The sequence below is a fragment of the Sturnira hondurensis genome, unplaced genomic scaffold (assembly GCF_014824575.4).
Source record: "Sturnira hondurensis isolate 20B ecotype Veracruz unplaced genomic scaffold, ASM1482457v3 Scaffold0014854, whole genome shotgun sequence".
Classification (NCBI taxonomy): Eukaryota; Metazoa; Chordata; class Mammalia; order Chiroptera; family Phyllostomidae; genus Sturnira; species Sturnira hondurensis.
Window position 1 is genome coordinate 3302780 of NW_028087485.1, and position 143578 is coordinate 3446357.

General features: G+C 46.6%; 1 protein-coding gene across 4 annotated transcripts; it reads left to right on the plus strand.

The window, feature by feature from the left end:
* The first annotated feature begins 35017 nt into the window (after positions 1-35017).
* On the plus strand, positions 35018-93327 carry GPAM (glycerol-3-phosphate acyltransferase, mitochondrial). Of its 4 annotated transcripts, none has more exons than XM_037063944.1 (21): positions 35018-35353; positions 62456-62586; positions 63697-63819; positions 66645-66718; positions 69022-69135; positions 71025-71171; positions 71700-71796; positions 72367-72503; positions 75258-75357; positions 75667-75879; positions 77754-77867; positions 78973-79058; positions 79862-79977; positions 82128-82198; positions 82479-82743; positions 83546-83688; positions 85327-85404; positions 86018-86158; positions 87482-87671; positions 88861-88919; positions 89585-93327. In XM_037063944.1, the coding sequence occupies exons 2-21, from the start codon at positions 62485-62487 to the stop codon at positions 89699-89701; spliced, it is 2487 nt and encodes an 828-aa protein (XP_036919839.1). In that variant the 5' UTR covers positions 35018-35353; positions 62456-62484; the 3' UTR covers positions 89702-93327. The 4 variants fall into 4 exon arrangements, with proteins under 4 accessions (XP_036919839.1, XP_036919841.1, XP_036919843.1 ...); XM_037063946.1 differs by lacking the exon at positions 35018-35353 and adding an exon at positions 60623-60706; XM_037063948.1 differs by lacking the exon at positions 35018-35353 and adding an exon at positions 60971-61074.
* The last annotated feature ends 50251 nt before the right edge of the window (positions 93328-143578 follow it).

Genomic DNA, 143578 nt, shown 5'->3' on the forward strand with positions numbered 1-143578 from the left:
GCCCTTACAGTATACAAACACGGGAATATGTTTTGGAAAGACACAGGCAAATCAGTGGACCTAGGGACTGGGTGGGTGAGCAGGGGATGCATAGGGTGATGGAAGTCTGTACTGGCCACATGGGATGGAGAGGAGGGAAAAGGAGAATCAATATGATTGACAGAGGACATAACAAGCAGCCTAACACAGCCTAGTTGCATAGGGACTGAATGGCCCCTCTGATTCAGCACAAATGATTATTCATCACTGATAATTCAGTATTGCTCTTCTGTGTATGTTGGCATGCTTGTTTCAATTTCAAGGTTCTATTCACACATCTCCAGTACGTCCTTTCCCACCAGCCTTGGCCGAGGCAAGTCAACACAACCAACTTGCCTCCGACTTAGAATGGCAGAGTTCATTCATGGGAAGGGTTGCAGTGAAAATAAAGGCCTTTCCTGTCTCCCAGTGGAAATGTCACCTGGGCTCCTGCAAGACACTATGAGGCATTTTAGGGTCAGTCTGGGCACATAGACCCTGTGGTCAACTTAGGATCAAAAGCCAGCTCTCCCACTTCCTAGCTGAGTGTTCTTGGGCAAGTTACTGAGATGCTCTGAGTCTTCATTTTCCCCTCTCCTGAAAGGATAAAATGTGATGTGATGTAGTGTTACTCAGAATATTAAATATACAGTAGTACCCCCTTGTCTGCAGGGGATAGGTACCTAGATCCTCAGTCAATGACCCAAACTGCGATTAGTACTAGAGACTATGTAATATACGCTATGTTTGTTCTTATACTTTTGTGCCTTACCACTTAAAGTATACACTTTATAGCTCTTCTTTAGCATATGTAAAGTGGCAGCATCACTATCCCTACCCTTTGGGGCCATTGCTAAGTACAGTAAGAATTACTTATTAATCCTTGATGACCTAATATGACGACAGTCAGTCTGATACCCTAGACAGCTACCAAATGACTAATGGGTGGACAGCGAATACAGTGCGGATGCGCTAGACAAAGGGATGATGCATGTCCAAGGTGGATGGCGTAGGATGGCACAAGGTTTCATCACACTACTCAGAGCAGCATGAAATTTAAAATTTATAAATTGTTTACTTCTGGAGTTTTCCATTTAATATTTTCGGAACGTGGTTGACTGTGGGTCACTGAAACCTTGGAAAGGGAAGCTGTGGAGAAGGAGGAGCCTACTAGAAATCGGTCTGCATAGACACGGCCTTCGTTCCTCCGTAATGGCAGGGCATCAGGGAAGAGTTTCATTTTATGCTCAGTTCTGCTTGGGAAATCCAAAGAGGGGAGCCTATTAAGAATGGGTCACTGCTAGATAATATACATTATTGTCATCAGTGCTGAGTTATATCATATGTAACTAAGAACACAGGTTCTGGCGGTAAGAAGTCATGGCTCTGTCACATTTCCAACTGTGTGATCTGCAGCAAGTAACTTGACCTTTCTAAGCCTTTAGTTTGCATATCTATAAAATAGGCTTTCTATCTCCTATGCTGTTTTGAGAATCCAATGAAATAATACATGCAAATTGCTTACCACAGTGCCCAGCACACAGAAGTGTGTAATACAGGTGCGTAAATTTTATTCAGCTGAGGCAGTATTGTTGAGCTGGGCATGTCAGTAGTGTTCCCGTATGAACTCTGGGTGTTTTCTAATGGGAATATTTCTCTCTTTAGAAGCCCACCTTCACAAAGAACGGGTGCTTTTGATTTCTAGAGAAGCCTGATAATGATAAAATCTCGCCTACAATTTCTTGGAGGGGGGACCCAGCTAACAATCAGGTACATGATACTCCTTTCAAGGGCAAGTTGAATGAAGTCGGGAAGCAGAGTCAACTTTTGTGGCAGGCTGGTTTCTAGATGTTGCATTTGCATAAGAAACAGAATGGGACAAAATGTACTTGGGCCAAACAGTATTTGATACTTGCTCTGATAAAAGGCAGGAGGCTCCTATTTTTTCCTGGTAATTACCCACCGTTTCACTGCCTGACCCCATCTCCTCTCTGCTTTCCAACACTCTTCCCCCCTTTCTGAGATGAAGACGAAGCTGAGGGGTGCCGCTGGGAGAGATCCGAAAGTAACATCTCCCCTGGAGGCCCATTGCTATCTCTCCATAAGACACACAAGTGAAACTGATGGGAAGGTTTTCACAGAATCTCCAAAGAGTCCCATAAAAAGGGTTTTTATGGCAGACTCATCTGAAAGGTGAGCTTGTCTCTCCTGCATCTTTCTTTTGCGAATCGCCAGGCAACAATTACCTGTTCTATTGGAAGGTCTTCTGTGATTTGTGACATCTGGCCCAGACACTGAAAGGTGGCCATTTGCAAAATTCTGATCAACATTTTCTACTGCTCAGAAATCATACTGGTGGTGAGTTAGGACAAACAAACCAGTAAACTGTTACCGAGTGAACCAGATGGTACTTTCAAAATAAAGCTAACAAGTGTGCATTAAAGTTTAAGAGGCAGCTCTATGAACTTATTTTTTTAAGCTCCTTGTTTTGAGTTCATTAAATGTTGGCTTTGTTAAATGGACTTTATTGTTTCCTCTAAGCCCTGAATCAATCAAGCCTTCTTCTACTTTGTGGGAGAGTCTGTTTGCCAATTTGCAAATGAGTGGGTGTTCCCATGCAGCCTTCAATGGTTTAGTCCTTGGGGGAATTAACAGTTCTCCGGAGAAAGCAGCATTCCCCCCCCCAGAAAATACACTTTATAAATGAGTAGTGGGAAGCGAGAAAGACCCTCTGCTGGCAGTGCACCAGAAATTTAGAGCAAGAGGGTCAGCTCTACCCATTTGTTCCCAGACCTTGCAGCTACCCGGTCTCGGAGAACCAGACTGCCCGGGGCAGAGCAACTGGTCTCTCCAGGAGGTCCTCCGGCTTCTCTGGCCAATCTCTAGTGGGGAATAAAGCCTTGCCCTCTTTCTCTAAAGAGTAGGACCCATCAGCCCCTTCCGTGCCCATCTCCCCGCCACTCTCCTCACTTCCAATCAGACGCCTGGAAAATAAAAAATAGCTCCTCCTCATATCAAGATTAGGGGATCTCAATGCTGGTCTAAAGCATTCAAGGTGAATAATGTGTTCTCTTCATGAAACTTTCCAGAGTAGCATTCATTTATTCTTTCATTCATTTACTCATTCATTGGTTCACCAAATATTTGATAAGTGTTATGTACCAGATAGTAATTAAAGGCATATATATATATATATGTATATATATGTATATATATATATTGTATGTTATATGCAGGGTCTGGCAGAAGTAACACCTGCTTGAGGGTGATTGGTAAGGTGATAATATGGGTGTAATTGTTTATAGTTTTAATTTGAACATTTCACCTAAAATGTCATATGGTATGCTTGAGTGTGATATTATATTACAGAATGACGTGCTTATGATTTTGTAATAAAATAGGGGTATTATTTGTGCCCAAACCTGTACATCATTTACTTAGGGTAAATGTAAGGATACTGAGGAAGGACACAAATAAGCTTTAAAGACAAAGAATAATGAGACAGGGAAAACACATCTAATTTTGACAGTCTTGGTCAAGGAAATCTCTTTGAGGAGACTTGAGATGGGGATTGAGGGGTAGGAAGGAGTGGAGGTGGGTGCTGATGGGATGTGTGCACGTGTGCACATGCCTGTGTGAGCATGTGTGTAGCAGCAGAGTATTTTAGGAAGGGCGTGTGGCACTTAAGGAGGCTCTGATGTCAGATGGAGGTGATACATTCACCGACCCTCACACATTCTTCTTAAATCTCTTTTCCCAGACACCTCAGCAAGTTCTCCTGTTTGACTTTCTGTTTGATTTCCATGCCAGGAGAACGTCCATCCTTGGTGGCTAATGCCATTCTGGGTTTTCTTCCTCTGTTTGGCAAATTAGTGCCTCTTTGGTTATAAATTTATAAGTGAAATTACAGTACCTGTTCCTTGCATTTATAGAAAATAGAACTAAGGCACAGATTTACCCTCCAGTACCCAGGTCTGTTTTGGTTGACTGATTTTTCCTTCCAGGGCTTCCTGGGAAGCCATGCTCTCACTCAGTGAGGTACTGTGGCTTCTTCCTCACCCCCAGCCAAAGTCTAACCAAGCCTGATGCCTTTGTAACTATGCCATAGATGGAATAAGTTTCACTTCCCTTCATGTCTGTGACAGTTTACTGTAGCAGTACTGGCCAAACCGGTTCTCGAATAACAAGAGAGAGGTAGAAGAAAGAAGCCCTAGAGAAAAGATCTTGGGCAATAATCTTTCACGCCACTGCAGATGACTGTGCAATTGTAAGCACCCTTCACGTTGTTCTCCAATGTCTGCACGCTCTCGATGGAGACCAGGCACATCAGATACAGGTCACACTTACCACTACTTCCTCCTTCTGCATCCATGCCAGACATCACTAATTAAGAAACGTTTCCCCTTTGACCTTAAACAAGACCTCAGAAGCATTCTCAACACTGCACTCCCAACAGACACTATTAAGAAATTAGAATTGGCATATGAAGTGAAAACCATTTGTTATTTGTGATGTAAGCAGCTCCACTGCTTCTAGGACAGGATTACTGTGCAGTTCTACACAGCATTTATCATCATGTGACTTCATGTTTTTTCATGAAGCTTCCTTCACTAGACTGGAAGCTGTATGAAGACAAGGCTTATATCTGGGAGTTCGCTTAGCATTAAATCCATAGCCCACAACATGGTACCTAGCACATCGTCGATTTAGAAAATATTTATTGAATGAATGAATGACACAAAGTTGTTCTTTGGAAGAAACCAAAGAACTGTTCATACTGCCGTGCAACTGCCCTTAAGCATCAGCCTCTGCTGAAGGGTATTATTCTGTATTTCTTTGTAAAGTCAGTTAGGTTTTGGCCAGTTGGAACAGGGAGACCTCGTCAGATTCCTTCTCAAGCCCTGAAAAAATGTGCCTTTCTTATTTTCCTTCATCCAGATCTTTGCTGGCTCTCACCCCCTAGTCGTAAAAATTACTGCAACTCCTCTAGGCACCATTGGTTGCGTGTGCAGAGTGGACCACTTCCATATTGCGTCAAGGGCGTTTCGGTATCACTGCAGTGTATGCACCTGCCAGTGTTTCTCCTTTGCTCTACCAAATTGTGTCCCGGGGTCGGGAGAGAAAGGGTTTTCAAAATTGGGCAGCTCCATTAGCATTCCACCTGCAAACTGTGTGGTTGACATTGTGAACAAAGGAATTTTAAACGATTTTATGTCCCAAATTCTGTGTAGTGAGATTTTTTTCTGTTTTCCCTGCCCTGCGCATGTGGCTCACATTTGTTTAATAAACTGGCAGAATAATGTGTGATAGTTTTCAGTCTACTTTGCATATCAGTGAATACATTGTGCTCTTCTGAATCTAGAGAATTACAATGTCTGCGTTAAACATTTTGGGAAAGTTGAAAACTTGGGGCGTTCCAAAGGGAGTTTCTACTGTTCATATAGAGGCACCCCAACTGTTTTTGAAGACTTAAAAGGCAAGAGTGTTAGTTAAAGCAAATTATAACTCATGGCAGAATTTCCATCATGTCATATATAATTCGTTATTTGGTAGGAGGAAATTGGAGCAGTAAGTTAGGTTGCAATTTTTCTTTACATGGTAATAATTAAAAAAACAAAACCCTTACATTGAATTGATCAGTCTTTTGATTTCTGCAATGAATCTCTGCTTGTACAGCTAAAGGAAGTGGTAATTAAAATGGATTGATCAACAGCTATAAGGAGCAAGAAAATTGCTATAGCAATATACATCACTCTATATTTTCTTAACCTCCTTTCTTACACTGTTCTATTGTTTTGTGTTTCCCTGTCACCATTCTTATTCAGGCCTCACCACGTCCTAACTAAACCATTTTGTAAGAGCCTCTTGAAGTCAGTCAACCAGGCAAATTATTGACAGATGGTCACTGGCTCTTCCTAAAACACAATTCTAACCTTACTGATTCACGACCTGAACATCTTTAACAAAGGCTAAGTAAATATTTGTCAGCTGACTCCCGAAGGAGCAGAAAGCAAAGATCTTGGCTGGGTTCAAGGCCAGGGATTAGGGAATTATGTGGAAACAATCTGAGAGTGTACGCTGGGTCCCAGAATGTCCTGACGTTGCATGTGTAAGCCTTAGAGAAGGCTGTGCTCAGAGCTTTGATTCGGGGCTGTTAAAGAACGACTTCTTTTCCAACAAAATTTTAGAAAGGAGTAGGTATCTTACTCCCTGAAAATCTTTAGGTTTACCCTCACTGGCTTCTGTCTTTGGCGGGGAGCAGGCGGGGGGAGAGAGAGAGAGAAAGAGAGAGAGAGAGAAAGAGAGAGAGGAGGGACGGAGGGGACCAGGGGAAGGAAGGAGAGAAAAAACTGCCCGTGGACATGCCACACAGTTCTTGAATCCTCTCCTTTGCACATACTTAGTGAACACCAGTACCAGCCTCTTTACTGACTGTGGGCAGGGGAAGGGGGAGAGAAGTTTCCAGAGCCTGTGAAGAGGCTCTATTTAATCTATAACTAGTTGATGTACAGATTATAAGGAAGGGATTTAAAGCAGCAACCTAGCTGAAAAATGGGATGTTTGAGTGATTAAGTGCAACTTGCATAAGACTGAAAAAAAAAACCACGTAGTTGTCCACGTAGAAAATTGAAATGGTGAGCTATAGATCAGCTGTGGCCCCCAGCCCCCTCTACCATTTTGCCCTACAGTCCAGGAAATAATTTTTGCAGTGCTCAGACTCACACTGTACTCCGTTTGGCAGCATTGCCAGGCGCTGCCCGTCTGCATTAGAAGTGCCTACTGGTGGCCGCCTCCTGGGCCCCGGCCCCGAAGAACTGCAGGCATTGTGGTGGTTTCTTTAATGGCAGCCGACTGTGTGGGGAAAAAAAAAACTTCAAACAAACAGCAAAGGGGCTCATTCTTCCTTTTCTATTCTCCTCTGCTGAAATCTCAAGAGCAGGCCCTGGAGAGATCATGGGAACAGGGTTTGGTGGAAAGACCACACACTTCAGAGTGGCCAGGCGAATAAAGCCGCAGGTAGGCTCTGCAGCTGGTGGGGAGTATGGTGATTATCGGGCCAAAAGCATTTAATCTTGGCGTACTGCTGCAGCACCCTCCTCTCACGCCCAGAGCAGACATTCTGACTGCTCTACTGTCTGCTGAGTCCCTCTGTGGATTACTGGTCAACCTCAAGAGAGCGCTTTTGCCAGGCCAGCCAACTCAATGGTCGCTGACCAGCCTACAGATGGACGAACCCTGGTCTAATCTGCTGAGGTTAGATAGGGAAGTTCAAGATGGATACAAGATGGACCATGTATAGGAAACTATTGGCTTCCCTTTTTTTCAGATACAAATTGTTTTATCGTACACGTTAATGGATCTTTTATCCATGCCTGATTTGTGACATCATGCACTGGTATTTTGGAAAATATTGGTATATTGAGTTATGCAGATTTTCTGAAGGTTGACACATTGCATTATACCTATAAAAATCACATTTCTTTTTTAAAAATATATTTTATTGATTATGCTATTACAGTTGTCCCATTTCCTACCCTTTATTCCCTTCCACCCTGCACACCCTCTCACCCACATCCCCCCCTTTAGTTTGTGTCCATGTGTTTTAAGTTCTTTAGCTTCTACATTTCCCATACTATTCTTACCCTCCCCCTGTCTATTTTCTACCCACCATTTATGTTACTTATTCTCTGTACCTTTTCCCCCTTTCTCCCCCTCCCACTCCCCTGTTTAGAACCCTCAATGTGATCTCCATTTCTGTGGTTCTGTTCCTGTTCTAGTTGTTTGCTTTTGTTTTTGTTTTAGGTATGGTTGTTCATAATTGTGAGTTTCCTGTCATTTTACTGTACATGGTTTTTTATCTTCTTTTTCTTAGATAAGTCCCTTTAACATTTCATAAAATAAGGGCTTGGTGATGATGAACTCCTTTAACTTGACCTTATCTGAGAAGCACTTTATCTGCCCTTCCATTATAAATGAAAGCTTTGCTGGATAGAGCAATCTTGGATGTAGGTCCTTGCCTTTCATGACTTGAAATACTTCTTTCTAGCTCCTTCTTGATTGAAAGGTCTCTTTTGAGAAATCAGCTGACAGTCTGATGGGAACTCCTTTATAGGTGACTGTCTCCTTATCTCTTGCTGCTTCTAGAATTCTCTCCTTCATTTTAATCTTGGCTAATGTAATTATGATGTACCTTGATGTGTTCCTCCTTGGGTCCACCTTTTTTGGGACTCTCTGAGCTTCCTGGACTTCCTGGAAGTCTATTTCCTTTGCCAGACTGGGGAAGTTCTCCTTTATTATTTGTTCAAATAACTTTTCCACTTGTTGCTCCTCCTCTTCTCCTTCTGGTACTCCTATAATTCGGATGTTGGAACTTTTAAAGATGTCCTGGAGGTTCCTAAGCCTCTCCTAATTTTTTTGAATTCTTGTTTCTTCCTTCTATTCTGTTTGGTTGTTTCTTCCTTCCTTTTGGTCCACTCCATTGATTTGAATCCCAGTGTTCTTCCCATCGCTATTGATTCCCTGAGCATTTTTCCTCATTTCACTTAGCGTGAAACCTTCACTTTTTCATCTAATTTGCAACCAAATTCAACCAATTCTGTGAACATCCTGATCACCAGTGCTTTGAACTGTGCATCTATCTGATAGGTTGGCTATCTCTTCGTCGCTTGGTTGTATTTGCTGTGGAGCTTTGGTCTATTCTTCAGTTTGGGCCATTTTTTTGTCTTGTGGCACCTGTTATGTATGAGGGGTGGAGCCTTAGGTGTTCACCAGGGCGGGGCATCTATGTTGCTGGGTTGTGACACCGTTTGTGGGGGCAGGGTTCAAGAGGGAACAATGGAGCTTGCTCCGCCCTCTGCTGGATTTCAGTCACTTCCCCCGCTACCCACAAGCAAACTGGGGCTTTCTGGTGCTGATTCCCATTTGGGTGGGCTTGTGTGCATTCTAGGATCCTGTGGGTCTCTCCAACAAACTCTCCTGTGAGGCTGGGAGTCTCTCCCTGTGCCTCAACCCCCACACGTGTTTTCAATCTGTGGTTTGAGGCTTTATTTCCCGGCTCTGGGACCCTGGGTTGCGCAGTCTGTCCAGCTCCCCAGTTTCACCTGGTTTATCTGCGCACGAATGTGGGACCGCCTGGTCAGCCAGCCGCCTTGCATACAGTGTCGCACTTCACAATCACTGCCTTGCTGGGTCTGCCCATTACCTCCCTGAGCCTGGAGTCTGCCAGTCGCTGCCTGCGCACCCAGGGTCCACCTGCTGCTGTCTTGGGCACCCAGGGTGCCTTGTGCGCCAGGTGCCACCGCTTTTTGTGCGGTGACCCCCCTTCACTCAGCTGCCCAATTCCGCCCCGCCTACCGGTCTGGATGGATGTCTATTTTAACTCCTTGGTTGTCCGACTTACATGCAGTTCACCTTTCTGTCAGTTCTGGCCATTATTTTATTTCTAAATTGTTGCTTTCCTTATTTTGGTTGTGTGAGGAGGCACAGTGTATCTACCTGCCCCTCCATCTTGGCCAGAAGACAAAAAAATCACATTTCTTAAAATCGCCGATATCTCCTATCAGAAAATTCAAAGAGTACTGAAAAGGATGATGTCATTGTTTCAGTGATGATGGGGAGGGGCATGGAGGTGGGAAGGCTTGTGCGATAGTCAGGAGCAGGGGGTGAAAGTGAGAAACCAGCTGTGTGGCTATGGGTTAGTTACTTAACTTCTCTTTTGCCCACTTCCCTTATTTGGAAAAAAATGTAATGCCAACACCTGCCTTCAAGGGTTATTGTAAAGACTAAATGAGATAAGGCAGATTAAGTAAACGGCCCCTAGCAAGTGCTCAATAAATCGTAGCTATTGCTATTATCTTACCAATTTTTTTCAAAGTCCCAGAGGAGGATAGTTTTATCTGGCTCCTTTTTCTATGGGCTCAGTTCCCCTCATTCAAAGCACACCTTTCTTCTGAGCCTGTAGGGCTTCTGCCAGATAGACCAAAGGACTCTCCCATGCAGAGAGCCGGGCCCACCCTTTCACACTGCCAGCGCAGCTGCCTTCAAGAGTCTGGGCGCTTGAAGAGTCTCAAGGTGCTCTTACCCCCGATGCAGTCTGTCTGACAGCAACTTTGCATTTACATCACATCTTAAGGAACCATTTATCCACCAACTCCATCTTATTAGCCTGTGTCTCCTCATGTGTTGGGAAATCAGAACAAAGCAGAAGAACATGCAAGGATTAAGTTTGCAGGAGAAATTTAGGTCAATTCCTTACGGCCTTTCACCTACACTATTGAGACACAGATGTGATACCTCTCTGGTTTTGTCCCCATTTGCTTTTATCTTCACACATAGGCTGTCTTTACAGAGCCAATTGATTTAGTGATTCTGTGGTCACTGAATATTTCCCCAGCTCATTAACAATTTACAGACAAAGGGCTTTATCTGGCAGTGGCCCAGGGAGCCAGTAGGTTGGTACAAATAATGCTGTTGGTATTCTGGGATGACCCAGAATTGTGCTCATGTGTGCACAGCTGTGAGATCTTTTATGGAAGAATATAGTACAATGATCTTTTTTCTTTTGAAAGAAAACAATAGCAACAAAGCAGAGAAGCCTAGTAATTTACATTTGAGCAAGTTAGAAGTTTCGTGGGGAAGCCTGCCATTTTTTTTCAAGTATTGAAAATGTTGGATGGTGCTGTGATTCTGTGCCCTGACCTTTATACCCTACAACCTTTACTTTACCTTCGACCATTTACATCGTTTTAGATTCTGGTTTGAAACCAACTCTGTTCTCTTACTGGGTTTAAGAAGCTATGGAAATTAATAATTTCTAGCAGACTTAAACTATGGCTATAGTTGATAGGAAAGCCTTTCGCAGCTCTAAGCACACCTCCATGTAACCAGGGCACAGTGCCGCCTTTCCTTGGAGAAACAGGGGCTTGGGCTGGGAAGGACTTACATAAACGCCTCCTCCCACCAGGTTCTGGATGTGCCCTTAAGCTACTGTGCAGCCTTGGGCAAATGGCTCGATGTCTCTGACTATTCATTCCCACCAAGCTCCTTATAAGGTTGTAATGAGGACCAGAAGAAGAGAGGCATAAAATTAGAAGTTGTATATCAAAGTGTAATTACATAAAATCAATCTATCATCTACTTCTGACACCTCTTGCTACTAAGCAGAGAGACAGAGGAGGGAGGTTGTGAAAGCATTTTCAAAAGCATAAAGTCACGTATTCATGCAAGACCCTCCAAGAGATCACCATTTCTAACAGTGAAGCTGGCCTTGTGGCTGCTGGTGTTTTTATCTCAAGGAAAGGCTGCAGATTTGATTGTTGTGCTGACTACAGTTTATTGGATGTGCAAGTGGAGATAGGCCTTGAGTGGTGATTGAGCTGTTGCTTGTAGAGCTGGGGTCAGGATGAGACATTTCCTTGGACTCATGCTCTTTCAACGTCTTCCTTTCATGTTTCTTGCCTTCATCTCCTCTTCCCCCTTTTTAAAAAAAAGTAGTTCTTACTACAGAAGTAATATTTGCTTATTGCAAAATATCTAGAAAGTTTATACAACCTTAAAGAAACAGAGTGAAATGCATAATTACATCCCTTTGAGGCCACCGCTGAGACTGTGATCTATTTCCTTTTTTATTGTTACTGTTTCTTAACTGTGCATTTTCCAGGCATCATTGAGAGCCTTCTGCTGATGGAATTTTGGTGTCCTGCCCACTCTCATCTCTGAGTGCACCATTGTAGAACCCTGATGATCTCTAGGGATTGATCTCAGGACCTTCTTGAATTCTCATATTTGCTGACATTCGTATGGCATATAATTTCCCCAATAAAACTTCCTTCCCTATATCACCAGCAGTTGACTCCTGGTTTAGGGTTACTTCCTGCTACTTCCCATGAACTTGTACATGGATGAAAAGAACTACATTGTACTCTGGCCAGTTGCTGCACTCCATCACTAACTGTGAAGCTGGATCTCATACTCCAGTCCCCTGCTACCTGAAATTCAACTTCACATGACCAGAGAGAGCAAATGACCTCATGTTTTGGATTTTCAGGACCACCTGTGACCAGCTGAAACCTCAGATGTTTGACTGGGACTGCCAAGGGTATCCAAGGGTATCCAAGGGTATCCCAGGCTGTTGAGTAAGAGAGGCAGTTCGAGATTCTGTTTCTTATCTATCCTTCTAATCTCCCAGGCAGAGTCTGGAGCCTTGGAGCCTTGGAGAATCACCTCACTTAGCCCCATTGCCATCCATGGAGGGGTAATGCACAGCGCAAGTCTTTATTTTTCAACTGCTGAATAGGGTTGAGGTGGGATGACAGCAAGGTGACCTTAAGATGCCCACCAGAATCTCTCATCAGGGCCCAGCAGAAGTTCCCTATCAAATTGCCACTGGAAAAACAAAAAATGCGAATGTTGACCTCCCCCCTGACCACTTGAACTTGTCCTGAGGGAAATTAGAATCTTCTCTACCACACCACTCAAGCCCATGACTTCTGCCAGGGCCTCCTTTTCTGAACACACCAAGACCATTGTGCTACAGGGCAACTCCTGCACTTTCACGTTTGCGATTTCAAGGGCACTGATAGTGTCATCCACCGTGGAGTGGCTTCATTGTCCCAGGCGTTATGGAACCCATATTAAGTAACTTCAAGGTGTCTGGTTAGAGGCCCGCGTACACGTTGTAAGGGAGAGTGACAAGACAGTGGCTTTAGGAAAACTGAAGTCAAATCAGAGAGTCCGTGAAGCTGACTTGGGCTGGGGTTCCAGCTGCCCGAGCACCACAGAGGGCGCAGCAGCCTTCCCTGCTCCTCCTCTGGGTGCAGTCCCTGGTTCAGTTGCAGGGAGGGGTGTAGTTTCACACATACGAAAAGAGCACCGAGGGGGGGCTGTATTTTGTAAAGTCTGCAGCCCAGTGTCAGTCCTTCCCTTGCTCAAACATATCCAATGGCTCCTTGTTATTTCCTAGATAAAATCAAATCCCCAGACATCAGTATTAGGGCCCTTCAATGGGCTCCATTAATCTATGCTTCCAGTTTGATTTCCTTCTTCCCTGTCCCTGTAGTAGATTAATCACAATGTCTTCATCGTGTTTAATTGATTAACACAGACTTTTGCTCAAGCATTTCCTCTCTGCTGGTAACGGCTTCCCTCCTACTTTCTTTTCTTTCCTGCTTTCTTTTCTTTCCTACTTTCTTTTCAGGGTGATTTCCCACCTCTCACCTAATGTGTAACTGTTTACAAAAGAGTCTTTCCTTCGATCAGAAGGTATGGACAGGCAGACCAGGGGCTGATTCAACCAGCAGACAGTGTGACTTGTTTGGGCCTACAGGCTTTGATGAATTTGAGCCACCATAGGAAAAGTGGGAGATTTCACCTAGCCACTTAGCCTTTGACTCTGGCAATACTGTGCTCACACTTCCTCTCGGTGCTGACGGTAGGTGCAGAGTAGCCCCTGTTCTCTGATATGTCGCACACCCTCCAGTTGTCACCGTCCCGACCCCTTGGAACTTGTATGTGTGCTTCCACCTACTTCTGCTTCTCACATTCATAGTCTCTGTCTGGACTCTGTAGGCATTTTTGTGTTTGCCACTCCTGATTTAAATAAAACAATGATAATTAATTTTAAAATAATTCGCACACACACACACACACACACACACACACACAAAGTCTCCTAAACACAAAACAAACTAGAGCCCTGCCTAGAACATGACACTGCAGAGTGGGAGAGAAGGCTGGCTCTTGATCTTCTGGTAAAGACCACCACAGCCCCACCCTGGTTGGATCCCATCAGAACTTACAAGGGCAGATAGTGAGGAATGAGGTGGGGGTGGGGTGGGAGACAGAACACAAGGGCAATGCCCAGGGTTTTCATTTTTTAATTAGGCAAATGGTGTTGCTACTTACCCACATGGGGACGACTGTAAGAAAAAGGAGGTGGGAGGAAAATCCAGAGCTTGGTTTGGAGCCTGTTAAATGTGATGTCTTTGTTAGACGCCTTTTACGGCTTGAATTTTGTTCCCAGGGAAGAAATATTGACGTGCTAAACCCCACTCCTTCACAGTGTGACCTTATTTGGAACTACGGTCCTTGAAGATGTATTTAGTATGAGGGATCATGACTCCAAGTTCCTTTCTCTCCGTGCAGAATTAGTTCTAAACCCCTCCCACTCAAGGCAAACGGGGGACACCCCCATGTGCCTTCCTCTTCTCCCACTGCCCTCCAGCATCCAGGGCTTTCCACAGCTCAAAGTCAACAGGTTTATTGTGAGCAGACTCTAAGAAGGAGAAAATGTCACAAAAGGTCAGTGCCTGAGTGGATCATGAATGCGAATGGGCGCTGGAGGCAGATGTTTTGGATGAAGATTTGGGGGTCAGGTCCTGGCCGGTGTGACTCAGTTGGTTGGAGCGTTGTCCTAGAGCCGAAAGGTTGCAGGTTCCGTCCCTAGTGTGAGTGCCCGCGCCCCTTGGTCAGGGCGCCTATGAGACAACCAATCAGTGCTTCTCTTTTGTATCAGTGTTTTTCTCTCTCTCCCTTCCCCCCCGTTCTAAAAGCAATAAAAAGATATCCTCAGGTGAGAATAAAAAAAATAGATTTGAGGGTCAGGGGTGGTGTGGAGAGCAAGGAGGGGTCAGGCACTGCAGAGTCCTTAGCCCCCCCCAAAGCTCATGTCGCCCCCCTCTCCTATTTGTAATTCAAAATAATGACAAAGTAGAATCCAACGTAGTTTGAATTTTTAATGCTCTTTTCAAATTATAAAATAACAAATTCTTTAAAACTTTTCTCTGTGGGTGGATGGTGGGGATGGGAGCTACTTGTGAATTTCTGGGCTTTTGTCGCTGCCCTGGCTGACTCAGCAAGTAGTGAGGAGCCACATCCCTTTTCTGGTCGCCACGTCCATGTGTGACCTGGAGCAAACCACATCTGCCTGCGTGTCCGCACCTTGTGTATAAAACAAGGGGTTTGGCATAAAGGTTCTCTGAAGATGTTTTGTAAAACTGACATTTTATTATTTTATTACAAATAGAGCTGGTGCGTGGGTTTGTTTTTATAAATTTATCTACCCAGGAGTCTGTGTTAGTTCTTGCTGAAGACAAGCTAACAAACACAAACTAGGAAACCTCGTAGTGTTTTGCACGGGGAAATAATCAGGGTCTTGGCTAGCTGATCAGGTCTGTGCCCATTTGGTAGACTGTGGACCGGGAAGTGAAGTGAACAATAGTATCCTTGGGTGGCTCCCCCTCCCCCCCCTGCAAATGGATACACTTTAGGGGCAGAAATGTGTGAGAACGTATGGAACATTCCATTCCGGTATCATCTGGCTCCTGCCCCAATATTATTAGAGGGATCTTGTAACAGCCGAAGCATTGTTCCAAGAGGCTTTTTGTCGCTTTCTTCTGCTGTTCAAAAAGTCCCCTTTTAATCTCCAAAGCTGGTGGTAGAGAGGAGGGGTCCTGGGGGAGACCTTGACAGGTTTGGCTTGTTCCCTTGTCTCACTCCAGCCAACCCTCTCCCTGCCCCCTCCTCCTCAAGGCCGAAATAGAGGAAGGTCTGCATTGACTTCAAACAGAAAAGCTCTTTTCAAGGGTGTGTGGGAGGGCAGAGGAAGTTCAGGGTAAAAGTGGCCATTTTCCAACTTCTGAAACAGCCTCTGGTGTTATATGAAAACGCGAGAAGCTGGAAGGAGAGACTTTTTTTTTCTTCTCAGATTTATAAAAGCGGTAGAGAGGTGGGGGTGGTGCAAAAGTTGGGGTGATGGAACGGAGTGCGAACTCTTGGCTGGTTAGACAGCATCCTATACACTTGGGCTGCTCTGCATTTTCAGGGAGGTGGCACGTGATGGAACGAAGCGGGGAGTTGTGGAGCTGGTTCGGTAGCAGCATGGTGTCCTCGGGGAAAGTTCCGTGGGCCGGCAAGAGTGCCACCTTCTCCTTTCTCACAGATTAACCATCTTGGGGCACCAGCTGGACAAACCCTGCTGCCTAGGGGAAGCTGCTGCCCTCCCTGGGATGGTAAATTCCAGGGCTTTGAAACATACAAGGAGAAGAGTTCTTTCCTTCTGTTTCAGCTAGAAATAAAACAAAATAAATGTTTTTTTTTCCCTAAAAGAAGTTTATAGCTGGATGTTCCCGGAGGCCTTTGTGAAGGCATAGATGGGCATGGGTGCCTGCTTGCCCCTAGCCTCACAGCGCTGGCCCAGGGCTCCGGGCCCCTCTGGGACCTTCTGCAAGGACCTCCCCCTGGATCTGGGGGAAGGGGCAGGTTGGCCTTTGGGTCTGTGACTGGCTAGCCTGGACTTCAGGGGAGGGCCTGATGGTCAAATATGGCCTGAAGCTTCCAGTGAAATGCTTTGCCAGGTCCCGACCAGTAAAGGCTAGAATTCTGGTGAGGCTCTTGGTGTGACTTGCACGTAAGTCCACTCCTGGAATGTTGCTTGAACTTGGTTCTACTTTCCAGAATAGTAGAAGTATCCATCCTTGTCCAGGGTCTCATTGGTTAAAACTGCATGGGGAAAGTTCGGGATTAAATGGGCAAAAATGCCTCCATCAAGTCACTTCAAAGTGCTACTGTGGGTAGGACATTGTTTGAGGCACTTAGTGGCATCATCTCATCAATTTTTCAAAGCAATCCAGGAAGTAAAATAGTACCCCCATCATCCCCACGTCTCAGAGGAAGGGACTAAGGCTCAGCAGTTTAAGCTGGTGAGTGGTAGGGCCTGGATTATGGGCTCAGACAAGGCTGGCTTCAAATCCTCTGCTTTTGCCATTACATCTTCCCTAGTGATAGAATGGATCACGTGTCCTGTTGGAAGGGACTGTAGATACCAGCGGTCCCAAAGGACTCCTGTTGTTGATGAAGCAGCTGTGACTTGGGTGAGATTTGATGGTGGTAAAAAGGATGCCTGGGCTCCGCCCTCACCCTTCCCACTGAGGACACAGTGAGAAGACGGCTGACTGTGAACCATCACCGGACATGGAATCTGCTGGCACCTTGATCTTGGACTTCCTATCTCCAGACCTGTCAGGCCAGGCTGAGGGATGACTGTGAAGCTGTCCAGATCCTCTCTGCCTGGACACACAGATGGTGGATGCTTCTCTGGAGCCTGGGCGATGTTCCCAGTATTGTAAACTGATCTGGGATCACTGGATCAGAAGCTTGCAAGTCTTCTGACCCTCCTCTCCCCCTGACAGCCCCCTTTTCGGCTCACTGTAGTGGAAAGAGCCGAGGCTTGGCCCCAAGTCACAGGATTAAATTCGGGTTCTACCAACCCAACCATGATCTTGGACATTCCTTTTCCTCTCCTGAGCCTCATTTTCCTTATCTATAGTGCTATGAGGTTGAAGAGAGAGAATGCACATGTCCCCCAAATGTCCACTGGCCCTCTTGTTTCTGTGGACTCTGACTCTGCCAACCTCAACACAAAAGCAAAGCAGTTCGTCCTTTGAGTGATCGCCATATGTTTTTACTCTCAGCCCCTCCTCACTCCATCCACTCCAGCCATGTGGCCAGCTCAGTGCTTCTCTGACATGCTGAGCTTGTTCCCACTCTAGAAACTTTGCATTTTCTGTTTTTCTGCCTGAAGTGCTCTTTTCTTAGACATCTGTAGGGCTAGCTCCCTCACTTCTCTCAGTTTTGGATGGAAACTTACCTACTCCATGAAGCTTTCCCTAGCCTTCCCAAACATGACTCCTGTTCCCCTCTCACATACCACCTGCTCCACACGTCTCCTCCCCTGACTTAGGTTTCCTTCCAACATGTGTCACGCCCTACATTTGACGTCCTGTTTTCCCCACCACCACATCAGCTCCATGAGAACAGATTTTGATCTGTTGAGTTTGCTATTATACCCCAGTGTTTTATAAGTATTTTTGGAATGAATGAATGAACCATGGGGGTACTATATTGTCCAGCTCATCATATTCATTGTCTGCCTTCTGAGCTCAACTCTGGAGGGAATTTCCTACCTGGGGACTTTCCAGCCCCTGTGACTCCAGTTTCCGCCACCGCTTCACCTCTTTCCTTTTCCCAGATTTCTAGATATCTCATTACTTACTTCTGCACAGAAATTTAGTTCCTTCGAATCTGCCCCAGATGAGGAAGTTGGTCAAATAGGGCCTAGAGTTCATGAGAAAGCAACTTTTCAAAAATCTTTTTTTCCCCCTGGTCTGTATAAAGTGCTCCTGAGGGGCCGGAAGGGAAGTGCCTATGGATAAGTGTGCTGTGCGGACGGCAGTGCCTGCACACAGTAGGTGCTCAGATGCCATCGAGGGGACAAATCACGACGCTCGAGATTCAGAGGGGCCACCTCACCTCACAGCTGGAGATCTCAGGAGCAAAGTCAAGTCTCCAGATGTCAAGTCTCAGATCTGACCACGCCCTGCTCCACTTTCTCTTAGCTGCTAAAAGCTAGTCAAGAAAGGTCAGCGTAGAGTCAGGAGGAGCCGGGATGCACAAAGATGCTGGGGTCACTGCCCGGCCATCTGTACTGCAGGCCACACATGGAGGTTTGTTGGTCATGTGGAAGGGGATTGGCCAGAGGTGCTGGCACAACACTCAGAGGGTGAATGCTATGTCATTTTCCCCTACACTTGAAACCAGGGCTAAGGTGATAAAACTAAAGGGGCTTGGTCTATTGGGGGCCTGAGCAGCAAGTGGTCCAATTAATTGGGTCTGCTTAGGTCCAACTCTCTACTCACCTCCAACTTCCTGTGTGTCCTTGAATTACATCCTCAGCCTCTCTGAGCCTTTTATCCTCTACAGAGATGGCACCCCGGCTAATTTAAATACCAAGTGGTTTTCAAAAATTGAGCTTGCCTTGGACGTAGAAGCCTTTGAGTACAATTTGCTAAGACCTAAGGTAGAAGTGAGAAACAGCTGCGTGTCTGGTGGTTCAAGTTCTCAGCAAAGATGTGGCCATCTTTTGGCAAAGGCTTCAGGCACTGATGGGCTTCCTGTGGGTATTTTGGAGTTGAGTGCATAGCTCGACTGGGCTTGCTGGTTTTCATTTCTTGTCAGTAGGAGGATCTGGGGACTCATGTGAGGAAGGTGGAGCCCGTTCTGGACTCTATTCTCTACCCTCATGTCTTGTCACCACTTTTGAGCAATTCTACACCCTAAATTGCCCCCAAGCCACCCCCTTGTCTTCATTCCCCTGGACACCACCCCAGTCCAGTACCCCCATTCCCACAGGTTTCTGCCACGGCCCCTTGTGCGTCCCCCCTGGTTCGCAGAGCAGCTAAGAGGGATGTGTGGAGTTAGACTAGGACCACTCCCATTTCCTGCATAAGCCCTTCAAAGACTCCCCACTGCTGTCATAAGGTTCAATCTCTTCCCAGGCATCCCATCACCCTCCACGATCACCTTTCCAGTCCCTGCTGCCACCTGCCCTTTATAACCCTGCCCATATGGCATCCCTCGCTCCACCTTGTCCTCTAGTCCTTCTCACAATCTGTCCTTCTGGCTGGAACCACTGTCTTTACCGTCTTCACCTTGGTAACTCCTGCTCGATCTTTCGGTCTCTCCAGTTCCCTGGCCCACCGTCTGTGGCTGAGATTTCCCCTCCTGTGCTGACTCTGATTAACGGCCGGCATCTGGCTGGAATGCTAGTTAGAGAAGGTCTATGAGACGAAGGTTGGTGGGAAAGAGCTGCGTTTGCAGTGGAAGGAGAGGGTGTGTGCTGCCTACCCTGGGCCATCCTGATGTGATCCTTCCCTTCTTCTAGGTCAGGCCCTAAAAGAAAGATCAAATATCCTTCGGCTGCTTCTGCTCACACTGACCTCACCATCTCCCAACGCCTTTGTGCACAAAATCAGAGCCACACAACTTAGCCCTGGACTTGTCATACTTGTGTTAGGCCTGGCTCCTGTCTCTTGGCCTGACTAGACACTTCTAGAAAATAAGATTTTAGTCAGATCCTCTATGTTCCTATCCAGCATGGCTGGAAACCGGTTGCTGATGGCTGGATGCACAGCATCCTGTCGATGGCCACCTGTCCTCTTCCCCTATAACCCCTAGGACTCCATGCTTCTAGGCTCTGACCTTGGCTTCTGCGGTTGCCTGTCCTGTTGACCTCGTGCTCCAGCTTCTCACTGCTCCCTGCTTCCCATCATTCACGTCTCAGTTCAACGTCACCTCCAGGAGGACCCTTTCTTGGCTACTCACCCTGCTCCTTTGTGACTTTCTAGAAACTTACCCCGCTTTACACTTTTTATTATGCCATGTGGCCACTTTCTGAAAGTACCATACTTTGCCATGTATAATGTGCACCTGTGTTTTTGGCTCAAACTTCCAGGAAAGAAAATTTTTGTTTTAATTCAATTTTTTAAATTTATTTATATTTAGATACTTTTTGTATTCTAAAGAAATTTTAGCATTTATTTTTGAACATATTATAGTACAAGAAATTTTTTGTAATAAGCAATTATAAAATATAAGGACAGATACAAGGTATTTCAGGTACTACCCATGTAAAATGTGCATGGTTATTTTTCCCTAAAAAATTTGGAGAGAAAAGTGCACATTTTACATGGCAAAGTACAGTATTTGTTATTAATGCATTTCCTTTTTTCTTATTCTCTGACCTACCTACCCCCAGGTCCCCCCACGTAGAAGCTCCCTGAAGGCTGTACTTACTTTCTTGTCCTCACTGTATCCCCAGGCCAGGCACTGTTGCTAAATGAATGGATGAGTGAGGAAATGAATGAATGAATGAGTGAATGAATGAATGCCTAATAACTGGACAGCTTTCTTTGAGATTTGTCTAAGAGAACCCTTCACAGGATTGTTCATTTCCCAGGCCTTTGGGATTCTAGCCTCTGGTTCTGCAAGTTCAGGAATATTATACCAGGCCTCTTGCTTTCCGGGAGAAAGCAAAGTGTTTGGTAGAAACGAATAGAACAAACAAGCAAACCAAAAAAGAGAGAGGAAATGGCTGCTGGGTTGTATGGAGACCAGGCACCTGAAAGGCCAAGGAGCCACCGAGCCTTCTTTTGCTCTTTAGTGTCTCCTGGGAGGAGAGGAGGCAACGATGGGCCCTTCAGGGGCCGTAACTGCCGGGAAAACAATGAGCCACGTTTCACAGCTGACTCACCAGAAAGGAACAAAAACCCCTCTGTGGGGCTTGGAGCCTCGGGCTGGAGAATCCCCTGAAGAATGTTAAGGGGGTTTAACATTTCTCAGCTTTTAGGGAAAGGAAATAGGGAGTGCGGGGAGCATTTTCCTGTATTCTTTTTGGTCCTAACAAACAAGGCCTGTTCCTCAGTAGAATGGCCCCCCTTTTCTTTTTCTGCAATTTTTATTCTCAAAGCCTGTTGTTCAGTTTATGTTCAAAGCTTCCTTTCCTTCAGGTCCAGGCAGAAAACTGCTGAACCCGTGATTGTGGTTTATTTCCATTTGCCCCCTGTGACTGGTTTAGAAAATACGAAGTAGTAGAAGGAAGAAAAGTAAAGCGACTTACATTCTGAGCACACAGAGGCAACTCTTCCAGCTTTTGTTTCTCTCATACATATATTATTTGTTTCTCTTATGTATACATATGAAAATTGGGACCATGACATATATACTGCTTTTTCATTTGACAACATATCATAATAATCATGAAGATTCTTATTTAAGAATAATTTTTTTGTTTTCTTATTACAAAATAATACATTTTTGTTATTAAAAACTAGAAAACAAAATGAAATAGGCCAAAAATAGCACAAAGAGCCCTGGCTGGTGTAGCTCAGTGGATTGAGTGTGGGACTGCGAACCAAAGTATCGAGGTTTGATTCCCAGTTAGGGCACATGCCTGGGTTGCAGGCCAGTTCCCAGCAGGGGACGTATGAGAAGCAACCATACATTGATGTTTCTCTCCCTCTCTCCTTCCCTTCCCCTCTAAAGATGAATAAATAAAATATTTTTTAAAAAAGAAAAAAATAGCGCAAAGAAATAAAAAATATTTGTAATTTCACCAGAGGTAATCACTGTAAAATTTTATCTAATTATTCTTTAAAAACATATTCTTAAAATATAGTTATATTTTTAGCATTTTAAATGCTTATATTTAAAAGCATTTTTTATTAAAAAGTAAAAATATAGTCACATTGTGCACTTAGTGAGGACCGGGAAATAGTATCTTACAATATGACCATTTAAAATCACACATATTTGATATATTACTATGTGATAAGTATAGGGCAGATACTACTGGTCCAGTGCAATTTATTAAGTCACCTTTTCCTTTCCTTTCTCTGCTATGAAGTCTGTAAAATAAAAGACACCCAGCTTCCCTTGCAGCTAGGACATGGTCATGTGATTTTATTCTGGCCAATGAGGTGAAGGCAGGTACCTGACAAAAGCTTCTCTTTCCAAATAAAATTACAACAACTAAAATGGGGGAGACTTTTGCTGTTCATACTTACCTCTTTTTTCATTTTGGGATGTGAACATGACGCCTTAAGTACAACAGCCATTTTGAAAACGTGAGGACCATATCCATAAGCAGAGAATGGTGTAGCAGAAAAAGAGTAGCAACTGTTGATGATTTTCATGATAATCTCCTCATCTCTGAGCTGTCTACCTTTGTAATTCATATTGAGTGAGAAAAATATGCGCCATACTTGTTTAAACCACTATTTGTAGTTTTTTTTTACTTGGAGCTGAATGCTCTCCTCACTGACTCAGGATGCATAATGTTTTATAACATCCAGAATCATTCATGTCTGTCCTTTACCTCTTCATGCTCCATGTAAAATTACTAAGTCATATTGAACCTTGATGGGGCCGTGTGCACAGTAACATGCCTAATCCAGCTTTATGCTTTTGAATCTCAACCCATAGCACAATGCTTTGTGAATGGTAAGTAATAAATATTAGTGCTTTTAACTCTCTGAGTTTCTGGTTACAGAATGTATAAAAATTTCTGAAACTATTGATTCAGACATCTTTACAGAAACCACCAATACAAAAAGTTTGTTTCTTAAAATGCTAAATAGAGCAGTCAAAATGATGCACTTGTACTCTGGTTTAAGGGATATTGTCAGCTGCCCAGCACCCATTACTTAATTATTGCTACTAGCAACATATCTCAGTTCATGGGTGAAATAACACTTTTGAAAGAGAGGTTGTGTTTAGAAAGACCTGGAAATGAGAGTGAGCAGGCTATGATTCTGCTCATATCATCTTACTGTGATTGCAAATGGATGCAGTCAGTGAGTTGAAATATTCTGTGTGCCCCTAACTTTTGTAACTAAGGGGCTGGTGTTCTTGCCTGCTGGAGCAGGTGGTGGTTAGCAGGCAGCCTCATGGCCAGGCAGACAAAAGGCAAAGAAGGTAGTGTGGTTGCCCAATGGGCCTTTGGAACAAACTGATCCAGGCTGTCCATACCCCCAAAGTCACTGTTTGCCAGGAAGTTCTTGTTGTACAATTGGGCAATGGTTGGGGGTGGTGGCGAAAACCTTGACCTCTGCCTGTCCACTTGCAACAAATGAGAGGCAATTGCTCAATAAGTGACTTCAGTTCATGTATTCATTGGTTGGTTCAATCCATCTTCTTTAGCCAAGGAGACCAGTGTGGTGGGGGAAAAGTCACTTGAGAAGATAGTCTTGCTGGCTCCGGCCTTGTGGAAGACCTGACGACCAGAAGCCAAAGCCTTTGGTGATTTTAGGAGACATTTAGGTTTTGGCCTCACAGCCAATCAGGTGAATCACCTGAGCAAGAGAAGAACCAGGACAGCCAATGGTAGGGCTCTAGGATGGAGAGATGCCGGAGGGGAGGGTGGAGCTGGAAGGAGGGCTCTATGGGTAGTTGAAAAGACTAGAACAGAGAAAGCACTGAGCTCTGTTATGTTCCTTCATCCTTAAAACTAATTCTCTTTAAGAGGTTCTGGTTAAATGGGTCATTCTGTATCTAAAGACCACATTAATGGAAACATCATAGTCATTTTCTATGCAGATGGGGTCTACAGAAGTAAAGAAGGAAGATGCTGAGCGAATTAGAAAGGTCCACAGAAGTTTGCACATAAAAGATTTGGGGGTTGTTTAGGTCATCAACTGCCTTTTCTGATATAGAAACTTCTAAGAGAAAGACAGTGTTCTTCCTAAGATCACATGGGTGGCTTCTTTACTTCAGGCCTGGCGCTCCTTCCTACATCTTTTCTGAGTCTCCTCTCATATTTCCAATGGGAAATGGCTCCCTACTCCTCTACAACCTCTGAGTTTGGACTCCCATGCTCTGGAAGTCCCTTCTCTGTCCCCTCCCATACTCTATTCATTGATGACTTTCTGTAACTCACTTGGTTACAGAAGAGCACATATCACATGGCTGGGCAAGGTGATATCACATTGCTATGACAATGTCAAAGTGATATGAGCATGTATCAGTAGGTAGGTTCTCAGGAAATGTCAGCCTATCCCCTTCCTCAGCGAGTCCTTGCTCTTTGTAGAGGAAAAACTAACATCAGGAAGCAACTGGAAACCCAAACTGGGTGCTTTGTATGTGCTAAAGTACATTGTGAGCTATCTGAAGGCAAGAACTTTCCTTAGTGTCTTCTTTAAGTCCAGGGCCTGGTATGGGATCTGGCGCATACTAGGTGCTCAATACAACCTTGCTGAAAAAAATAAGTGAGTGCCACCAAAAACCGGTGTGATTCTCAACACACTTAGAGGAGACTCCTTGAAGAGGCAGAGTCTGAATTAGGCTTCCCAAACATGGCTGTTTTTGATTCCTTTATTTATTCATTAAATGCATTTGACAAAATATTTATTGGGTTGGGCATTCTTCTAGGTTGGGGGGAGTTGCCATTGTGTATGTAAAGGTCAGAGAGGGTTCACATATGAACAGGGAACTGCTGTCCTGTTCTGCAAGAGATCATAATGCCAAGGGACCCTACTCAGGGCCCTTTCATCCCTGACCCAGTGCTGCCTAGAACATTCTTTTTCCTTTACCTCTCCACACAAACATCCTTGTAGTGAAATTAGGCTGGTGGGCTTGTGCAGCTGGGAGGGAACTGTGGGGTGGAAAGGTGGACAGTGACACCTAAGTCAGGTGCTTAGTGTCCCAAAGCTTTGAACCCTAGGCTCTGGCTTTCACAAGGTGGTCTCATTCTCAGCAGTCTTTTCTCCAGGAGCTGACAACCCTCACATGGGTTAGTAGAGGGGTTGATCTGCTGCTGGGCTCTCCTCTGGGATTCTGAAATTGTGGGTAATTTGTGACCGTGTGCAGCGACGGACTCTGGATCGTGCCATGTTGTGAGGATGTGGCACATTCCACAGTCTAGACCAGAAGTTGAAATCTGCTCTGGGGAAGCACCTGCTTGTTCTGGGAGGGACACCTGGGGGACTCCTTGCTGGGCAGCTGCAAGGTTGGCACCTAGGTGGGATCTCCAGGAAGTCCTGCTAAGGCACGTGTTTCAAACTGAGCTGTTAAGTGTTCTGCTTAACAGAAAGTTGTTTGCATTCTGCAGAAATGATCATGTAATTAACTATTCTGGGGTAATCGTGGTTTAGATACAAATGAAGAGGTAATCCTGGAGGCTGGAAAGATTTGGTATGGAGAAGGTCATGGCTATCATCCGATTCCAAAAGTGTTAGTTGATACCAAATGGCAAAGATTCACTTATTTAATATCTGTAAGGACACTTGGTTTCTTAGGGGCAGAGATGCTTGGAGATTGGCCGAGTGGATGTACCTGCACTTCTGGTCAAGCAGAACATGTACAAGGAAATTAAAGTTATCTAAGATCTGGTTTGCTGATGTGGCACCCCAAGCAGGAATATCTCCATCTTGAGACTGTAAATTTATTTCAACACAGGAAGATCTTATTCGCCTCATTTTAGAAATAAAGAAGATAAGGCACCTTGAGGGAAAGTTCAGGGCCACAGTGCCATGTACCACTGTGCAGATCCCCCAGGGGCCCCGATGCATCTACTACAACCTGTGGCTACAGCACAGAACAGAACAATCTAGTTTGCTACCAAAATTGTTTAATTGACTCTAGGATAGAGTTTTACACCTAGACTTTCAAGGTGAACTGAGAGGGCAATGGAATTTATTTCCTGTGCAAGACCGTACATATAGAAGTCCCGGCTTGTTAGTGGAGATCAGGAACTTCAGCTGTTCGACTGCAGTTTGGGTCCTCCTGGAAGCTGGTGCTAAGACAGGAGTGGTCATGGAAGAGTGTCATTAGGAGACGTGTTTCTGAAAGATAACGTGGGAGGGAGCAGGGGTAGGCAGGCCTTGGACCACGCTGCAGGTGTGAGCCCTGTGGAAGGGGGATGGCAGGAAGGATTGGCTAGGAAGAGCCTTAGACCACACAGTGCAGCTCTGAGAACATCTCTGCTGTTCCTCGGATGGAGGAATGCTGCACAGGGCAGGAGAGGACTGGCTCTGCTGCCCACATCATGCCCAGCCACTGAGCAGAAGCAGCCTGGGGGAAGGGTGGCCTTGCTGGGAAAGTGTGGTAGCCCCAAAGGGGCTGGATCTAGAGGCTGACAGTCAACCATTCTCCTGCAGCTGGCTGTTGTGAAGGGGAAGTGAGCAGTGCCTTTCTTCGGCTGTATGCAATGCACTGTTTGCCTGTACACCTCATACCAGGCTCTGTGCTAGGCCTGGAGCCTACAGAGACCTGAGGAACATTGCTCCCATCCCCAGGGAACTCACGGTCAAGCTGGGAAGACCAAACATGTACACATGAACAAGCAAATGTGTGTTTAATAACGGCAAAAGCAATAATAAAAGGAGAGTGACAGAGCAGCCTGAGATTGCCAGGAACAATGTGTGCTAGACTTTCAAAGAGGGTCCCTGGAGGAATGCCTGGGATGTTCCCATTAAGCATTACGATGGGCGGATGTACTGGGTGTTCTGTATCATTTCAGCCTTTCCCACTCCCACGCGTTGCTTCCACCCATTCGACATTCTCTGAGTACCTACCAAGTACTAGGCTCTCTGGCAGGTAGTGATTATGTGGGTCCCTGGCTTATGATATTGAGGGGCCTTACAGACTGAGGGATCATTTAAAAAACCAAATCTGTAGGAGTATGTGTGGGTTTGTAAGGGGCTTTTATTGTCTGGAATCTTGCCAATATTGATAGCGAAGCACGAATGGTGGGTCAAGTCATTCATTTAGCTCCCATATAGCTGTTAAGCTCTGAAATTCATAATACAGTAGTAGCAAGGAAGTCTTGTCATTCCATTCATTATGAAAAATAGAACAGATTATAGAAAATATAAGAAAAATAGAATAATTAATCATATAATGGGCCACAAATATACTCATCACCGAGCTTCAAAAATTCTCAAGTTATGGAAAGTTTTGTTACATCGTTAGCCTACTCCACTTCCCCACTTGTGTATGAGTTCGGATCCCCACTTATATAATGTCAGGGATTTAAAAATCCTGACATTATTTCATTTCACTGGTGAGTATTTTAGTACATACCTCTGAAAGAGAAGGGCGCTGCTTTTCTTTTACAGCATGTCCACAACACTGCGGTCACACATGGGAACTTCCTGAGCCTCATTCACTTTTCTGATCTATAAAATGGGCATAATGACATCTATTATGCAAGGTTATTAGCTACATTTTCTATACAGTGCTTAGCTCAGCAGCTAGTCCCAGCCATGGCCACCTCACCGTGACTATGATCTATGTTGTGGGGGGAAAGTGAAAAATACAAAACAGAAGCCTGAGTTCTGCCCCCAAACTTTTCAGTCCAATCAGAAAAACTGAGAAATGTCATTAGCCCTATGTTTTCTGCTTTCACAGAACACTCTGTATGGGAAACAATATTCGGGGAATTGAGTATCTTCCATGAAACAGAGTGATGTTTTCATATGTTCGGAATCTACGTAAAGCAGAAATATTTAATTAAATAATTAGCCTTGAAAACAAAGGACTAAAGAAAATCTTAATTCTCAAATTGCTTAATTATTCTTATTTTGGATAGAAATCAATTACTACCTGAATTTTTTAACACTCACACACATATATTCATTTTTCTTACATAAACATCACATAAGTATACACAATCTGTCTCTCATACACATGTCTTGCATCTCTTATATGTGCTTTCAGTTTGGAGATAGTTATGACTTTTATATGTTCCAATGATTGGCTTTTTGAGTGTAATCTTGACAGTCTCATCAGTTCATATTATTACTAATGATTTTAAGTCTCAAGATCTGTGTTAATTCCCTCGGAGTATTAGCTATTTGTACAAAATTCCCAGGACACCTATTCATCCATTAGGAGTGTTCTTATTTCTGGTGGTAACACTGGTCTCTCAGGGTTTACACAAGTACACACCCTCTGCCCTTGCTGAAAGGCGATCACTTCTTGAGGTTTTGAGGGCCCTGGGAAAGCCACCTCGGTAATGAGGCTGGAAAAGTGAGGCGCTCATTGCGGGTATTCTCCCTCCCAGCCTCGGGAGGTGATGTCATAGAGTTCTGGCCAATGAGATGTAAGCAGAAACCTGCTGGGGGTGGGAAGGGTCGGTGGTGTCGGGGGATCAGGCTTTAGGAATGCTTTTGCTGATAAGAGGGACAGAAGCCTGGTATTGACTCCACTTACTCCTATTCCAGGTTTTATTGTTCTTGAGCGGGAATGTGCTGCGTGAAATAGTGGCAGCTATCTTGCAAGCATGAGACAATGTGGTAGTCATTAGTGATATTTGCCAAGTATTTCCAATGGTCCTTCTTGGGGGTCCTTTCCTGCAGCTTTTGAAAGTAGGTTTGGTCATGTGACCTCCTTTGGCCAATAAGCTCTGTGTATCCGGGAGAAGAACACTCAGGCGTTTCTTCTCCTGCCTCAGCAACTGTGGAAGCATGTGGCAAACTGGGGCCTGCTCACTGTAGGTCTCTGAGAAACTGTAAGTGAGCAGATACGTGAGAAACACGCGGCATGTATGGGTTTTTTTTTTTTAAATCTCTGACATTTGGGTATTGTTACTGCAGCAAAACCACGACAACGGTAAAGGCTACACATAAGGACAGAAGAGCAAAGGTGTTGGGCAATTAACCCAATGGCAATAACCGCCTACCTCAAGGCTCTTTGTTATGTGAAAAAACAATAATAGTAGAGTTATTTAAGCCAGTTGTGTAAGGTGCTTGCAGTGAGAGTGTTCTTCAATAATAGGAAGGCCACTAAAAATCAATGCTGGTTTCTTTCTGTTCTCAATACATCTGACATTCGATGTGTGAGACGCTTTTCTCTCACACCCACCTGTTCTCCAACGCCAGCAGGAGGTCCTACAATTCAGTTCAATTCAATTCTGATACCGGAGGATCCAGCAGGACAGATTCTGATCCAGCAGGACAGATTAGGGCTTCAGTCCCGCAACACTGCTTCTCACTTCAGATGCCAATGGTAAGTCCAGGCCTTCAGTATTTTGGACTGATCAGCTATAAACTGGGGGTTCCCATAACCCCCTCCTTGGGTTTGATAATTTGCTAGAGAGGCTCACAGATCTCAGGAAAGCAGTTTACCCCATTAGATGACCAGTTTATTATAAAGGATATGACTCAAGAACAGATGGAAGGGATGCATAGTTATGGCGAGGCGTGGGGAAGAGGCATGGAGCTTCCAAGCCTCTCGGGGCACATCACCCTCCCAACACCTCCATGTGTTCAGCACCCAGGAAGCTCTCCAGATCCTTTTGGGTAGGGTTTTATTTTTTAAACGGAAGCTTCATTACTTAGGTATGATTTATCAAATCATTGGCCCTTAGTGATTAACAACCTCTGGGGTGAAGTTGTACAGCTGAACTTTCCAACCCTCCAATCACTTGGTTGGTTCCAGTGGCAACCAGCCCCATCGAGGCTCTGGTCCTCTCACTAGCATATAAAAAGATACATGGCCTGGCTAGGTGGCTTGGTCGGCTGGTGCACTATGAGTTCAATTCCCAGTCAGGGCACATACCTAGGTTTCCATCCCCGGGTTTCATCCTCAGTCAGGGTGTGCATACAGGAGGCAACCGATTGATGTTTCTCTCTCACATTGCTGCTTCTCTCTTCCTCTTTAAAAAGAAAAAGAAGACATGTGTCCTTTACGAGGTGCCAGGGTTTAGAAGGTGTGTGCAGGAAACGGGGACGAAGACCAAGTACGTGTTTCTCATTATGTCGCAGCTATCCATACTATGAGTCTTCCACATTCCCTTGTTCACATTTCCCTTTTTTAAGTTTCAATTTTTAAAAGATTTTATTTATTTATCTTTAGAGGGGAAGGGAAGGAGAGAGGGAGAGAACGTCAATGTATGGTTGCCTGTTGTGGGTCCCCCTGCCGGGAACTGGCCTGCAACCCAGGCATGTGTCCTGACTGGGAATCAAACCGCGATCGTCTGGTTCGCAGGCCTGCGCTCAATCCACTGAGCTACACCAGCCAGGGCTTAAATTTCAATTTTCATTATAGTTACCATTTGTGATAGAAAGATGCATTTGTTTCTGTATTTGCATAAATACTTCTCTTTTTGTTTTGATTTGCAAAATTCAACAGGCACAAAAAGACTTAGTTTTACTCGCTTCCTTCAAGCTCACTTGTCCCAACAAGAAAATCATCTTTAGCAACAAGAAAATGAAAGGCAAGAGAGAACCTCTTCCTAAGAAGAAACCAATGAGAAGATGTATGGTCTTACCTTGCATCTTAGAATTACTTTGAAATCCTGTTAAAATGCAGCTTCCTGGGCTCTGTCCCTAGGGCTTCTGGGATATTTTGTAGAAGTCTGTGTGCTTAGTGTGTACCTGCAAATGTCTAACATAGGGGTCCTCTGACATCACTTTGTCTCTAAACTTGGGGAACAAGAGAGAGAAACCCACAAGCCACTTGGAGGACTTGCCCTTAAAGACACTATCGAGACACTTTGGTCACCATGCAAGAGTTAGTAAGTGCATGTATCTCAAAGCATATGTTGCCTACCTTAGGGGAGACACACTCATTGCCCATGAACTGAATTTATCTTGAAATCTGTGTGGATTTTTTTGCAGTATTTTAAATTAAATACTGTTCACTAAATACTGAACAGTATTTGATTCCTTTGAACAGTTGCACATTAAATCTTTTTTGAAGATTTCATGTTAAAATTCATATTTCTAGTCTTTCTTGAAGATAATAAGATCTGACAACCCTCAGCCTACATTTCTCCATCACACTACTTGGATGAGGTGGAAGATGTCCTTGGATGTGGTAGGTACCCTGCATCTGACCTCAGCCCGCAGTATTCCCATCGATTCCCCCAACCCATTTTTCTCATTTACATTACTTGCTGGTACTAAGATGCTTTTGAATTTGTGATACATTAGACAGTCTTCCTGCTCAATTGACAAACGTGTGTGTGTGTGTGTGTGTGTGTGTGTGTGTGTTTTCTGTCCTTGAGAAGGGAGATCAAATAGGGGTTTGGTTTATTATGATGGACGTCCATGGTCCCGGTCCCGGGCACCATCATTCGTGAAAGTCATACAGCTCTCCTGTGGGTGGAGAGACCCATCCTGAGACCAGGGACTCAGAGGATGACTGCAGCGGGAAGACTGCCTGGTCACAGGAGCCAGTTTCTCTGGTCAGCAGCTGACATGATAGGAAGCCTGCCATCCCCCAAAGATCTCAGGACGAACTTTTACCCAGACATGAAGAAATGAAAACTAAAGCCACTTGCACACTTCTCTGGAGGCAACAGGACACATGTAGCTAAAACCAAGGAGATACACATATACATGTAAACAGATACATACTCTCATAGTTATGTATGTGTATGGATCTCGATGCATATATGTTGCATATTATCACGCACAAATAAAAAAGAAAAATCATGGAAGCGATAAAGGGACTAAGAGGCAGCTCATGAGAGACATAAAAAAACAAATCTAAAACTCTCATGAGTGGTAGCATGAAATGATAGAAAGATCATGGGTGTTGGAGTTGGGTGGCCAGAGGCTCAAATCCATACTCCAGTACATGTTAACGGTACAATCGTGAGCAAGTCAGCTCACCTCTCTGAGCTGTGCTCTTTCCTTTCGGAAATGGGTGTAAATATTCCTTCCCTATAGGGTTTCTGTGACGAGGAAGTGTGCAGGGACAGCATCTATCCAGGACTTGGTCCATGGTAAGTGCCACTAGATAGTTTCTCTTTTCACCAGTGGAACCTACTGGTGGGGCTTGTCTTGCTCTGCACGCTGACGCCCAGGACTCTGGGTGCTCCAGCGTGGGGGCAAGCTTAAAGGTCCCCTTTCACTTTTCCAGAAATGGGTCTTGTAGGTAGTTCAGAGATCCGAGAGGTGCCGGGAACTAGCTTAGGACCGCTTCCTCCTCTTGGAGAGCTTTTCTCATTGACGCTTCCCAGCAGTGGTTTGCCTGATGTGTACTGAATTCTGTGATTCGGTAATGGGCCCACGGAAACCAAGTGAAATTGGCCCAACCTTGGTACGATGAGTCAAGATCCAAGAGCCTTGAGATGCCCCGATGGTTCCAGACCTCGTAACTCCTATGTCCCTGCTGTCTGGTCTGTGATTTCTACTGACAGGTAAGGAGCACTTGGGACTGATTCTCCAGCTCGGAAGTGAGCTGTGGCCGTGTCCATCGTCTGTGCTCACATGGCCTGCTTGGCCTCATCTCTCCCTAAGGCGTCCTTTGCCCTCCTGCTGCCAGGAGACCCCTCTCTGGGGCTGCTCTGCCAGGGCTGCGTTCTTGGGTTGGGGCCAGACATGTGACAAGAAGCTCGAGCTCTGTCACCACACTCGTTGTCTCCGGCTGACATTTTACCCACACCGCTCCACCCAGAACATGTGTCTCTGTTGTTTACCAAGTGACCTCAAGGATTTCGATGGAATGTTCCTGGCCGTGGGAAAAACTGGGAAGTTGGCCAGCCTTTTGACTGAACTCTCCCTACCTTCTCTTCATAGGCTTCTTTTCTCTGCATCTTCAGACTTTCATGTCCCCCAATCCCCTCCTGAGCCTCCTGCTCCTCCCTGCTGTGTGTGGTGGCTTCTTCATCCAGACCTACCCTGACCCGCAGGGTTCCCTGTAAAGTCCAGCTCCCTCCCGACCTAACCACCAAGACCGCTCCCGCCCACAGTTAGGCGTTAGGAAGAAAGCAAGCTGATCTAGCCTGTGTTTGGGAATCACATATCTGCCTGCAGATTGTCGAGGGCTGCTGTACTGCTTTACTAGCGCTCTATGCCTTTATTATGTTTTATATTTTATTTTCAATTGCAGTTTGCATTCTGTATTATTTTGTATTGGTTTCAGGTCTACACCAGTAGTTAGATAGTTACATGCTTTACAAAATGTTTTCTCTGATATTTCTAGTACTCACTATGCATAGTTATTGCAAAAGTATTGACTGTGTTCTGTGCCTTTAGATAAGATACTTATCTTCCTGAGCCTTAAGCACAATTTTTAAAAATGTAGTCAATAAAAACTATTTGTTGCCCCTGTTATCATTTTTCTCCATAAATAATAGTGAAGCTCTTTTTAAAATTTCTTTTTTTTTCTCTCCTTAAACTATGTATCTTGGAGACCAAGACTGAGTACATAAGAGAAGAATAGACCTGTTTAGTGCATGAAGGGCTGGAGTGGAAAGAACATCAGACTTAATTCCGACTTCAATCCCCGGCTGGCTGGCTTTTGGCAAGTTACTCAAACTTCCTTACCTTTTATGATCTCATCTTTTAAATGGCAATAAAAATAATACTTCTCTTATGTCTAGGGTTGGGGGAGGATTACATGAGAGGGAATTGTGGCGGGACTTTGGGCATCGGGAAAGCCTGCGGATACCATGCTGGGCTGCTACTATGATATTCCGACCTCTGGCTGGAAAGAAGTCCTTCAAAGGCGAATTCTCCCACCTGCTCTGTTTCCTTCCTGCTTTCCTGCGAGGGGCTGCGATTCTGTGTCCTGCAAGGGGTTGCACATTTGTACACAATTGTTCATAGCAGCATCATTTATAACAGCAAAAAGTGGAAGTAAACCAAATTTGCACCAGTGGGTGAGTGGATAAACAAATTGTGGTGTATTCATGCAAAATGCAATATTAATACAGCAATAAAAAGGAATAAAGTGAACCTTGAAAACGTTATGCTAAGTGAGAGAAGCAAGTCACAAAGGCCACAAAGTACATGGTTCTATTTGTATGACCTATCCAGAATAGGCAAATCCACAGGAGACACCGAGTAGATTGGTGGTTGCCTAGAGTGGGCAGGGGTGGGGCATAGTGGGGGATGAAGAATGATGGAAAGGGGTTTCTTTTGGGGGTGATGAAATATCCTAAATTTGGTCCTCCTGATGGCTAAGTGTTATTCAGATAACAAAAGGGTTCTTCCTAAGGGCCTTTAAATATTGATCCCTAATGCATCCATACTGTGTAAGGATTTGTTTACCTTTCTTCTGGGCCTATAAGAACCTATGGGGACCTGGCAGAGTTCTTTCTCTTAATACTTGTAGCAGCCCTGCAAGGAGGGGGTTAAATGACCTGTTCAAAGTCACAAGGCTAGAAACACATGGGCCATTATTCACTGCCAGACCTGTAGAGCCCCTTGAACCCGTCGTTTTTGTGATACAGCGCTGATAGCACTGGAAGCTGAGGACGGCTGGAAAGGATGAAGAATGCAGGTAAGTTCAACGTCACTGCCAATTAAGTACCCATAGGAAATATGTGTTAAGCATCTCCAACATGTGAAAGCAAGTCACTAGGGTCTAAACAACCTCTTCAGGGTCAAAGTCAATGATTTGCATTGTGCGTGTCAAACGTGCTCTCTCCCTGGTGACCCAGCCCTGCTCAGCCCCACTCAGGCCTGGCTTCTCAGTAGCAGCAAAAATTCTGGGCAACTTGGAAGCATCCAGGCAGGACGCTGGGTGCCCCATAGGATCACTCAGGATGCTCAGCTCCAGCCCCTGGGCCAGGTGCCACTGTAAATGAGATTCCTGAGCTCAGAGCTTCACTCCACGGATAGAAAATCCCCACCAGGCACAGCCAAGAAGACACCGCGCGCAGCATCATTAAATTATAACAAGCACTGAAACTCACTCCAGAAGCCTGGGTCTGTTTGTCCTTGCAGTCGGGAGGAAGCACGTGATTGGCTGACGGAGATCAGCCTAGCAGGGCCTTATCTCTCACTGGTTATTATTTGATTAAAGAGGCTTCCTCCTGCTGGGGTGTTTAAAAATGTGCTGGAAGGGTTTGCTGCTGCCTAGGGAACTTTTCTGAGGTTCCTGCCGTGCGCCCAAAGTCCTTCAGCCTCTGGCCATACAAACAGGCACCCCGTGGAGCTTTTGATTCACTCCCACACAGACTGGGGCTGTCTTCTCCAGAGTTACCATCAGCTTTGCTAAGCACCTGGTTGGAAAGAATTCCTCAGACACCACAGAGGCAAGCATACAGGTATTAAAAAAGATATTTTGGGCAGGGGGAGGAACCAGTTTCGTAGGATGTTATGGCATTAGAAAAGGGGGTGGCATGGGGGGGGGCGGGAAGGCTGGACTAGCAGAGTGAAAAGCAGGAGAGGCAGAGAATGGGGAGGGAGAAAGTGGAAAGATTGAGAACTCGGAATCCTGGAATCCCTCAGGAAGACCAAGTCAGGGCATGAGTTGTTTGCAGCTGCAGAGGGGCATGAGCTCGGGTCGTACGTAGCGTGCCATTCAGGTCTGCTTGCTTTTGCTCCCCGTAAAGTCCTTCCTGATATCTAGCTGGTCTCTTGGCCGCCTTGTCATCCTTCCCTCAGGCTCAGAACCCCAAAGTCCTCAGAGGGTTTTGGACACTTTGTGAGAAATCCGATTGCTTTAGCTTGAAACGTCATTGAGCCCGGTTTGCAAATGGAACATGGCCTTCAAAGCCATGTGAGGTTGGCCTCAAGCCTTGGGAGGTGGGCTGCAGAGAGAAAAGAGTGAGGCCAGGCACCTCGTCTGTGAGAATGTTTTCCACTTTGAGATCTGTGCTTGACAGGCGCTATCTTCCCACCGCCAACATATACCCAGCTTAGTGGCGTTTTCTGGTGGAGCTGGATGTCAAAGGCTTCATCACTGCAGATGAAAGATGGAACCTTGTGGTGCCAGCAGGAATCTCACCACCTGGAATGATGGAGAAAGAGAGGAAAGGATGACCTGTGTCCTCTCTAGTTGTTAGGTTTGGCTGGAGGTGGCTGAGGAAGGAAGGCTGCGATGCGAAAATGAGGAAAACAATTGTATTTTATGGCAAATGGGTATTCTTAAAACTGATTTTTCCCTCTGCATTTCAGGTTAAGAAATAACCACACCAAACTGTGTTTCCTTTCTTTAGTCTTGGTGGCAGCCTTAATTCCGGTGGTCCCTGCCTCATGCTGGGTGGGAGGTTACCAGGGCTTTGTCCTCACAGCTTCTCCACAGGAGAAAGGATTCTCTTTCCTGCTGATTGCCCAGAGAGTTCCCCCTGTGGAGGCCTCACTGGATTTCTGGAGTAATTAGTCTGAGAAGGTCGTCCAAGTGAATCTTGCTTCCCCCTCATCATTTTAAGGGGCATGCCGAGAGGTGGAGGACACGCCCTGTGCAGGCAGCTGTATCTCCTGGGCCTGGCTCTCCTCTGCTCTTTTGGAAGTACGTCCTTCCTTGTCCACCGTCTGGATGAACGGTCTGGGTCCTGCTTGTCTCTCCAGTCTCCTTTCTCACCACTCTCCCTCTGTGTCCTTCCCTGTGGACACGTTTTCCTTCGCCCACCATGGTCGACCTTGTTTCGTGTTAGTCTCTGTGCTTGAAGTGCTCTCCCCCCCTGCCCTGGCCGCTGGTCTGGCCCAGTCAACAAATTAGCCAGGTCTCTGAGCGAAGCCACATCCCCTGGTATTGGAATTCACCCTATTGGGGCAGTAATCACATTGTCTTGTGATTTCGTGTTTCCTGATCCATTGCCCCCACGAGACTGGTGGGTCTGTGGAGGGAGGAACCTACTCCCGGGTAGGTCCCCAGAGCCCAGCAGGGTCTGCTTCCCAGCAGACTCGCTGGGAATAACAGCTAACATTGACAGAGTACCTCATGTGTGCCTGTCACGGTTCTAAGTGCTTTACACTTGTTCACTCAATTCTCACCACCCATTTAACCTTTGAGGAAACTGTGAGATAAGACACAACAGTGAATGGTGGACCTTGGAGCCCACACTTTGACTCCTATGCTGTGGTGCTTCTCGGAGTCAGTGATACACGAATAAAAGCTATTGGGCTAATTACGAGAACAAGAACATGGCAGCCCCCCCACCTGCTCTGCTGGGCCTGCTCACTCCGCTGACCCACTGCTCATGAACCACAGTGCAGGATGCGAGCAAGGCTTTGAGGACAATGTAGTAAGTGGGCACAGATTGGCCTGGGATGCTTTCAGTTCTGCGTTGTTCTCTCTATCAGGATCTGCTTTCCCCGTTGGCCGCCCACCTGCCAGTGTAGCCAGGTTCAATCGCTCATGGGTTCCCACCTTTAGCCTGAAAGGGGCTCCAAGCAGGAATTCAATTGAGCCTTGAAGGAAGTACTTGAAGAGACTACATTGGTTGGACATTCCCAGTGGGTCAGGCCCTGTGCTGGGGGCTGTCCTTGGTGTATCTCATTTATTCCTGGTGAGATAGTATGGTTAGCATCATCCTGTATTTTAGAAGTCCTAAGGCTAAGAGACCATAAGTAACGTGCCCAAGATGGTCAGTGCAGGAGCTGAAATTCGATTTCCAAAGTGTCTTGGTTCAGAGCCTGCCCTTCCCAAATCCCAGGCCTTGGACTCACTGCCTCCTGGGGATGGGTCCCCTCTAATGTTCCTGCCAGGCAGACATTCCTGTTTCTCTGTTCGCCTCCCCAGTTGCTGACTAGGGGACCCCTCACTGCTGTGTGGTCGTCAGCTTCTCATCTTCCCTGAGTAGACCCTGATGTAGCACCTGGCTTGGCAGGATTGGGTGCCAAACTGGGCACCCCAGCTATGAGCTGCCCTCAGTCCCAGAGTGACCCTGCCCCTCTCCTCCTCTCTCGGGGAGTGATCTTGAGGCCTCTGGTGCCAGGGCATCACAACTAAGAAAGCCCAACCCAGGGAGTTGGCTGAAGGGACTCTCCCAGGTCTGATCGCCTTGGTTTGAAGAGGAATACAGCATGGGGGGAAGAGTCATTCATATCCCCTGCTGAATTTTGCTTTGTCCAGTTGTCATTAAAATTATCCAAGCCCCACTCTCCTCATCTGTAAAATGGGCACAGCACTTCTCTCACCGGGTTGCTTTGAGAATTGAGATTCTGAATATAATCAATCTCATTGTGTGCCTACTGTGTGCGAGGCACTGGGGTGTCGTGGAGAATAAGGCAGAGGAAGAAAGATCTTTGCCCTTGTAAAATGGGGGTGGGTGGGGGGCAGGCATTAAAAATTTGCATAAATTAATAGGTCATTGCCATCTGTGATGGGAAAAAGAACAAAGGACCTAATTTAGATGGAGGTGGGGAGCTAGTCAAGAAAGGCCTCTTTGGTGAGCCAACAGCTCTGAGCACTTGAAGTGCACCTCAGCCAGAATGTGGCAGGTGCTTGGTATAGAGACCCTGGTGGAGCACCTGTGACTCTAGGTCTCAGTCTGTGGGTCTGGAGTGAGGGGATTGCACTGAATGGTTCCCGGAGCTGGGTTACTCATCTCTGGTGTTTTGATTCTCCCGACTCACAGCAAGATGGAGCCGGGTTGAACAGGGCTCTCCCAACTCTCTGCCCAGTGCTCTCCTTCCCCAGTTGTCTCCGCTGATGGGAAGAGGCTGGGTACGAACCCAAAGAGGGCAGAAGGAGGAATTGGCTGATTCTGTCTCTTAGAATTCTTTTCTCCCAGCACCTCCTTCCTACTCTTCAGCAGGAGCCCAGCATCCTCACTGCCTTGGGGTCACTTCTCCCAGGTGAAAATCCCTAAGTCGGGGACTGGGGACAGAAGCCAGGTTCTCCATGTCCTCCACCCCAAGTTCATACATGTCAAGCCTGGATGACTAACCCTCTTGGGGCAGTGTTCTCCGGTAGTGAAATTCCACAGACAGGCAGGCGGAGAGGGGAGCAGGGAGCTGAGGATTTGGAGACGAGCCCGCAGTCTTCCTTAGCTGCCCATGAATGCTCCCAGCTGCCCCCGCCCCCACCCACGCGGCCTCCCACCAGGAGCACCGTGTTCCTTTTGCACTGCACACAGTACCTTTGTGAGCTCTCTGGCTTTAGCAGCAGCTCTGGTGAAGTGCTCGTTAGCATTTTTCCCAGACAAAGCCAGGGGCTCTGGGAGGTGATAAGAAGGCTAAGGTGATGGAGGACAACGAGGAAAGGCAATGGTCAGCCTCGGGCTCCTGAAAGAGGGGTGATTTCAGCACCTTCAATTCTCTCCCATGGTCCCCGGTGGGCGACCCTGTCCCCTTGACCTCCATCACCATCTCCTCATCTTCTCTTCCCTGCCTGGTGCTTGCTCTCGCCTCAGGTCAGTCGCCACCCATTGCTTGCTGGCTAGGGTGCGAGGCAGAACCTCCTGGGGACCCCACTGTTTTAGCTGGTGATTCCTCAAGGGAGCCATCCTGGGGGGAGGGAGGGCTGGTGCAGGGAACAGGCATTAAGACGGACTCTTCAGGGCTCACAGCTGTCTTCATGAGAACTCAGGATTCAAAAACCTCTGTTTGGTGGGAGAACCACAGAGGTTTGATATTGAGAAAGAAACAGAGATTCCATGTCATAAATGATACGTGAAACCAGGAGCATTTCCAAAGAGACTTGGAATAGCAAATGTAACCCAAGACAGATATCCCCCAACAGGTCCTAAGAGGAAAAAAATGACAGGATATTGGCAACAGGAAGCCCACCCTCACCATTCACTTCCCAGAACCCACTGCCTTGTTAATCCCACCAACGTGGAACTGGTTGAGTGGCATTTTAGATACATCATGGGGCTCCCAGTGCGTGCTGAGCCAGTGCTAATGAAAACACTCCGGCATCACTCCTGGGCTCTCAAGCCGAATGGGGGGCAGGAGCCCTATTCCTGCTCCTCTACCCGCTGCCTCAGCACACTGGCTTAGAGAACTTTGCCTTTGGCCTCTTCCCAGTGCTGCTGGGGCTGGTGGGAAGTTTAGCGGAGGCTGCCTCTGTGTATTGGGCTTCCGCATCCTGGCAGAAATCAAGTTGGTTAAAAAAAAAAACACCCAAAATGAGTCTTGAAAGAAAGTGCCATCCATCTCCCCGAGGGCTGGACGTTCTCTGCTGGGAAGGGGTGGTTGCTGTGGAACTTAACCCTCGGGCTGCTGCTAACAGTGTGCATGATGTTTTCTTTGAGTCAATTCCAAAAAGTGACTATGAGAAAGAAGGGCCTGGGACAATGGAAAACCTTGGGACTGAGAGCTCTTTTTGGAGTTGGTGATGGGAAAACCAAGGGGGTCAATCAGTAGGCAGGCAGGAGGCAGCGGCTCCCGCCCCCGTCCCCCCCGCCCCGCCCCCAGTCCTGCTCCTGCGGAGACAGTTCCAGGAGCCACGGGGGAGGAGCTGAGCTTTTGCTCAGCAGTCCCTTGGCACCTCCCAGGGGCAGCAGCAGTCCTGATCCCCGCCCACTCTCTTTGGAGCACATTTTAATGATCTTGTGGGATGATGCTCAGGGTGACTCTGCCAGATAGGATGGAGGGAGGGGGGCCCTCTACCACTACATCAGCCAGAAATGGTCCACACAATTAAATCACAGAATACTCAGGGTTTGTGGGCTCGTGAAGCCGCACTGTGTGCACCTGTTGCATTGCCATCTCTCCTTTGAATGTCTGCTTACTACACCACCATTCCCACCCCTCCTCTAATTGGCTGCCTGACTCGGGGCAACAAGGCACCACTCTCTAGGAACTCGAAGCCCAGGGGAAGAGGCTGGTAATTAAACAAGCTGCTTAGTGTAGCGTTACAGTGTGGAAAGTGCCACCAGAGAGCAGGGGCTTCTTCTCAGGGCAAATCCTGTCCCCACCCCCAGGTTTGATTCCCTCACCCCTCCCTGCCCTGGAATACTCTCTGGGTCTCAAAGCCAGTTCTTGTCCAGGAGACTCCAGTGGCTACTCCCAGTACCCAGCTTCCAGGCATCATCAGACAGATGCTGGTTTATGATATTTTTCTTCCACTCTAGGACGATGGGAGAACTAAGGACAAAGTTGCAAAGTCTTTAATACAGCTATCTGTATTCAATTTGAAGAACTTCCCTTTGTCCTGCGAGAGTCTTTCCTTCCTGCTTCTTGAAACATTAAAACATTCTTTCTTTTATCAAACAATGGTATTTTTGGATTGTCAGTTAATGTTTAGTTTAATTTTAATATTATGGCTGGGCAGAACTGAAAAGTTAGCATCCCTTAGTTTACTGCACTGTGAGAGCTCAAAGTATGGGAAGGCTTGTTCAGCAAGCTGCTTGTCACGGAAGTTAACACCCATGTCCAAACCCAGGCGGGAGCCCCAGGGTGTCTTTCTGAGTGTCTGATTTCAGGTCTGTAGCAGAGAGTGGCAGAGTTGATGCATTCAAATTCTACTCCCTTCCTCAAGACACTAAGCTGGCTGTGGCAGCCAAATGCTTAAATAGACACTACTCTTTTCTTGGCGCCCCAGGCTCCTGTATGTTTAATGCCTTGAGTATCCAATTTCTGGGCCAAACTCATGAAAATCTAAAGGGGAATTATTCGTCTCAGAAAGCAGTTGCAATGGAAATAAAAACCATTAGTACTGTTATCAGGATGTTTAATTTTTCATTGAAATTTCAAGGTAAAAGTCAATCCTCGGAGTTGTGTTAACCCAGATCTCCTGCTTCCATGTAGATGCAGCTTAGAGGTCGCTGGAAAAGATGCCCAGGGTAGCCTTTTGGGGTCCTCCATCTACCAGCTTAAGTGGAGGGATTTGGGGGTCAAATGAGCTGCTATAACTCAATGATGTCCACTATTGCATCTCATTATCCTGTCATTTTGGATATGGTACAGGGCATTGGAATTCCCCCAAGAGCTTAATGGATAAAAAAAAAAAAAGACCATCACGCAGGCCAAATCCCAATAACACAAGTGGGGGAGTAGAAATTCTTGGGCTGCAGGGGAGTGTTTCCATGTTAAAAGTTGTTTAAAATAAGCGAGTTGTGCTGGGCTTAGCTATTTAGCAGTAATGGGGATTCACTTTACCCATTTTGCAGTGTTGGCTTTGCCCTGTGATGGAGATGCAATGCAGACTCTCATGTTTGAATTGAGTGCTTCCTGAGGTCAAGGGTACATCCTCCTCTTTTCCTTCTGCCCATCTTTTCTCTGGGACCCAACACATTTCTTGGCTCATAGGAAACCAAAAAGTTGTCATTGATGACAACGATCGTGCAAATGATTCATATGTTTTGGAAAGAATCACTTGCTAGCCATTTCGACCTTGACTTACTATGACCACATAATCACTAATATTTTTAACTTGCCTATTTAACTATTAAAAGAAAATTCTTTCTTTGGTTTGATAATTGTGATCGTTAGTTTGCAACCCTACGAAAAGGAAGATGTTCAGTGAAGCTGATGAGCAGCAAAAGCTTCTAGGTGAGCACTTAGTTGCAAAGCTTGGTCTCCTTGATTTCTGGAACCTCCCCTGCCTGCTTAGTGGAAAGATGATCCAGAGTGAGGGACGACAGGCTAGGTACACTTGAATTTGCCCCATTATGTTGGTTTACCTGGGCTGTTATGCCAACACGTCATTTTCCGCTGACACCATCTCTCTTGTAGCAGGCAACCCTCTGGCTGGTCAGCAGCTTGAGGTCTGGCAAGAACCCTGTAGAAGGTTTCAGGGGATATTTCTCACCATGACTTGGCCATCGACTAGTAGTATGGACCTGGACAAGTCTCTTTGTCTGTCTGAGTCACGGTTGCCTGCTTCATTTGTAAGACATGTTAGATCACCAGAAGTTCTTAACATCAGCAATCTTATCGAGATCATGGGTCAAATCATTTTGTGTGTGTGAAGCTGTCCTGTGCCTTGTAAGATGTTTAGCAGCATCTTGGCCTCTACCCACTAGGTGCCAGCACTATCCCTCCCTTCTGTGGTGACAACTGAAAATACCTCCAGACATATTGAAATGTCCCCTGTGAAGCAAAATCACTTCTAGTTGAGGACTACTGGATCAGATGGTATCAACTCCACATTGACAAACAACGTTACTGGTTGTTAGTTCATCCTATTTTATTGAGCTCTTACTCTGTGCTAGGCACTGTATTAAGTTTAGCAGTCTAAATTTTTTTTTTTTTTTTTTTTACAAACATTCAATTGAGAAAATGCCATTTACATCTTGGAAGTCTGAATTAGTTGTAGGCTGGTGTCTACACAAGCACTGAAGTAGAGTGAAAACAAAAACACAGAGAGAGAGAGAGAGAAAGAAAGAATCCCTGGTAAGGCTCATATTAGCTTCATCTGTAAAATGTCAATGTTACCTATTGCTGGTAGGACCTAACGCTCAGTGTACATAAAATCACCTAGATCATAGCAGACATTCAAAAATTAGACTCGTTTCCCTTCTCTCTCCTGCACCCCTGAGAGAATCAGATCTGTGCAAGACCTGAACCTTATCAGCCTTGCTCTGCTATCTCCAGGAATCTACCCTTATCCCACCACAGGTCTCCAAGACTCTCTGATCAGGTCAGCGCTGATTTGCCTTCTTAAAAATCTTGGTTTGTGTGAGGAGAGCCCCCCAGCTCCCTTGAGTCACCTGATTGTTGATTTGGTCCAACCTTAAAGGGATTGCCTCTCCCTAGCAAAGAAAAGAGGTTCTCCAATAATCAGAGATGTTTGGACACCATGGTTTAATGTTTGCTTGTGCACAAGAATGACATTAAGGAACAATGGAGGATGAGGGAACTCCTGCTTTGTGAGTTATCGGCACTGATCCTCCAAAGCCCCTGCTTCCGCCATGGGTTTGAGTGTCTCTCTTGGGTTCATAAGGGCAAAGGCCATGGGTTGGACATCCGTGGCAACTCCTGCACCATCTCCTCCAGGAACACACCTTGGTATTTCATAGCCTCACACGGTGAGAGGCATCATGGAGTTCAGGGGAAGGGAGTTTGAATCTGCATTTTTGTCTTGGGTCAAATGTTGACCAGAAACGACAGGGCACACAAAGACAGTGTAGTTCTTAAAAAGAAAAGAAAAGGAAGAAGGAAGAAAAGGAAGGGAGGAAGGGAGGAAGGGAGGAAGGAAGGAAGGAAGGAAGGAAGGAAGGAAAGGTTCAAGCTCAAATCCCAGCTCTGCCACTTACTCTCTGACCTTGGAAAAATCGTATCACCTTCCTGAACCTCAGCTCATGTATCTGTGAAGTCTGCAAACACAAGTGTCCCTCCTCATAGGGAGGTCGTGAGAGTTAAGTACTAGGGCAGATTCAAAGCACGTGGCGCAATCCTTGTGAACGCTAAATGCTCAGTAGCAATCCATTTTTATTAGTGACATAAATCATCTTAAATAGCACCTCTGCAATAACAAATATAATAAATATTAAACAGATAACAAAAAGATGAAAAAAGATGAACATTTGGGTGGGTGAGAAGGTAGGAGACTGACTCATTCTGTTGCTAACAAGAAAACAGGCTCAGAAAGGGGAAGCCAGGGGCAGGGGTGCCCAGGACATCACTGTGGGGTAACGGCAGGGCTGGGATAGACCTAGCGCCTCTAGGGTCCCCTGTAGGTGCTGGGTGTTCTGTGCTGGGGCTGATATACTATGTTAGAGAAAAAAAACATTAGGCAATACTTGTTAAACACGGTCAGGCAGACTTTATTCAGGGCCATCATGATAAGGTAGGGGCCACTGCCATGGGATTTTACAATGCAGGCGAGAGGTTGGGTTCAAGTCCAAGTATAATACGAACAAGCAGGAATTATAGCCAAGGAGCAGGGTGGAGGCAGTTAGTGGATGGAAAATTAGGGGTAAGGGGATTCTGGCTAAACTGACCTAACAGGATTCTTTGCTGAAGATGGGCTAGGGCATCAGACACCACCTGGGGGGATGATAGAGGGGAGGTCCGAGTTCTGGTTTTGCTAAAACTAGAGTTTTTACACATGCATGAACCAAGCACATAGATGGGCCAAGGAGAAGGTTCAGAAGCCCAATGAAAGTTTAATATTTGTCACTTGCTCCAACATGTAAGGCCCATGTTTAGAAAATTGCATACAAGTCGAGGAAATTGTGCCTGTTGGTTTAAGAACCATATGTTGTTTCTTCCTTCTTTGGGGGACAAGAGAAGTGAGTATTTTGTCTCATGTCTTTCTAGTGACCCAGGAGAGAAAAACAGAGCACTGAGAGGAGGCCTCCCCCTCCCCCACCTGCCCAGCTCTAGCCCACACCAACCTGTCACGCACACATAGATCAGCATGATCTACGGACACCATTGCCTCTGTCCCTTGTCCCCACCTTCCAAGGTTCAGTCTTTGTCTCGCACCCCAAACCCAAGAGACTGGGAGTTGGTCTCTTGCTTTATTTCTCATATCCAGTGTCACAAGCCACCACTCTGAACGACTCAGCAACTGGACTCCAGAGTGGCCACCTTCCCAAAGAGGCTGCAGAGATTTCCCCGACCCGTGAGTCGTATCTTGTCTTCCACCTCTTGCCAAGAACTCTTACGGTTGCTTGAGAAGGAAAGACCACAGTTCAGGCTCCGCATTGGAAAGAAGGAGAGTTTAAACCATCAGAGTGACTTGGTGCACTTTGACCTTCAATAGTGAACATTTGGGGCCTCCTTGGGGTGGAGGGCGGTGTGGATCGGCTTGAGTGGGGGCATGTGAAATCACGTGGTCACAACACGAATGGAAACGTGGTTAAAACGGAACACCTGATTTGAATTAAACTTTACTACGGTCTTAAGTGATGGTTATAATTCAGTTGAGAAGTTGAATCAATGGAGCCATAATTCCTACCAGAACCTTATTGCTGATTTTGCCTTTTTTAGCTTACTTTTATCCACCTGCTTTTGTTCCTATTTAAAGAGGGCTCACCAAGCACCAAGCACACACTTTAATGCTTTTCTTTCACTCCTCTCCCCCCTTTTTCTCTTTGAAAACCCCTTTAGCATAGCACACAGAATATGTATCTGCAAATTATGGCCCGTGGGTCAATGCCTGCCTACCACATTGTAAATAAAGTTTTATTAACACACGGCCACATACATTTGTTTATGTATTGTCTATGATTGCTACCATAGCACAACGAGTTGAGGGGTTGCTACGTGTAGAACCATATGGTCTGCAAAGACTCCCATATTTACTGTCTGGTTCTTCCTAGAAAACACGTGCTGCCTCCTGATTTAGAGCATGAGTTGTTGAAGTCAAACACACCCGGTTCGAATCAGGTCCTGGTTGCTTGCTAGCTCGCAGGATCCTACCTTTGACTCTGGAAAAGCAGCATAACCCCTCTGCAACCTAATCTGTACTATGAAAATGACAGATAAACACCTACTTTGGAGGGTCGCTGCGAGAATTCAGTGAGATAGTATTTGTAAAAACCTGCAGTCCTGTGTCGTACACAGAGTAAGTGCTTGATAAATAGCCGCTATTATGATGATCATTCATTCTTTGATCCAACAAATGTGTACCGGGTGCTTTCTTTGTGCTGAGCCTGGGGCCTGCATAAGTGATAAGTAATCGATAAGTACTATCGATAAAATGGAGTGATACGCAAGACAGTGACACGTTTCAGGAAGGATAGAAAGCTTTCTAACCGAGCAAAGACTGGAATATAAGAACGGGTCAGCCATGCACATAGAGAAGGAATGTTCCTGGCAGAGGGGTCAACACATATACCAGGGATGAACTTGGGTTAGTCCACGAACAGGGAGATGGCCTTGGCGATGGAGGCAGAGTGAGGTGGGGGAGGAGGGAGGGGACGAGGGAGCAGAGCTCAGCACCTGAAAAGGCGTTTGACTCTCACAGGCAGGGGCGCAGTCGGAGGCCATCACGGGGAGGCAATATGTACCTGAGTCCTTGGCCTCATTCGGTGACATTTATTGTAAACATGTTATTCTTTCTCTTTGGGCTCTGGCACTGGTGACTGTTGGAAACAGGGGACGAGTGGGGGCCTGGTGAGCTCTAGTCGGATGACAGGTTTTGGTGGCAGGAAGCCCACAACTCCGCCCTGGCTGGTCACTGCCACCCACCTCACTTGGGCCTTTCTCCTTACACTACCCCTGACTCACCCGAAAGATCTGGCTGATGTCACTACTCCTGTAAAATCATTCCTTATCAGGAGCCATGAATGCTTCTCCAGGTGGGGCACTTAAGGTGAAAATCAGCCAATGTAACCTTAAAACCCTCTCATAAATTTCCAGCAACATAAGACCACCAGATAATCATTTTGTCCCTCGGGTCACTCAGAATTCACAGCTCAGTTCCCAGGATTAACATTTCTTTTGTGTCTGAATCCTTGACCAGGCGTGAAGAGCCCCCTGATAATATTTTACCTGTTCCAGGTTTAAAAGAAAGCTTTAGATACAATCAGTTACTCAAACTGCCCCCGGAGTTGCTATAATAACAGCCATACAGTCTCCCAGTTTCAAAGCGCGGCTGCATACTTGGCTCTCTCACAGGTAAAAGGACACCTTTAGTTTACCTACCTTTATCCCTTCTGAGTGATGACTCCTCCTCTCTTCATTTTCCTCCTCCTTTATCATCATCAGAATGCTTTATTGGAAAGTACTTAGCGGGCTCAGAGAAGTTAATACTTCCTTTACACTGCGCAGATACATGTTTCTGTCTCATCTTGCTTTAGACATTGTGAAAAGAACCAGGTTCAATTGGGCTATCTTCCAGAGCACGCTCTCAAACGATGATTCTTAATCTGGGGTCCATGAAGGACCTCCGAGGTGCATTATGAACCCTCGTAAGTTGAATGTAAACTTTTACATGCACATTTTTGCCCCCTCAGGGGAGAATTTAGAGTTTCATCTGATTTCTTGGCGTCAAAAAGTCAGGAGCTCCTGCTTAAAAGATTTTACCGACTAAACCGAAGTGCAGATGTTCCTTGAAGGACAATGGGGTTACATTCTGATAAACCTATAGTAAGTCAAAATTGTATCTGATACACCTAACGTTCTAAGCATCATGGTTTAGCCCAGCCGATGTTAAACCTGCTCACAATACGATATCCATAAAAATGCTGGCAACACACCATGCTGTAGGGTATTGGTGGTTTACCTGTGTGATCTCCTGATTGGGAGCTGTGGCTTCCTGCCACCACTCCGCATCACGGGAGAGCGTCCTGTCACACGTTGCTAGCCTGGGACAAGATCAAATTCGAGGCCCGGTTTCAACTGAGTGCGTATCATTCTCACAGCACGGTCCAGTCAGAAAATTGTAAGTGGAATCATAGGAAGTCTGGGACCACCTGCACAGTTACCAAAAGGAAACTATATGCAAATTTGTTACCTGAGAAGGAAACCTTGTTGGGGTTGGTGCTGGGGAAGCCTGGGATGCTAAATTAACACATTGATTGATTACAGCCTGTGAAGGCAAGGGGGATCCATGCCCAGATCAAACAAAGCCTTCCTTTTCGAGGTCGGGACGCTTTCCTGGGAAGTCTTGTGAGAACCCCACACATTATATAGCGCCTAGCGTGCGTCGGGTACTGATTGTCCATTGCCTTACTTGTTTTAGCTCGTAATCCTCACAGCAGCCTTACGAGGCAGGAATTATTATTAGCCCTGTTTTACAGATGAGGAAAAGGAGGCGCAGGAAGAGTAAAACCGTAGATCTTACAGGCAATATTTCATAGTTCTGGATGATAGAGTTTGTCGAGCTGTAATTAAGGGTTCAGAATAACTATCGTTTTGGATGTGTCTGTGTGACACCCATAATTATGGCCTGGTGGCCTAGTTAACAACAGGATTCCTGCATGTACCATCTCTGGTTTTGTAAATAAAAGCAGATTGCAGGTCACATTGAGAGGGGGCTATTCTGCCTAATTACAGTTTGGCTGAGTCACTGTGGCTTACGAAATGGGGTTACTGACCATGTGGAAATTTTTATTATTTTAACTATTATCACCATTTAAAAATTTACACTGCACATAAGGCATGGTATAACCCTGTAGGCTTCAACTGAACCTTATCTCTGGGCAGTTAAAATTCATGCTTTCCAGGATTTGATGAATTGATGGGACTTTCGATATGATCGATCTTCTACCTAGATTATGTTTATCCAATTGTTAATGAGAGTTGACCTAGAAATCTAGAAAGATTATCCTCTAAAAACATAGTTTATAAATAACCTAGAGTAACACCAACATTATGGATATTAAGGTTTATGTAATCCCAACTGTATGTATAGTGGTGACTTGGAATTCTACAATTCATGTACATATGTTAAATTTACATATGCATTCCAGTGATTTATGTTGGATAATATTGGAACCCTGGACCAGAACTGAGAACCTCTGGAAAAAACAACTAAAATAATTTGACAACAGGGGCAGATGTTTTTCCAACTAAGCAGGAAAGAATGTGCAACAAGAATGCGTGAAGCCCTGGTTGGTGTGGCTCAGTGGATTCAGCACCAGCCTGGGAAAGGAAGGGTCTCCAGTTCGATTTCCAGTCCGGGCAGGAGCCTGGATTGAGGGCCAGGTCCCCAGTAGGGGGTGCACAGGAGACAACACACATTTATGTTTCTCCCTTCTCTTTCTCCCTCCCTTCCCCTCTGTCTAAAAATAGACTATGTAAAATCTTGGGGGGTGGGGGAAAGGATGAGCAGAGTGTAAGTCACCCTGAATGAGAGTCAGGCTCCACTGGCCACCCAATCAGCTCTATAGCAAAGTGGGGTTAGATTCAGGGGATTGTACTTTGTGACCCTACGTTACAGAAAGCCCATTATTCAATATCTTACTTCAGCTTTAGAGGTCATCCTTGTAACAAATTTAAACTCTTCTGTGAAATAATGTGGTGATGGTTATCAGAAAGTATTTGCTTAAAGACACAGTCCATTGTCTTATGCTCGTTGTGGTTTGCTTTATACCAGGTCATTTAGACAACTGGAACCTGGGTGGGTAATGCCTTTTATTTTGGAAGCCTCTTCTTTGGAGAAATCTGTTAAGTTATAGTTACAGACAGTTGTAAAGAGTATGTTTAGAACTTCCAATACATTTTCCAAAAGAAAATTTGGGGGCCTCTATGTCCCTGATATGCTAATTTAAAAAAATATTCTAAGAATAGTCCTAGTTGAACATAGGTTGATCTTCCTCCCAACAAGACTTAATTAGTAAGGTTCTAGCTTCCTTCAAACTCATTAGAAAAAGAATGGCCTACATGCAAAGTAGTTCTGCTTCTCCTTGTCCTTCCCATCGAGCAATTTTTTTTGGCAAAGGCCAATTCTGGGGGAGGGAAAACACAGTGAGTCTGTCTCTAGCCATGTCTAGCTTTCCCTTGCAAATTCCTTTCTTCAAATTCATTGGGCAGGTATGCGTTGGCCTTCCAGCCTCTGCTCTGCCTTGGGCTCACTAGCAGTATTGAGTTCCATGCTGGGCCACCAGCCCCTGTGTGGCTGGTCACTACTGGAGACCCGGGCCCCTGTCCTCCTTGGTAGTTGTTTCTGTTGCCCCTCTACTCTGGCCCAGGGAGTGGCTAGGGTGGGGAAGGAAATCTTTCTACCTCTCTATCAAGCTTGCACACATGGTTCCCCAAGACCTACGGAGTCCTGAGCCCCCAAAACTCTGTGTTTCATGTGTTCTACTTCGAGGGCTTCTATCCCTAGAGATAACCTTGTCCAGGACTATTTAATAGCCATTTACACACTCCTTTGTTAAACTGTTACCTAATCATATCTTGTATGTAGACATTCAACAAATATATCTTGAATGTCTGTTTTGAGCAAAGCACTGCACATGTTAGGATACAGAGGAAGGGAATAAGAAAAGTCAAGAGTGATATTTAAGAGAGAGAGGTAGATATTAGGTGATGATTCTATAATTAAGCATTCAGTTATCATTGTGACAAGTTCCCATGGGGGGCAAAACATGGGGGCCTGACTCAGTCTGAGGGTCAATAAAGGTTTTTATGAGGAGGTAAGATTTAATTACAAGGCATGACCTGGAGAGAAAGCAGGGGCCTCTGTGGAAGACCACCGGCAGAAGCCGGCAGAAGAAGCCGGCAGAAGAAGCACTGTGGATCAGGGAAGCCCAGAATCCATCTTTCTTGAACTGAACGAAAGCCAGGGGGCCAAAGTCAGAGAAACAAGGGACAGGTGAGAGGAGGTGAGGGTGGCGAAGTTGGCAAGAGCAACCAGGCATTAGAGGCCGTGTTGAAGACTCGAGTCTTTGACCTGAAAACGTGAGGAATGATTGACAGGATTTTAACCAGTTGGCCTGGGGTCAGGGCATGTTTGGCGCTGTCTGTTGCATTTTCATATCTTCATTCTGGCCAAGGTGTGGGCTATTGGGGAGCGTGGTGGGACGGAAGCAGATACAAGGATTCCAGGTGCTAAGTTGCTATGCCTCCCAGGTAAGATGGTAACGGCCTGGACTAGGACAGTGCAGATAGAGAGGGAGATGAAAAGAATGATGGGTTTCAAGCTAACAAGAAGGTAAAATTGCTAGAAGTTCATGTTGGATTGGATTAAGAAGAAGTTAAGAAAGACTCCTAGGTTCTTGATCTGCTAAGGAGAAAGTATGGAGTAAAAATGAAAGCAGGTCTTGAGTCAGTAAAAGAGGTCAAGAAAAACCTTCTGGGTAGATGGAAAGAAATACAGGAGTGTGTGGGGTTGTGGAAGCTGAGAAAAGGCCTTGCTTCTTAACACCTTGAGCTTGAACTTGCTTCATGAGCTATCAGCACCCAAAAGTCTGACATCAGGTTACACAACAGTGGAAAGGTTCTGGAAAAGACCTCCCCGAACTGTGGGCACATACAATCTAGTCCATGTCTGGCTCCCTCTTCCAGAAGAGGAGATGTTTTGCTTCCAGCCAGCATCTCAGCTCCACAGAGCACATTGGACAATACCTTCCCAGAACCACTGGTGATTTTCAGGGAAGTGGTCTTTAGCAGTATTTAGGAATAAAAGTTTTTCCTAAAAGATAAGTTGTCTTCAGACATGCAATTCCGGGCATGACAAAGACACATTTTTGTGGTGTTCTGCAGGGTAATCTGGCCTGTTAGAAGTAACAAATCTCTTCATTCCAGATTGGGATCTTAGCTTCACCCAACCCAACCAGAAGTTCTGCTGAGGTTCTCCTGAGAGTCATGGGGGTTGTTCCTAAATGTGTAGTTATCTTGTTTGGGGTACTTGGTAGGATGACACTTCTTTGCCCACTTGTTTGAGGTAATGAAATGGTCATAGAAGTGATGTATGCGTTCATAGGCACTGCGGGGTTCACTGCACTCTCCGTTCCCAGCCTCGGCAATCACAGAAGCGGGGGACATGAGGGAGCTCCTCTCAGTGACCTTAATGAGCAGAGCCTCTAAATAACCTGCCGCTGATTTGCACCATAGACAGAAACAAACTTTGTATCTTAAGACAATGTGACATTTGTTACTGTATCCTAACTTAGCCCACACTGACTGATGCAGAAATACTCTTCCCAGAACCAAGTAACTTTAAAGGCTCACGTGATTCCCAAAGATTTTAGGACAAGTTCTATACCAGGATTCCACCTCAAAGGCATAGGATCTTTCTTTTGTCCTTGGAGTCTCTGTAAGAAGAAATTAACGATCATAATAGCTACTGCTTAGTAAATCTTACCATGTGGCAGGCACCGTGCTAATGACTTTTTATGCATTATTCCATTTTACCTCAAAATAATGCAATAAGTAAGTGGACTTTAGCTAATCTACTTTGAAAATGAGAGAATTGGGGCCCAGAGAGGTTAAATAACTGGCCCAAGGTCACACAGCTAGTAGGTGAGAGAATCAAGACTGGAATGCAGGGCAGAGCCCTCAGACATTCTTCTAAAAAGACACAGGGTTAGCTACTGATGTGCCAACGAGCAACTCAGTCCATAAGCCAACCCCCTCTGAGTACTTTATAGAATGGGGTTAGCAGTAAGATATGCTTTCAGACCCAGGGTCTGGTGGCCCTGTCCTAACTACTAGGCTCTCACTTGTGCTGCCTGAAAATATATTAGTTATGTGTTTGGACTCCAGAGTCAGATAAAGATGAACTCAAGTTGGACTTCTGCCTCTTCTTTACCACTCCCTCTCCCTGTACCTCAATTTTCCTGGTAGGAAAAATGGAAGTGATAATAGTTCCTAGCTCTTGGCACTGTGAAAGGATGGGCCCCTCGTTTGCCTGTTGGCCCTCAGATCCACTCCCCATCCTTCTCTACCCTACTCTATGCTTGAGGGATGGGAGGGGCCTAGCCCATTCTTCAGGCTGCCTTGCTCTTTGCTTCAGCCAGTCAAATCATAGCAGCTGGCAGGTCATAGAGGGGCAGATAGAGGGAAGAGCCTGGGAGGGTATATTCTTATTTCTCAGGTGACATCTCCAGCAGTGACAGACAGATCAGTGGACTCAGCTCCTTCTAGGCAGCCCCTCTCTCCTTAGTCCCAGGCATCCCCTACATGGCTCTGGCCCCTGGCTCTGTTAACAACCTGATTAGCCACTCTGGCCCTGCTGGAGGGTAGTGACCCCACTCCTCCAGGGAGAGCAGTAATTCCTGTTATTGCTGATCTCTGGACTGCCTCACCCCTCCCTATCACTCTTTCTGCTCTCCTAAGACCTTTCCAAGTAGGTCTCAGTGGTAAGTAAAGTCCCATTACTGGCTGTTTGGCATGGGCTATGTTTTCCAGATTGTATCAGGGCTTGTACAGAGGATTGCAGGACATAATGCCTAGGAAGTACTTAGAACAGCCCTTGGCATATAGTAAGTGCTCAGGGAATGGTAGCTTATGAAATAGCTTACTCACCTCTCCCCTAGATTCTGTGCTGCCAGCTTGTCTTGGGTAGGTGCCTGCTTACCTACATCGTAGCTCTTGGTCATTGCCAATCCCTCCTCCTAGTCTGGAGGCCTGAGCTTCTGTTTAGGTTCATCCTTCTCTGATATTTACAGGGGAAAGGGCGTGTGAATTCCTGCACTACATTGATGACATATGTCACAATTTTATTTTATTTTATTTTTCTTAGAAAGATTTTTTATCCTTGCCTGAGGACATTCTTTTTTCATTGCTGTTAGAGAGAGAGAAAGGGAGACAGGAAGGGAAAGAGAGAAACATCTGGGGGAGAGAAAAGCATCGATTGGTTGCCTCCCGTATGTGCCTGGACCAGGCACTGAACCCACAACCTAGGTACATGCCCTGGCCTGGAATCAAACCCACAACCTTCTGGTGATGGGATGATGCTCCAACCAACTCAGCCACACCAGCCAGGGCCACAGTTTTACGTTCAATTTTCCAAACTTCTTGTGTAGCTTCGAAAGCCCTGCCCTACCCGGCCTGTCCGGCTACCCAACCCCCCCTCTGCTGCTTTCCCCTTATTCCACTTCAGCCCACACCGCTCTGTCCTCTCGGCCATCCGCTGCTCTCCCTCAGGCCTTGGCAGGTGTCATGGAAAGCTCTTCTCTGGCTTCTTCCATGCTGTCCATACCCCAGCCTCCACGTAGCTGCTTCCTCCTTAGTGAGGCCCTGCTGGCCCCCTTATCCAAGGCCGGTCACCTCTATTATTCTCTGTGACAGGTGATGTTTGGATTGTCCCCGAACTCCTCACATGTTGTTGTGACTTCCCTTGCTTACTTGTCTAGTACTTTCTGCCGACTGTCTCCCTCCCAGCATGCCACAGACCACTAGATGATTAATGCCACAAAGGCAGGCTCTCTGTGTGACAGCTTCATCCGTGCCCTCTTAATGCCTGAGAAGGTGCTTGGAGCAGAACCGGCTGTCAGTCAATGGGTCATGGATGAATGGGTGTTGAGGTCATCTGTCTCTGAGCTGCTCATGTCCACCAACCCTAGAAGTCCAATGGCGGTCATTTGGGGGATTCCCCTCTTCTCCCTTTCTCTGCCACTGTGTCATGCAGGGAGTCTGAAAGCAGAGGCCCTGGCTGGGTTCGGAGTGGCCTCCTTCGTCACCTAGCCCAGGCCCTGCACGGTGTGTGAAGCACCATTCCCTCCACAACATGATCAGCCAGTGAGACCTTTGCTGAAGGTTCCCAAGACTCCAGATTCTATCCCGTCCAGCCTCCTTCACCCTCCCTCTGAGACTTGCCACCCCCAAGGCCCCTCATGGTGGGAAGGAGGACTTCCAGATAGGGACCATGATCAGAACTTTGGCCCTCTGCCCCTCCTCAGTGCCTGGGACACTCTGGCCTCTACCGCCTTCTCAAACACTCCAGCCTGAGTCTGCACAAAAGTAACAGGGGCCCATGTAGGCTTTGCCTTCTTGGCAACCATCCCCAGCCAACAGTTTCTCTCTGTCTCTCTCTCCCTTTTTTTTTTTTTTGGCTTTTAGTAACAAAAAATGCTATTAATTACAATTACCCAACATGTCTTGAGGGCTTAGGGAACTCAGAACTTAAGCCACAGAACCTGGCTACATTTCTAGGAGAAGGGGGAAAAACAACAACCTTTCACTTCTTAAGAAGAGACTAAAAACGGTTAAAAAAAAAAAGGCAGACTTTAATTTCCCTGCTTTACTGGTCAGCAGATCCAGTATTCAGACCGCCTTCCAGAGCTGGTGTCCTCCCCTGAGGCCCAGCTCATGGCTGGGAGCCTGGAGCCCTCCCAGCACTAGCTGTGCCTTGGGGGCCCTGCCTAGTTCCTGCTGGCTTTCCTTCACAGAGTTGGGGGGGGGGGGCTCGGGTGGGGGTGGGCCTTGTCTTGTAGCCTGTCTGGACGGGCTTGCCAAGACAATTCCCCTCAGAAGTCTGACTACCTTCTGCTTGGCTTCTCTGATATGCCTAGCTTACTGTACTTGGTAAGGGAGTTTTCAGTCAAACCGAAGTCCTTGTTCTGCCCCAAATGTGGCGAAAGAGAGCCAGACAGATTCCATTTTCTTCTGGCCTAAGGTACTTTCCAAACAGCACGCTCTAAAGTCACTTCCACTGCCATCCACTGGCATGACACGCTGGCTGGGACTGTCCCTTTATGCTCTGTTTCCCCCCGTATGTTCAAGTATAGTCTAGAGGCCAGAACTGTGCCTAGAATTACATGTGAATTTATTCATTTAGTCTCTCCACTATTAGAGTAACTGAATGCTTTCCTAGATTTTGTATATTCACAGGATTTACATTTACGTTGTGCATTTGTAGCGCACCAGAATGTCTGAAGGTTTTCCCACATTTCTTACAGACTTCCACGGCTCCGCAATGTCAGTCTTTCAAGTTTTGGAACATGACTGGGAACACTAAATGCTTTACTGTGTTTTTTTTTTTTTTTTTACATTCATAGAGTTTTACTTCTATTCATTTCTCACTAAGTATTGCTTTAGCTATAGCCCTCAACTTATGACATATTGGGTTTTCAATATCATTTTGTTCAAAATAATTTCTAATTTCCATTCTTATTTCCCCTTTAAACAATGTTATTTTTAGAAGCATGTTTGTTTCCAAATGTATGGGTTTTTTTTTCTGGATACCCATAAGCTATTGATTTCCAGTTTCTATTGTGGTCAGGATATGTTTTTCCTATGATTTGAATTCTTCTAAATCTACTGAGACTTGTTTTATGGCTCGCAGTATAGTGTGTCATGGGGAATGTTCTGGAAATGCACTTGGAAAGAAAGATACTCCCCTCTTGTTGAGCACAGTGCACACTCATAGTACATAGTGTAGTGTTTGTTCTCAATGTCAATTAGGCCGAACTGGTCGATAGCATTGCCCAAGCCTTGTACATCTTTTCTGATTTCCTGCTTACTTGCTCTGTCAGGTACTGAGAAAGGGGTATTAAAATCACTGTTTATAATCCTTAATTTTTCAATTTCTCCTAGCGATGATGCCAGTTTTTCATTCATATATAATGGAAGCTCTTTATTAGATGCATGTTTTCTATTGAATTTATCAGGGTAACACTGGCTAATAAAATTATACAGATTTCAGGCGCACAATTCTACAACACAGCATCTGGGCACTGCATTGTGTGTTCACCACCTGAAACCAAGTTTCTGTCCATCACCACTTAGTACCTCATACCCTCCTCCCCCCTCCCCATCTCCTCCTCCTGGTGATCGCCACACTGCCATCTGGGTCCATGACATTTTTTTTCTTTTAGACAAATAAATGTTCAGGATTGGTTTCCTCCTATAGATAGACTCCTTCGTCATCATGGAAGGATTGTCTTTCTTTCCGGGAATATTCTTTCCATTGAAATCCACTTTGTCTGATATTAACATAACCACCTGAATTTCTTTTGGTTATCATTCGCATGGTCCATTGCTTGTAAGTCTTTGACTTTTATGTGCCTTAATACTGAAAGTGACTTTTTGTTATAGTCAGCAATTGATTCTTGCTTTTTTTCTCCAGTCTGACAATCTGCCTTTCAGTTGGGGGTAATTACTTATATGTTTGGTTTTAAATCTAGCATCTTGCTGTGTTTTCTCTGTATCTCACCCATTCCTCCTTTATCCTCAATTACTGACTTCTTTTAAACTCATGAGAGCTTTCTTTTAACGATTCTACTTTACTTTCTTCATTGACATATTAGCTATAGGAGTTAGCATACACATGCTATCACCATTTACCTTCAAGTATATTGGACCACTTTATGCTTAGTATAAGGATATTACAACAGAATGCTTGCTCCCTTCTGAATGTGGTTGTTTGTCATACATTTTATTTCTACATCTGTTATAAGCTGCACAACATACTGTTTATTCTTGCATTAGGCAATTATCTTTGAGCAGAATCTTATTAATGGAGAAAACATTTTATTTACCTACATGTGATTTCTTGAGATCTTAATTATTTTGTGTAGACCCAGCTTTCTGTTTGATTGTATTTTCTTTCTACCTGAAGGATTTTCTTTTCACATTTCTTATACTAAATGTCTACAGGTGATATACATATATATATATATATATATATATATATATTCTTTCAGCTTTTGTATGTCACAACATATCTTTATAAACTTCTTTTTCAGTACTTAAGGAGGCTGCTTCCCTCTNTACCTACATGTGATTTCTTGAGATCTTAATTATTTTGTGTAGACCCAGCTTTCTGTTTGATTGTATTTTCTTTCTACCTGAAGGATTTTCTTTTCACATTTCGTATACTAAATGTCTACAGGTGATATACATATATATATATATATATATATATATTCTTTCAGCTTTTGTATGTCACAACATATCTTTATAAACTTCTTTTTCAGTACTTAAGGAGGCTGCTTCCCTCTCTTCTTGTTTGCCAATTTCTGATGAGAAGTCTAATGTCATTTTTATTTTTGTTCTTCTGCACAGTAATGCCTTTTTGCTCCCCCGATTGCTTAAAAATTTTCTTTTTCCCACTGGGTTTAAGGAATGTAATTGTGATGTTTCTTGGTGTAGTTTTCTCCGTGTTTCCACTTAGAGTTTGTTGAGTTTCTTGGATTTGTGAGTTTACAATTTTCATGAAATTTGGAAAGTTTTCAGCCATTGTTTCTGCAAATATTTGCTGTCCTCCCTGACCTCTCCTCACTATCATATTTCTCCTTTACTTTGGTGAATCCAATTGCTTGTTTATCAAGCTCCTAACACTCTGCTTATTTTTCTCTTCTTTTTACTCCCTTGCAGACAAGTGTCCTGTGCTGCCTCCTGCTTTATTTTGCTTGGTTTGTTTTAGTTGTTGTAGCAAGAGGGTAAATTCAGTCCCGGTTGCTCCATCCTGGCCGGCTGGACTAGATTACTTTAGGTTATCATGGTTCTGTCTATTTGAAAGATTGCCAAGGGTGTCACTTGTTTCCAAAACAACTCTTGTTAAGTAACCTGAAGATGTGCAATCCACATCTCCTGTAAGTACAATACACTCTTGTGCAATACACTCCTGTGGGTGTTACGAGTCCCACAAACGAACTTCATGTAAAACAATCTCATTTCCCCGCCGTGGCTTACCTTTTAATTCCTGTAATGTTTTCTCTGCTTCGTTTTGCCTTATTTTCTGTTGAGCAGTGACTCAAAACCTGAGGCTTTTTCTGTTTTTGTTTTCTCCCTGCCCCCTCCTTTTTTTCTTTTCCTTTTTTGGTCAGGTACCAGTGATCTGCACATAAAATTTCATGATGTTTTGACATTAGAATTCATCGGATTCTGGTTAGGAGAGTCCGTGAGTATTTAGGTGTGTGCTTGGAGCTAAGGAGCATGGGGGTTGATAAAAACAGGGCCTTAAACTTCAAGATATAGATGTATATGTATATGTAAGGGAATATGTATATATATGTGTGTGTGTGTGTCCCCATGATTGTTTTAAAAGAGGGGCACATCTGCATTTGGGGATCAATTTATACCAGAAGTAGAAAGCTCACGAGAAGGAATTCCTGTTTTTCTTCTTGTTCCCCAGCTCCAACAAGTATGTACTGGGTGCTTAATACTACAAAGCACTACAGTCTTACCTAAGAGACTGAGGCAAGTCACTGACAGCGATGATGAGTTCACTATCTTGTGGAAGAAAACACAATGGCCAAAGCCCCAAGGTGTGCTACCACAGTAAATCCGTGTGGTTGGTTTCCCAGGAAAGGATCATCAGTGAGGGCTGAGGAGATTAAGAAAGGCTTGGAGACCTAGCTCAGGAAGAAAAAAGAATTTAGGGGAAAGTGTTGGCGTGAGCACAGGAGTATGACTGTTCATGTCATGTCTGGGGACAGTCAGAAAGGTTGAAGCAAGGGGCTCCTGCAGGAGAATGGGAAAAGTGGAAGCCTACCTGTGGATGCCTTCTGTGCTAGGCCCAGGCCGGTGGGCTGTCGGAAAGCTCTGGGTGGTTTTTGATGGGTGGACATGACCAAAGACGTGTTTTGAAGAGAGGCTTAGGGTTAATGTGTGCAAGGGAGATGAGGACCGGCCGCAGAGGGGTGAGGGCAGGGACTAGGGACTATTTCTTAATCATCTTTGTATTCTTAGCTGCTAGTTCAAACCTAATGATTGCAGCTTATGTGCATGTAAGAGGTAATTGCTTTCTTCCTAATTTACTGATGCTCTGGGTAAGCAATGACCTTGTCCACAGCAGGAAAAATATTGTGAAGGCACCTCTCTGTCCCCAGCCTTACTATGAAGGGCTGAAGGGAGGCAAATTTGGATTCAGACTCCTTCACGACTTATTTGTTGTTGTTATTTTTAATTCCTCAACCCCGCCCCCCCCGCCCCCCAGTTAAGCAAAAGGCACTCAGCCACTGTTACAGAAATTACACAACAGGGCCATCCCCAGTCCCCACCTACCCCATCCTTAATAAATTCTACATAGTCTTACAAAGCTCTTAACAAGGCGGATCACACATGTACACAGAAATCCACGGCGCACACACCCACCAGCGCCTGGTGGATATACAAGCTCCCAGCTGAGCAGTTTGTACAACGCAAACTTAGGCGCACACGCTCACGTGAGTCAGCGCCGAGGCAGAATAACCACTTGTTTGGGCACGCACACACCCTGCTTAGCCACCGAGACACACACTCGTGTGCACACACTCTCCCCCGAGACCCACACACAGCGTGCAAGGCCACGGGCCACCCCAGCCCGGCGGACTCGCGGCTGGCCCGTCATTCCCGGGCGCCCGTTGCGTCACCGGAGCGCGACACTGCGGTGAGCACCAGCGGAGACTCGAAGGGCCGGCAGCTGCAGCCCGTGACGCCGGCGGAGCTGCGAGCGCCTGCGGCCGGGGCGGCGGCGGGCTGCGGGAGGGCTGCGGGGGCCGGGAGCGCCGGGACAGGTGCGTGGTCGCCTCTGCACCGGGGCCCGTGTGACTCCTGCAAGTTGCCGGGGCGGTCCGTGTCCCTGGACCTCTTCCCCGAGTTCGGGGGTCCCCCTGCGAAATGGGTTGCGGGGCCGGGGTTGTGCTTTTCCCGGGGATCAGGCTGAAGCCGGGCTTTTCCTGCGGACTCAGTGCCTTACGCGCTCGAACGGGACGCGGGGCACTGGCTCTGGCGTGGGGGCGGCGGGGATGCCCCGGGAACGGCGGGTGCTGGGACTTGGCGCTGGCAGGCGACCGGTGAATGACCGGACTGAGCGCTCGCTGAGTGTTAGACTCAGTGCGAGGCTCTGTACAGGTATTTTCCAGTCCTCCCAGCATCCCAGGAGGTAAGAGCGATCATATTATGCACATTTTCCAGATGGGGAAACCAGGGCATCGAAGTTAACCACTGTGTCTGGAGTCCCGCCTGTAGTAGGACGGGGGGATTTGAACTTGGGATGTTTGACTTCAGAGTTGCCCTCCTGCCTCTGTGTGTTTCAGAACCCACAGTTGGCTCCCCTCAGTCCCTAGTCTGGCACCTCCGATTTTTTTTTTCCTTTTTTTAAACTTCTCGACCTTGGATAAACGCTGGAGGGAGGGAGGAGCGAAGTGTGGACTTTCCATTGGCACACGACGCTTTCTCTTCACCTCCTCTCGTCGCTGGGGCCAGCGCGTCTTCATTTTCTCTGGCAGCACCGGGCTCCCGCTGTTGTGACTCTGTGAAACCGAGAGCTGAGTTTTATTTTATACTACCGGAGAGCTTTCGTGCCACGTGCATTGCCTTACTATCCTCTTCCTCTCGCCTGTTGTGTTCGATTGTTAACTTACGTCAATTGTCAAGGACACATGTGGTAGTTATGCTAGGACACGATATTGCAGCAAACCCATGTGGCGGTTGTGAAGGAATGAGTGTGACCTCGAAGGAACACTGTTAAGCTGGAATTGACTTTCCAGAGTTTTAAAGGAATAATTTAAGGCCAGGTGAGAAATAGTCAAAAGCCATCTTAAAAATAATTCTAAACTTCTGTTAGGAGTTTTTATACTTTAGGTTCGTGTCTACTTTCTTTAGCCGTTCACTTCAGTGAACATTTTCCTGTAGGTGGGAAAAGACTTTTTGAAAAGTATGAAAACTTATCAGAGATTTCTTAAAGGGTGGTCTTGTTTTAGGAGTTTGCAGATGTACTAAAAGTGCAAATATCGCATTTAAGGTATCGCAAGAAAATTCAGAGCTTAATTCCGCTTAAGTGGGAAACTTTAAAGGTGCCCTCATCACCTGTACCCCTTTTGCGTTATTATATAGTAGGTCTGACCTAAAATTCCCAGCACAGAATTTAAAAAAGTTATTTAATTATGTGTATACCTATAACTTTAATTAAATAAACCCATTCCTTCAATCCTCCAGGAATTATTCAATTATTAACACAAACAATAATTCTTTGTCATGTATCTGAAATAAGCTATTATTTACTCTTACAAATTCGTAGCTGTTTTGTTTAGGAAATCTAAAGATACAAAGAGTGATTATTTTGAAATAAAATCTGTCTAACTGAATTCATATAAACACATCAAAGTCCATTTTTACACTTGGACTGAACCTGGTGGTGGTCGGTCAGTAGTTCGTTTGACGCCCTCTTATGGAGCAAAGTCATGTGGAAGTCAGAATTTTGAGTTCTCGTATTTACCCTCTAGAGTCCTGATTAACTTAAATGGTATATGTATTTTTTACAGCACATGATTTAGGAGTCACACTTTATGTCATGGATGAATCTGCACTGACCCTTGGCCCGATAGATGTTTCTTATCTGCCAAATTCAGCAGAAAACAGTGTTGGCCAATGCAAACATGCAAGTGAGGAATGGGTAAGTTTCATATTAAAATGTGGAGTAAAAGTGGTCAGCCTAAAGACATTCATTGCAATATTATTTATGAAGGTGGAAATGCTGGAGCCTACTTTATATCAATAACTGGGAAAAAAACTGAGTAAGACATTTAAATACAGACATATTAAAAAGCAAAATATTTTTGCCTAGAAAAAACTTAACTAGTATTTGTTTGGGGTGGTGTTATTATAAAGATATCTTTAAAATGTTTCGATATCAATTTTCCATAATTATATCCGATAAGTATAATTTTTAATGAAAATAAAGTTTATTTAAAAAATTAAAAATAGGAAATAAATTCTAGCATGGACCCAATCCAAAGGGCACATGTTATCTTGTGTTGTTTTCTCTAGTTCAAGTTAACTTGGCATGTTTAAAATATTTCTTGAACACTATCTGCTTTATATAAAAAATGATGATAAGGTTTTTCCCTTTTTTTTGCTTATTTTTGAGACTCCAGTATCAGTAGCATTTGAGCAACGAAGGAAGTCAAAGTTAGGGAAAAAATGCTTAGAACGGAAGAGCAGAGTTTGTCCCTAATTGTACAGTACACCTGTGATTTCAGTTTCAGCCTTTACACTTTCTTGTTAGGATAAACGAATGTTCTGTAAGTGTACCTTGTTTTTCATTTCAAGCAAAATAGTTTAAGCTGTGTTATAACAACTTGCTTACTATGTAAGGCCTTGGTAAATAGTTCTTTTTGTGGGAGTGTATGATTTAAGAGAGAGTAAGATGAACTCTTAACATAGGGATCCAGGCCTCTGATTTTACTCATCTCGCTATCGTGCGAGGCTGTTTGAGCTTTGCCAACTTTGTTTTAAAACCTTGAATGCTGCTTGGAGTGTGCAGTGTCTTTTGCCAGCTATTGCTGTTCTTAGGTGCTCAGCTTTTGCTCTTGTTCAAAGAGCTGACCCTGGAGGGAGTACCTTGAATGAAAATCACTCTGAGAAACACGTAATTATACCACTGCCCTAAGAAAATGTCTCATTAAGTGTCTCTTTTAGCTGGAATATCTTAGTTTTAGAGATCATGTGGACATGTATAATTTTCTTGCCATTTAGTGATGACTTTTTCCTTACTATCTTTTAGGATGAATGTGGTTTCAGACCTGCTCTCTTCAGGTCTGCGACCTTGAAATGGAAAGAAAGCCTGATGAGCCGGAAGAGGCCCTTTGTGGGGAGATGTTGTTATTCCTGTACCCCCCAGAGCTGGGTGAGGATGTTACTGCTCGTTGACCTTTAATAAGCCCTTGACACACGTGACATAGATTTCCAGCTGTGTGTGAATTGGGTATTGGGAAAATACCAAACAGACTGAATTCACTTTTAGAATTTATTTTTAGTCTTTTTTTCTAATTTCTATTTTTAGAATTTGGAGCTATATTTATAAACTGAATATTCCCAGTCAAGATGTTGACTTGGTCTTTCATTCCTGCGGTCAGTAAACGTTGGTCCAGTGGTTGATGCTCGGGTTTTTCAGCAGTTTTGGTATGACGTCATGGGGAGAGCAGGTCTTACTTTCGGTTAACTCTTCCGAAAAACATTTGTGGGAACCTTCACGGAACTTCTAGATATCGAACTTCAGTTCTGTGGCTTTGTCTAGTGTGAGTCTCGTGTTTTGGTGGTGAGTGGGGCAGGTGTGTACTGACAGTGAGAAATGGTCGCTGAAAGCTTAGGTGACGACTTTAAAAAGAGTGTGTATGGGTTTGTTGTTTGTATTTTAGTGAAAAAAACCCCTCAAGCCATGCAAAATCCTCCACATTAGGGTGCTGGGATTGATGTTTGAGGAGAGCTGATTAGATGAGAGGTTTGATTCCGGTGTCAGTTTGCCAGAGGGATGCGTGAGCACAGGACAATGGCCTTGAATGTGGCTGTGTCCTAAAGCCGCAGAATGACCTCTAAAAAGGTGTGCCTCGTTGTTTAGCTCTCTTTGAAATGGGTCAGTTATCATGACAGAAATTCTGCCTCTCAAGGACTGGTCATTCATAGAGGTTGCTCATAATTTGTGTGAGCAGGTAACTGTGCTGTGTGAATGTTTTACTCAGGGTTGGCTTGGCATTCTACTTAGAAGTAGAATTCTGAGTCTGGGATAAAGGGACTTCCTAACCTGGAAGAGATTTTTGTGGGACCCAAGCAGTTTATGTTAAATATGCAGGTCTGCTCATGGATGTGTTGATAAAAATATTGTTCTTTTATTTTATTTTATTGCTGTGTCCTTATCCGAGGATATGTTTATTGATTTTAGAGAGAGGGGAAGGTGGGAGAGGGGAGAAAAGGAAACAGGGCAGAGCTGAGGAAAAGAGAGGGAGAGGGAGAGGGAGAAGGAAGGAGAGAGAAAAAGATCAATCGGTTGCCTCCCATACCTGCCTCACCCAGGAACTGAACCTGCAACCTAGGTATGTGCCCTGGTCAGGAATTGAACCTTTCCATGTATGGGACAATGCTCCAACCAGCAGAGCCACCCGGTCAGAGCTAACTGTTGTTCCTTTTAAATCACAAGTACTTTGTAAGAACCTAAGAATTTGGTAGCATTGAAGGACCATGGAAATTTCTAGTCCAGGAGTAAGGCCAGTTCAAATGAATAGGCCAATAGAAATACAGATTTAAATAGAAGGTCATATGGCTTTTCTTTTCTTTTTTAGATCTGTTATCTCATCTAATTGTAATTTCGAATGCTTAAAAAAACTGAAGTAATACCTTAACTCTAATGTGTTATTAAGTCGGGAGAGAGTATGGGGAATTATCTATGGTGGTGATGGGTTTGGGGTGGGGTAGGTGGGTAATATAACAGGTAATTGATTCTTGCCTAAATATCGTACCTGAACTTTAGGTACCATAGTACCCAAATATAGGAGGAGAACTTGATCTTAAAATTCTTCCATGGCATGTTTATTTAAAATACTTGTTTGACAATGTTTTTATTGTAATTTTTTGATACTTGTTACCCTTTCTCTGAAATCTTATTTCCCTTTTCTCTAAGAAAATTTCACTTTGTATTTTTACATCTTTTGTTGATAATACATTATCTCAGCATTTATTCATGCCGAGTTTACCTTTTGTTCACATTACTTTCCAGACTTTTTCTTTTCAGATAATCCAGGTCTTGCTGGATTATCTTTTAAGTTTACCTGTAAAGAGGATGACCTTTAACCACGTGTTATCTCATTAAGCGGAACCCTTGGTTTAAAGGAATAGCAAGACCATGCTCTTTGGAGCACCATCCAGGATTGAATCTTAAATTTATGTCAGCCTGAATTTTCCTGTTTCTAAAATGGGGATAATAATTCTTATGTGTCAGGATTATTGGGAGGGTTAATAATTAATTATAACTGCACGTCCCTTCTTTTTGTTAGTCGTTAGACTTTACTTGCAGAACAATGGTAGTTTTATTTCAGCGACAGAGCATGTAGCCAGTGGTATTGATTGTAGTGTAACACCTCTTGTCAGTGTTTCAATACAAAGTATCTCCTTGGTGTATCCTGCAAACCGGCCTGAATCCCTTCCCCTGGACATCAAAGATTAAGTCCACATTTACACCCGAAAGTATGCACTCACTTGGAAGTTTTTGGTTAGTAGTGATTCTCCTGTTCAGTTTGGAGCAGTTAATATGTGGGTACTCGCGTGAAAATAACTACTAATTTCTCTACATTGGTTTTGTTTGTTTAAAAAATGTGCTTTCCTGTTTTGGCAACATGGAAATCTGCAGTATCTGTGTCAACGACTTGAGTGCTCTGCGACTTGAGTGCTCTGCGGCTTCGATTCTCTGGCGTTGGAGGGTGGGCAGGGGGTGGGGCAGGAAAGGGGGAGGCACTATTATTCCCTTTGTAAGATGTTAAGGATTAATTTTTGAGTTTGTGACCTTCTTTAAAGGCTAAAAGGTGCTTTTCCATAAAACATAATCTTTCTTCATCACTTTGACTTTTAAAGTAATGCCTAAGGTTATGCTTGAGTTTTGGAAGTTGGCAAGGACTAGCGATGTGAGCTCTCGCCTGCACTCTGGTTGTGTGTTTACATCTGTGTTTATTTTGTCTCCTCTAGGATAAGTTTTTCAACCCCAGTATCCCGTCTCTGGGTTTGCGGAATGTTATTTATATCAATGAAACTCATACAAGGTACGAAGAAATTTCTTACACTTCTGGTACATCTCAAAAAAAAAAACACTCCATCGTGATTATTGCACTTTAACATGAGTCTCATGTTTTTGAGAGTTAATAGAATATGAGCTTCTGACACAAGCGGCTTTATCTAAAATTGGGAAACAGTATAACCACCCCAGAGACCTATTATTGTTACCACTGCTGTAATTATATAATAAACATTTTCTTGAGAATGTCGATCTCACTTACAGCTTTTTCTAACTTATTCGTGTATTGATTTTGCATCTGAAGTATTCTAAATTGTGGTAAAGCTTTGTCTGAGGAGAGGTGTAGGTTTGAATGTCTTATGCTTTATTATGACTCGTTTACACTTAAGTAAAGGAGAACTATTTTATACTTTAAAAAAAGTAAAACTAATGTAGAGTTTTAGAGAATATTTTCCTCTGCTGAGCAAACGTTCTTTAATAAATTATTAGCTTAAGACTTTTCTTAGAATTCTTACTTCCAAATCCCAGGCAAATGGGGATGGGCTGTTAGGCACCAGAGCGAGAGAAAAGAGGCTTTGTAACATGTGAATCTAGGCTGGGAGAGAAGAACAGAGGGCGGGGAGGTGGTGTGAATGTCCCTGGTGTGAGAGGAATGGCAGCCAAAACTGCTACCCGTTTACCCGTTCTTCTAATTCTAAGAGTGAGTGAGTGAGTGAGTGCCTGGCATCGGTAAGCAGGAAGCTCAGGTGATGAGAAATACTTTTGAATTCTTACGAAAAACAGGTCCAAGAAATGAAGGGCTTAACTGTTAAGTCTTTCTGATGTGACTGCCTGTATTTTGATGACAGGGTCACATGAGCATGACAATATGCTCATGTGTATCAGTTAATCCTTTTTAAAAAAATCCAGCTGAAGTCAAGGGGCATATTTGTCCCATTTTCATGCTCCCCTGTCCTCTTCCTTCCTCCCTTCCTTCCTTCTCCCCCTCTCTTAAGTTTAAAGGTGACAGGAGAAATTTTGGCTCATTGATATTTTTTTTTTTCCTTTCCCTTGGTTCACACAGTTAAGACCCTAGGAAAAGAGATTTAGTTGGGGTCTCCTCTTTATATGAGTTCACATTTAATATATAAAGGCAAAGGGTCCATTTATTGCCCTCAGTTGGAGGCAGTCAAGAGACAGAAGCTGCACTGACCAGACAAAGTGAAATTATTCGAGTAACAAGCCGCCTGTACAGTTGAGTTGGCCGTTTAGCTCTTCTGTGTGTTACGTGAAGCAAAGCCTAAACATTTTGACACATGCACACAGCTTTCAGTCAGTTGCAAAGGGGTTTCACGGAGAGTTTGGACTTTGTACATTCTAGTCATAATTCTGAAACTTTTCACTGAAGAAAGGTTACAATTAAACACTGAACCGGCTGGGCCAAGTGTTCAGAGAATGGAGAGAAAGGAAAGGAGGAGGGAAGAGAGAATGGCGGGAAGGAAAGATGAAGGAGCATGTGATTCATAAACAGTTCTCCCTCAAATGACTTTTCCTTGCTCCAGGGCTTTGCAGAATTGCTGAATTTACAATTGAAATCTGTTTATATGAATATCATTATGGTGGGAATGATAATGAGGTGTTATATAATCATTGTGAATGGTATCAGAGCATTGCATAATGAAGGATTGTAGCATTCTTATGTTGAGAGGCCTGTCCCCAGCCTCCTCATCCAGATAACACATAGTCACCGTAGGAGTGTGTCCTGTCCCTTAGTCATGTTGAATGTATGTGTGTGTGTGTGTGTGTGTCTGTGTGTTTTATTTTTTTAAGAGCAAGAACATTTCTGGCTTTGTGAGCCTACAATACAACCTTAGAATTACTACAACAACAACAACAAAATTAGCCCTGGATGGTAGGAAAAGACTTCCAAATCATCTTTTATAGCACATAGCTATAGCTATAAGATGTAGTGCATATATATATATATGTGTGTGTGTGTGTGTGTGTGTGTGTATGTATATATATTTAAATATATTCACTTCTTCTTATGGTATTAATAAAGTATGATCTTTTTATTTCTTTGTTTTTGTATTTGGCTTATTATTTTGCAAAATAATGCTATTCCAGCATCAATACACAGATCTCAAGTTTAAATTTTAGCTGAGAATACGTGAAAGAAATTGCGGCTGAAATTGTTGGACTCCTAAGGAGAATTTGCTACATGAGAAGCCCAGTCTCAGGGGTGGATGAAATGAGGCCTTGTTCTTACAGGAGAGAGACCCCTGTATAATTTAAGCAGCTTGTTTAAAGTGTGCTAAAGTACTTCTCTGCTACATGACTTTCACGTTGTAGGCACCGAGGATGGCTCGCAAGGCGTCTTTCTTATGTGCTTTTTGTCCAAGAGCGAGACGCCCATAAAGGCATGTTTGCCACCAATGTGACAGAAAACGTACTGAACAGCAGTCGGTAAGGGTGGGGGCACCGCTGTACAGGGGAGGGGCAGGGTGGTGGTGGGGGTGGGAATGGGGAAGTGGTCTCCTTTATTAGCCTTTAGTGGAGAGCGTTCAACCTTTCGGCATCTCTGGGCCACACTGGAAGAAGCAGAGTTGTTTTGGGTCATGCACTGAATACGCTGCAACATGTGATCACAAAGACAAACCTCACAATATTTTAAATAAATTTAGGACTGTGGGTTGGGCCGCATTCACAGCCGCCCAGGGTTGGACACTCCTGCTTTGGTGTCCCAGGGACTCTGCCTGCAGAAGCATCTGCGTTTCCAGGTTAAATATTAAGCTCTAAAGGGAATCCAAGGAAAGGCAGGACAGGTGGTTTGGGTAGGCAGTGCCCTGTGAGGACAGCAGTCTGGTTTTACGGTTTAACAAGTCAGTGGGCTTCTAATACACGAAAGGCAAGGTGGAGCCAGACACGCACAGATTTCTGAGTTCTCGGTTACGTCTTTTGTGAGTTGAATGTTTAAGACACTGCATTTCCTATTTCATAGCCAAGAGAGAAGTGAGTTTGGTCCAACAGTTATTGAGTGAGTACCTAGGCACAAATTTTTGTAGTGGAAAGTCACTGTGAGGAGTTTGAAGAGAATAGGAGGCTGGCCTGGCTCTTCGAGGAGCTTATTTACGAATGGAAGAGACCGGCCTGGACTCGGAGGGAGTGGGGACCCCAGTCATCCTAAAGACCAGGCGTGCGAACGTGGGGGGTTTGGAAGAAGGTTGGCCTCTGTTCTGCCTCATGGGTGTGGCCTGTGTTCTTCCCGTGCCTGGATTTGGGCACGTGGGTGGATCGACAGGCGCTCAGCGGTGCAGGCCTTGTGTGGTTGGTCATTAAGGCCTGAATGGTGGTGGCACTCAAATAATTAATGAGTGAATGAATGAATATTTGATAATGGAGATGGAATAATCATGTCCATTACTTGTGAACACATCACTGGCCAGATTGAAATAAATGCTACTCAAAGAGTAGACTCAGGGTGACCCGTCTCCTGTGGGGTTGGTCTTTTCACGTGAAGGAATTGTGGGGCTGTGTGGGGTTTTGCTGTACAGTCGTCTAATATCAGCAACAGCAGGAGAAAACACCATTTCTTGAGACTCCTTGGACTATCACATATTCTGCTTTCTAGGTAAAAACCTTCAGGTGTGTTTTATTCTCCCCAGATATTTTCACTAGACACTAGAATGTTAGAAGTGATTGGAGGAGGCTTACGCGCATGCATTGTTCCCTACGTCACGTGGAGGGTTTGTCAAACTAGACAGAGTCTTCCCTTTTCCCTCACTGCTCATTGCTCCGGGCTGGTTTAATCTTCAGCTCTGCCTTTTAAAACTTACTGGTTTGATTAGAAAACACTTGTAAGTATTTATGTCCCTTTTGCATTCCTCTTAGGGAGTTTCATATATAGTTCTAAAGAGTCAGACTATAACTGGCTAATTAGGTCTTGGGAAGTAAAATTAGACCTTACTTTGACAGGGGGTTTGGATGGCTCTGAAATACAAGCCCAAGTGGATTATCTTCCTTTCGTCTCTTCTGCTCGAGAGCCGCTTTGTGACTCTCACAGAGTAACCGGAACATTGAAATGCACAGAGCTATTACCCAGTGCATTCGAGTTAAATTCCTAAATTGGTCTTCCAGAGTCCTTGCGGGTCCATTGCTTTAGGAGTATGATATCCTTAATATTTAACAGGCAGGCAGTGAAAAGACTTTTCACTTGAGCTTATTCTCTCATGTTACCACGTACTAGAGAGAAGGTACATTTTATTTTGTGATTTGTAGCTATGATTTACGAAATACTGAATACAGGATGTAGCCCACAGTCAGCTGATTTGCTGGTCTTTCCACTTTCAAATCAGGGTGCAAGATGCCATTGCCCAAGTGGCTGCTGAATTAAACCCTGATGGTTCGGCTCAGCAGCAATCAAAAGCCATCAATAAAGTGAGAAAGAAAGCCAGAAGGATCCTGCAAGAAATGGTTGCCACTGTCTCACCAGCAATGATCAGGTAATATACCAAGGAAGGCAGGAGTTTTCAACAAGAGCCGTCTGTGTGAGCAGACCGGACTGAACCATTGGACTTCCTTCCCCAGCACAATGCGCTCATACCAGGATGTTTTAACATACTCTCTTGTTAAACCCAACTCCTCCTTATGTTCTTACTCAGCTTCTGTGGCAGGTGGCGCTGTGGGAGGCTTTAAGGGGTCTAATCCTCTGTTAAATGATAGCAGTCATTGTATTACTGCTGATATTTGCTCTCTAGACTAGTTGTGAGCCGGCTTCCACATACCCATGTCTTAAAGGAAGGGTTTCCTGTCATTCTGTTCACCGAAACATTTGCCAGTCTAAAGTGTGCTACTGGAGTGAAATGGACCATAACAAATGAACACTTTCATGAATAGTGTACATGTGAAGTGAGCTGTTTGATTCCACAATTCAGATACACAGGTGCACGCACACACAGCGTTGCTTGCAAGCACTATACACACACACTCTCTTACATCTCTTTTTCTTTTGTTTTTGTTTTTACGTTCAGATTGACTGGATGGGTGCTGCTAAAACTGTTCAACAGCTTCTTCTGGAACATTCAGATTCACAGGGGTCAGCTTGAGATGGTTAAAGCTGCAACTGAGGCAAGACATATGTGGATTTGTCATTCCAGCTTCTGTGCACTTGTAGAGTGATGTTAGAATTCTTTTGGAAGTGTTCTCCTGCCTACCATTGTGCATTGCAACCCGCCTGGGAGCTGTGTATGTGAGGAGGGGCAGTCGGGTAGGGGAGGCCTCCCAGCCACATGCAGGATTGCCGTAGTGAGTTACCTTGCAACGATTCCAGAAATCACGTAGAACGATCTCTCTTTTATAAATGAGGAAGTAAAACCTCCAATAGATTAAGAAATGTTTACAAGTTATGGCTAACATGTGACTTGCCCAGGATTTCAAGCCAAACCGGGCTTGACTCCAAAACCTAAGCTGCCTCTGAGAGATACAGACTCACCCTGAACTCTTGGTTACTCTGCTTCTTTGCTGATGTTTTCTTTGTAGTTTTTTTTAGCTAGGTCAATATTAAATTGAAAACGTTCATGTTACTGGGAAATGTTTTTAAAGATTGAATCACTGGTTAGCTAGTGTTTGAGTAACTAACCAAACATGAAGTTGTAAAGGGGGATTGAACTTTACATTTGGCATTCTTCCTTCCACTAGATGAATCTGCCCCTTATATTTCTCCCGGTTCATCGATCCCATATTGACTACCTGCTGCTCACCTTCATTCTCTTCTGCCACAACATCAAAGCCCCGTACATTGCTTCTGGCAATAATCTCAACATCCCCATCTTCAGGTAAGGTCAGCTTCTCTTGTAGTTGAGTGTATGGAAAAGATTATATTCTGAACTTGTGTTTTTTTTTTTTTTATTATACCTTTGGTGTATGATTGTAAAGATGTTAGGTTTTTTTATTTTCATTATAAAAGTATTGCATGTTCATTGTGAAAAATTGGAAACACACAAAAAAGCATGAAGACATTCACCATTAATTTTGTGTGTTGTATGGGACACTTGGTGAGCTGTGAGTCTCTAATATTTATCAAATATTACCCATATTTGGTAAATATGGGTCATATTTACCAAATCGATAAGAGGCCATTAGAAGGCAAGGCAGCAAGTTACTGCATCCGGCTTGGCAGCTGGGAGGTAAGGGTGGAGAGGTGGGGTGGGGTTGATGGTATAAATGTAGATAAGAAGAGCCATACCTGATAACATCCATCTTGTAATTGAGAAGAGCTAGAAACCTGTAACAACTCCAGTGTCATATGAAGCTGGGTGTTGACTGTTTTAGAGGTTTTCAGGAGGATGAAGTGCATTCCATTCAGAGGAAGTAGTATGTGAAGAGGCAGAGAGATTCAGCAGCGTGGTTTGTTTGGGCTGTAGCAGCCGACTCAGTGGGGCTGGGATGTTGGATGCATTGGGAAGGGTCGAGACTGGGGCGGGTGACGGCAGAGGCAGTGAGGACTGGATCAGAACAGTTTCTCAGCCCAGAGTGTAGAGTGTATCCTGTGCTTGAGAAGTGACATGGTCAGATTTGCATTCGTAAACTCGTTCTGGATTAGGAGGAGTGAGAACAATTCTGGCTCTGTTGGAGTCGTTCAAGCAAAAGGCAATGAAGGCTTCAATGAAAAGCAGGGCAGTGTCGTTGGACAGGTGGGCATCGATTGGGAAAGTGTTTAGTGAGTTGAATTGACAAGAGCAAATGCTAGTCCAGGTACACGGCTCAACAGAGAGGGATGAGGGGAGAGGAGGGAGGAACACTCCCAGGTGTTTACCACCGGGGGCCTGGGTAGGTGGTACAGCTGACCACCAATGGGGAACTGGGGAGGAGTAGGTCTAAATGGTTAGGGAAATTGCAGTTTCAAACTTCAAAGTGTAAAGCATCAGTAGAATCAGCCCTGTGAGTAGTAGTAGAGAGTAAGGGGATGAATCGAGAGAGAGACTGGAAGGGAGGTGGGCTGGCAGGTTGTACAGGTAGGGCACAGGTAGGGCCTTGCAGAGTGGCAGCCTGTTTGCGAGCTGCGAGGTCTGATCCTCAGCCTCCCAGTCCAAAGAGCTGAGTCCTAATCGTGTAGCTCGGAGTTCTGCAGCTGACCAGACCATGTGAACCACTGAGAAGAGGCCGCCCACTCATGAGGTCAGCTGATACTCAGCCATGCTATAGGCAAGAGCAAACACGATCTTAGACCTTGCCCTCAGCTGGCTCGTAACCTAACAGGGAACACAGGCAGGCAGCCAGCTGTCATCCAGCGTGTGTGACCCCCCCAGGGCAGACGTGCTTTCCCAGGGAGTAGTATCTGTCTTCTCTCCTAGGCACGTCTTCCCAGTATTGAGAGACCCACAGAGCTGAGTTAGAAGGTTACCAGAGAGTCGCTGGTAGGCTTTGGTTTAGGGCAAAGTCGGGTTCTAGAGAAGTCTTGCCCCGTAATGGTTTTTGTCATGAGAGTAACTCACATACTTGTTCTATCCAGGTTCTCAACCTGGTCTCTTGGAAGTGCTTACAGACCCTGATAACTTCTCATGACTCAACAGTCCTCGTCATACAGCTCTCTGCCAATCACTGTTTAGCCCTCCATTCCTTCAGACGTGACAGACTGTGGATGACGGGGCCTATTTATCAGCACCTTTCTCTTGTCACGTGCCAGCCTACATGCTTACAAACCACTTTTCAGCATGGGTTATTTTGGGGGGTGGTTCACCTCCCTCATTATGAACTTGTTTTGCATAGTTTTACTTCCAAAGAGTGATACTGAGTTCTAGGAATGTCTTACTGTTGCCTTTTTATGCTGACTGTCGAAGACCTTGAATATATATGTATATATATTCACATTTATAGTTACATTAGCATCACTGTATCTGGAAAGAATAGAAGTCTCTGAGTTTGGAGAGGGTGACGTGAGCACTAGAACATTTCAAGTTCATATCAAAAGGCCATCAGTGTTATAGAAAGAGACCTGGGGCTGTGAAAAACAGTTGTTTTGCTCCTATGTGTAGGCACACGAAGCAGATTCTTGTTCCATGGTTTGAAAGATGGTTGTGCTCGGTTTCAGTTTGAGAAAGTTGTCCTTCTCTCGCGGAGACACTCTCGGAGCAGTACTTGTTTGAGAAAATTTCTCTGAAGTGGCTTCTGTGACATCACACTCATGTTGTAGTAAATGTGCCATAGGCCAGTTTGGGGACACCTAATGGTCTGCATCTTGAGACCCTGGACGGTGTTTTACATTTAACAGAATTTCATAATCCACCTAAACCTGTAGCATCGAATTTGCAGGGTGCTATATCAGACAGGCTTCTCTAATATACGCATTGGCTTGGGATGGATGTAAGAGGCCTCAGCCTGCGGAGTGATGTTCTAAAGACTGATGAATAGTGTAAATGACTGAAACGTCAGTAATACGGAAAATGGAAAAATGTCCACATTCTCACTGTCAGCATCTTCAACAACACATGTGATTTATATTTACGTGGCAAATGTCTTGTTGTGACTTGGAATTTGAGTGTTCTTTTTACATTTCTTTGTAAATACTTAATGCATCTTTGAATTTGTAGTACCTTGATCCACAAGCTTGGGGGCTTCTTCATCAGACGGAGGCTGGATGAAACGCCAGATGGACGGAAGGATGTTCTCTATAGAGCCCTGCTGTATGGGGTACGTACTATTGCTGATCCCCCTGACAGCTGGGTGACGGTTGTCACCGCAGAAGGAAACAGGGACTGGACTGCGATTTTAAATAACTGTTGTTTGAGGAACTATTTGGTTATTGCTTGGTTATGGGTTTGGTGATTATTTTTTGTGATCACCAAATAATATAGCATTAGAAGAGCTATCTTATTATTTATGGGAGTAAAATATTTTGTCAGTGAAATTATATGTGTTTTTTTTAAGATTCAACTCTGCTGACCCTTTTCTAAGACGGGTGGTCCTGAACTCATGTTTTACTTTCTCCCACTACCCCAGCACGTAGTCGAACTGCTTCGACAGCAGCAGTCCTTGGAGATTTTTCTGGAAGGCACGCGCTCCAGGAGTGGCAAGACCTCCTGTGCCCGGGCAGGACTTTTGTCCGTGGTGGTGGACACTGTGTGCACCAACACCATCCCAGACGTCTTGGTGATTCCTGTTGGGGTCTCCTACGATCGCATTATTGAAGGTCACTACAATGGCGAACAGCTGGTAAGGGGGATTCTTATCCACAATCTTCTTTGCTTTCAAGTCCGTTGCTTTTCGAATTAATTAGGAATGTTTTTGGTGGGGCCTTGTTGTAAAGCACTGTAGGAAACACGGCCAGGTGGGCGCAGTGAGTGGCTTCCATCTCCTGTGTCAGCGGACGGTGGTGCCTGCGTGCACCCAGGGAGGGGACAGGACCCGGGGTGCCAGTGCCGACTCCATCCTGGGACTGGGAAGTGGAAGAACACTCGGTGCCCCTCCGGTGGGGGCAGCGAAGAGGTGCCCTCTCAGGGGGTGGCGTTGCATGGCTTGTTTTCTGCGGGGCTTACTGTGTGTGTGCGCGGATTTAAGTTAAGCCTGAAGGACTGGGGGGCTAGGGTGACAAAGCAACTATAAATTAAATTGAGAAATGGCAGTAACGTTTTTGTAAACTTTTAATTGAAGTAGGTGTAATAGCTTTAGAAGAATGAAAGCACGAATAATAAGCACGTCACTTGAATTTGCACAAAGTGAACACACCCACGTAACCAGCACTCAACTCAAAAAAATATGATCAGGACCCTGGGGAACCCCCTTCTGCCCCTCCCCTTGCTGTCCTCTCAAGGGCACTCACTTGTCTCGACTTCTTAGGGAACAGACTAGTTTTGCCTGTTTTTGAACTCCATAGAAAGGGCATTATGTGGTGTGTGGTCTTTCTGCATCTGGTTTCCTTTGTTCAAGTCGGCGTCTGTGCAGTTCATCCCTGCTGTTGCCTTTCCTTGGAGCTTGTTTATTCTCACAGCTGCATAGTGTTCCAGTGTACGAGTATGCCGTAGTTATCTACATGGATGGGGTATCTATGGTGTGAGTATACCATAGTGTCTACTGTGGAAAAACAGTTTGGTTTCTGGTTTGTGACTGTGATCACTCGTGTACACTGCTCTCGATGGCCATGTGTGTGCCTCCTGTTGGGCACGTCCCTAAGAGTGGAATTGCTGGGTCATACAGTGTGTGTGCATTCAGCTTTAGCAAATACTGCCAAACAGGTTTCCAGAATGCTTTTACCAGCTCACCATTCCTGCCGGCATTGTGAGAGGTCCAGAGGGATTTAGTGTTGTTCTTATTTAGTGTGGAAGTCTTGGGCAAGGTGCTTGTTTCAAGCCTCCTGCCCAAAGTGCGTCAGAAGCTCAAGGACACTTGATAATTGTAGGCTTTAAAGGTTAAGTGATAGGCCTGGATTATTATCTGTCTCTCTCTTGTGAAATTCCTCCTCGAGTTTGTAGGTGTCTGTTCTGAATGTGTATTCCACTCACCTGTATCTCATGAGGTCATATCTGAGTGCTATATCCATTATGTATGGGTGTCACTGTGCCATATGTATCTTAAATATTTAGTAAATGTTTACTAAAGGAATAAGCTTAAAGGTCACTCTGGGGGGCTGGATTCAACACTCACCTGTCTGATGTGGCGTATTTGGACTCTAGGGATCATCAGACCTTAGATAAGCGACCTCTTTGACATCTTATTTTTATCTGAGAACTATAGAAAGCATAACTCTTTAACCTAGGTCATTTTTGTCCTTCATTAGTTCACAGTAGTATTTTTGTGAGTGATGTAAAAAGTGTATTGAATGAATGTTAAATGATTTGTTTTTCATTGACCAAATTACCCCTTCCAATGACATGATTATGTCTTTTATAACCTTTGAATGCTAAATAGTTTCTGATAGGTCTTCATCAGTGAATACTTATTTTCCTTGTTCATGCATTTTTTTTTAACACAAGCCTCTAGTTTCCATGAATACAAAAGGAAACAAAAACTCTATTCTTTGGCTAACAGAATGTTTGCATATGTGTGAGCTTTATTTCTTACCATGTTATTCTTTCAAAATTGGAATTTAGGGGAAGCCTAAGAAGAACGAGAGCCTGTGGAGCATAGCGAGGGGCGTCATCAGAATGTTACGGAAAAACTATGGCTGTGTCCGAGTGGATTTCGCACAGCCATTTTCCCTGAAGGTGAGTGTCTGTTGGGACGAAGCTGCTCAGCGCGCTGCCGTGGCTCAGCTCTGCGTGGGAGGGGCTGGGCTCGCTCCTGCCTGGGGTCCTGCCTCTGGTCCTGCTTCTGCCGCCTCGGCTTCTTCTCTCATAAAGTGAGGACTGTGTCAAGAGTGGCCTTTTCTACATTTTTCTGCCGAAGCACACCTGTTAACCAAGGACAGTCAATACCTGTCTTTGGGAGATTTCGAGTTCAGCATTTATTGCTATTTTTTTTAAATTCATGAGAATTTTGCACGTTGTTATATAATATGCCAGTATTTTATATTGTGTTCTAAATTGCCTTTTGGAGGGAAGCTTGTCAAGACATGACCCCTAAACGCTGGGTGCAGATGACAGTGTAGGATGGTGCGCTAACCTACCAGTGGAATCTGGGGTGCATGCATCCTGAGGGACGGGGTCGTCCTCATGGAGAAGCCCGGGCCCCCTGGGTCCCTGAGGTCCCAGAGGGTGCAAATTCTGAAGGTTTTTGAATTGGTTAAAGAGAAAGAGAAGAATGGGTAACTGTCCTGCTTCTCCTTCTGTCCCATTTCCTGGTTTCATTGTAAAAGATTCTAATTGCTGGGCTAGATGCTTTCTGGCTGTAAGGGCTTTCAATTTAGGAATGTCAGCATTTCTTACCATTTTTAAAACCATTGCACAGCATCTCTGTCTTGCTGTGATTTGCCTTGAGGTTGAGGTTCTTTTGACTATTACGTGACCCTTGGGTTGTCAGATTTCCTCTAAAAAGCCTGGTTATGTCAGTTGTCACTAATAATAATATTGGAAATGTTAAATAATATTTTGAAGATGTGAGAAAAGTTGATTTTCCTCCTTCAGTGTGTAAATAATTTTGCTTTAGCACCATCCTGTTCGTTGTGTTTTCAATTCTTAGACTTTGTGCTCGGCAACATTCTGTGGTTACACCAGATTTGTGGGGGGAGTTTGGGTCGTAAGAAGTACCCCTCATGCTTTGCAGCACAGTCTCTTTTATAAAACGCCCCCCTCTTTGCTTTTTGAATATTGAATATATTTTACATATGTTTATGTAAATGAGACAATGAGAGTAAATGTTTTCCTTCCCCAGGAATATTTAGAAAGCCAAAGTCAGAGACCCGTGTCCGCCCCACTCTCTCTGGAACAAGCTTTGTTACCAGCTATACTTCCTTCGAGGTGAGGTTTGTGGAGATTTTCGTATTAACCAAACTTTCAAGTATCTATTATTTTTATATATCAGCACATAAAGAGCTTCTGCTGTTCTCGGCGGGGTGGTTGTACCCAAACAGTTTGAGTGGAGCGAGTTGAGTGCGGAAGCAGCCTTCCTGAAGTTCCAGGTTAACCTGAAGAAGAACATGCGTGTTCTTGTCTTCAGTTTCTAGCTTGAGCAACTTTTCTGCTGGTTTTATAAAGGATATTGAAGTGCTTGCTTTCATTGGAGGTTTTTGATTTATTTGCAGTATAAACCTATTTGCTTTTGTGAATCAGGCAGGAGTTCTTATTTGACCTGTGCTTTTTACCTGAATTCTTTTTGAGAGGAGCCCAGATTATACACATTGTACACAAGTACACAGTGCCAGAGTTTTTCTGTGTGAATTTTCCAGAGTTCAGAATTATTTGTGCCTTGGAGGAGTTGAATACGAAACCTCTCCTTCAGTGTGTCCAAGTGTCACATTTTCATAAATGTTTTAAAATAAGGTATCTTGCTTTCTGCATGTTTTTAGCCAGTGGTTTTTAGAACTAACGTACTAACAGACTGTTTAGTTATAGCTGAATGATGTGTTTGGGCCAGGGGAGTATACTACACATAATAGAGTGTATTATGAAGAGAAAGAACCCACCGAACTAATGTATCTGTGGTTTAAATTTAGAATCTCTAGTAATTTACAGTGTGAAATACATTTGTACCTTAGGGCCCCGTAGTTTGCTCTGTGAAGGAGTGTGATTGTAGAAGTCTAATTTTTAAGAGAACGTTTCAGACCCAGCGACGCTGCCGACGAAGGTGCAGACACGTCCACTAACGAGTCCAGAAATGCAGCTGAGGAGTCTCTCCGAAGGAGACTGATCGCCAACCTGGCCGAGCACATTCTTTTCAGTAAGTGCAGCCACGCGCTCTGCCATTCTGCACTTCGGACTGGGCACCTGGGCACGTGCGCTGCAGACCCTGCAGGAGCCGAGTCCACCCAGTTTGGTTCCACTTCAGGCCGTGGCGCCTAATATTAGGCGGTGGTGGGTACGTCTCTAGCAGGAAGGTGGCACTGTGGGGTCCAAGGTCACTGAGTGCAACATCTCACCAGTGCCCGACGATTAGTAGGCCTCATGCTTCCCAAAGTGTTTAGTATCGCCCAAGTGACTGGTTTCCCCTTCTGCTCACGAATTTGTCTCCTTGAACTAACTTGTAGGGCAGCATCAGGTTTACAGCTGCGTGTCACTTGCCACTCTGACCCCGTGATTGGTTCTTCAGCAAATACTGAGGAGCTACCCTGCGTGAAGCCTTGTTTTTGGCTGGGGGGGAGGGAATGCAAACTGAGGACTGAATGGTTCAGCACTTGAAGAGCTTCTGCTGTTCTCAGTGGGGTGGTTGTACGTGGACAATTTAAGTGGAGCGAGTTGAGCGCAGAAGTAGCCTCCCTTAAGTTCCAGATGGCAGTGTTGTGTCATGCTACAGAGGCCGCTTTGTTGTCCTGTGGCAGCCTCACGGTCCCGTGGTGTGCAGGCCACGTCAGACCTTATCTCTGGCTCCTGGCCCCACTCCCTGTCAGGTCAAAGGCGCAGCACTTCCTGCCGACCCCCTGGGGTGGAGGCTTCCTTGCCTCCTCCGGCTCCTCCCACCCTCGCTGCTCTTACCCTGCTCCGTGCTGGACCAGAGCACTCCCTCTCCAGCACATCCGATGGTCTCTCTCCTGTGCTTGGATTCTGGAGGCTACCAACATTACATCCTTAATGTTGGAAATTTGGGAAATAAGGATAAAACCCACTACCAAGTACCCAGGGTGTTGCTGTTTAGTCTCTGAAAATCTTTTTCACACTTTTGTATTGTGTTCTTTTCCATTTATAACACGAATATTTATTTATTTATTTTTAACAAAACCTTTACACACATTCTTTTTAATGGCTATAAATATCATACTGGGTACTATTTTGTTTTTTAAACACTGGAGACAGTATCAATGTGAGTGAAGTATTCATGAGTTCATTATCATCTCAGAAAAATCACAAATGGTGTGTTCATTTCAGATTATTCCATAGGCATTCTCACATTGGATTTTTATGATTACAATGCCCTACAAATTCAGAGTATGGGGTTATGGACTAGAGTCATTCTCAGATTTATTTCTGTCTCGTTTTTCCCTGCCTTGGAGCCAGCCAGAAAGAGGAAACGGAAATGCACTGAGCACCATGACTGTGGGGCCCGCGGCAGGCCAGCCCCTTCGGAGCTCACACGGCCTAGAGGACTAGGCAGTGTTGCCATTTACCATTTACCAAGAGGAGGCTGAGGCTGGGAATTTAAGTAACTTCCCCCAGGTCATGGAGCTGGTCAGCGTAGAAGCTGGGCTTTGAACCCAGTTTTTCTGACTTTGAATCCCCCTCCCCTGCACCTTTGTGAACACCTGCGGGAGGGGTGTAGACCTACAGTACAGTAGACTACAGCCAGGAGCGGGTCCAGGTCCCTAACAATAGGGTATCCTTGTAGAGCTTGTAGGACAGGCTGATACTCTGGTCTTGGCATTTCCATGAAGGTGTGTCTCGGTCATTCAGTAGCTAAATTCCATTATCCTGCCTTGAAGGTGGACCTACCTTAGACTGAATGCTGTTATGTGATGAATAATGATCTCTAATGGCCCAGAACACGGTATAATGTTGTAACTTCCTTCTGATAAATCACCTTTATGAGAAGTGTGATAGGAGATTTATAAGTTTTAAGTACTCCTATATAAGATTTAGTTACTTTGAAAATTTTCAGTTATATTTTTTTAAAAATAAAAGTGCAGCCCTGGCTGGTGTAGCTCAGTGGATTGAGCACAGGCCTGCGAACCACACAATCGCGGTTAGATTCCCAGTCAGGGCACATGCCTGGGTTGCAGGCCAATTCCCGGCAGGGGACACACCAGAGGCAACTATACATTGATATCTCTCTCTCTCTCTCCTTCCTTTCCCCTCTAAAAATAAATAAATAAAATCTTTAAAAAATATATTAAAAAATAAAAATAAAAGTGCAGCTAAATCTTTGTGTTCGCCTTTCAGCTGCGAGCAAATCCTGTGCTGTCATGTCGACACACATCGTAGCCTGCCTGCTCCTGTACAGACACCGGCAGGTACGTCGGCCGGGGTTAAGCGGTGTGAGCCAGCAAGGGGGGCAGCGCCTCGTCGGGTGTTCGAATACTGGTTGTGGAGTATCAGTTTCTTGACATTCTGGCGGACCAGCGTTTTAACCAGTTTTTTCCCTCTGCATTGGTGTTTTGGCCCTTTTTCTGTGGGTGCCTACAGGCAGCTGCAGAAAAGCCAAGGCAAGAAAAAAAGCCCTTGGGTGGCCTCTTGGCCTTTTGGGGAGTAGGTTTTCCACTGCCATGAGACCATTTATGTCTGTTTCTGTAGGGAGTTGATCTCTCCACGTTGGTGGAGGACTTCTTTGTGATGAAGGAGGAAGTCCTGGCTCGTGATTTTGACCTGGGGTTCTCGGGAAATTCAGAAGACGTGGTCATACATGCCATCCAGCTGCTGGGAAATTGCGTCACAATCACCCACACCAGCCGGAACGATGAGTTTTTTATTACCCCTAGCACAACTATCCCATCGGTCTTTGAACTTAACTTCTACAGCAACGGGGTGCTGCATGTCTTCATCCTGGAGGCCATCATAGGTATGGTGGGCCCTGAGACATTTTCGCAGAAAATACAAGGGCCTAAAACACATAGTGGTGTCTGCTTCTGGATGGTAGCCCCTTGTGTGAGGGAATGCATTGCTATATCTTTAGCTTTCGGATAAAAATATAATCTGCTGTATTACTGTTTATAGCTCATTTTTACATATACTATTCAACAAATAGTTCCTGAGTTAGTGCATAGTATTGTATCGATGACTCAGAGAGAGAGGCGAGGTGTCTTGCTACCCAGGAGCTGACAAACTGGGTGAGAGGAGACACCCCCATGGCGGTGACGTGAGTGGTGGGGGCTCATTTGTGATCAAGGGGGACAGTGGAGAAGGCGAGCAGAGGGGACTGAAGGCCCTGGGGAAGGCATTCGGTTGGGTTGGGATCCCATGGACTCGTGAGAAATGAATCCTGAAGGAGGTTTACTTAAATTTCTCCAGTGAAATGCAGATGATTCTTTTTCTTTTTTAAAGATGTTATTTATTTAGAGAGAGGGGAAGGGAGGGAGAAAGAGAGGGAGAAAAACATCAATGTGTGGTTGCCTCTCACGTGTCCCCTACTAAGAAACCTGGCCCGCAACCCAGGCATGTGCCCTGCCTGGGAATCAAACCAGTGACCCTTTGATTCACAAACCATTGCTCAGTCCACTGAGCCACACCAGCCAGAGTGCAGATAATTATTTCTGATGGAACAACCTAGTCAGGTTATCCAAGTTATCCAAGTTATCCGAGCCAGCTGAGGTTTTTCTTGGACTCTAAAGCAGCTGGCTTCACCGAAGCTTCCCTTTCCTCAGCCTGCAGCCTTTACGCAGTTCAGCACAAGAGGGCCGCGGGTGGGCCTGCTGGCGGGCCCTCCGGCTTGATCAGCCAGGAGCAGCTGGTGCGGAAGGCGGCCAGCCTGTGCTATCTGCTGTCTAACGAAGGCACCATCTCTCTTGTAAGTACCCGTTTTTAGTGTTGCCCGTTCCCTTTGCCCCAAGCATTTTTGTGAAACATCAGCCGTCTTTGTTTTTCTCTTAGGGAATTTATGCCCTGTTACCAAGGCTTTACATCAATTCTGCTGCTGGCCTCACTGCCCTCCAAAGCAGTGTGTCGTTTACTGCCTGGGTGTGGGGTGTGCTGTTGGGGTCACTGCTCCGGTGACCCCTTCGTGCCCCCATGACTGCGCCACCTTCTGCCTCAGTCAGGTCCAAGGTTACCGAGCTCTGATTACGCAGAAGGCGCTGGGTCAGAGGCTCGTAAATAATTAATGCGTCTGCTTGTGGGTGATAGAAACACAGAAGATAAGAGGCAGAAACAGCCTTTAAAAGCAGATGTGCTCAATCCTTTCGCACTTTGCAAATGGGGAAACTAAGGCCCAGCGGTACTGATGAGCATTTTATGTTGTTTTCAAGCACTTGTTGGCATTTATAATGAGGCATAATGAAGCAGCAGAGAGATATTTTTTCCTCAAAGTTACCAACACATAGAATTCATGTTTTATTTGAAGTCTAGTATTCTCTCCTACCTACTTGTATGAATGTGTCATGGGACATTTGTGGGTCTGAGCATCATGAGTACAGCTTTTCTCCATGGCGGCCTTTGCATGCGGCATATTGTGGTCCTTGCGGGGTGGGGAGCAGGGAGGGCAGGTAAGTCTCCCAAGGTTGCCTTTCTCCTTCTCCTGGGTCTTTTTGATTATTTTGCCATTGTCCTCATGCACCACCTTTGTGCACAACATTTACTCCGTGAGAGCTGTTGTGGAGAAGTTGTCTTGTAAAGGGAAAGAAGTAGGTGCTGGGGCCTGACCAACAGCCCAGGAGGCCTTGCTTCACTGGGGGAGGGGGAGAGACTGAGCTGGGAGCACCTCTGCAGGTGGTGCCACGTTGGGTGCTCTGCTGTGCAGGCGAACGAGGTCTCTGCGTGGCTTTTCCCATGAACGTGCATGTTTATCAGGGGGTTGTGCATCAGAAGTCTTAGGATGAGCCCGGGGGGAGCAAGGTAGGTTGAATCATGGAAGTATTTGGCAGCTACCTTGTACAGTGTTTTTCTGCTCTTAACAAAAGAAGTGCAGGACTCTGACATTGACAGTTATTTTTATTTACACTGTTGATTTAATCTTTGTATTTTTTCCCATCACTACTTGGTTCCCTTACTCTCCCTCCCTCCAGCAATCTCCACACTGTTGTCCATGTCAGTGGGTCCGTTTTCCTCTTCGCTCAATCCTTCCACCTCCTCGCCTCCCCCCAACCTTTGTTGTGGTCTGTTCTCCATCTATGAGCCTGTCCCCATTTTCCTTGTTGATTCAGCGTGTTCATTAGATTCCACGTGTGAGTGAAGTCATATGGTATTTGTCTTTCTCTGTCTGGCTTATTTCACTTGGCACAATGTTCTCCAGGTCCATCTGTGCTGTTGCAAAGGGTAAAATTTTTCTCCCCCCTTTTTTACAGCTGAGTAGTATTCCCTTATGTAAATGTCCCGTGGTTGTTTTATCCACTCATCTGCCGATGGACACGTGGGCTGCTTGCGTATCTTGGCGATTGTAAATAACACTGCAGTGTGTTGACATTGACATTAAAATGTCTTTTCTTTTCAGCCCTGCCAGACGTTTTACCAAATTTGCCATGAAGCAGTTGGCAGGTTTATCCAGTACGGCATCCTTATAGTGGCGGAGGTAAGAGAAATACCTTTTCTTTATTTGCCTTTGTTTAGTTTCTCATTCTTCATTTCCTTGTCTTTTTTACCAATTATTTTAACCAATGCAACAACCAGTTCTATAGTCAAGTCCAGATGAAGAGAAGAGAAAGACCAGAACAAGGGCAATAAACGTCCTCTGGGGCTATTTAATATTTTGGTTCCTTTCCTGCGACTGCTATTGTGTAAAACTTGCCGGACTCAGTTCCAGGCGTCCCGAAGTTGCTGTGTGACGGGATGTTTTATTGCTCAGGGTGCTTGTAGCTCGCAAGTACGCCTTTTTCTCTTTTGAGGTTTTGTTTTAATTGTGGTAAATTTAGCAGCATGGTTATGACCTGGGGAGTAAATGTCAGTGTAGAAAGGGTGCAGATATTCTTAATTGATGTGTCTGGTAGCTTTCCCCCAACTCTTTCTCTCCTCGCCGTTTCCTGAGTGGTTCTGCGTTAGGAAAGGGAAGTGGATTGACTATGACAAGGGCTAGACAGAAGAGGGTCGGGAAGGGAATGAGAGCTAACTGCTGGGCTGGGGCCCAGTTGGCAGGGGTGTGTGCGCCTGTGCATGGCGGCTCACTGCTGGTCATCTCGTTGGCACAGCAAGATGACCAGGAAGACATTGGCCCCGGTCTTGCTGAGCAGCAATGGGACAAGAAGCTCCCCGAACGTTTGTCTTGGAGAAGCGATGAAGAAGACGAAGACAGTGATTTCGGTGAGGAGCAGCGAGATTGCTACCTGAAGGTACTTTGGTGAAGAGTTCTGGTGGGCGTTACACTGATGAGTCGAGACTAAGGTTAACACTAGTTAGTGAGGCTCTGAGAAAGTGGGACTCTGGTGACTTAGTCACAGCTAAAGTGCCCACAAAGCAGCTGCGGTTCTTTCTGCCTGAATAAAGGCATGCAAGCTGTTTGAGTGGAATTAATACATTAAATTATGAGTATAATAAATGGGAAAGGACATAAGTGCAAATTCAGGAATGTGAATGTCCTGTTTGATGCCTTCATGACCCTCTCCCCAAAACGGACAGTTGCAGACCTGTGTGCACACCTGTACACACCTGTGCGCACACCTGCACACACCTGCACATACCTGCCTTCACTCCTAAAGAGGCAGTGTTTTTGTTTGGTCACCACCAAAGCAAGGCAGAGCCATCCAGCCACGGTGCAGAACTCAGCAGTCAGCTGTCACTGGCTGGCTGCTCTCTCAGAGCCTTCCCGGTCTTGCCATCCCTTCTAAAATTTCATGCATTGAGTTCTTTGCCTTCATTAATACAAATTCTATCACAGGAGGAAATTCAGATTTTTAAGTTTGATTGTCCCTGATTTAGAAAGATCAGTTTCGTCTAATTTGTAATTTTAGAGATTAATAATGATGACTGATCTTTTCTGAACACCTAAAGTGGATTACTTTTCCTGGAGTGGGATAACACCCCTAGTTTACACATGGGGTGATCTGGAGATCCCAAGTGACATTGAGGAGGTTTTTCCATTTGGGCTTTACTAGTTCCGGGACAGGGCAGTGACCTTGCTTGCCACACACCAGAGGAGCTTGTCTGAATATGCCTGTTTTGGGGGGACAACGAGAGCCTCTGCGTCACTACCACCACTCCCTTCCTCCGCTGGACTGTGGGTTGAAGGACAGCTGAGGGTGGCAGGAAGTGGGGACTAGGGAGGGCTGAGCTGAACTTGTGGTCTTGTCATGTGACCTTGCTGTACACTTGAGTGACTGTGGAGCCAGGCTTCCAGCCCTGTAGAGTCTAACCTTGGGACTGGCTCTTTTCAGTGATGACAATATGTCATAATTATATCATTCAAGTACGACAGTTTCTTCTAGCAATGAACACAAACCTCAGGGACTGTAAAAGTCAACGATTATGAAAAGGAATGCTTTTCAGAACCCATAGTCACTTCCGACAGGGGTTCTGTGCACACGGAGCATCAGGCTGCTTCTGGGCAGTGACAGTGAGATCTGTCTTCTGGAGTTACTGGGACCCCGAGAAGCTCCTCTGTCAGCGAGTCTTTTCTTCAGTCCCTTCTCCACGACTTGATCTCCACTCTTGCCCAGGTGAGCCAATCCAAGGAGCACCAGCAGTTCATCGCCTTCTTGCAGCGGCTGCTGGGCCCTCTGCTGGAGGCCTACAGCTCCGCCGCTGTCTTCATCCACAACTTCCGTGGCCCTGTTCCTGAGCCGGAATACCTGCAGAAGCTGCACAAATACCTCATCACCAGAACAGAGAGAAACATCGCCGTCTACGGTACGCATGCCTCTGGCTTCCTGTAAACTGATGATTGTTTGATTACCGGAATCTGCTCATTGTAGGAACTTGGGGGGGGCAGTTGCAAAATTATCCTGCTCTCTCACTCCATAGTCCCATTTCTGTGGGACTCATGGATGTTCTTGCATGTAGTTGTTTGTTTATTCTTGTTGTGTTGTAGTAGCCCCTTGTATAAATACCACATCTTACTGATTCCTTGTGACGTCGGTGGGTACTCGGGCTGTTTGCCGTTCAGAGCTACTATGAATGGTGCTGCTCAGCACATGTTTGAATGCGTCTCTGGGTGAACACACGTGCACGTTCTGTTGGGTGCATCTCTAGGAGCGGAACTGCCTGCTCACAGGGTGTGGTGGGTCCTGACAATGCTTCGCAGGTGGGGTAGCTATCAGTCTGCCGTTCCCCCCTCGGGGTCCGTTCGGCTGCTCCACGTCCTGGCCAACTCTGCATTGTCTGCTGAATAAGAGATGTGGTTGGCCTGGGGGCAGCATTGTATACAGTTATGGCTTAGAATCATAACTGTATAATCATTTGAATCACTGAATCATTAAACTTTGAATCATCTTTAGAGACAGAGAGCTCTAGAGACAGCTCTGTCTGAGACGTGTTGGCCTGATCTAGAGCCATATCTAGAGAGATCGCTATCTGAAGATCCAGGCAGATCTGGTCTGGACCTCCATCTAGCGATAGCGTCACCACACTGTATAGACGAGGAGACTGTTCGGGTCACAGAGCTGGTGAATGGGCACGCCTGGACTTAGAGCTCTCTGGCCTATAGACTGTGCGCTTTCTGGTTCCACTGCTGAGGGGACCAACTGCACCGTTTAAAAGGGTTCCCACACGTCCATCTGCCTCTCACAAAACCCCTGCAAGCCGGATGTTTTAGGTATTCCTCCCTCCCTCCCTCCCTCCCTCCCTCCCTCCCTCCCTCCCTCCCTTCCCTCCCTTTCCTCCTTATTCTTCTCTCCTTCTCTCTCTTTATTTTTTTAAAAGATGACACGGAAGGTTTAAAGAAGCAGCAAATCATTTGGGACCTCATAGGTCACCAACAGCAGCCACAGAGTCTGACCTCAGACTTGCTCTCATCCTCCTTGTAGTTTCCCCACTTTCCTGGGTGGGTTTGGGGGCTTACTAGGCCTACACGTTTGACAGATCTCATTCTTCTCTACAGCTGAGAGTGCCACGTACTGTCTCGTGAAGAACGCTCTGAAAATGTTCAAGGATCTTGGGGTAAGTGTCCACCACTCACAGTATGAAAGCCTGTGCTAGTTTCTGTTCTCTTCTATTTAGATCGAGTCTGTCTGAGCCCCTGTGTGCTGGGGTGGGGGGCACCCTCAGAGAAGCGGTTTCTGCTGGACTCACCATGGAGGCAATCCTGGGGACGGGTGGGGGCGTGTTGAAGGTGAGGCCCATCAGGACAGATTTCTTTGGCAGTTCCGGAATTTTGCTGGTTTTCACCTTCGTCCCCAAGCTGTTTGTGTGTAATGTTTGGACATGTTCCTGCAGCCTGGAGGGGATGTTAACTCTGCCGCATGACTCTCAGTTATTTCGTTGTATTTATCGGTATTGTGAGAAGCATCACAGCTATCCTTGAGTTCCACGCAGGACGTGTGCTCCGTGGAGCCGCACTGGCCTTTGTCAGGGGCTGTGTGTGACTTAACTCTGACACGCATTGTGGAGTATGCGCACCGGCTGCATCCCACTGAAAACAGCACCACCCCCACCCACGACTGCCCACCCGACACTCACAGACATGCACAGTGCCTGCTCTCAAAGCCAGGATAGGGGTTTGTACGCCTTCCTGCTTCCGGGAGGTCCAGGACACAGGCCAGAGTTGGTGACGGAGATGTCCCCTTTTTTGGTGCGTTTTAATTTAATCCAAACTTTCTCTCTAGGTTTTCAAGGAAACCAAACAAAAGCGAGTGTGTATTTTAGAACTCAGTAACACTTTCCTACCTCAGTGCAACCGGCAAAAACTCCTCGAGTATCTGCTGAGTTTTGTGATGCTGTAGGGAACGCCGGCACCTCTAGCAGGCGAAGGGCGCAGACGACCCGGCGCAGGCTCCGGCCCTGCGGGAAAGTGGAAGGTGCTGCCCTGTCTCGACATGACCTCCTGGAAGACAAGTGCCTTCTCCCTCCAGGGATCTGTGAGCCCCCGAGACGGCACGGCAGCCTGCGGGCGACGCTGCGCGGCCCTCAGCCTTCACCTGCGATTCCTAATCAGTAGGTTACAAAATGAAATCTCAAAAATGATTTTGGAGTTTATGAAACTCTTATGTTTTAAGTGTAACTGTTAAGGACTCATTCCTGTGAAGGACAAAAAACGCATTTGTATTCTGAACGGACTCTGGTGTGGCAGACTTGATGCTGTTGGGGGATTCGCTGGCGTGTTCTCTCCCTAACTGCTGAGCTTCCTTTAGAAATAATCAAGTCATCCATTTACTGTTCCCCTCCCCCCCCCGCCCCGGTTTTGTCTTTGTCCACAGAAGGTACATTTCACACGGGAACACCCTCCCTCCCAACGTGCTTCACGAAAGATTGGGCCGGCACACTTCACACCCAGGCGTTGCGCTGTGCTGCCCTTGCAGTCAGGTTCAGAAAGTGTTTGATGAACTACATGAAAACCCAGTGTTTGATTAGGTCAGGGACAGAGGTGATGTGCTGGACATCTAACACCAGGAAGTACGTTTGGCTGGCAAGATTCAAGGTGAACTTGGCCAGAAAACTGACTTGGAAACATTTTGCTCATATGAAAAAGTACCATTGAGTTTTCTTCACTGACCAGCAAGTATTTAGGGATGACTGCTGTTTCATGTCTATTTCCTCTCCCACCCCTCGGGTGGTGCCTGCCTCGCACAGGTACAGCTGTTCTTTGGAGACCCTCCAGCCAGGTGACAGCCGTCTGACTCCGCTGGCTCGGCCTGATGGGCTGTGGGCAGGAAGTGCCCCGGCGGCCGGTGGCCGGCCCAGGGCTCTGCTGTGTGCACACAGGCTGTGCACGGAGCCCAGTCCAGGTGACTGGCACCCACGTGCGGTGGGCAGCACTGGCAGTGGCCCTGCTGACTGGGGAGTCATCAGGCATTTATGGATCTTCAGCTTTTAGGAAAAGTCATGGCCCTTTAAAAATTTAGAGGGATTATATGCCTCAACTCCGATGCCACCTAGTGGTGGGTCATTGTGAAAGCCTGTCTGTTTGTAATAGGCAGGTGCCTTGTTTCGAGTGGGGAGCGTAAGTGTTAGCTAAGTATGGTAATTGTGATTTTCCTAAGGATCATGTGATAGCAAAACGTTTCCCAGCAGCTCACTGTTCCTTCTCTCCATGGTATTATGGAACAAGGAACTTTTTCTAATGAATATTGCATCTCGTCTTTGAATTTAATATAAAACGACTGAGAATGAAGTTTGTACTTTCATAAGCTTGTATTTTAAACACTAACCGTATTTCGTGAATATTCTGTATACAGGGGGGAGGGCAGGACACTGACTGATTTTTCACTTTGTCTAAAATAATCTCGTTGGAAACTCGTAGCAATAACGAGCCGGTGGTGGCCTCCCGCCCCTCGGGGATCCCCCGCTGGGGGCATATTCCTTCCTGAGGGGGATGCCTGCACCATGAAGCCAAGGTCATTGTTGCCAAGGCTCCGGTGTGGCGTGGGGTCGCCACCTTGTAGCATTTCATTTCACTAACTGGGGGTGCTGGGTTTGGGGAGGCGCAGGGAGGCTTACCTGCCCCACCTGTGTGTTATCTAGGCCAGCAAGCATTTCACTAGTCTCTTTTATTCATCCCCTGAACGAAAGATCCAGGAGTCCTCGGACTGGCTCTCGGCCCTCTGGGACGTCCGGGTTGGGACTGACTTCCTTGTGGACACTGCTGCCCTGCTTGTGACTTCTGAAAGCTGCTGCCTGGCCAGGCCCAGCAGGGGGCAGCAGTTTCTCTGGCTGTATCTCCCCTCCTGGGTGGTTTGTTTTCTAGAACCCTAATCAGATGCTTTGAGGAATGCCACCTGTGATCCCCTTGCTCTCTAGCCACTCAACTCACTGTGAGACTAAATATGCATGCTTTTTTGTAATTAACTGGTGCTTTGAAAACCTTTTTTAAGGAAGAAAAATCCCAACCAAAGGTACGCTCACCCAGACAAGCTGGCCCCTGAGTGAATGTTCCCACAACTCATCCTCAGTGCCTCGTTACCGAGAACGTGCACGGCATCACAGTAAGGCTTCCAGGTAGCAGTTTTGCTGCAGAGGTTTATTTTCATTGTTTTCCAAAAGCGAATGGCTTTCATGTAAGATTAAGTAAACAAATTAGGTGCTTGTAAATAATGTATTACAGTTTACTTTATTGCATTTCTCTAAAACCGAAATGCATGCCTTCTAGGGAAAGACTGTGAGTCAAGTTAAAAAAACAAACAAACAAACAAAAAACTCAATAATAAACAGTAGGAAACTGCACTCCTTCCGAATGAGAATGTCCGGAGTAATTCAGAAGAGGGGAAGGAATTTTTTGCTCTCTTAAATTTTAAGGGAAACACAGGGGAAGAGCTAGTGTGGAATCATCCAGCCAGGAAAGGAAGTTTAACTGTGAGCCAGCCCTCTCAGAGCAGGAAGTCTCTCGAAGCCCTGAAGGTGAAGGAGAAACTGCCCCGGGAATCACAGTGAATGTCAGCTTGGAGGTGGGATTCCTGGTCCCCTGGGCGGGCCAGGGGCGAAAAGGGGGAAGTATTTCCTGTGATTCCCGGTGCAGTTCGAGGGCGCTGTGCGAGGTCCACGGCTATCCTGTGGAAGAAAGTGTCACTGGTAACGCAAGTGTGGACATGGATCCTCTTTCCGAGACCCCGCGCAGTGCAGCGCAGCTGGGCTCTGGTCTGCGAGGACTGCGCCTGTTCAACCCAGCATTTCCAAAGCGTCACCCAGGGCCTCTTCCCGCTCTGGGGCTTCAGTGCACCTCTCGCTAGGTTCTCTCGGGTAGGTGTTAAGGTGGCACTAAGGCCGGATCTGCTTGAATTTTGCACAAATGTTGACATTGGACGGCTGTGCGCTTCCTGCCCCCTCGGGACAGCGAGTGCCGAGAACAGCAGGATGGGGGTTCGAGCCTCTCCTTTGACGGGAAGGGCGGCCACCGGCCATCCAGATTCTTTCACTAAAAGTAGCAAAATTAACACAGAGATTAATTGGGGCGGGTGATTAAGATTTTTATTCCGACATAGAAAAAATATCGCACAATTGAATGTACAATAGATTCTTATCGACAGATGGTTCTAGTGTTGAGCAGCGACAGGACCTATTACTGAAGTTTATGAGACTTAATTTGGAACGTACATCTGTTTTTTAAAACACTCTTTTTAGGAACTCGAGACTTGGCAGCTGGCATTTGAGTTTAATACAAACTAATGACTGCATTTTGACTTTATTTCTAAACATGTAAAGCCCAGAAATGCCTTGATGGAAGGTGTTAAACTATTTGCCTGTTGTACAGAGAAACATTAAAACTGTGTGAAAACTTACTTTTGCCTGAAATAACACAGTGTGATTTTGTGAGCGGCACTTATTTGGAAACCTTGATCGATTTTTATGCCTGTTCATATATTGTAAGAAGCACAGAATTGTAGTTTTATTTTAATAAACCAAAAAAGTGAATATATTCCTGATGTCTTGCATTTCTGATTAAGTTTCCTACACCATTCATTATATAAACAGTTGTTCTTCTATGACTTTACGTGGAACTTTAGTACAATGCCTATGAGAAACAATCTTACGTACACATCTACGTAAGAACGTGCAGAGTCTGATTTCACTGTTGACGCGGAGCTCTCGAGGTGTGCCCGGGCATTTGCAGAGGCAGCTAACCCGCATCTCAGTCCCGCTCTCCATCGCGAAAGCTCGTGTCACACATGGGTTCTCTGGGTGTCCGTGAGACTTCCTTTCCACTTGGTGCTTCTGTCATATTTCCATGTATTCAGTTTATGGAAGTATGTACCGAAGTGTTTGATTTTCCCTACTAATACATAATAGCTGCTCAAAAGTAGTAGTTTATTTTTGATAAAGAAGGCAAGTGTGAAAGCACTGTTATCTGCAGATCCTTAAAAAGCCCTCAGGTGCAGCCTGCGTTCAAGTGTGCACTGTCTGCAAGGGGTGCTCCCTGCCTGCCCCGCGGTGCCCTGCGTGGCCTCCGGGTGCAGGGGACCCTGACACCCAAGACACCCCGTCTGTTCTCTGCAGGCCTCTCTGCCTGAATTTTGTACCTGAACTTCCAATTTTCTCTGGGAGCCACCATTGCCAAGACTGTGCCCTTGCGCTTTGGTGCATTTTTTCTTTCTTTCACGTCAGCAACTTTTGCTGCCCCTGAATGTGACCTTCACTTATCACAGCAAAATTATAATTTTACCACCACTCTCTCTAAGTAGAATGAATTTTGAAGCCTCATCTCTCTTTTTTAAAAAATATATTGATTGATTGATTTCAGAGAGAAACATTGGTCGATTGCCTCCTGTATGCACCCTGACCGGGATGGAACCCACAACCTAGGCACGTGCCCTGACCTGGAATTGCAGCCGTGACCTCTCAGTTTAGAGTACGAGGCTCCAACCAACTGAGCCACAGCCACCAGAGCTGAAACCTAACCTCTTGATAGCTCACTGATTTCAGGCTTCCCTTTTTTAACGCTTTGCAGTCTGTCTTGCACACGTGCATTTAGACCACTCTGATGTTCGCCTGTGACAAACACAAAGGCGTCTTCTTGGCTGTGGTCCCCACACCGGTGGTATCCAGCCCACGGCCAGGCCTCACCCTGAGGCTGCCCCTGCTCCTTCGGTCCCCGCAGCTCTCGTCTCTACTCCCCCCATGACTTCATTCTGCTCCCCCTCTGCCTGGTCTCCTGTCCCTCACCAGGTGGTTCTGGTGGTTTTGCTGGATCCTGTATTAAGTAAATTTTTGTCTGAAATTTGTATTTATTATATGAAACCCCCCAATTTTTCATACTGGTGCAACAAGCTATGGATCATGTGAACTGGTTCTCTGGGCCATTTCTATCTTGTCAGCTGCCCGTTCCCACCTTCTGACCCAGGACAAGGAGGTTAACGAAAGGGTCCAGGTGCTCCTCCCAGGAGCCGGAGGCAACACAGTGTTGGGGCAGGTTGACCTTGACGGTGCTTCTGTGAGTGAAGCCAGTCTTGGGGGAGGACTCCTGGGGCACACTGAACCGTGCAATACTCATCTGACTTGGCCTTTGATGCCCGGCTCATGGCCTTCCCTGCTCATATCGAGGAGAGCATATGTCAAAACACGGCAGGACCGCCACGCCAGTGGGCTTGTACTAGAGTAAAAGCTACCTAAGCCTTGAAGTGAGTAGAATACGTGAGTGAACAAAGCCAGTTTCCAGCCTTCTGGGGAAACACCTTGCCACTTCCTATTATAGTTGAAAATTAGGAGGAATAGAACCACCCCGAAACACCTGCGGAAAGTCCTCAGCCCACAAAGCTGAGATGAAGAACTTGGTGTGAGGTGACTGCGTAAGAACCTTTCTCCTCGCTTCTTTCTCGGGTATTTATTAATGGGCTGGTCCTGCACCTAGATCCTTGTTTGCCTGCAGCAGTCCCTTTACAGGCAGTAAAAATGCTCCCTTTAGCTGTCGAAAGAGTCTAGTTCGGATAATAGAATACACACACACACACACACACACACATGCACACACTCTTGTGTTTGTCACCTGAGGACTTTAACCACCGTCCAATTTACTTATAAGGAAATGTTTACAAACACCTAACTGTGGCTTCTTCCATCTCAGCACTTACGGGGGACATCAGGGAAACAGTCCAGGTGTTCCCCAAGGAATGTCTCCACTGTACGGAGTCCCCGAGAGCCCATCTCCAGTCCTTTTGGAAGAGTTGAGGCCAAATTCACGTGCTTCATTATTTCTCCATTGTTGCAATGGTGAGCAAAACCTCCCCACTCCTATTTGCTTGACTGCCGTGCATGGTTGGGGAGAGCTGCCCGTCTCCCTCATCAGGGGACAGTGGGATAGCCATGGTGAGGGATCGCATGCGGCTGCTCTCGGTGGCCCAGAGGCTCTGAAACCTCTGGCGCTGGAGCAGCAGCATCTGCTCTACCTGGGAACTTGCCGAAAAAGCAAGCTCTTCAGACCCCGCCCCGGTGGCGCGCACACCGCTGTCACAAGCCCCTGGTGATGTAATGCACACGCAGTGTGAGAGCCTCTGCTCCAGACACGTCGCCTTGGCGAACACTGGGTTCCACAGCTCTGCACAACGTGCCCAGGAAGTGACAACACCGGAGGGGGGTGAGTAATCAACACCTTTTCCAAACTGGCTTCTTCTCCGGGAAGCATTCACGCCACCAAGCGAACTTGACCAGAATGGGCTTTGAGATAAGGGTGCTTGGACCCCCTAGGAATGTCGAGATGGCTCCACACAGGAATGTGGTGGTCCTGACCCTTGTCATTGCTTAGCCATCTGTGCAGATGACACAGTAGCTCCTGGTGGGTGACTTGTCATACGGGCGCTTCTCAGCCCTCGATCTAGGACAAGAAAGACCAGCTCAAGTTTAATTCTGTGTGTTTTATGTAGACTTCTTTAAACAAATTAAAGGGCTACATAAAGGAACAGAGCAGGACGGGCCTGGAGGTTGGCGGTGGGGGGCGGGGCCAGCGCACGTGCGAGCGGACTCTGGACCTATCACGCCACCTCAGTGAACTCCTCTGTGGGGAGGGCCTCACGAGGGATTTTTGAAGGAGCAATTACATGGAACAAATGTGTTTTGCACGTGTGAGTGACAAGCCCGGGGTATTTGGTTTTCACTGTTTCCTATTCCGGACAGAACATTTCGCTCTGAGAGTGGCATTACGTCTCCTAGTAGCCAGCCCTCAGGGGTGGCTACCCTTCTCCTTGTGCACACTCGGCGGTAACAGTCCAAACGGAATCTGAACAAATAAGCACAACGTCGGGCTCCCATCCAGTGAGGCAGAGATGATCCACGTGTTCGGAGTGGAACTCGGAAAATCACAGAATGTGGTGCAACTCCCGGGAAGTTAATTGGTTCCGGCAAAGCAATGTGCTAGTCGTGCTCACACCCGGGACATATTTGTGCGTATAGAGTTAGGCATTCACTGGATGACTCTTGTCTGTGTCCTGACCAGGGATCGAACCTGCAACCTTGTCATATGGGGAAGATACTGTAACCCACTGGACACTTGGCCTGGGCTGCTACAAAATAATTTCAAAGGCTGAAATGCATTATTCAATGTAAGAGCCTGGCCAATCTTCAGTAATACGAGATTTATAAAGTCTGTAAGTTAGAGTTAGTAACTGGTTATATGACTTTGGGCAAACACTTGATTTTTCCCATTTGTATATTGGGACAAAAAAAATAAAAAATCCCACATCTATCCCCGGAGTATCGGGAAACCCAACTGAGCCTGTGGGTGGTGCTTGGAAAGTGTTATTTGTTCTCTGAGTGTAAAGACAACTCTGATCGTGGTGCTGAGTTTTTCCGGCAGAGCCCTTGCAGGAGATTCTGTGGGGCCCAGGACTGCCCGCACCCCTTGTCTGCCTGTTTCTGACCAGGCTCACTGTTGAACTCTAGGCTTACTTCAGACCACACACCTGCCTCGTTTGGGAACTTTGAATCATCAAAGAAATGAAGTTAACCCATAAGATGCCAGAGGATCTTTCTAAAACTTACAACTGCAGTAATTTTTTAGCTTTTGTTAAAACGAGGCCTGCATTTTACATGGAACAATGGTTTGGTAACAAACAGAGGTCCTTCCCATAGGGCGTGGGCCTGGTAATTAGCTAGTTTCCCCTGTCCCACTTGTCCTCTGGCACCCAGGCCTAGGGTCACGGGGTCATGGAAACATTGGGCTTGCACTGTTTTGTTTATAGTTTTCAAAATAGAGAGCAATAGTTTAAAATACACGTCTTTGTTTCAAACAGACCAGAAAGCCACTGAGGCCTCAGTCGGGCAGGTTGTGGTTTGAGGGGAGAGTGAAGTAGCGCATACGGAGCACGAACGAATTGCCGGCTGCTGAGCCGGTGGCCGGGGCAGACCAGCCAGCCACTCCCCATGTTACAGATGAGGCCAAGGAGGTGTGAAAGTCTTGGCAAACACCTCAAGATTTTTAAGGGAAGCATGACCAGCTTGGCCCTCAAACCCCTGCACTTTCCACCGGACACTGGGGTTTCCTTGACCTCGAGCTCCTTCCAGAGTGTTTGGAGTTCAGGATCTGGGTGTGGTAAGTTGCCATGGTCACCACATTTGGGGCTGGGGTAGGGATGAAGGTGGAGGGAAAAATAAGAAGGGGGTGTGATGCCCTAGGCAGTGGGCACTTTCCATTACCCCTATTATTTAAAGCCCGCCTCCCGAGACTCACGTGTCTGCCCCAGGAGCTAAACCTGCCCAATCAGGACAAAGCGGCCACAGCTGCTGGGTGAGGGGAAGCCAGCACTGGTGTGTAGGTCGATGGATGGGACTGGGGCCTCTGGATGGCGAATCGAGGGCCGCCGTGCCTTGGAAGTCAGGGGTGAGTTTATTTTCATGGCTTTCTTAGGACACAGGGCCCCACACTGCCAACACACTAGAGTGTGGACAGGTAGGTCCCACGCCGCAGACTGGGGTGTTTGGGTTAAGTGCCTCGGTGACAAGACTGCAGCTGAGGGGCTTACTGCTTTGTGATCGGTGCCTACAATCCGGGCGGAGGCTGCTTGGGTGCGGGTCCCACCTCTGCACTCGCCAGCTCTTGATGAGCTGCCTCCGCATTACAGGGAATACGCCGAAGTAATGAACGCTCATGACGCACGTAGCGCCAAGCCTGGGACACAGTGAGCGCTTTGTAAATGTTAGTGCTGCTTCGAGCCTGCGTCTTTTTCCCAACTCAGAGAAGTTCCCTCAGGACCCTATGCTTTTTCTGCCTCCACCTGACCCCTCTCCCTCGGCCAGGGTTTCTGGAATTCGCTGACAGATGCTGCAGCGGCAGCCGCGTTCAGGAGGAGTGCTTTGTGTCCCTCGGCCTCCTCAGTCCTCCTGAGGTCTTGAAATTTCAGAGCCAGTTTGCTGGAATATGGCCCCACGTGCCCCAGGACGCAGGGTGTGGCCACACCGCACATTCCAGATGTGTCCACCAGGTGGCGCTAGAACTCCACCCAGGGCTCCGAGACCCAGGGCTGATGAAAAGTTTGGAACCGCCCAGACCAGGGGACTAAAGTGTGCTTCCTGGAAGGGCCTCAGGATGCTCCCTAACAATGGCTTCACGGACACATGAGACCTCAGGGTGGATCCTCCAAGTGTAGGAGAGGGAAGGGAAGAGCCAGGAGTGGGGCTGGTGAGAATTAAGGGGCAGCCGTGGAGCCCCAGGTCCCCAATCCTCCCCCAGTCTCTATTTCCTGTCTGCTGTCAGGCTAGAACAGAGATAGGAGTTGACAGGGCCCGGGCAGCCTCTGTCTAGGTCTCACTTCTGTGGGTCTCACTTGCCTCTGCCCATTGCCTTGTGCTGGTCCAGGCCTGGCCGCTTTGTCCCTCCCCCTGGGATGACGAGGTGAGCTCCCCTCAGGCCCCCCCAACCCACTCTGCCTGGCAGTCCTGAGCCCTTCAAGATGACCTGTCCTTTCTTGGCCGTACCACTCAGGGTTTCCCAGAATCACCCTCCTTCCCTCCTCTGTGCCTTTGCCTCTGCCGTCTGTCACCCGGAAGTGGTTGCTCCTTCTTCTGAGCTCTCATTCCACAGTCCTGTTCATTCACTCACTGCAGTATTCATTGAGTGCCTACTGTGTGCAGCCGGGGGCTGGAGGCACGAGGGGGAACTTTACTGACAACCCGCCCCTCCTACAGCTGAGGTTCTAGGTGGTGAGACAGTCTCAGGGGCAGGTGGGAGTGTGCACAGAATGCTGGCTGTGGTGGGTGCAGCGCCTGACCCCAGGGGGCTGTGGGTGCATGACTGTGGGGTGTGGGCCGGGCCAGTCTTCTCCCAGAAAGTTGATTTCAGCTTAGAGCCTGAAGGTGGAGGAAGAGCCAGCTTGGCAAAGGGGGCCAGGAAGTGTGGTCGTTCCTGCAGAGGTGACAGACGGTCTCTTTCCCTACTGGACTGGAGAGAAGCTGGAGAGAGGCTGGGACCCAGCAGCGGAGCCCAGAGGGTGCCAGGGCAGGAGCAGGGAAGCCATGATGGGGAGATCATCGGGGTCAGCCCTTTGAAGGGTATTGCTGCCTGGGGGGAAGGGGAAGAAAGGAAGCTGCAGGGCAGAGAGAGCCAGTGGCATTTGGGTCAGGGCTGGGGAGGTGGATGGATTTGGGTATGTTCTGGAGATGGAGGGCAGGTCTTTTTATCACAAAGAGATGGGGTCCAGAGTCACAAAATGAATACCAATTTCAATGGCAAAGGGTGGGGGGTGGGGCACTGAGCAAGCCAGTTCTGTGTGGGTGCAGGAGGAGCAGTGTGGCGGGGACAATTGAGTTGACACTTAATGAATGGGCCCACAGCTCCTTGAGGGCAGGGACTATGCTTGGTTAACAAAGCCATCCCTGAAATGCATCTCCTGGGGCGGCCTCCCTTTGGCAAAACCTGCATAAGGATTTGACACCGTTGGACATATGGGCAGCCATGGGACTGAAGCAGGCCCCCGTGCTGCCTGCCACCTGCTGTCCCAGGAGCCCTTTGGGAGGCCGGCAGGGGTTGCAGGGTGTGTGGGGGACGCGGTGGGCCATGGCTCTCCTTCCATCCGCTCTCCTCCTTTGCTTCCCTCGGCACCTGGGACTCTACGCCCAATTGGCCCCCTGCTATTCCTGAGGCAGTGAGCTCGGATCCTTCTTCCCTCCCTTCATGGCTCTTCTGCTTTCTCTTCTGCAAAGGGGGGTGCTGAGGGTGGGCTTACCTTGCAGAAGGGGAGAATGGGTGCCTCCTGTGCAACCCAGAAATGCCTCTGGGAAGCCTCTACACATCTGCACTCCACTCCCAGCCAACTTTGCCAGCTGTAAAATCACTCTCTCCTGGTCAGGCCACCCTATTAAGTCTTCCTTACAGTGTAACCGTTGTGCCTTAGTAAAGCTGAGATCCCAGGGCAAACTGGGAAAGGCTGTGGGGAGAATGTGTAACTTTGTGTCTGGATTTGTGGGAAGATGGGGAACGGCTGAGGAGGGGTTGGGGGAGCCATCCCCGCTGTCCCCGCCCCCCAAGCAGGTCTGAAACCTGGAGGGTGCAGGTGGAGTCCAAGACCCAGGGCCCTTCTGTCCACTAGAGGGCACCTGCACCTCCCGTGCACCTGGAGGGCTGGTGCCGGCTTCCCTGGTGCTGATAGTGGGAAACAGTCGTTGTGTCTCAGAAAACACAGAAATACTGTGGTACCTGAAACCGGTGCCTCACACTGCCCCCCCCCGCCCCCCCCGCCCCCCCGCCGCGTACCCTTTCCTCCCCTCTGCTGCTCAAATGGGGGGCTGCTGTTTCCTTGGACATCTCACAGCTCTGGCCCCACCACGGTGTGACTTTGGGGAGCAGGGACCCCAAGCCAGGGCCCCTGGGACTTTGGTCTGCCATGATGGACATCAGAGGGGCTCCCAGAGCCAGCCCCCCGTGTGTGCAGTCCGGTCCACCTGCCCTGGAGGCTGTCGGTGCCCACGGCCCCCTCTCTGGGTAGTGAGTTTCCTGGGAATGGGAGCCCGCCCTTCAGGGCCCAGCTGGATCCTGCACTCAGAGCTCATCACATCTCCTGCACCCGGGCGGGCGCCTACCGCGCATCAGCTCCTGGGGAACCGCTGGATGAGGCTGTGGTGCCGGGGGCAGTGAGTGGGTGAGAAGGCGGTGCAGGCCCAGGGCTCAGCTGCTCTGCAGAATGGGCTCCGCAGCGGGGGACACTGCATGAGCCGCAGGAAAAGGAGGAAGGGGAGGAGGAGGAGGCAGGGGAGGGTGGTGAGCCGCTATGGGAGCAACGAGGGGGATTCTGACCGGCAGAGAGGCCCTGCTTCCAGCAGAGGGTTTGGTGCTGTTCCAGCTCCCACCCGGGATGAGGTCTCCGCTCCTGGCAGGCACGGTCCACTCCCCCAGGCTGCTCCGGCCCAGCCCGGGGAACGTTTTCCTTATTCCGCCCTGACCTTCAGTCATTGGGCCAAACTCTCTGGAAGGGCTGTGGAGACTGGCCATTCCAGGCCGAAGGCCGCGCGTTCCCTCTGCCCGAAGTCCCTGATGGCTGCAGGCACAGGGCGCGCTTCTGCAGGGTCTTGGCTGCTTGTGATCCTCACCGGCAGCATCTCCGAAAGTTGCCCTCCAGGTCTGGTCTGGGTGCGCCACCCGACTAATAACGGGGGGTACAGGCACGTGGACCTGGCGAAGTTTTCTTCTCCCAGCAGATTCATCTTCTGTTCCGGCTGCGGAAGCTGCTTGTTTGGGGGTCTCCAGCAGCCGTTTCCCCTGTCTGAAATAGTCCCTCATTGGTTTTTCAGTGTAATGGGCTTGTTTGGGTGTTGAAATATTTGGTTGTAAATGCCACCAGTGCGTGCTTCCTATCGTCACAAGGGCCTCCATGCTGGGCCTTGTGCTACACATGAGGGGATGGAAAGGAGGGCGAGCCAGAGCCCTGGGGGTGGGGAAGATTCTAGTGGTGCCGATGGATAGCGGGGTCTCATTGCAAACATGGGTACCCCAGAAACTGGGAGGCCAGACTTCAACAGCCAGACTTCTGTCCATTCTGTTTGACAGTGTGACTGTTAGTGCAACTGTACAGAAGAGGAGAGGCACAGAGAGGTTGAGATTCCTGCCCAGGGCCACACAGCAAAGTAGAGAGACAAAGGAAGGCTCGGAAGGCAGGTTTCTGCACCCCTGAATGAATCCTCAAGAGTTCTCTCTGCAAAATGGAATGCTGCAGGGTTGGTGGCTCAGAGTTCACTTATTCAGTGGGTCAAATAATTTTCTGAGTGCTGAGGACAGCTCAGAGTCTAATGGGAGGTGCAGACAAGTCAGTAGGCCGTTACAACATAAGGGTGATGGGGGCACCAGAGTGGTGAGCCGGGGGAGGGGGTCAGGGTGACTGAGAGGAAGAACTCCCTCTGCCAAGTGGGGTGGCAAGCAAGCCTTCTTAGAGGGCGCGAAAAATAGTTGAGTCCTGTGGGAGCATGATTCAGTAATTTGATGCTCTGTTGAAAATATCCCTAGAGAAACACACTAAATGCAACCAAACAAATAAATAGCAGGAATCCCTGAGAGTGGCGGAGCGCTTACAGAGGACCAGTCCCTGCAAGGCAGGAGTCCTCACCCAGGGGGCACTGGCTTCAGGAACTGGCTGGGGCCCCAGCTGGTCAGTGGCAGAGCTGAGGGTCTGCTGGCCAGAGGGCTTTTGATTAAAAAAAAATTCTGTTCATCACGGAACACCCCAAACGCATGCAGCAGGGGAAAGAATCACATCACACAACCCCAGCTCCATCACCCAGCTTCGACCGTTGCTGCCCGCAACAGTGTGAGCCGAACACTCCTCTCTGCTCTCCACCCGCCCCTTTTGGGTGACTCCAGAGTTGGTCCCTGACACCCCAGCACTTTGTCCCGGAAGATTGCATCAGGCAGCGGTAAAGGATGCTGACTCTTTTCAAACACACAGTCACAACCTCGTTATCGCCTGTGAAAACATCAGCCGTCGTCCTTCTCATCAGGGTTTGAACGACGTTCAGTTGCCTCAGTGTCTTTTTAAACAGTTGCTTTGCTCAGGTCGGGGTCCCAGTAAGAGCCATGCGTTGCGCGCAGTCAACGCCCCGGTGTCTCTTCTGAGCTGCGCGTCTTCTCCCCTTCTTTTTCTCCTCCGTGCAGTGTGTTGGTTTCAGACATCCGGCCACTTGTTCTGCGGTCTCCCCACCAGGCTCCTGCTGTTGGCACCCCGGGCTGCTGCATGTCGCCTTCCTCCGTCCCTGTATTTCTCATCAGCTGGAACTTGGATCTGGAGGCCTCATCTGACTCCGGTTCAGCGTTTGCCATGCTCTTAGTCTTACAGCACACAATCAATAGGCAGCCTGCCAAGCGGTGTGTGTGCGTGTGTGTGTTCCCAAGTGCACACGCATGCGTGCAAGCCTATGGGCCGTTCTCTCCCCTCTTTGCCCACTTCCCAGAAACCACTGCTTTCAATGGCCAGAAGCTCCTCCCGAGTTTACAAATCTGCTTCAAGGCTACTTGTGGAAGAGTAGGCAAGGGGAAAACAGAAATGTCCCCTTCTCTGCCCCGGCTGGTGTGGCTCAGTGGATTGAGCTCCAGCCTGTGAACCAAAGCGTTGCCGGTTCAATTCCCAATTAGGGCCCATGCCTGAGTTGTGGGCCAGGTCCCCAGTTGGGGCACGTGAGAGGCAACCACACATTGATGTTTCTCTCCCTGTCTTTCTTCCTCCCTTTGTCTAAAAATACATAAATAAAACATGAAAAAAAAGAAGTGTCCCCTTCTCCAACCCAGTCCCCTGCCTCAAAGACTTCATCTTTTTGATGTCTGCCCTCCAGTTTCTTCCCTGCCTCCTTCTGGTGCCCATATTTGGACTTGGGCTCCCCAGGATATCCGGCACCATCGCTCCGTCCAAGCCGAGACGTTAGACGCGAGCTCTGCTTTGGTCCAAAGGTGCTGTGGGCTGATGGGACAGGCTGATGTGCAACCTGCTGTGACAGTGATCCACCCAAGCAGCCCCCAGCGGTCCCCAGGGATGCCCTGGAAACACAGGAGGGGGGCCACGGAGGGTCTGGGAGTCAGGTCTGCTCTCCGCCCCTCCTACTGGATGGGAACCGTTCCCCAAGCCGGAGGCTGAGCCCCGAGGTGTCAGCTGCAGAGCGGGGGAGGGGGCCTTGTCTCCTCATGTCAGATCCCTATTCTGGCAGCAGAACCCTCTGCTCTGTGAGCCACCCATTGATGCAGGGATCAGGGAAGAAATACCTGTGGGGTTGTTTCATCCCCTCAAAGTGTGGGTGGTCGGTGGCCAGCCACCCAGGTGTCCAAACAACAGGAGGCATTCTTGACCCCTCTCCTTTGTCACTCACATTCAATCCGTGCCCAACCGTGTCAACCCCACCTCCCAAACAAGTTCTGAATCTGTCCCCTTCTCTCCATCTCCCCCACCTCTGCCCTGGCCAAGCCCCACCCTCCATCACCTCCCCATGGCTCCTCACCTTCTCCTCTTCCTTCTCACTCTAGTCCATTTTGGACACTGCAGGTTTTCAGACACTGACATTGGACACCAAGTCAGATTGTAACATAGATTCCATCACACCCATCCCTACCTGAATCCTGTAGTGGGTTGAGTAACAGCCCCCAAATTCTTGTCTACCTGGAACCTCAGGACGTGAGCCAATCTGGAAATAGATTCTTAGTGTATGTGATGAAAATGAGGTTGGACTGGATTAAGCAGAGCTTTCAACCCAGTGACGGGCATCCTTATGAGAAGAGGAGAGGACACGGAGTGGACAGATCGGCATGATAACTGACAAGCCAAGGGACCAAGGACTGAGGCACCGGGGCCAGAAGGAACCCCTGAAGGCTTCTTCCCGAGGGCCTCCGGAAGGAGCCTGGCACTGCCAGCACCTTGGGCTCAGATTTGATCCTCTAGGACTGAGAGAGAACAAAGTTTTGGTGTCTAAGCCATCCAGTTTTGGCACTTGGTGGTGGCCGTCCTAGAACATTAGTACACGCCCTTCCTTAGTAAATGGCATTCCCAAGTACACTTGGACTTCAACCCACAGCCATTAGCATGCGCCGCCAGCCCCGGTGTGGTCTGGCCTCTTGGCTCCCGCCACCCAGCCTGGGCCCTCCCCAGGCCTCACCTTTCTGCATCCTCCTGAGCATCCCCAGGTCTATGTCAGTTGTCAGCTCCTGAGCGGCCTTCCCAGAGCACCCCTCCGCCCCTGGAGTAGACCCCCGCTCACCTCCAACTTGGGTCATGACATCCTCATATCACCCTGTGTTTCACGTCATGGTACTTACAGTCAGTGAAAACTTGGAACAGGCGGTGGGGCTGTTCCCTTACCAACTGGGGGCTCCGGGTGGGCACATGTGTCTGTTTTGTTGGTGCCACACCCCCAGCTACCTGCAGCGCCGCAGACTGTCTGGCACCTCGTGACTGCTTCATAAGCGATTCTTGAGTAAGTGAACCCAGTGTGCCCACGGGAAAATCTGTCATGAGATGGGGCTGGACAGGGGGGCAAAGCAGGGTCAGTGGGGTGTGGAGAGGAGGGGAGGCCCGGAGTCTGGAGAAATCAGAAGTGACCCAGCCCACAGTCCCTGGGGTGGGCAGATTGCTGATGGAGAGTCAGTGCCAGTTCTCTGTATTACATTGTATGTGCGAGGGTGACAAACTCTTGTCACCATGTGCCTTTCTCTTCTGCCAAATGGACAGAACTTGGCTCTGCTTGCTGGTGATGCATGCCCTGTGTCGGAGCAGGGAAGGCCTTTCCCTGTGCTGTGATTTGTGACTTCCAGACAGAGGGCAGGTGACCAGGATGTACCTAAGCTGCGGACCCTTTGGGCAGGGACTGGGGTGACTTACCGCACCAAGCAGAGCAGATTGACAGCACAGGCGAGATGCCAGGGCCTTGCGGGGGGGGGGGGGGCACTGCCCCAACCCCAGGTTTGCAGATGGGCCCCAGGCCCTGACTAAGCCTGTGACTCGCCCAGGTTCCAGTGTGGCATCTTCTCTGGGGCAGCATGGTACTGGCGTCCAGGGCTCCTGGGCTGTCCACGCCTCCCCCAGGCCTTTCCTCTCAGACAAAGAGCAAAAACCAAGCAGAGAACCCTGCACGCTCTCTGGTGGGCTGGTGCTCGAACCTCTTGATCTGACGCTGCTTTTACTGATTGATAATACAGGGGATAGTTCTATTTTAAAGTTAAACTTTTCAAAACTTCCCGGCTTTTCTGCCATCGGAGCTGATGCTGGCAGGTCCCTCTGTCCTGCAGCCCCCGCCTCCACCTCCACAACCCTTTGGTGCTTTCCTGCGTAGGGACCTGAGGGGATGGGGGATGGAGGCAGCGCAGGGTGGCGTGGGGCGGAGGAGGCCCGAGACCTCGGGCACCTGTCCCGATGTCTCCTTACCCTGCCGCTCCACCCAGGTGAGGTCAGATAACCCGGCTTTGTGCCGGGTGGCACACAGCTGGTGCCTAATTGAGGTGGACTGAGGCAAACAAAGCCTGGGGGGTGTGAGTACCTATAGTTCAGAGGATTCTTTGTGTAACTTACCCACACGCTGTGTCACTGGGGTCTCCCTCACTTACTGAGGTGTGGCATCTCAGAGCCAGGAGGACCCTGGAGCCCCACCCTGCCCCCACCTGCTCATGTGGGGAGCCTGCGACCACCCGGGAGTCTCTCCTTTCCTCTCCTCCACATGCAGTCCGTCTCCAGGAGCCACAGGCTTGATCTCTGCCGTTGGTTCGTTGAAAGCCCCTCAGCTCTCTCTCCCTCCTTGGCCACCACCTCGGCATGTGCCCCACCGTTGCCCAGCCCCTCAGGGAAGCCTCTTTACTGGTCCCAGATGCCACCCCCGCCTCCCGTAGAGTCCCTGTCTCACAAAGCAACTTTAACAGGGGTGGTGCTTTTAAGATGCAGTCTCAGATCTTGCCACTTCTCTGCTTTAAACTGTCAGTGGCTTTCCACTGCCCTTGGGATAGAATTCCGACTCCTTCGTGGCCCTTGGGCAGGGCCCGCCTGTGTGGGTCTAATTGAGAGATGGATTTCGGGGTAGTGTTTCTGAATTACCCGTAACCTGCTTGCCCCCCCCCCACCCCCCCTGGGTGGGGCAGATGAACGTTCCGCATCATGCCTCGCTTGTGGCAGTCACAGCTGGGCACGGGCTCTTGTGTTTCTCTCCCCACCCTGTTGGCTTCCTGGATAATTTGGGGGAATGAATTGGTTAGAAATGGTAAGAAAAAAATGAATAAAACTTTTCCTTTCCTGGGGGTAAACAGGATGGAGGAGAGACAAGAGGCTACTTTCTGGAAGAAGGAACCTGAGCCAGCCGTGATGTTCTAATCTTGCCGTCATGCACTTGTCAGGAATGACCTTGGCTTCTTTGGAGGTAGATGGGTCATGTGATGCAGCTCACTGTGGGAGTATGTTCTCTCTGGGCCTCAGTTTCTCCATCTGGAAAGTCATTTCCAAAGGGCACAGAATTACTCCTAAATTTCCCCAAGTTCTTGTTCAAGTCAGATTTCCTGAGGGAGACTGGTGATTTGGACTCCCAGCCGAGCCCACTGGGTAGAAGGTGCCGGGACCCTCTCCCATCCGTACCTTGGCCTCTTGTGACTCATTTCCAGTGCAAATTCTTCCACAACCATTTGCTCTGTGTGTTTGGGCAAGATGTCACACACCTCTGAGCCTATCGCTTACCCTGTGGCAGGATCATATGCTTAAAATATTAGCTGATTGTTATGGTTTTTTTGTTCCTTCTTGGTCCTTCCTTCCGTTTGTCAGTGGGAGTCCTGTCTTTCTCCACATACCTCCCTGTGATGGCAGACAGCAGTGAAGAGGGAACTCTCTTCCTGGCTTTGGAGTTTCCATAGTCCAGACTCTTGGGGAGCCACAGAAAGGACTCGAGTCAGAGGGAAAATATTTAAAGGAACGAAGTCACATGAGAGCAGGTCCCCTTTCCATCCCTATCCCCAAGCAGCACTGCAGGTGGTGAGGCGCCTGGAGGGGGTGCAGGGAAGGTGTAGATAGGGAGAGCCCCTGGGGGCCTGCCTGGCTTTCTGCTCCCCAGGCTGCTCCCTGGAGAAGGGCAGTGTGGCCAGGTATATTCGCGGGACAGAGCACAGAGGGGACTCACGGCTGTTCTCCAGGGTAGCACCTGGGCCTCGGGGAGAGTGGCTTCCCAAGGAGCAGCCTGGATAGCCTCACTCCGTCCTCCACCCCGAAAGCAAAAGGAGCAGGAGATGATTCTAGAAGGGTCCCGAGAACAGCAGGGGCCTCAGGGGCAGGAATGGGATGGCTGGGCAGTACCCTGCATGCAGATGAGCTCAACATCCAGGTGCCTTTTCTTCCTCCCTCCCCCGACCACACCTCAGCATTGCACTGGCCTTCCAGAACCTTCCGTGCACCCTGAAGGAAACAGGAGGGTGGGCCCGATGTTCATCCACCACCCTAGTTAGATGAAAAAGAGTGTTTTTCACACGCCTGGCTGATGCAAATTGGAGATTGGGCTTAAACACTGGGGACAGAATGCAACATGGGGGTTTGAACTGATGAGAAATTTGGCTTGGAATAAAAATGCAGAGACGGGGAAGGAGAGAGAGAGAGATTGGAAACCATCCTCCCGCCACGGGCCGCGCAGCTGGTGGGCAGCAGGTGGGAAAACGGTGGTCTGCAGAAGATCAGCCCTGTAAACAAGGCTGATGGCAACTATGAAAAAACCATCCGCAACTTTGCTGAAACGCTGGCGCCCGAGCATGGGGCTTTGAGTAATCCATCTCAGGAAACGCGGAGCCGCGAACTTGTTAAACGGTATCCACTAGAGACCTGTTCAGCTTACACGCAGCCGTGAACGGCAGGATCTCTGCCACTGGAAGGCCAGATGGCGCAAGCGGTGGCAGTGGTCCCATGGTCCCACTGCAGCGAACAGGGCCTGCAGCAGATGCCTGGGTTGGCAGCGCCCGGGTCAGCTGAACCCACGTGGCTGGCACTCGAGAGCATCCGAGAGATGCAGCTGCTCCTGTTCGCTCTGCGGGTGCCGCTTTCTTCCTTCCAAGGCCCACTTCCCTCTGAGCAGCATCTGCTCGCCAGCCCCGAGGGAGCCTGGTGCTCCTGCCGCTCCCCACCGGCAAGCATCAGGCTGGTCCTCACCGGGAATGAGGCTGCTGCAGCCACAAGTTATATGAGACAGTGGGGCGTGATGGATGCGAGAGCTCTGGGCTCTGATGGACTTGAACCCCAGCCCTGGCTCCATCTCTCTGTGTGGGACTATGGACAAGTAACTCAAAGCACGTTCAGAGTCAGTTTCCTCCTCTGTCAAAGGGGGGTACCTACCTCATGGAATGGATGCAAGGATTAAATGGAGTAATATAAGCAGTACTTAGTTCAGTACCTGCTACCTAGTACCTAATACCTAATCGTGAGTATAACTTCAAGACCACATCCAACCACACCCAGGAGGGGTTTACCTAGCCCTTGACCTAGTGACCGCCCCTGAGTCACGGACACAGCCCAGAGTCCCCATAGCACACAAGCTCAGTGCATGGCTTTCCCAGGGGGCCCACACCATGGCCCATACCATGCTGACCTTGTCTTTTAAGCCTGTTTTCCCTGCTCCTCTTAGATGTGCTCTTTCTTCCTTTTCCCCAGGGCAAACCTGAGAGAGTCTCAGCTGCCCGTGGTGGCGGGAGCAGAGTCTTCCCAGGCAGAATTGTATTAGTAGTTTCTGTTTCCTGAAACCCAGTCCGTTGGGTACAGCCTGTTTCCAATTACTTACCTACCCATAATTAGATGAGCACCCGTGGAGAAAATGGCTTTCAGGGGAGCCACTGGCACTGGATTGGCTTTGGAGCTTCTAACCTCGTTATTAATAATGACCATCTTGGGGATGAACTTTTGACCATGCGCTCATCAAACATCTTGTGCTCATCTTCGCCAGAGAGGCAGGGCACGCGGGGGAAAGGGACCGTCCAGAAATAGGGAGGCTAGAGTTCAGGGCCTCAGTGATGCTTGAAAACCCAGTTCCTCTCTGTGTGCCTCAGTTTCCTCATCTGTAAAATGGGACAGTTAAATCCTATGACCTCTGGGGTCCCTTTTACTGCTTGTTTTGAACTCCAAGGCTTTAGGAAAAAAACGAAACCACCAAGATCTAGAGTAAGTTACTCAGAGGCAGCGACCAATCGGCGCCCTTTGGCTTTGCCTTCTCCAGGATGGACTGTTGGTGGGTCCTGCTGGGAGGGAGGGGCTGAGAGATGGCTCCCTGGGTCAACACAGTTTTCATAAGAATGTCTGCTCATTCTGCGGGTGCTCCAGGTTGGACTTAATCATGCCTTCCTAAGTTGTTCTTAACCTTGGTTTTTCTCCCCAGATAACTCTGGGGAGCTTTTCAAAACTTGGATGGCCAGACCACACCCAGAAATGGTTGTAACAAAATCACTGGATGTGGGATGAGGCATAAATAGTTTGTAAAGATCACCCACGTGATTCCATCATGTGAGCTACTGGGAGACTCACCATGGGAGAACAGTACCTGGTGCATTTTCATGTGGATGTGAAGTCACTGGGGATTTTGCTTAAACGCAGATTCCGATTCAGCGGGGTGGCAGTGGGACCTGAGAGTGGGGCCTGGCAGGCTTCCTGGGGATGCTGCTGTTGGCCGGGACCATGCTTGGTGGAGCAAGACTAGGCTCCACCGTCTGGCTTGCTGTCAGAAACTCAGGTGCAGATGTCCGTCCATCCGGGACACTTTATCTGCTCACCCCCCTCAGCAGAAGAAACCTGAAGAGTGTGGGTGCACCTCCTCAGGCTCACCATTTGCCCCTCTTCAAACAGACAGTGTTTAAATGCTTGTTGTTTAGGAAGCTGGCATTGGTGTTGGCCAATGGATTTTTAAACTTTGTGACTTGAATGTTCTGTCTGCTTTAGAGATTGTGGGGATTCACCACTTTAAGGCCGGACAGCATCAGAAGCTCCTTCCTGTGGTGTGGGGACCACCCTCTGTGCATCTCACCAGGCAGCTTTATTACCAGTCATGAAAACTGACATGGCCAGGTGATGTCCTGCCCCAGGGCCACGCGGGAAGGGCCTTGGCCTGGGCTTGGACAATTGAATGCTTCTGTCCAAGACTTTGGCAGAACACTTAGAGTTGACTGAGGCAGCAATGAGCATATCCAGGTCTAGGGGGAATGGTGACAACGGTGGTGACCCATGTTCAGAAGCAGTGGCAGTTGTTCTTAGCCAGACCTTGGCTAGGATTCTCGTCATCCTGCCCTGCTTGGTTCCAGGTGCCCCAGTGATTGTGTGAGCTACCCTATATCCTTTCAATGAATGTATTATCTGTTCAAATAGGCTTGATTTCCATTGTGTGACATCAAGATTCCTGGTTGGTACCTAGGGTTGTTGTGGGATTCAGTGAGATAATCCATGTGCTGACTTTAGAGTTTCACCCAACGTGTAGGAAACAACCAATCTGTGTTAGTTTTGTTGATGGAGAAGAAGGGGAAGTGGAAGGCGTAGGGTGGGGAGAAAATGGGTAGGGTGCCGAGGACAATATTGAAGGGACTTGCTTTCAATAGAGAGATCAAGAAGAGACCTCTAAGGATATGCCATCAAAGCCCAGATCTGACAAATGGAAAGGAGATCATCTTGGAGGGATGTGAATGTACATGTGAATGAGCTTTGAGGAAGTGATGAGGCCAGAATATTCCAGGAATTGTTAGAAGGTCGTTGGGTCAGGAGCGTACTGACTGAGAGAGCTAGGCATGAGTTGCAGAGTGGGCTTTCTGAATCAGATGAGGGTTTTTTCTGGGTCAAAGGAAGAAACTGGCACGTGACATTCAAGCCTAGGAACACTGTCACAGCATTGCCGACCCCTGCCCCTCCTCCCAGCCATGGATCCCCTCTGGTAGGTCCCCAAGCCTGGCCAGCCATAGCACTTCAGAAATTTGAGATGGAGCCTGGGGACATGGGTGGCCCCTCTGAGAAACTGCAGCAGGTGTGAAGTTCGTCTTGCGGGTGGATCCTCCACCCCCTTGGAGGGGTTCCCCTTCATACAGCTCAAATGCTCGCTACATTCATCTGCCTGGCTGCGGGAGTCTTCCTTCAGAAGTTCTCACTATCGGTCCTAGGGGATAGGCAAAGCCGTGTTTGCAAATATTGCCCAAAGCTCAGGGGCTTAACACAGCAGAGGTGGTCTAGCAGCTCTCCAAGGCAGCTGTCCTCTGTGCAGTGTCCTCTGGCTGCTTTGATCCTGTGGTGCCGCCATCTCTTCATGACGCTTCTTGGTCACCGTGGCAAGAGATGAGAGAGTGGAGGGTCAAACACCAGCTCTTTAATGTCGGCCACAGCCCATTGGCTGAGACTGGCCGTGCGGCCTTACTTAAGTGCCAGAGGGGGTGGGACTACATAGGGGACCACGTGCAATGTGTGGGGTGCGTGATCATTTCTACCACAATCTCTAATCAAATCCAGTGGAGTTTTTACTTTAAGAGAAACCGACATTAAAGGCCAACACTTTATACTTGTTGCTTTATCATGATTAATCCCTACCACAACCATATGAGATTAAAAACTAAAATCATCTCCATTGTAATATGAAGAAGCAAAGGTTTGGAGAGTGTATTACTTAGAACTCATGGTGGCTCATGTCAAGAATCCAGGTCCAACTAGTGTGAGCAAATAGAGGGAAATTTATTCATATCAGTAGAAGTTCTAGGGACTCAGGCACAGCTGGATCTAGGGTCTAAATGATGTCATCAGGACTCAGATTTCTGCTGTGGCGGTGGGCTTGCTTGGTATAGCAGCCCCAGCAGCTTTAGGTTTATGTCTTCTCAGTTTTAATTAAAATATAAAGAAAGCTTTTCCTTCTTGGAGGTCTCAGTTCCAAATCCCAGGACCAAGTGCCCTTGGTCTAACTTGGGTCATGGACTGTGCTGACTCAGCTGCTGTGGCTGAGGGGTTGGAATATTCTGCCTGACCTCCTGGGCCACACACAGGCCCACCTCTGGAGCTACGGAGGGGGCAGTCGGGGACCTTCAATCTCACAGGAAGTCATGGCTTCGTTACGTGGAGAAGAAGCCATCTGTGCTCCAGAGGCCAACCAAGAACCCAAGTGAGCAGGCAGCTACTTCAGTGAATGTGAATGACTTGCCTACATTTGTGCAGCTCTTGAGCGGCAGTGACAGACTTTGAATCAGATTCTGTTTGACTCCGAAGCTCGTGGCTCTCCCCACTGCTCCTCCAGCCCCACGTGACCTGCCACGTGACCTCCTGGGCCTCACCCGATGGAGCCACGGTCCCTCCAGCCTCACCCCCTTTTGCAGAATGTTCATGTGACGGGAAAGGTGCCTTCTTTCTCTTAGGGGAGCGTGCGTCAGTCCAAAGCTTCCCTTCTGGGAGGGTGATTACCGTGGGGTTCTGGCTCTGGCTGTGGTGTACAAGGAAGACTTGCCTGCTCTCTGCTATGAATTTGGGGCATTCGTGTGGGTGAGGGCAGAGAATTCGGGAATACTTCAGGCCCTCAGCTTTACAGCATGTCAGCATGTCCTTACTGTGCCTGGGGTAGGAAGCTCTGATGGCCTTGTCAGCTGGAGTCACCTCAGGCCTGTGGACTATGCAGGGGCCACAGCTGCTTTGAGGTGACAGGACAGGGGCTCACCCCCTATCGGTGGGGGGGTTTGGAGCCAGAACCTCTCCTCTGGCCGCCTCCTCTCTCACTACTGAAGAATGCACCTTCTCACCTCCCCACCCTCTCCAGCCAGCTTTTCCTCCTCTACTTCCTTTTTTGTGTGATTTTCATCAAGAGGGAAACAAATAGAAAAAATAACAGTGACCAATGCTGGAATTTTACCAAGCGTGGATTTTCTTTCTCTTAATGATGTCAGTTTCCTCCTTGTGAAAAGAAAGGTTTGGACTGAGTGATCTCACCGGTCCCTTCCGGTTTCCACAGTCCCCTCCCCTGACTCACCACTCCCTCCCTCCCCACCGCCCATGCACAGTTTGGAACATGGCACAGAGCTATGTTGGTACCTAAAGCAGCTTCCAGGGTTAATTCCCTGCAATTCCTAAATCAGGCAGAGGACTGCAAGAGAGAAGGAGGACGTGGGTCTGGGGTGGTCCTGTGGGAGGACTCCCATTAAACCACAGTCCTCCCGGGAATCAGCAGGGAGCCCCTGAGAGTCTAGCTTAGTAGGTCTGGGGCTCAGCTCCAAAACGTGCATTTCTAACTCATGTCCCAAGCTACTTCTGGTGCAGGCAGCCCCAAACCAAAGTTCAAGAGAGGCAGCCATAGACCAGAGTGATGTAGCCTCAGTGCCATTGACACTTGAGCCAGACGGTTTTCAGTTGTGGGGAATCCGTCCTGTGCATTGTAGGGTGTTCAGCTGTGTCCGGGGCCTTCACACACTAGATGCCAGTACCATACCCACTGGAATTAGTATAATCAAAACCACTTCCAGATACTGGTAGTTGTTCCTGGGGGCGGGGGGCAGGTAAAATTGCCCCTGTTTGAGAACCACTGCCCCAGATAGTAGGGCCTCTACCTGGGATCCACCATTGTACACTTGGATCAACAACAAATAGGTTGCTAGAGGAGAGGAATTCACGTCATTGGTGAGGAACAGATCGCCTCCAAGTGAAGCCGTGGCCAGCCCACGTGGTGGGTGTCTTTTGATCCTGGTGACAGCCCGAGGAAGGGAAACAGATGTCCTTTGAGGCATCCCTCCGGCGTGATCAACTGTGTTACTACCTAAGTCACACACTTGTGGGACAGGGAGGTCCGCCGACTTCCCCCAGCTTCCGAGAGGCCGTTTGGACTTCACGAGCTGTCGGGTCCACCAAGTTTCTTTCTTGTCTTGGGAAGTCAACACCCCAACAATGAATGTTTGACCAGACTTGCTTTAGGCCCAGCCCTGGGCCGAGTGCTTTTTGTGCATGTCATCATTTTTGATCTTCCCAGCAAACCAACCTTATAATGTGGCTTTTATTATTATCCCTATTAAATGAGAGAAGTGTGTTCAATAGTGTGTCCAGATGGCTGACCTGAAATTTAAACTTGGACAATCTGACTCCAGAGATCACATGAAGCTAAACTCAGATCGCCTTTGGAAGGGAAGAGATTTCAGATTGACGATGAGATTCAGGAAAACACAACAGGGCAGCTCATGGCAATCCCAACAAAAGGATTTTGCGGAGAGTTTTGAACAGTGTAAGAAACGTTGGGAGAACTGAGTGAGGTCCCAAGGCGCCTACTCTGAAGGGGACTGAGGTGTTATTGCCCTACGTACTATGTTCCTGGTATCTTCTTCAGTAAATGTCTCTTTTTCATAGTGTGAGGCCGGATACTTTCTGGACACTCCTTATATGTATATTCACACGTCTCTTCCCCACATCCTGGAAAATACACTTCAGTCTTGACCAAACACCAGGAAAATATGATTTTAAATGAAAACACATTCTAATACAAATTAAGGGATTTCTTTTTTTTAAAAAAAAATCCTTACCCAAGGATATGTTTATTGATTTTTTTTTAGAGAGAAAGGGAAAGAAAGAGACATCAATCAATTAACTGCTTCCTCTATGTGCCTGACTAGGGATTGAACCTGCAACCTTTAGATGTATAGGATGACACTTCCAGCAATTGAGCCATTGGGCCAGGGCAAGCGATGGTTTTTGAACTAAGCTTCCCTGACTGGGGACCAAGATACGTCATCCTGAGCAGCTTTCCGTTCCCTCGGGGAGCAGTGTGGCGGGGGGAGGGAGGGTGGCGTAGGTATGAAATCCCACCCAGGGCGTGTGACCGGGCACCTGCTTTTCCCATGTGCCTGTCTGCTCGGAGTTTTGGAGTGTCTGGGAGTGAAGAGGAGCAGCACAGGAGGATGTGAGTGGGGTCCAGGACATCTGTCTACATTAACCTTCTCTGCAGGGAGGTATAGGCACATACGTGCTTTGGGTTGGATGGGGCTGTGAGGGTTCCCACAGGGACTGGGTTTATTCCCTGAAGATTGGTGAGTGGGGGAAAGTGAGGGCAGCATTTGGAGTGGTCGTGGCTTCCACTCGTGAGCACATGGCCGTCATAGTTAAAACCCTTAGTTCACGCGTGGACTGGGAACAGAGAAAAGGGAGGAGAGGTGGACGCGGAGCTGAGTGTGACCGCAGAGCCCTAGTGAGTGAGGAACGCTTAGGAGGCGCTGCGACCAGCCATCAGTGCCAAGTTTATTGTCTTGTGGCCAAAGATGCACTTGCGTAGACAGTAGAGGGGTGGGGGCAAGGTGGCGAGAGGAGCAGTCCTGTGCTGGGCATCACAGGTTGTTGACACGTCACAGGTTGTTGCAGGACACGTCACAGGTTGTTGCAGGACACGAGAAGAGGAGTCCTTAAGGGCCCGCCAGGGTGAAGACAGCTGGTGTGTGCAGGGGACATGGATGTGATCTGCCTTATCTGTACACGTGAAAGTGTGGGCAGGGCACAGACAGGTGTGTTTAAATAGCGGCCCCGGAGCTGAAGGGGGTCCTTATGGGTAGGATGGTGGCAGTGGGAAAAAAAAGTGTCAGTCATGTGTCCATTGGGACATATTTGCAAATGACAGAAACCCAGTTTAAACTGATTTAAACAAGGCACAAAGCAGTGGAACAAACAGGTGTGTGTGTGTGTGTGTATGTGTGCAGGTAGGGGAAGGGTCACTAATTAACCCAATGGAAAATTCTGGTGAGAACTTGTTTTAGGCAGGGGTGTATCTAGAACCTCCTAGGGCTTTGCTTCATCTTTGGACCTCACTTTTTTCTGCTGGCCTCTCCCTTAGGCAGGATTCCTCTCCTGATGGTCCCTAAACGTGCCCAGGTTCGAGTCCCCAGCCCGAGGATCTTCTCTATCTCAGTGGTCCGAGCTATAGTCACTGAGTGCAGACTCATTGGCCAGTGCTGGGTTCTGTGCTTCCCTCTAACTGGGGGTTCAGGTTAGATCCACCCAAACACCATACCCTGAGAGTATGGGAGGGACCTCACTCAGAGTTGGGGGGACCTCATGGGCTCATGATGGATTCAGAAGGGCGACCTGGTCTTTTCGGCTCCATGTGGGACGGCGGTCCACTGCCACGGGCTTGCTGGCCAGGTGATGTTCTGGCAAACCCTCCCGACCCGGAGTGTCCCTGTTTTCCAACAAGCCTGAGCTGGCAATTTGACTCCATCAACAGTCACATCCCAACTGGTGATTTCTGATTTTTTTAAAAAAGTAAACTTCAGCATTGGGTTTACTGATAAATATCACAGAGTCATCAGATAAACATAAAACATGACTTTTTAATTTTTATTTTTATATTTTTAAATATTTTATTTATTTTCAGAGAGAGGGGAAGGGAAGGAGAGAGGGAGAGAAATATCAATGTGTGGTTGCCTCTCATATGACCCCCCACTGGGAACTGGCCTGCAACCCAGGCATGTGCCCTGACTAGGAATCGAACCGCGATCCTTTGCTTCACAGGCCCATGCTCAATCCACTGAGCTACACCAGCCAGGGCTTTTTTCCCTTTTTTAATATGTAAGCTCCTTAAATGGATTCCAGGTCTTTGCCATCCAGGTCTTCTTGGAGGGATGCCATCCCTTCTAGTATTTCATCACTCACTCCAGTGTGGTGGCTCCTGTCACTTCTCATGTCCCAAGCCGAGCCACACAAACTTCGGGAACAGAAGCACGTGGTGCTTCCTTCACTGCAGAGGGGCCACCAGGCATCAACATTTAGTTTATTTAGCAGTGGTGACAGCCACAGATATAGTGACAACTGGTTTGCATCTAAGAAGCTTCTTTTTAAAAGGCTGTCCACAGCCTTCCCACATTGAGTTTTATGGCCTTGGGCTATCTTCTTAGGATTGTTGGTCCAAACACACATTAGGAAAGAGAACAAGGTCTAAAGAGGCTTTGTGTAAGTCGTTCCCAAACTCCAACTGGGTCTTCCTCTGTGTCAAGCCAGCAAGACCAAATGCTGCCCCCTCACATTTCTGTTTATCTTACTGGGTTGTGACTTTTTCCTCATGTGGCCGTTCCCACAAGGGCATGCCAGAAGGTCAGGGGAGTGGTACATTCTTGGTGTTGCCGTAGCCAGACCCTCCCTGCTGGGTGGAGCTCTAATGGAACTCTGATTCCCTTCTCTCTGGGGGCCCAAGAACGTAAACGTTTTCTACGCACAACTTAACCTTGCTTGCCTCTGCCAGTGTCTCCCCTGAAATCACTGATGTTACTTCCAGGTTCTATTGATATTATAGAACTCTTAGTGCTCCCATGGATTTCTATGGTTGTTTAAGTTGTCAGAAAACAGATTTTTCTTTGGACGTAGGGATAAAAAAAAGATCTGAATCATATTCCAGAACTTCAGGCTTCAAAAAGCCATGGGCATCACTAGTCATCGGGAAATGCAGACCCAAACCATGAGGTACAACTTCATACACACGAGCATGGCTATGGTAAAATGATGGATGGCAATGCGTGTTGGCAGCGATGCAGAGGAAACGGACCCCTCCAATACTTCTGGTGAGGATTTCAAATGCTGCAGTGCCCTGAGAGCAGTCGCAGTGTCCGCAAAACATTTAACATAGAGTTACACGTGACCAGGCAGTCCCACACCTGGGCGCATACTGAGGAGACATAAAGACATGTCCATGCAGATACTTGTATGTTCGTAGCAACTTTATTTGTAAAAGCCCCAAAAGGAAAACCATCTAAATGCTCATCAACCATAAATATATAAATAAAATGTGGTCTATCTGTTTAATAGAATATCGTTTGCCAATAAAAAGGAATGAAGTATTACTAGATGTCACAATATGGATGAACCTGAAAAATGTTGTGCTAAGTGAAAAAACCTGGTCACAAAAGACCCCCTGTTGTTACTGTATGATTTCATTGCAGTGAAATACCCAGAATAGGGGAGTCCATAGACATAGAAAGTAGATCAGTGGTTTCGAGTGGCTGGGGTGGGGGAGGGATGGGGGCCACTGCTTTTTGTAGGGGGTTTCTTTACGGGGTGATGAAATTATTTTGAAATTTGATAATGGTGATGGCCGCACAACTGAGTGAATTGACCATTGAATCGCACACTTTAAATGGGTAGAAGTATAGTATGTGACTTATATTTCAATAAAATGGACGTATATGGGGACAGAGAGACAGAGAGAGAGAGAGAGAACACTGTGGAAATTAGCTGAAGAAAATAATTCAGTGTTAAAGTTACTCATGAATAATAATGGTAGAATGTCCTTTTTTCCCCCCAAGTTAATCACTTCTGATCACATGTTAGGTCTCTAGTTCCTTGTACTAATTCATGACCGTTCTTTCTAGCAGAAAGGTTTAAAATTCTCAGTTTCAAAGACAAATATGTAACTCCGAGCTGTGAGGGTGTGGCTCCCCGGGACCCTCCGCGGGGGCACATGGGCAGTGAGCCTACTGCTGGTGAGGAACTGGGGAGCATCGCGCCGCTCAGAATGGCAGAGGACCATCCAGACTTTGAGAAAGTCCGGTTTCTTCCTCACTTAAGAATTGACGTTATCATTCAGAGTGTTTTATTCACCTTAGCTCTCACCTAGTGCAAGGACTTAGGAGAGCCCGACGCTCCCAGGGCTGTGCTGTCTTCGCTGTAGTGTTAGGGTCAGACCCAGTGGGCCGCAGCCAAGGCCCGAGCAGGGAGACAGGGATGGGGTGGGGTGGGGGGGTGGAATGGGGAGGGGATCTCTTCACCAGAGTCAGAAACAGTGGCCTGTTTGGTTGGAAACGGGTCTCCGCCAGGACCTTCAGCAGTTGTCAGATCTGGTTACCTGTAAATAAAATATGAACAAAAGAACCACCCCCCCCTATTCATTTTCTGATGGAGCTGTAAATTTAATCAGAAAAAGACAAAATGCTCCGTGGTCTGGAAATGAGGGCGTATGCCTTCTGTAAATATCACCTGCATCTGTCTTTCAGTCTAGAGGAACACAGACTAAAGGCAAAGCAAAGTGTAGGTGCACGTCTCCCAGAAATTCATGACCACGTGATGTTCTCCAGGTCAGTGCTTTGAGTCACAGTCTGTCATACACATCAGAAGGCCTTGCATATCGCTCACTGTTAATCACTGAATCGACTGGTAAAAATAATAAAGAAACACTTCATATGAAATATTAGTTATAATTTCCCTTTCATGGAGACAGTTTTATTATTTAGTGTGTGATGTCATCATCTATGATCCTAATAGTGATTTGACCCTTGTCACCCCTCAGTGTGTCATTTGAACAGAAAGGATGGGCTGTCATGGGCAGTGACATTTACTTCATCGGAAGAGTTTGGTTTATGAGTGAGTGCAGATCACTGGATTACTAAAAGGGTTCTACTCTTTTGACTTTACAAAGAATTGGAATAAAAAAATAAGCATCAGTTTTACTCTTGGTGAAAATATTCCAGATTTCTTTCTGTGTCTATTACCTGGACACGATCTTTTGCCCTTCTTTTGCCCTGTTTCTCTTAATGTTTTATGTCTGGTGTTGTGGAATCTTAAAATGTTAGCTCCACAAAGTACTTTGAGATCATCCTCAATTGGAAGCTTCTGGAAAGATTTACAGTCTCTTATGATTTGCTGTGTTCAAAGTTGGAGGTACTTGAACCTAACTTTGACCCAAGAAGCCAAATGCATTCTTTCCTTCCTTTTCTTTGCCCCTCCCATACCTCCCTCATCTGAGCAATTCTAAAGAAGTCATTGGCCACCTCTTGCTCATTTCGCCCATGGCCTTGAGCAAAAGCCCCAGCCAGGAATGCTGCTGGGACCGGCTCCATTCCTCAGGCATCCCTAGCAAATGGCTCTCACCGCGTGGTGAATCGAAGCTGGCGTGAGCTCACAACCCAAAACTAGTTTTGTTTTATCAAATGATCTCTACTATTTGGCATAATAAGTTGTGTTGAAATACTTCCCAATTCTTTCACTACTTTTTTTTAGTTTAAAATTTCAGTCTTTTTTTTTTTATTGTTGGTGCTTAGCTAATATGCTATGCAATTATCTCTCTGTCATGTTCATTTCGGTTTAATTGCCTTTTTTGTACCGTAATGGAGCAAGTCAGCAGAAGACCACGTCCTTTGTTTGGAAGTATTGTGTTAAGCTATCTCGCATAACTTCATAAATTATTTGTAATTCCAGGCAAGATAGCAACTACAATCTTCAGGCACTAACTCCTTCCCTATTCTCCTGGAAATTACTTAAAAACCTAACCCCTCCAAACAGGACTGGAGAGTCCTTTGTTTGGTTCAATTGCCCTTCCCTTTGTCTTGACAATTGCTTTGCTGTGTTGTGTAGGTCTGACTTTTGCCTCAGCACTGCCATCTTCCAAGTACTCTCCAAGTACTTCCAAGAAATCTGCAAATCCTTGCAGATTTCTAAACTCATGCTGTGGACCATATTCTAAAGGCCCTAAAATGACTGCTTTGCAAAGACAAGAATTAGAAGTGTGTATATTGGAGGCTGGTGTTGTGTATAGAGGGAGGTTCTTCGCTGATAGAGGTGCCTGACCAACTCCAGTCCTTAGCATGGACTCCCTTCTCAACCACTGGAAGATTCTGGCTGCCTCTGGGCCACTTAATTTTCATTCATCTTTAGGTATATATTTATAGACTAAATGATAAATGATAGAGCAATATGTGAATTCCTGGGTTTGCGGTGGTTTAGGTCACTGATTCCTGGGAAATGCCCCCAGAAATTCTGATTCCTCTGGCTGAGGCTAGGGCNACTCCAGTCCTTAGCACGGACTCCCTTCTCCACCACTGGAAGATTCTGGCTGCCTCTGGGCCACTTAATTTTCATTCATCTTTAGGTATATATTTATAGACTAAATGATAAATGATAGAGCAATATGTGAATTCCTGGGTTTGCGGTGGTTTAGGTCACTGATTCCTGGGAAATGCCCCCAGAAATTCTGATTCCTCTGGCTGAGGCTAGGGCCAGAAGAGGTTTTATAAAGCTCCCTGGCCCATTCTCCTGTGTAAATAGGGTAGGGAGCCAATGGACCAGGGTGGCGATTTTCAACCTTTTTCATCTCGTGACACGCAGAAACTCATTATAAAACTCCGCAGCACACCAAAACATACATTTTCTGCTAGTCTGACCAAAGATAGGTATAATTTTGATTCATATACGCCGAGTGGCTGTTGTGTTGGCTGTTGTCTTTTCTTTTAATTTAATGATTGAAGGGAAAACCTGTCAGTGCTCCTGACAAAACAGTCAGGTATTGAGTGTTTTAAGAATTCGTGGACCCCTCTGGTTGAAAGATGGTTGACCAGGATAGAGGCCTCAGTCCTTCAGAAACACCAAGCCCAGTTTAAAAGACTTGAATGATTTCCCACTGCTATTGTGAGAAAGACCAACCCTTTTATCATCCCCTAAACTAACACCTCTCACAACCAGGACTCCACGTTCCCGCTTCAGCCTCTTCTGGTGCTGCTCTCACTTTCTTTTTTTTTCTTTAAGTATATTTTATTGATTATTCTATTACAGTTTTTTCAATGTTTTCCCTTTATCTCCCCTCCACCTTGCACCCCCAACCCTCCAGCATCCCCCCCCCCCTTAGTTCATAACCATGGGTTGTACTTTTAGGTTCTTTGAGTTCTCTATTTCCTGTACCATTCTTAACCTCTCCCCATCTATTTTATGCCTACCAATTATGCTTCTTCTTCCCTGTACATTTTCCCCCTATTCCTCCCTTCCCCCTCCCCATTGAAAACCCTCCATGTGGTGTCCATCTCTCCGATTCTGTTCCTGTTGTAGTTGTTTGCTTAGTATTTGTTTCTGTTGTCTTTTTCTTTCTCACTTTCTTTGCACATTTCTCAGCCTCTGGTGTGAACCACACTCCTCCCTCCCACGACCTTGGGATTCGCTGTTCTCTTTGCTGGGAGCTCTTTTCCTTCCCTTGCCCCAGTGAACTCTTATGCATCCTGCAGATCTTAGCCCAGCCATTGTTTCCTCAGGAAAACTCTTGACACCACCCCCTTCACACTGGACACACACACACACACACACACACACACCTAGATGAACTCCCACCATTACTTACTCATACAGGTTTTTATAGTTTGATCTCTCCCTGATTTCAGTGACTCTGCCTAGTGCCCCCCTCTCCAACAATGCTGTGAGCTCCGTGAGGGTGGGGACCCCATCTTCTTTGTGCTAAACTCCTCCTTCCAGCGTGATGCTTGCAGGTAGTTGGTACTGAAGGAAGTCACTGAATGAGTGGATGAGTGACAGGCTTGCAGCATTGTGTATCTGTCACACTGACTGCTCCGCCATCAGCACGGGAAAGAGTCTTTGTTGAGTTAGAACCAAATGAAATGTATTCATTCCTGACTAAATACCATGCAGAACACTCTTCCAAGCCAGGGTTTCTCAACCTGGCCACCACTGGCCTGTTGGGTGGGTAATTCTTTGTTGTGGGGTATTTCCTGTGAATTGGAGGATGTCGAGCGGCACCCCTGACCTCTGCCCCCTAGATACTAGGATAACCTCAGTTATGCAAAATGGAAATGTCTCTAGAGACTGCCAGATGTCCACTGGGGTTGAAACCAACCTTGGTTGTTCAAGGCCATGTGGGGGAAGAGACCAGGGTCAGAAGTTTCCATGGCTACCCATGGTGGTGGGGCTCCGTCACAGCGATCTGCTCTACTTTGGACTGCGGGGGAAGGGGGAGTTTGGTCATCGCTCAGTTTAACACAGACTGGTTTCTGGAGAAATAAAAGAACGATTTGAAAATGTCGAGTCCTACCTGGAGGGCTTTCTTCTCTGGGCCTCTGACGATTTAGGATATGAGATAACAAATAAGCATGGTGGCGGCAGCCACAAATGAATGGGTTTTGTGAGCCACTTCATGAAGACGTCTGGGACAGCCACAGGTGCCTGGGGACTGTGTGTGCCTCAGAGCCCTCCCGAGTCACAGTGCCTGTTTTGTGTCATCTTGGCAAATGTCTGGCTCCTCAAAGGTTTTGGAAACTTTGTTTCCAAAGTTGGCCAATCATCAAAAGGGTCAGGAGAGCCTTTTAAAAGGCACGGAGCGTTGGATGGGTCAGGACAGGAATCTGAACGTGTGAGGGGCTCCTCAGCAATGTGGACGACCCTCCGCGTTTGGGAGACACTGACCGGAACCACTGACACTCCCCGAGAACCTTTAGCCAGCCCTTCAAAACCCACCGCAACAGCATCAGCGAGGAACTAGGAGGTGAGCTCTGCTGAAGACTCAGCATTTGAGCTCTGTGCCTGCGGGGCTACCCGAGGGCTGTGGGATGGGCCAGTATTTACTAAAAAGGCATTTAGATATATAAGTATTTAAATGATATTTAGCTCTGGCTGGTGTGGCTCAGTGGATTGAACACTGGCCTGTGACCCAAATGATCACCAGTTCGATTCCCAATTAGGGCACAAGCCTGGGTTGCAGGCCAGGTCCCCAGTAAGGGACCCATGAGAGGCAACCACACACTGATGTTTCTCACCCTCACTTTCTCCCTCCTTTCACCTCTCTAAAAATGAATAAATACAATCTTTAAAAATTACATTTAGCCCTGGCTGGTGTAGCTCAGTGGATTGAGCGCAGGCCTGAAAACCACATGATCGCGGTTTGATTCCCAGTCAGGGCACGTGCCTGGGTTGCAAGCCAGTTCCTGGCGGGGGGCTCGCGAGAGGCAGCCATACATTGATATTTTCTCCTTCTCTCCTTCCCTACCCCTCTAAAGATAAATAAATTTAAAAAAGAGAAAGCAAGTCTTTAAAAAATGATATTTAGACCAGGGGCAATGCCTGTAGTACCAAAAACCTTTGTTATTACAATCCATTCAAATTTTTTCAGCTGCCATGAGGGATTCTCAATTTTAGTCTCTCTCTCTCTCTCTCTCTGTCACACACTTTCTTAATATTTTTATTTGGGGAAAAGAAGAAGATGTGAGAAAGATAATCTAGGTGTTTTGGATCAAGCAAAATTTCCCTCTACACTGNCCCAGTCAGGGCACGTGCCTGGGTTGCAAGCCAGTTCCTGGCAGGGGGCTCACGAGAGGCAGCCATACATTGATATTTTCTCCTTCTCTCCTTCCCTACCCCTCTAAAGATAAATAAATTTTAAAAAGAGAAAGCAAGTCTTTAAAAAATGATATTTAGACCAGGGGCAATGCTTGTAGTACCAAAAACCTTTGTTATTACAATCCATTCAAATTTTTTCAGCTGCCATGAGGGATTCTCAATTTTAGTCTCTCTCTCTCTCTCTCTCTCTCTCTCTCTCTCTGTCACACACATTTTCTTAATATTTTTATTTGGGGAAAAGAAGAAGATGTGAGAAAGATAATCTAGGTGTTTTGGATCAAGCAAAATTTCCCTCTACACTGAAGTCTTTGAAAAGTCAAGGCACAACTCACCAAATAGCGTTCTGCAGGCATCTGGCCCACTTGCAGCCCTGACAGGGGTTGCCCAAGGGGCGTATGGGGGCTCTGGGTGTGTCCAGCTTTGCCCTGGAACCTCAAGATGGTCAAAGAGGGAAGAAGCAGAGAGAAGAAGGCGAGAGCTCATATTCTCAGTGAGCTACTGGGTTTATGCAGCGAAAATTTCTTCCTACCTTCCAAGTAGCACTTTCTGACTATGTAGCAAGTTCAATTTGTAAGAGTCTGTTTACAAGGTGTCAGCACCGGTCCAAAAAGTTATTCTCCTGGGGAAGGACTAGTTCCTTATTGCAGACAAATTGGAGGAAGGGGGTTTGGATTATGGGACATGAATGTGACACAAATGTAATTGTTTGGAGGTGATTTGAACAAAAATAAAGTGCGCTCCTACGGGGAGCTCAAGGACATCAAACAGCCATTTGTATGGCGGAGCCTCGGGGGAACGCTCCCCGGGAAAGCAGAGTCTGAATCCTGAGCTGTTAGCCCAGGTCCTGGGCCCTTCATTTGGGCGAACTCTCAGCACTGCAGGGGCAAAGCAGCTGTTGTACAAATCCTCCCCCCCTCCAGGAGTTCTCGTTTAGTTTTACGGAAATGGGCACTTTCTATCTTAGCGCTTCATTTTACCACAGCACTTAACCCTGTGGACATTGTTGCTGATCTTGTTGGTGCCTGAGGTTTGGGCAATGATGACGTTTCATTGGCTGGAATGCAGATTGGCTTTAAAAGTGTTCAGGTTTCCCCCTTCAGTCAGCTCCCGTGTTTGGAATGGTTGACTAAGGTATAAATGATTGTTTATGGATGTGGCATTGAGCATATGTTTGCCAGATACCCAAGAAGATGAACTTGGACAGAAAATACTTGGGGAGCTCAAACCAGGGCCACAGGACCTAGATATCTGGGCATGTGAGAAGCTACTTGACTACGTCGTGGTTGGAGTTCAGGGCTCCAGTCCACACTGCTGGGCTCGAATCCATCGCTTTCAGCTCTGGCAGATTGATGGCCTTCCTCAAACCCATGTCTTTGCAATGTGCCTTTGCTCTACTATTTAAGGGGTGGATTCTGTTTTTCTACCCCAGAACATGGGCTAGCCAGGTGACCTGCTCTGCATGCAGGAAAAGTGACATTGTGTGAGTTCCAAGATGAGGCTTCAAGAGTTGTTATGTGCTTCTGCCTTCACTATGAACACTGCTTCTAACCTACAGACAGGCCAGGGCTAACCTGTGGGAGGCTGACGGACCACAGCCAGCCAACCTCTAGCAATGGAGATGCCTAAAGCATCCAGAAACATCAACCTGCCGTGGAAGGCAAAAACAGAAGGAATGTGGCCTTCTGTTTAGGGGAAGAAGAAATGCATGGGTGAGCCTTGCGGAAGGGTTCAGGGAGTTTTGTAACTGCAGTAGTGAGCTGCCCCATTAGTGACGTGATCATGGACACGTTGCTTCATTTTTCTGCTGAACCTCTTCCCTCAACTGTAAAATGAATGTATTAATATTCTCACAGAGCAAAGCTTGTGAAGCTTAGTGCCTTGGGCATAGTATTGGGTTGACCAAAAAGTTCATTTATTTTTCTCTGTACGGTGGCTCTGGGAGTGCTCAGTTGTCTTTAAGTTCATTTGAAACACCTTAATTACATTGTATCATGACAGCTGTCATATCTGTGTGCATTAAAAATTTATCAAAATTGGTGAATTTTTGTGTAGCCATTTTAATATTGAAGATGGAGGAAGATACATGACATTTTCGGTGTATTATACTTTCTTTATTATTTTAAGAAAGGTAAAAATGCAACGGAAATGCAAAGAAAAGATTTTTGCAGTGTATGGAGAAGGTGCTGTGACTGATCGAATGTGTTGAAAGTGGTTCACAGAGTTTCTTGGTACTATTGACATTTTGGCCAAATAACTCTTTGCGGTGGGGCTGTCTTAGGCATTGGAAGATGTTCAGCAGCACCCTGGCCTCTACCCACTAGAAGCCAATAGCAGGAGATAGCTGACATACTCAAAATACCCAAATCAATAAAGTTATTGGTGAAAATGAAAAAATGTCTTTCGTTTTATGTGAACAAACATAATGGACTTTTTGGCCCACCCAGTAGATTAGTGACTGTGCACCAGACCTTATATCTGGTGCTTCCAGGGCGTGAATATCATCAGGAGGACATGGCTCCTGTCCTTGGGAAGCTGATGTTTTCGTGGTGAGCTTTTGCACTGAGGGTGTATTAGAATCACCGAGAGCTTAAAAAACGTGGTGTTTGGGCTCCACCTTGGTCTGATTAAACCAGAATCTTGGGATAGAACTGGGCCATTGGCATGTTTCAAATGTCCCCCGGCTTTGCCTAGTGTTCAGCCAGGGCTGAGAATTGCTGACTTGAATGGCAGGTACTTTTCACATCTCAAGTGATACAATAGGCAGAGTGATTCCAGAGTTGGTTAATTTCTGGCTCAACTATTTCAAGAACCCTTATTATTTCCACATTTTTTCCTCTGCCATCTTCACTATGTTGGCTTTCATCTCATGGTTGCAAAATGGCTGCAGTGGCACCAAACATTACTTCCACATCAGATGAAACATGGGATGTAAAAGAAACGACTTCTCCATATGCATATATATTTATTTTTAAGAGTGACTAAAGCCCTTTCTAGAAGTTCCTTAGGAGATTTTCCGAATAACTTCTTGTCCAGAATAGTGTCTCATGACCAAACCTAAACCAGTCTTTGGTGAGGCAAATAAAACTATTGTGATCTGCGGAGATCGATTTGTGACTCCCCATCCTGGGGCTGGAGAGGCAGACATTTACTCTGAGGCTGTGGCCAAGCAGATGCTGGGGACTTTTCCAGGAAGGAGGGAGAGGGTAGACATGACAGATGGATAGCATTTGGCAGGATAGGGCAGGCTGTGCACCAGGAACAAGTAAACTTCAGCATCCCAGTGACTTAGCACAGCAGAAGTTTGCTCTGCCATCAGAAAGTCTGACACAGGTTAGATGAAGTTGTTCATGCGGTGACTTGGATCTGTGTTCCCATATTCCTCCATCTTGGTGGACTCCACCTCACCACATGACAAGGGACAGAGTGACAGCAGAGGCATTTATTCTAACTCCCTCAACCCAGAGTGACACCCTTTACTTCTGCTCGTTGCCCATGGACCAGAGCTCCCCTGGCCCTGACTCTGTGGGAGCCTGGGAAGTGCGGAGGGGACACACAGACAGCTCCACAAGCACTGACCATCCTTGCCACAGCCAGAAATACGTCGGAAATACAGGCAGAGGGAGAAGAGGGGGCCTGTTGTCTGCATGTCCACTTTTTGTTTCCAGTCTTGCTAGACTCTCATTATCTCTACTATAGAGATGGAAATACCAGTCACCATGTGCACTGATGCATCAGGGATTTTTTATTTATTTAATTTTATAATATATTTTATTGATTATGCTATTACAGTTGTCCCATTCCCCCCTTTCATTCCCCTCCACCCTGCACACCCCGTCCCACCCACCTTCCCCCACTTTAGTTCATGTCCATGTGTCGTAAGTTCTTTAGCTTCTGTATTTCCCATACTATTCTTGCCCTCCCCCTGTTTATTTTCTACCAACCGTCTATGCTACTTATTCTCTGTACCTTCTCCCCCCTTCTCCTCCTCCCACTGCCCTATTTCTAACCCACCATGTGATCTCCATTCTGTGGTTCTGTTCCTATTCTAGTTGTTTGCTTAGTTTGTTTTTGTTTTTGTGTTAGGTGTGGTTGTTAATAGTTGTGAGTTTTCTGTCACTTTACTATATATGTTTTTTATCTTCTTTTTCTTAGATAAGTCCCTTTAACATGTCATATAATAAGGGCTTGGTGATGATGAACTCCTTTAACTTGACCTCATCTGAGAAGCACTTTGTCTGCCCTTCCATTGTAAATGAAAGCTTTGCTGGATAGAGCAATCTTGGATGTAGGTCCCTGTTTTTCATGACTCGGAACACTTCTTTGCAGCCTGCATCAGGGATTTTTTAAAACCAGCTTTTAAAAATTTTGTAAAGAGCCTCTGAGCACCTCAGAGGCAGGAAATGCGTAAATATTTGGTATTATTACCACGCTGTTTGATAGCCCCAGAAGCTCCGGTCGTTACTCAGCTGTGTGCACACATCCTGACATGACAAAAACTGATAATACTTATATTCAGAGAGGAAAATGATGCTCCACAGCTTTGCTCAGCTTTCTCATGCCTTGGTTCCGTAGCCCCAAAGACCCATATCTCAACACAATTTGTCTTTTTCCCAGTCCTTGAATTACTTGCAGAGAGCCATCATACTGACTCATCTGCTTTTCTAGAACAAGGTGGGCCATGGTTATTCACAAATACAAAGTGTGTTTGTACCTCTGTAGGGCAGTGAATTGAATCTTGTCATTGAAAGAGACTATAAACGCTCCCAGAAGGAAAAAGTATGATTTCGTCTCTCTGTAGTACTTAGCTGGCATGGTCCTGGGCTTACAATAAGAGCTCTGTAAATACATTGACAGCAAATAGATGGACTGGAGCATCTCTAGGGCCGGAATGTGTACAATTCCTGGAGGGCTTTTAGTAATGCACCACAAAGGTCAAGTTTGCTTTGTCAGCATGTGAGTTATCTGTAGATTCAGGATGGCATCTTTCCCCTAGGCTGGCATCACTAAATAGCAGCGTACAGATGCTTAGAAAATAGTAAGGATTTTAAAACAATGTTGCTCCCCTTAGCTGAAGGTCATGCATGTGGGCACATCAACTGTCGAAATGCAGGTGAGAGGCAGGAGGTAAGCAACAAAAGACCTTTGGAGCAGATAGAAGACATGAGAAAACTCTTGTGTTAAATTTCCTCATATCAGAGCTCCTTCGATTCTTATTCACAGTCTGAGGACAACAATTTTACCCAAAGTTCTCAAAGAAGTGACCCTGTGGCCACACAGGGTGTTAGGGCAGCAATCAGTACAAGCCTAGTTCGAGAAGCTAGGGTTTCTATGCAGTGACCGCAGTCATTTTCAATGGTAATACAGCTCCAGCTCGATTAACACAGAAATAGGTCCACTGTCTGTTCTTGAGAACCAAGGAAGTTAGAGAGCCACGCGTGGAGTTGTCCTTTGGTCAGAGAGGCTCCTCCCTTCATGGACTGTACAGTATGGCAGACAGAAGAGAAAATCAACAGTAATTGCATGATTACAGGGTGAACAGCACTGAGCCTGACACCCAGGCGGACCAACTACCCCAGCCTCAGACAGTCCACTGAGGCTTCCTGGAGGAAATTCTGTCCAATAATTATTGTATTGTATTGTATTGTATTGTATTGTATGGTGTTGCAGCGACTCTACTGAGTTTTATTGTGTGACATCACATCATCAATATCATTGATTCATAATTCATTGTAATTAATAATAATAATAGTAATGTGTAAGTTAGGACCAAGGAAGGAGGTGGAAGGCAGGGGTTTGGAGGAAGGAGAAAACTCTTTAGGACAAAGGGATTGCTTTTGAAAAGGTTTTGGAGAGGCTGCGAATGGAGAAGATGCTCAGTGTTCAGCCTGGCTTGCAGTTTTTCAAAAAGGAACACTGGTACTGCTGGGTGTCAGAATTTTGAGCCCTATTTATTTTTTTCTGTATGAATATCTATATTTTTTAATATATGTAGTAAGCACATTTTATTTTCCAGTGGAAAAAATTCTATGTATTTTTTTTTGCTTTAAAGATAGAGAAAGATATGTTTGTTGTTTGGATATTAGGTGATTCAGAGCTTGCGTTCTGAATATTGCATGCAAACCTTGCTGAAGCACCAGGAATTGAACACAGTGAGGGGGTTACAAAATTATCCAAGGCTTTATTTAGGTTGGAAAGGAGTATGACTCTCTGAATTGTGTGTTATTTTGGGTTGTCTGTAGGAATGATCCATGCATTTTTGAAGATTATATTTATTTATTTTTAGAGAGAGAGGAAGCGAGGGAGAAAGGGAGAGAAACATCAGTGTATGGTTGCCTCTCATGTGTCTCTTACTGGGGACCTTGCCCCAGGCCAGGCACATGCCCTGACTGGGAATCAAACCAGTGACCCTTTGGTTTGTAGGCTGGCACTTGATCTACTGAGTCACACCAGCCAGAGCAGGAATGCTCCGTTTTAATATGAAGAGGGACCCTGAAAAGGACCAATGTCACAGACTTGCTCTGTCTTTTCTCTTTTGTGAAAATATGAGATCTGTATTGTTCTTTGAAGATCTCTGTCCCCTGACTTGGTGGAAGCTGATGGGTTCTAGGAATCCATAGGAGGCCTCTGGGTCCCAAGCCCTTAAAGGAAAAATGTAACTGAACATTTCTTTGACTTCTTCCAAACAGCTGGGACAGCTCCAGTTCCTCGTTCCCTAAAGACTGGCAGGGCTGGTCCTGTTTTGCCCAAATGATGGGGACAATGGCAGCTGGGTAGAGCTGAGGAATTGGATGGGTAGGTGCCTTTGTGTGTCCTGTAGTCTTGGCACATGTAGATATATCCAAAAGGACCAGCCAAGAAGGAGACAATTACCTAGGGACTACAGTGTCTGCACCTCAGGTATGAGCACGACTTATTTGAATCAGTGTTTCCTGTCTTCTTGCTCTGTCATGTATGTTGAAAACAAGCAAATATGACATGTTGTGGTTAAGTGGTAAGTATGGCTGGGGGATGGTAAAGGGCTATGGGAGCTTCCAGGAGAGAAACCTAATCTGGACCAGTGGTGGTCACTTCCCCAGGGCGGCTCTCTGACCACATTCTTCCTCGCAGGAGCAGACAGCTAGCATGAGGAATGAAGAGGAGCAAGAGTTGGTCAGGTGAAGCGGGGTAGGGAAAGGCTGATGGTGATAACGTCAAGGAACTGGAATTGGTTAGGTAGGATCCAGCTTGTACCACAAGACAGGGGGTCCTACCTAAGCAGAGGAGGAGTGAGACGAGGAGGGGACAGCTCACCAAGCACCTTTGGTACTATGTTCAGGAATTTGGATTTCCCCAGGCCGGTGGGGAACTGGGAAGGCTGCGCTCAGATGTGCATTTTAGAATGTTCATTCTGACTGCAGGAGGACGAGAGGCTGGGGGAGGCAGGGAGATCTTTAGGGGCTGGAGGTGTCTTCGGAGAGTGACAGTATGATCTAGGCTCAGGTGACTCCAAAAGCACAAAGAAGCCAACCTTAATTCATATAGTTCTTTCTCTCAGGGAATTGCAATCAATGCAAATAGATCAGATTTCTTTTTTTAAGAGTGAGTGATTCAGCCTGGCTGGGTAGCTCAGTTGATTAAGAACTTTGTCCCGATCCACCAAGGTGGTGGGTTTTAGCCCCGGTCAGGGCCCATTCAAGAAGCAACCAATCAACCAATGAATGTGTTAGTAAGGGGACAACAAATCAACATCTCTCTTTCTCTCAAATCAATGAGTTACATGTTTTTTTTTTAAAAGAGTGAGTGAATCAGAAAAATGTAGACACTAATCAAGGGGCCTTTCTAGAAACCACAGGGCAGCTGGGTGCTGGCTGAGCAGCTCCGGGTCTTGGGCTGGTGGTGGATGCAAGAGAATCATGGCATCTACCTGCAACAAACTGGCACAGAGGAGCAGGTCCGCACCTGCTACCTACAGTGGGGCCCCTGCCTGTGCGGCGGCGGTGGCTCTGGGGCTGTAGAGTGACTGCAGTGGACCCTGGAATCCATTTGTGCCTCAAGCATGGCTTCCAGGCTGAGTAAATAAATGTTTATTTGATGTTTAATTATATTTTATTGATTATGCTGTTACAGTTGTCCGATTTTCCCCCCCTTACCCTCCTCCACCCAATACCCTTGAGTAAATAAATAGTTAATGGGTAAGAACTTGGAAAGTTGTGTGATAAAGACAATACTTGTTTATTTATAAGAGTAATAAATTCAGGGTGGTTTTCTTTGTGGATTGTCTCAAGTCAATAAAGATAAAAGCATCCTTATTGTTAGGTGAGGCTCTGAGAAGTATTTTGTCATTAAAACATCCTCATATTGAAAAGTTAAGAACCACTGTTTGGAAGGAACCGTCAGTCCCAAGATGTCACCTGACCCTGACTGATTAGATTAAAGCTACCCAAACAGGTGGTTTTAAGGGGACTTCCATGAGGAACAGGAGCACGGTGGGTGGACAGAGCCAAGGTCGGAAGGTCTTAGTCCCTAGTTCTTCCTGGGTCTCCCTTCTAATTGAGCGCCCGCATCTCCTTTCCTTGCAAAGTGCATGCATCCCTTACAGACAGCATATGTGATTCCACCTAATTAGGACTTCAACTGGAGTGGCTGATATCTGGATACGATTTCACAGCAAGCCTATAAAATCTCCTGACTTGATTTGATGGTGATATTAACAACTGTAACTAATGCAAAAACACTGTGAATAACAAGACGCTTGACAGTCTTATGGAGCCTTTGAAAGTGAGCTTCTCCCAGGCCTGCTCAGTTAGTCCTGTGGGGGTTGAACATACAGATTAAGTGCAGAAGGGGCCACCCACATGCAGGGAAGCAAGACAGGTGACGGGGAGAAAGCGAATGTAGCTCTGTCTCAAAGCAGGACTTTGCACCAAGAGGCAGTGCCTGTCAATAGTAGCTGACTGGTAGACTCACCTCGGGAAATTTTAAAATGCCGATACCTGGGTACCAGCTGGGCCAGGCCCAAATGAGAATCTTTAGATTGGGGAGTGAGCATTTGCATTTTTGAAAGCTCCCATTGTGTTCCCCGTAGTAGGGTTGGTGTTCCTGGAAGGCTTGGTAAGACTCAGATCCAGGGGCCTCACTCCCAGAATATCTGACTCAGCAGGTCTGGGTGGAGCCTGAGAACGTGCATTTCTGACCAGTTCTTCAGCACTGCTGCTGCTGTTGCTGTTGCTGCTCTGGGGACCACACTGTGAGATCCATCCACTGCTCTAAGCTGCTGGGACATCGGGGTCAGGTAGGTGTGCGTCTAAAATCCCGTCCTCTGGGGGCCTTGAGTCTTTCCTCCCACTAAAAGTGAAGACCAGAAAAGATGCCCATGAACTCTCCTGGTACCCCTTGAGAAATGCAGGAACTGGAAACCTGGAGAACAGAATCTTAGTCCTGCATTGTCGCTGGCAGGTGATGTGACTTTCAGTTGCTTAATCTGTAAAATGAAGGGGTTGAAAGGCTAGATTTTTACCAATGCCCATTTCATGTCTTGTTAATAAAGCTATTTACCTTCCCTTTTCTTTAAGGGATGGTGGGTGGAGTTTGTTTTCCATTGTATTATGGTCTATAACCTTCCCCTTCTTGCCTCTGCCTCTAACCTCTGGTACCCCTGGGGCTGTGACCTTCTAAACAGCCCGCCCAAGGACATAGCTCAACTCACAAACCTGTGAGATGCTCCATCAGCCTCAGAGAGAAACTTCTGTGTCTAATACCCCCTCTTTCCAGCCTCATAGGACGGCAGAGCAGCTGACACCTTACTAATTATTTCATCTCACTCTTTTACTCTGATAGAATGGTCTCCTTCAGAGAGCTTGCCTTCCCCTAATGGGTCAAGGACCCTCATCTCCAAGCCTTTGCTTCCATCAACCCTCACCCAGTTTGACTTCTTTTCACATCCAAGCTTTTGAAGGCGCCATGGCTTCCCAAGGCTGTTAGGATGTCAAGAGCAACCTTCCGTGTCCCAGGCTCCCTCAGCCAGGCTGAGCTGCTCTCTTCTCATTGTGCCCCCAGTGCTCTGTGTCTCCCTGGGAGTCTGTATTTCGTTTTGGTCTGGGTTATAGGTTTGTCCTTTTTCTTTAGCCCAGGGAGCTCCCTCGGGGGTAGAGGCCTGTGCCAGCCTTCTCTGAAACCTGAGTGCCTAGCACAGTGCGCTGACTGAAAAAGCAATGGCTCGGGCAGAATTCCCCAGTCTGGCGAGGGCGTGCATGAGCGCATCCCCGTCAAAGTGCCCCAGTCCTGATTCTGACTGCCTCTCTGCAGAAGTCCTCTTAAAAGCACAGCGTAGTTGAGATGAACTCTCCCAAGAATGATGATGTTTTTGGCTCATTTAGCCTCATGCAATCAATATGTTTGAAACCCATCAAACCTTGGAAAGTACAGTGGGTTAAAATTAGGTGACTTAATTAGCCTTCATAAGCTAATGAAATACATGCTGGTGGCACACAGTTCATCTTTTGGACAGGTGGCTGGATGAGGGTATGGATGACTTACGCCAGAAGCCTGCATGCTCTTAAGGCTGTATTATGTACATTAGAGCAAACAGGGACATGTTTCATGCTGTGTCTTTTCCTGCCTCTGAGCTAGAATTGGGCCGAAGCAGTTATATTTGCCTTAAAATTAAGGCCCGGGTAGCTGAAACCAGAGGTTTAATTTCCCTGAAATGTGTTAGAGTGGTACCCCTTATCTGTGGGGCTTTCAAGGGGGTTGGGGGTAGCAGGCATGTGTCTCAGCCACCAGGGCTGTTCCTGCTCTCTCCTGGACACCACTCACACTCCCAGTTATTCCAGACCCCTGCACGCCGAGGCTGGCACTTTGAGCACATGACCCATCACTACCAAAGGGAGTGTCAGTGAGACACATTCTGGTCTATGGCACACGTCTTCGTTCCCTAGGTGAAAGCTGGGTGCCTGAGTGTGAGAGATGCCTCTCACATCCATCCCTCTTGCCTCTTTCCAGAAAGCCTACCCTATACCCTAATCAGCCACCTGTTCCCCAAGGGCATTGGTTTGCAGGGTAGGAAAGAGTCTGTGTCTTTGCTTTCCCTGTTGGGGCTTCCACGGGGTGCCTGCCTAGGGAAGAGAAGTGGAAACAGATGAGGGAGACATGTAGGGAGATGAATGATGTCATCGGGAGGCCGGTGAACCTGTAAGTCAGGGAGAGAGGATGGAGAACTAGGCTGCAGTGAGGGCATAAGTGAGAGGTTCCCTGCAAGGTTATTTTTAGTTTGGCAAAAGTCGAGGGCCCAGAGCTTCAAGATGCCAGTGTTCCTGTTTTTCATCATTGCACAGAAAAATTTCCACCGGAAATAAAATTAGCCAGGACATGAATCTGTTGTGGTCCTGCAGATGCTTTCTCCTTCATTATGGTCAAGGAAATTTCACAAGGTCCCTTTGAGGACTGAGCGTTGAGTGGGATGGAAAAGAAAGTTTTCAATGTTTCTTTCAAAGATGTAGAATAGTTTCACTTTTTTAATTATTCCAGGTCCGCTGCACTAAGGTACTTCCCCACCAGCTTTATTCCCTTCTATGACACAAACCTACTTCCAACTCTGCCCAGATGGGAACCCTGAAAATTGGAACATATAAATAAGTATGTGGGAGCCCAGTCAGCTCCAGCAACATGGGGGGTGTGGAATCTTGTTACCAGGCACAAATGTGGAAGAATGAGCAGGTTCCTCCCATAAAAATTGAGGCAAGAGAGTTTAGATTAGAGCAAGAAGGATCTACATAAGACATTTGGAATTCAAATTCAACTTGTTTTGCAAAATACTGTCTACAAAATCCAATTAGAAACTCAGGGGGCTGCAGATGGGCAAATCCAACCTTTTCTGTGTAAGGTTTATAACAAAAAGAGGCAGCTCTGTGTCATGCTTGTTTCTTTGTTAGTTCTTTATTGATTTCATGCCCCAATTAATTATATGTTTCTAATTACCATGTGTATATACTGTCAGTTTTATTTTTCAGTGTTACATATTATCTATTGACTTTCTACTAATGAAGAGAGTGATTTACTATCTTACCATGACGTTTTCCCTCTACTTTGTCTCTCAGTAGTTACAATTTTTGTTCATTCACTATCCAGTGTTTTCCTTATTGTAATTATATGCGTATAGTCCCTGCAGATAAGTTGCACATGCATACACACCGTGTACAGGTTCTGCCATTCTGGAATGTCTTTCACCATTTTAGCAATTCCCTTTCCCTATCTTCCATATTGGATCCCCTACTTCCTAACTGCCATGTCTCTGCATATGTTAATTTTTTAAAGTCCTCACTCCAGATGTGTTTATTGATTTGAGAGAAAGAGGAAGGGTGAGAGGAGAGAGAGAGAGTAAGAGAGAGAAAGAGAAAGAGAAACATTGATCTCTCACCTGCGTCCTGACTGGGGGTTGAACCCAAAACCTAGGTATATGCTCTGATCAGGAATTGAACCCACAACCTTTTGTTCTACAGGACGACACTCCAACTAACTGAGCCAGCCGACAAGATCCTTATTTGTTAATTTAAAAAAACCAATCTGGGTGAGGATCTTTCTCCTGTTGCTTGGTGACAAAGGGTGTGAGGTAAATGTACCTTTGAAAAAAAAAAGTATGACTGAAAATACATTATTCTAGCCTCACATGTGGTCAATACTTTGATGTGGTTTAGAATTCTGAGTAGCAAATAATTTCTCTCAGGGTTTTGAAGACATTTTCTTTTTTCCTTCTTATCCCCTACATTGCTACCACTGAGAGACGTGATTCAGTTCTAATTCCCACTCCTGCGATTGACCAGCTTTTCCTCCGGAAGCACTTGATTCATGATGTCGTAAAACATCACGATGATGTGTCTTCGTATGAGTCATTTTTGTTTGTTTGTATTGTACCTTGTGGGCCTTTTTAATCTGGAATGCAAACCTGTGGTTCTGGAACATATCTTTTATTCATTGTTTGGTAATTTCTTCTTCCTGTCTTCCTGCTTTCTCTGTCTGGAGCTCCTATTGGTTAGTTTTCCTGGATCTTTGTGCTGATTTTTTTAACCTTTTTTTCTCTCTTATGTATCACCTTTTAAAGCTTCACTTTATGGAAGATTTTATTAACTTTGTTTTCTGGCCCCACACTGAGTTTTTCATTTCTGATATAATATTTTTTAATTTTCAATAATTTTTTCATATGTGCAAGTTTTTTAAAAAAGATAACATCCTGTTCTTGTTTTATGGTGGCAAAGACTTTTCTTATCCCTCAGAATATTAACCATAGCTTACTTGCCCTGGGTTTTTTCTCCTGCTCCCTAGACACTGTTTTCTCAGAGTGGGTTTTTTCTGTTTATTATTTTCTATTTTTCTCCACGTGAAAAAAACATGTGGAGACTGAAGAAAATAGATTTCTATTTTTCACGGTACTTTTCTCAGATGTTTGAGGATCCTTGGCTCACAAGAGTGACTGAAAGCTGTGTGCGTTGGTAGGGCTTGCCAATGGCAGCCTTCTCTTTGGGGCGCTGTGGAAGTCTGTTTTAATGAAGAACTTCTAACTGTTCCAATATCCACAGGCTATTTTTCTTGGGTCTTTGATTTTTCCCCAGAGAAAAATATCCCAACTTTCCGCACGGAGGGTATAAACTGGACAGAGCATTTGTAGAGTGAATCAGGAAAGTGGAGCTAAGACAGTCACCTGTACTATGTAGACTGTCACCGAGGGCCCATTTCCGGTATTGCACTCTCAGCCACAGAGGATGCCAGGCGTCCCGGAGGTTGGAGCCCCTTTGGTCCTAACCACCTAACTTCCCAGTCTTCTGCTGGAGTAGAATAGGGGGATTTGCTTGCCAGCGTGGACTAGAGTTGGGTGGAGACGTGTGAGTCTAATTATTCCCTAGACCGTTCAGGCTCTCCCCCTGCACTGCCTGCCCCCACTATGTCCTCATGGTCAGAGGAAGTTTGGGTCTCCAATTGTTGAGGTTTCCTGATCATCCACAGAATAAACAGGCTTCGTTTTGGCCCTCTCTCTTCTAGCTTAGCTTATAGGATTTTTCCCCCTGTCCACAAGTTTATGACCTTAATTCCTTTTTTTCCTTAAATTTTGTTGCTGTCCTCTTCTCTCCCGTCTCTTTATCTCATTGGGTCATTAACGCTCTTTAGAATGTAGCTGCTAAAACTTTAGAGAACTTTTTAAAAACAAAGCACAGGGAAATGCCTGTGTTTGGTCTGCCGTGGTTAACAGAAGCCTCCTACCCACCCTCATTTAACAACTGAGAAAAGAGCCCCAGAGAGACTGTAGTGTTTGCCTGAGGTTATGTGTATATTTAGAGGGAAAGTTCTCATTACAAGTCTTTCAACTAAATTCAGGACGATTTTAATTTACTTCCTATGTTTGAAAACATTTCCTCAAGTGACATTGAAACTGAGTCCAGTTTTAAAGATCTTAGTGGAGGAATCATCAGAGTTGTCATCAACAAAATATTTCTTATTTCTTCTATTTAATAAGGTCTTATCAAGCGCTATGATGGGCCAATCAAATAATACATAGTCCAGCAAATGGACTCACACATCACAGAGCCCAAAAGGCACTTCTCTTTCCCTCGTACAGGTTACTGTCTGGTGGGAAAGCTAAACGTTTTTCAAATAATCTCACTCAGTGAAATTTCGCCTTCCAGCCATGTGACCATCTACACGTTACTAAATCTCTCCAAGTTCAAGTCTTCCTCTAGGAAATGGCTTTACTAAGTGAGAATTACATGAGATGATTCATGGAAGGGTCTTAACATAATGAGTGAACCACTGTTGAGTTTTCAAGTGTTGCTATTATTATTTTCATTCTTACTAGCTAGGAAGGAAAAACAAATAGCATTATGAGAGATTATAAAGGGTGCACATTTGTGCACAGGTGTGGACATGTGTGAGTGCACGCACACGCATGGGGTGAGATTGTTCTAGTCTAAGAATCACCTGCTATCTGTAGGACTCTATTAGTTTCTGTAGGCACTTGGTCAGATGTCTACAAAAGTCTTCAGCATAAAATTTTCCCACAGAGAAAATTTTACACTGATTTATTGGTCATACAAGCTGATTTGTATTGGAACATGTTTGTTTCTAATCTGTGTTTGGAAGTTGAGCGAGTGCCTTTGATGACACTGAGAAATTTGGAATGTCAAGAGAGATGTTGTCAAGGGAGATATAGACACATAACACAAAATTCCATGAGCTAGAACAATGTGGCCTGCAGAAAAAACATGTGGAGACTGAAGAAAGAGGAAAATGGACGTTGGGGAGATGTGTGCCACATTTGACATTAGTTGGGCTTCTGGGTAAAATGCTATAAACCGATTTGGGGCAGGAGGAGAGAGAGTATTTGTTCAGTAGAAGGAAGGGATTTATCTGATTTCTGGGTCTGCCACCATGAAAAAAACTTGCGGCTCTTGAGTAAGATCATGAGAGAGTAGGCCAACCATGCACATGAATAAAGAAAAGGTCATGGAGAATCAGTCAGGATCTTGGGGAATGATGACTTTGTGGGCAGCAGATGAGTTGAGTCAAAGGCATCATAGAAAGGGAAGGAAGGGATAAAGGAGGTGCAGAGAATGCCTGTATGACAATCGCATACTTCACAAAGTACTTCCCCCGATGAGTCTATTACCTACGACACCCACCCTTTGTAGGTCTTACAATATTGACTATGTTCCCCATGCTATCTGACCACCATGCTATATACCTGAAATTGATACAAAATAATATCGAATGTAAAGTGTAAAAGAATAATTAATGAAAAAACGAAACTCTTAAAACAGAGAAAAAAGAATGCACTTCTCAATCCTATTTTGTCTGCAAGGGATGGAGATATAAATAATTTACCATTTGTAGCAACATTTTTGGCTTATTAGGGGAAGAATTATAAATATGTAAACATAGAAATGTCTTTTAAATATAAAATATAAACAAATAACCCTGGGAGATTGGCGTCTTATCTTTGCATGTTCCTGGAAGGAGAAATATGTGAGGCCATAGAAGATCAGAAGGAACTTACTAGAAGAGAAGCAAGGAGTGAGGCATCACCAATTCCCACCCTCCCTCCCCCATCCTCCTCCTCTGTGTAACTGGAAAGTGGCTGGGTGATTGTTTTATATATGGAGTGGGCGAAAGTCAGTTTACAATGCGAGTACGTGAGACACAGAATGTAGTCTGGTAGTATTATAACCACGACTTGCATGTCTTTTTCCATACTAACAACTGGGAATCTACTTTTGCCCACCCCTTTATATTTTAACTGCGTCTGTCACGGACACCCCTCTTAAGCTATCTTCCAGGGCCACACTTCCTTTTGCATAAACTTTGGCAAGGCGTCAATCTATCAGAGAAAAGTGAATTTGTTGGCACATACAGTGCCAAAACTTAAAAAAGAAAAGCGCAGGAAAAATTTGTGCACAATTCAGGATCATGGCTCCCTCTGAGGACGGAGGGAAGGAGGGTGGGAGAGGGAGAGAAAGAGGAGTCTGCTTCGGGACAGGAGCAGACAGACTGGGCTCCACGTAGATTCCTTTGCTCTTCCCCGCAAAGCTTTATTTCCCAAGGAGCTACTTTCTACTTCTTGTAGAAAATGTCTTGAGTTCCTTCAAAACTTTTATGGAGGGACCAAAGCTGTGCTTTCCCAAGTGAGGCATTGCTCATTTATGTGTTGCCGGTCTTGCCTCACACACAGTAGTAAAAGCTATCAAAGCCCAGACCCAGACCTCAGGCCTCCAGCTCTGGATCTCATGGTGATGCTCCAGTGCTTGGGACGTGTCTGGGGTGAAATTGGGAAGTCTTGGGTTCCAGTTACCTCATCGACCAGCAACAAGGAAGACCAAATGCAAGACCTGGGGCTTTGGAGTTGGAGAGTTTGGGGTTCAAATACCAGCTGAGATACTTCCTGAATTGTCACTGGGACAACTAACCTCTCAGATTCTGATTTAACTAATTGGTACAATAGGCACAATGACACCTAGCTTGGGGGGGTGGTGCGGTGGTTGGTTGTTTCTAGAAAAAAGAATCATAATTAGTTCTGAAGTCTGGCCTGGCTTGAGAAGTAGTAACTATCGTAAAATAATCGATTCCTGATATGACTTGTCATGGTTCAGTGAACAGAGCTCCTATTCTGAGAAGCAGCTCATTTATATGCACCATCTGCAATTCGGAGTGTCCACCCAGGTGACCTGTATTTAGGGTATTTCTATTTCCACAGCAACCTAATACTTCTGGCTCCTATTTCCTGAAGAACAGTCTGCATCTCCATTTTAGCTGTGACATTCAGAGTGAATTTTTAAGTAATCACCTGTGTTTTAGGTCAGAGTATCCCAAGCACATACAACAAATTTGTGGAAAATCAGTCAATGATTTTTCATTTGATGCGATAATAACTGTAGATAGAAATATAGTTCTATTCCTCTGGATGACATAGATTTTAACAATAACATCTGCATTCATCTGTATTGTTCTCAGGGCTTGGAGAGTCCCTTAATGTTAGGGGATTCTGTCTTATACATTTTAGGTTTCCTCTGTCAGCACAGAGCTACCCTGGCTTGAATTATGTAGTCACTTTCAGCAAGATGTATTCAGGGCTACTCAATGCTAGGTGTGTATGGGATGCCAGGATCTGGCCTGAGAGAGATAGACATTAAATGATTGTCTACTAAAATAATCAATTAGTGATATAGAGTGACGGGAAAGGACACACCGCCATGAAAACATAAAATGAACACCTGACAACAAACAGCAGGCTGTTTTGGGTTCAAGAGTTTGGAGGCTGGAAGAGATGCCAGGTGAGCTTGACCACAGTATGTCCCCTGCTTTGAGCTGGATCCATGGGGTCTCTTGTTACCTGCCTGGTCTAGACACCTGAAGACCAGAACTTCAGTGAATGTGCATACCCTAGACCACAGGTGGCAAACACAGGGCCCGCGGGCTGTATTTGGCCCTCCACCTTATTTTATTTGGCCGGTGCCTTGCTTCTACCTGGCGGCAGTGGTGAGCTCTTGCTTAACTGTTAAGGAGTAGTTACGTTTGTACAGTAACTAAAATTATTTTCGGCCCTTTGAAGGCAATCGCAAGGCTGATGTGGCCCGTGGTGTAAATGAGTTTGACACCCTGCAGACTAATCATGAGTTGGCTCTTGCCCCCTGTAATATAGTTTAAGTGCCTTCTCTGTGCCTTGGGCTTTTATTCGTGTTGCCTCACTTAGTCCTC

Excerpts from the sequence above, each read along its gene's own strand:
- GPAM (XM_037063944.1), top strand. The coding sequence starts at position 62,485 with ATGGATGAATCTGCACTGACCCTTGGCCCGATAGATGTTTCTTATCTG. Across the intron at positions 72,504-75,257 it reads CTCAACATCCCCATCTTCAG|TACCTTGATCCACAAGCTTG; the intron begins GTAAGGTCAGCT and ends TTGAATTTGTAG. Across the intron at positions 75,358-75,666 it reads ATAGAGCCCTGCTGTATGGG|CACGTAGTCGAACTGCTTCG; the intron begins GTACGTACTATT and ends CCACTACCCCAG.